The sequence below is a fragment of the Rhinolophus sinicus genome, linkage group LG04 (assembly GCF_036562045.2).
Source record: "Rhinolophus sinicus isolate RSC01 linkage group LG04, ASM3656204v1, whole genome shotgun sequence".
Classification (NCBI taxonomy): Eukaryota; Metazoa; Chordata; class Mammalia; order Chiroptera; family Rhinolophidae; genus Rhinolophus; species Rhinolophus sinicus.
In genome coordinates, this window is record NC_133754.1 from 140,409,949 (window position 1) to 140,544,541 (window position 134,593).

General features: G+C 42.8%; 2 protein-coding genes across 3 annotated transcripts; both read right to left on the reverse strand.

The window, feature by feature from the left end:
* Positions 1-3,242: 3,242 nt before the first annotated feature.
* On the reverse strand, positions 3,243-17,674 carry DMRT3 (doublesex and mab-3 related transcription factor 3). The gene is made up of 2 exons (XM_019729712.2): positions 16,852-17,674; positions 3,243-4,896 (listed from the first exon to the last, which is right to left on the reverse strand). The coding sequence occupies exons 1-2, from the start codon at positions 17,303-17,305 to the stop codon at positions 3,932-3,934; spliced, it is 1,419 nt and encodes a 472-aa protein (XP_019585271.2). The 5' UTR covers positions 17,306-17,674; the 3' UTR covers positions 3,243-3,931.
* A 7,743-nt stretch (positions 17,675-25,417) lies between these two features.
* On the reverse strand, positions 25,418-120,680 carry DMRT1 (doublesex and mab-3 related transcription factor 1). 2 transcript variants are annotated; one of them, XM_019729724.2, is made up of 5 exons: positions 120,345-120,680; positions 116,879-117,062; positions 83,787-84,070; positions 65,400-65,544; positions 25,418-26,264 (listed from the first exon to the last, which is right to left on the reverse strand). In XM_019729724.2, exons 1-5 carry the CDS (start codon positions 120,678-120,680, stop codon positions 26,110-26,112), a joined length of 1,104 nt encoding a protein of 367 aa, XP_019585283.1. In that variant the 3' UTR covers positions 25,418-26,109. The 2 variants fall into 2 exon arrangements, with proteins under 2 accessions (XP_019585283.1, XP_074187682.1); XM_074331581.1 differs by having other exon boundaries at positions 83,787-84,075; positions 116,878-117,062.
* Positions 120,681-134,593: the final 13,913 nt, after the last annotated feature.

Below are 134,593 nucleotides of genomic sequence, written 5' to 3' on the forward strand. Positions count from 1 at the left end.
ATCTCACTTATACATGGAATTTAAAGAAACCAATCATAGAAACAGAGAATAGGGGTGCCAGAGGATGAGGGGTGGGGGGGAATGGGGAGGTGTTGGTCAAAGGGTATAGACTTCCAGTTATAAGTAAGTTCTGGAGATCTAATGTACAGCATGGTGACTACAGTTAATAAGACTGTATTATATACTTGAACGTTGCTAAGAGAGATCTTAAATGTTCTCAACACACACACAAAAATGGTAAATGTGTGAAGTGATGGATATGTTGAATTTATTGTAGTAATCGTTTCACTACATATATGTATATCAAATCATCACATTGTACACCTTAAACATACACAGTGTTATATGTCAATTATATCCCAATAAAGCTGGGGGAGGGGAAAGGTTGTTGATATTTCTTAAAACTCAAAGTTCCAGGGCAAAATCTATTTCCAGGTGTGACCAGTAAACTGGGAATCATGGAATAAATAAAAGGTCAACAGCACCAAAAAATCGGAGGATCTTTAAGTGGCACTCCCCTTAGGGGAAATGGTAGCAGATTTATGCTGATATCTGGTTCTTTACCAACCAGAAGTTTCCAGAAACAGGCATTTCTGATCCCAAAGGTGCACTCAATCTAATCGTTGACACTAAAGTTATTTGAACTAGATCTAGGGCTTGTACGAAGACTGTTTACATTTTGAAGTTTACTCTTGACCCAGAAAAGTAGATGGGCATGGGGGGACAATTAGAAATCTCCAGCATACGAGTTTGTATCCCTCAGCTCTTCTCTCTGGCACAGATCTCAGAAAACCCAAGGATGTGGTGCAGAGTGAGGTGGTTCTCAAATCTTAGTGATTTTAAGAATTAGCTGGAGAGGGTGATAAAAATGTAGGTGCTTAGGTTACTAAGGATTCTGAACTCAACAAGCAGGGCCCAGGAATCTGAACTAGAAATAAAGCACTGGGGTACCTGGATTGCACTTGGAGACAAATTGCTATGGAACAACATGATGAACCCACAGACACTCACATCTTAGATGAGCAAAGCATTTACTCTAAGACAAGTAGTGGGCATGTCCTCACTAGAAGGGGAGGGAGGCACTGGTTTGATAGGAATTAACTTCCTATAAGGTTGGCTTGACTCAATTGCAAGTGGACACTCAAGCACCCAGGTATTTTCTTTGTGTGACAGGTGGGATTTAACTACCGTGTTTCCCCCAAAATAAGACCTAACTGGAAAATAAGCCCTAGCATGATTTTTCAGGATGACATCCCCTGAACATAAGCCCTAATGCGTCTTTTGAAGCAAAAATTAATATAAGACCCGGTCTTATTTTCAGGGAAACATGGTAAGAGTTAGTTGATTTTTTGTTTCTTTTCATCCAGATGTTCATTTTCATGTCAAAGAATAACCGGGCAGATGAGTGCTCATTTCCCTTGAATTCTACATGCCATAGCGGGATGGTCTTTGGGAACCGAGCTAGCATCTAAGAGGTTTTACCACTTTAAGCAGAGGGTGCTCAGCTGTTAGGATGACAGAGGAAGCAAAACTGAACGATGGAAGCAGGATGTAGAATATTAACAACCAGTTTCTTCCTCTGACCCCCCCACCACACTTAACTCACTGAAGTAAACATTTCTTGTTGCAGAAGATTATATTGAAGACCAAACATACCTGCAGCAGCCCATGAATTAGCTGTCTTACAGATAATTCCATTTCGCTGGCCACTGTGAAAAGAAGTCAATGATTGTGATGATCTGTGGGCGAGATCAAGCGGTGAGGATGCGCTATCTTAAAGCTGAGTTTGAGTTTTGCTCAATCGGGTCTTTCAATCTGAAGAAGTAAGAGCTGCAGACAGACTTCGTAGCACCGTCCACTCACATGGGATCTGTTATCATTGTTGCTTGTCAAATAAATGTAGATAAAGTTTTGAGGTGAAGATACCTTTTAAAAATACATTGATCCTAGGTAGGCCCATTAACCAGTCCATTAATTAGCCCATTACTACCATATAAAACATCCTGGACATGTGTCTTTAGAATCAGGGGTCAAATGATTCCTCTCCACTTCTCCCTTTTCGTAAACAGTAGTGTTTAAATATAACCCTAAAAACAAATCGTATTTACTGTTAAACACTCTGGTATGTAACTTTCTCAATTAAATGCACATTAATCCAACTAATAATAAGGAATATTTTCTCCCTCAAAGCTTTTTCATTCCCAAAGGGCCTGATAAAAATTAAAATGAGATGTTTTAAATATCTCTTTTTCCTGGGACCCATACAATGGTGAGGGTCAGCTCCTGTCTCCCAGTTGAGGGAGCATTTCAAGCGAAGAGGATTTGTCTTCTCTCTCCTCGACTGAATTGCCCAAGATTTAGTCTTGCACTGGGAGCTGTCTCTGCACCCTTCTCATGTAGAGGCTTTTGTTCATTTGCTTATGTACTTTCCTTTCCACATCTGTACGTTTGTTGTCTGGCCTAAGCAGCCATCTTTCCTTTCAAGCACTCTGAAGAACGGAAAAACAGTAAGAGAAATGATTGGTGTGGCCACTATTGAATATTATTGTTTGAAAACTCACTTTTAAAAATATCTGAGCAAGAAGTTTGCCATATATATCACCCCCAAAATGTTTGTTAAATGAAGGGGGGGGGGGAAGCCTTGGTTTGCAATGTTTTGTTGTGATTAGCCTTCAAACCAGAATGAAATCTTCTCCAAGTGAGAATGAGGGAATTTACTTCTACATCCTGAATGCAAAATTACTTAATTAATAGGAGTAATAGTTCTCATATAGTGAGTGTTTTCTCTGTCAGGTGCGGTGCTAAGCACTTTACTTACTTCCCACGCTGTAGACAGTTTCATTTTCACTTTGTTTTTAATGGGATTCTCCATTAGCATCCCTGCTTATATTGGACTCATGGGCAGGTAACTTGGACAATAACGCACAAGGAGAATTCTCTTACACATAGCAGGGACTCAATAAATATCTGTTGAAGAAATAAATGAATTGGATAGAGAGATTCACTCTATTCTTGAACAATAAATTCTATGTCTTTCTGAATGCAGCCCCAAAACTTTGCCATTCATGTTTCTCAAGGAATGTCTCATTTAACTGACACCTCGATTCCGGGTCCATGCACTAGTAAGTAGCTTTTACGTCAAGTTTCTCGTTTTAGAGATCACCTGTCCACAAGTAGAAATGACATAAACCAAGATCATCTCCTTAGTTTATTTTTTTTCTAGAGTCCTTAGCATGCTACATTAACCTGACAAAGCTTAATCTTGTGTTCATTTCACAATACATTTCATGCAGTTCACAGCTGTGATTGGTTTTACATTGACATTACACATGTTTCGATTCAGCCATGTGAAAAGAATAATTCTTAATGGAGTTTGTCTCTGAAAACTGTCCAAGCTTAAAATAAGCATGTGAGCAGTTCACTCTATTCTTAAGTGCAGTCTCTCTTTAAAATGCAAGAAGGATTTTCAGCATAAGAATATAATGTCCCTGTTTATAGTCCATGTGAAATCGAACCACTTCCTTTAAGTTTCACATATCCCAAGGAATCCTCTTTTACAAAATCGCATTCAAGTACACTATTTTATTGAACATTCCAGGTTGAGTTTAGAAGCAATGCTGACCTTCAGCTTTACATCCCCAGATAAATTTTCTGTGGACCCAGCTTTCCCAAGACTATTCTTAGCATTAGACTCTCTTTTACAACAAACATTCAGCACTAGAGCCACAGAGCAGAGCTATTTGGCATTTTCCAATGAAGTGCAAGAAATTAAATAAGTTACTTTTTTATTGCTAAGGTATAGAATCAAGCACAGTCACTTTGTCAAACGGAAGGAAAGGGTGTACATAGGATGTGGCCTCTCCTCAGGGGGGAACCCCAGGGTTCAAATGCACAGAGAATGTCACCTGGTCAACTCCCATCTGGTACCACTTTAAGATGACGTGTTGAGTATCCTGGAGTCTGAGGAGTCGGATCTCTCATCATAGTCATCCTCGGTGTACATGGACTGCTTTGACACAATTGGACACCCATCTTCAGGGATGGAGATCCGAGGGTCTTCCGGGGTGCGAGTGGGGAGGACAGGTGAGCTTCTGAAGACGCTGGTAGAGTTACTGGGGAAAGGGCTGACGTACTGGGACCTCAGCTGGTACTGCTGCTGCAGAGTCATGGTGTTCCACAGGGTGACATCGTTCGGCAAAAAGGGGCTCGACTGGTTTCTCGCCAAAGTATTCCTCAGCATCAGAGGGTACCTGGGAGGCTGGGGGAAAGGGTGCTGCAGGGGCACCGCCAAGGGGTTGGGGACAACGTTACTAGAGTCGGTGGAAAACCGCAGTGTGTCTGGGACTCTGAAGGCCGACCCCACCGACCACTTGGAGGAGGAGATGGGGTAGGAGCTCAAGGTGTGTTCGAAGATGTGCCCGTTGGAAGGTAACACCAGACTCTCGGGCTCTGCTGAAGTTCGGTCCGCTGCGGAGACGGAGGAGCGGCTGGAGAGCAGGACCTCCACGGCGCTCACCAGGTCCCCGCCACAGCCCTTCAGGATCAGCTCAAGCACCGTGGGCTTCTGGGTGGGGAAGATTTTTTTTAACACTTCCAGAGGGGGTCTGTTCGCTTTCAAGCTGAAGGGCAGAGACACGGTCCCCGAGGGGCCCTCGATTAGGAGATGATTCTGTTCCCCGTGGTACTTGGGACTGTCGGGGCGGCTCTCGGAGTTGCCTCCATTTTTCTGGACCGCATAGCCCCCTTCATCCACCGACACTATCTCGGGGCTCTCGGGGGTGAAGCAGCCCTTCTTTTTTGCCACATCCGGGGAGCTCCTCTGGTCAGCATCTTTGTCACTGAGGGTCTCTGTGTTGTCTGCCGTGCTGCTGTCCCCAAGTCGCTCCTCAGTCAAATCTGAAAAGCAGAGAAGAGCTGGGTTAATCCTCTCCTGGTGTACATAAAGGGGAACAGATGTGCTCAGGAGAGAGCCCTGCACGAGCTCTGTGGAAGGGGAAATGCGTCCCAGTGGGTTATATCATACGGCAAGCCTTAAAAAAAAACAAAAATCCAAACTATGTCCTTGGCAAATGGCAAAAAAATAAATAAATAAAATGACACAAACCTGTATAAAAGCTCTAAAACCACAGTGATTTCTCAGAATGATGTGTGCAGGGCAGCCTGCCTTCAACATGAGCAGCAACAGCATACCTCGACCCATAGAAAATGTGGCTGTGCAGGGGTACAATCTAAATAGGGACACTTTATGGGGCTGGGGATACACACAGACCAGGCAAGAACAGGCAAATGAACTCAGGCTCATCTTCTGGCTCCTCTTCAGCAAATGAGGTGGCCCGTGCAATCTAAAGACATCATTGGCTGGTGCACAACTCAGACCCTATGGGAAATTTTAATATTTTAAATCCATTTTCCCATATGCAGAGTTTGTGTTAAATGTGTCATATGAACTCGTCGTCCATATCTTTCAACAGGATACCGTGTACAATAACTAGTTGAAATAATTGCCAGAGTGAAAGAAATAAACCTCTATCCACTGAAATCTTTCTTTAAAAGCCATTGGAGGGACTGGCAGACTTGGTTGTCTGTCATTTGCGTTAGAGGGCAAGCAACAGCAGCTGTGTATTGTGGGTGATGGGACAGGTTACGGAAGAGAAAGAAGGAAACGGCTGGACAGGGTTTGGGAAACTGCACAGGGAGCATGACCCATCAATGAGACAACACGTCTATAAATAACTCCAGGACCTGGGGTGCAAGAAAGAGATACGTTTTCCTGAACTGTTTTATAAATAAAGTTCATGGAAAAGACTTAAAGAAATCTTCTTGAATTATTTTAAAAGAAGAGAGGAAAAAAAGCTTCCCAAATAAAGCAGAAATTTGCTGTGAAGTAAACCAGTTGCAAATTTAACATTTTGACCTACGACATTCCCCCAAAAAGGGCTAGTATTACAGTGCTAAGCAGGCAGAAAGGAGTAGGTAAGACCCGTTTGCTTGCCGAAGTAAGTTCTAACAGACCTTTATAATAAAGGAACATATTCTTTATTAACAAGCTATACTCAAGTGGACTTCTATCCTTCTTAAAAGATGTACTGGCTGTGTCTATTCACAGCCAATGTAACTGATCTAAAGATGAAAATTATTAATGACCCAGTTGTCAGGTTGTAAACAATCGGTTTGCCTGTGTTTTCTAGTGCCGGGCCTGAATAGTCTTATTGTCGCCTTCTCTGTGGGCACACCTGATTACATGTAGATAGCCAGCCGGTGAAATTTCATCAAAGCAGCTTCTAAAATCCACCTCCTCCTGTTTGTTGCTGTTTATTTTAAAAGCATGAAACAAAGGCCCATTTACGAACATTCTTCTAATATGGGTTGTATCTTCAATATAACTGAAAAATAAAACTTTGGTTCTTCTCAAAGCAACAAATATGTGCTAAGCAGAAATACTTTTTAAAAATATTCTGAAGTTAGATCAGTGACACTTTCAGTGACAAATCCGATACGAATTCATATTTATCCCAAATTTGCATTTTAACTAAACTGCTTCTTTCTCCAATATAAAATACAAGGTTTCCATACAGGGTTCATTTGCAGCGCACACATATTAAACCGTCTTAACAACTCTGGGATGCACAAAAGCCCTATTTGTGAAAGAGAAATTTGACATATTCTCTCCTGCAATTTCCCGGGACTGGGGACCCAGTTTTCAGCTCCTGAGTTAATGCGGTATTTGTCCTTGATCCAAAAGAGAAAAACAGCAACAAAAACAAGCTTCTGTAGATTCATATTCTAGTCAGCTAGACCTGTCTAAATTTTCCCGACTCATGACTCCACGCATACCTCGTGGCTGTTACTCTCTTATTAAACACTTGACAATGAGTGAACAGTGACATTATATTAACTCAGCACTGAACTGAACACACAAGTGGATTTTGGCCCCTGCTCAATGGCGCTTGGGAAAACAAGTCAAATATGGACATAAAATCGTGTTTTAAATACTATGTACCTCTACACAGTTTCCTTATTTCTTTAACCTTAGCTTTCATTATCTGTTATTATCAGTATCAAGTATTTGTATCCGTGTAATGTATAAGATACTGAGGGACACAGAATAGATGGTGGAAGAAGTGTGAGACTTGCCCCTAACCTGTGGAACTCATTATCAACTTGGGGAGATAAGATGCATATGCAGGGGAAAAAGGAAACACAGCCAGACAGAATTTGCTAAGCATCAAACATAACACATAGTGTATACAAATGTCCACAGCACCATTATCCACAATAGCCAAAAGGTGAATGCAACCCAAGTGTCCACAGATGGATAAATATATAAAGAAAATATGGTTTATACATATAATTGTATACTATTACTCTCAAAAAAGAATGAAAGTCTGACAAATGCTACAATATGGATGAACCTTGAAAACATGCTAAACAAAATTAGCCAGTTACAAAAGAAGAAATACTCTATGATTCCACTTATATGAGGTACATAGAATAGTCAAATTCATAGAGATAGAAAACAGAGTGGTGGTTACCAGGGGTTGTGGGAAGGGGGATGGGGATTTGTTGTTTAATGGGTACAGAGTTTCAGTTTGGGATGATGCAATAGCTCTGGAAATGGATAATCGCGATAGTTGAACAACATTGGGAATGTAGTTAATGCCCCTATATTGTACCCTTAAAATGGTTAAAATAGTGAATTCTATGTTATATCTATTTTCCCACAATAAAAAAGAAAAGCATGACGTACAGTATTGTAGCAATATAGGGGATGGCAAGATTTCTTTAAGCAAGAGAAACAACTGGTCCTTCTAGGAAATAAAGTATAAGTACAGCTAAAGATCTCAAAACTTAGCTACTTTTAAAAGAAATGTGTGAGCCTAAAAACAGCTTCTTGTTTTAAAAGGCATATTTTTCCTCACCTTGAATGACTTCAAACACTGAAAACATCTGAGGAAAATGTGTTGAGGTCTATCAACCAAATCCACTTTCCACAAAATATTTCAGGCTCCAAAAGCAAGTGATTCACAGAGGAGTTTAGCCAAAGGGGAACTATGGAATGACATTCTGGCTAATCTGACATACCTACTATCATGAAAATGTAGTGTTGTTTTTCAAGATGGCAAAGGATATACCGTCCCAATCAACTGGATATGGGATGGCAGGATTGTAAGTCTGACAATACAAAATTCCACTCTTGCGCCTATTTTTCTGTTCTGCAGAACCGGTTACAGTGGACTCCTTGTTCACCAATTGTGAACCCCCAGACTGCAAAAGCCTCTTTCTTATTTTCTCCTGCTACCCTTTGCCTCTGCTCCGCTGCCATGCCCAGTGCAGCATGCACTTCCGGTTACTTCTCAAGGAGTGGTGGTGGACGGTGCTGATTCATCCACTCTCTCTGCAGGTTTCGGGACTGATCAGCCTCTCCCTCTGGGAGTTCAGACTATGGCCAAAAAGTGAGAAAAGCTATCAAGATGTCACAGAAATCAAATCGACAAATTCAGACCATACCAACCAAGTTGAGTACTGTTGATACAGTGTTTACAGGGAAGACATTGAAAGAAGCAATGAATGAGACGCACCTATGGCATCCATACACCTGAGCAGCACATAAAGTCCTGCGGTGAGGCGTTGGGTGGGCAGAATCTTAATCAAAATCCAAGGCTACTGGGGTTTCAAAACTGGGCAAGGGAAGACTAGCCTCTCACCTTGCATCAAGAATAACTCCTAGCCCAATATTAATTTCTGAAAGCAGAATATATAGTCCCTGCGATTTTGTGGCACTGTGGTGTCTAGTACTGGTTGTATTGTTACAATACACCTAAACTAGGTGTATTATAAATTATTCTATCATAAACACAGACTCTCACAAGTAATTACAGAGGGTGAGTTTTGAGCCCAATGATAAAGTGTAATTAATAACAGGTGTTTCTTTACATCTCTAGATTTTTTTCCTAAATGAACCTTATAAAGTGTTCATGTTGGTCTAAAACACAAAAACCTTTCTAGATACAGAAATGTGAAACTGCCAACTAACATAATGAAAAGGGAGCTACTCCCCAAATGCTTTACCTTCTTTCTTCTTGAAGCTGACACCCTAATTCCTAGAACATAGAGAGTAAGAGTATATTTCAACTGATAATATTTTTACCCCTAGTATGTGGGTGTAGAAAGCCAACTCTACCAGACAAAAAAAGTAGAAAGAAATCAATTTTATCAGATATTACAAACCACCTATTGAAAGTGACACAATCTGCTGTTTCTAATGCTTAAACATGTAGATATTTTTAAAATCTTACTAAATGTTCATTCTCCAATTTTATATTTTTCATGATGTAGAAACACAGGCACCCCTGAAATAAATTGTTCACTAGGGTAAAGGTTTTTAAATGATGATATTCAATTAAGAAGGAAACTTTTTTCTATGGATATTAATTATATATATATATATATCATAAGATAGATAGAAGACTTTAAAGAGAGAAAATTAACACTCCCACAAAAGTGACTTCTGACCTAAAATTACAGCTTACAAACTCTAACTTTAGAGGATTTTTTCATATGAAAATGCAGTTAAGTTAAAAAAATTCTAGGTATTTATTTCAAATATTTTGAGAAATCCTACCCTACTATGTGACGCAAAATTCTGCTTAAGACACATAAACAGGGAAAATCTTTCTGACTTAAATGTGGTGGGCTTTACCCAAGCAAATCTACAAAAACAAAATAATATCTTACATCCAGAATGAAAACACAAAAACACTGGCATATAGGGGAAAGTTTCCTAGCGCAAGTCACTGGACTTTTTTTCTATTTTTTCTATTGAAATCATGTCAGGCATTTTGAAACATGGATTGTCATGTCCTCATCTGTTCACTTGGATTGGGAGACCACACCTCTAAATAACTGTTCCCTGATGGGGTGTCTTCAAAGCACACAAGTCTTACAGCAATGGCAGGGAAGGAGCCCAGGCAGGACGAGGATGGGCTCCCAGAAGAGACAATTGCACAGTCAGAATTATAACAGGAGACAGGCTTTTACAATTGCTGTCATCTTTATCTCACACTAGAAGTGCAGAATCATAAAAAACTGAATGGCTGACAACCTAAACTACAGCAGGGAATAAATGTTGGTCTAAAATCTTTCCTTTTCTTTCTGAGGGGAAAAGAAAACTTGTGAAAAGTAAAAATATGTAATCAACCTTTTAAAAAAATCATTAACAACACTAGCTTAATAACACACAAAAGCATCAAGATAGTTCCTTGAGACCAATATTTTTGGGGGACATTGGTATAGAAAGAGCTGGACACAAGGAAGTATGGTTTGCAACTGTGGACTTCATATGTTCTGCACAAATTTAGTTTTGACCTCTTTCTTGACTCAAAAAAGAACACTTTCAAGAAGCAGGAGGGAAATTACCTATAAACCTGCATGTTTATTTGGTCCTTAGAAAAATGCAGCGATCTGTTCATTCTTCCATCTATTTAACAAATATCCTTAAGTCCCTCACTATGTGCCCAGGCATTGTACTAGGTAAGATTATACCAAGATGATCAATGCATTGCCTCTTGGTCACCGAAAGGCTTAAAATATACTAACGAATCCTTTGCAGAATTTCCACATTATCTTCTCAATTGGTCCTATTTTACATTGAAATACAGTAAGTAACTCAAAGGCCAGCAGCTGGACAGACTACGGTGTATTTGTTAGAGGGAATATTGTTGTAAACCTTCACATATAAAAACTATGGGTGCAACAGATATTCATACTGAATTTTTTAAAAGTTAATAATCGATGGGGGAGAAAAGCAGACTTCTAATCCCGGCTTTGTACAATTTATGTCTGCCTAGTCATTGGAATCAAAAGAGATTAGAGATTTGGTAAAGAAGTGATCTTCTGATATGTGAATTTTCCATAATATTGTTATTCAATAGTTGGTTGTGCTTATTTTTACAGCTGTTGAGCTATACAATAAAAAAAATAAAAAAAAAACTTTAAAAAACCCACCTGGTTCTATTTCAGTTTCCCCTTAGTGCTCAGACAAGGGGATGACTCACTAAAGCCATGTGGGACTGTTGGGGAATGACACTCGGGCCTCCACCTGGGCCATGGGCACCCACGCATACCCCAGCTCAAGGCCCACTGGGGCATCTCAGTCACGTCAAACTAGGCATGGGAGTCCAGGGACTTGAGTGGCTGAGAAGCGCAACAGGTTCAAAAGCCAAAGAAAGGAGGAAGCAAGAGGAGAGGAGGAGGGGAACAAAGGGAAAGGGAGGCAGGCAGGCAGGCAAGTAGATTTTTACTGGGCTCCGTTCTCCTGCCTGTCAGGAAGAAGTGCAACATTTCCAGAAAGGGGCTCCAAGTCCTCCAGGGACGTTGATTTATGAAGATTTACTCCCTTCCCCTCTGTAAAGCTGTTAGCAGAAAGTGCTGACTGGCTGCAGCCAGGAATTTCTCATCAATGCTCTTTGATTGTATTTTGCAAACAAAATGCCTGTTGCTTGGTAACATTTCACTTGAGCCTGACCTTCCCCGAAAGTTATTGCTATCAGATTCGATTTACACTGTCCTCCTGTGATTACTGTAATCTTTTAAACCCGGGAGTTCATCCATCAGGAAAAGAAAAGTTGGTTGTGTAAGTCAAGAGAAGGGCTATCCGCCAGATTTATAACCCGGAGGAGTGTGTTGGGTGGGGGGAGAGTCTTTCCTGGACGGTAGTTGGAACTGTGGTTCCCAGACGTAAAAAAAACGTTCTCGTTTTTCCTGCCAACCCTGTCCTCAGATCACAAGATGGACACCAGCACCTCTCCGATGCCTGCCCCACGCGGGCTGCTAGGGCTCTGAGGAGAGAGAAGCTGGGGACTCCTAAGAGTGACCCCCACCACAAAGGGAACCCAGGGGGTGCCTGTAACTGGGACGAGACGGCCTCGGCCTAGGGTTGCCAGATAAAATAACAGGATTCCCAGTTAAAGCTGAGCTTGAGATACAGAACGAATCCTTTTTAGTGTAAGTATGCCCCATGTAATATTTGGCATCCTGTCTTTTATTTGCATGTCTTTTGCTAAATCTGGCAACCCACTGAAGCTCAAGATGCCGCAGGGAGCCGGCGGGCGGCCCGCGAGGCAGGACTGGGAAAGGCACGGAAAGTCTTGCCCCTCAGGCTCGCTGCTTCGCGGCCCTCCCCGAGTCTCCCAGAGTGAGCTAGGGAGCAGCCTGCCGCAGCGCGGTGTGTGCGGGAGCAGTGGCAGGCCTGCGGGCCAGCACCCGACCCACCGGACCGAGGTCTACCGCGACTGGCTGCAAGGGGACAGCGGTCCAGTGCCGCCGCTTGCGCCTTTCCCAGGGTTCTCGTACCTCCACCCCGTGTCACCGAGGTCCCGTCCAGGCTGCTCCCGCAAGCACACCGCCTCGCAATCTCTGCGCTGGGCGGCATGCGGGGGACCTTGGAGCCCGGTGTGCAATTCGCCTGGCGCCCGCGGGAAAGGCCAAGAATTGTGAATATTCTGGGCGTGCCAGCCCTGGGGTTTTGGAAGAGACCAACAGTAAAGTATTGCTTATTCCTTTTCATTTGGGTGGGCTTTGTTTTTTACAGTGCAATTCTGAGTCCGGTCCCTCACCCCAAATCAGGCCGTCTTAAAAACAGACCTAGTTTTTACATTCATAGGCACACTTCATGAATGACCGAAATCTTCCCAATTTTTCGTTTTATTCTAGCCTGTAGTTGCAGAGGATTTCCCATCCCCGCGTCGACCAGTAATCTGGTAACACTCATTAAACTTGCAGGTACGTCTGTCTGTCTGTCTCTTTTATTAAATTAAAGCTAAAGTTAAGAATAAGGAAGTAGACAGGACAAGACCCAATCAAGCTGGAGCTGAAAGGCCCAGAGTAAGTATAAAGATGCTAGGAGGTGCAGGGCAGGAGGTAAAATAAAATAAAGCCAATTTTCGAAAACTACTTACTTCTCTCCCTGTAGGTCTCTTGTTTACTCCTTGTCAGGAGAAATAAACAGAAAAGGAGACTTTCTATTTGACCCTGCTCTCCTGTGCCTAACCAAATATGTTTTTTATTTATTTTTCCTTTAAGAACATTTTAAAGAACTTTTATATTTATTTTGATGACAGATGTAGACCTAGGGGAAATCTATAGCTCCAGATCTTTCTTCTCACAACCAGAGGAGACCCAGGACATTCTCCTGGAGGAAATTGTGAGGCTGTGAGAAGGGAACAGCAATACAGGGATGTAACTTTAGCTGTTCACCTTGGTCATGACCCTTAACTTTCCTCAGCTCTTGAGCCCATGTCGTGAAAGGCTGGCTTGGCTGGTTAAGGCTGCTGACTCAGACACACTAAGAGCTGAAAGATATTCACACTTCCCATGATATTTTCGTGGGGGGAAGGGAGAGGTGTGAGGAGGATGAAGAGGGAATTTAGGAGAATAAGTGAATCAATGGTATTTATATAAAGAAGCTTAACTTAGAATTTGGGGCTTGATCTAAATCTAATAATTCCAGGCCAGTCAGTCATAGATGATAACCAAGGAGCAAGGGAAAGGTACACCAAAAAAGAAAAGAGAATGTTTGACTCCATAGCTAAAAGTAATACTATTAGAATCTGAAAATTCTTCTTGAAACCATCACCACATGGAAAGGAACATTCTACAACATTAGATAAATAACTCCCATTCCTTTAAAGAATCTGAAACAGAATTTGGAAGAGAGGTTTCTTCCAGCTACAAAACCAAATTTTGGTGTTAATGTGTCACTCCATGACCAGGGCGTTTTTTCCTGCAGTGGTGCCCAGCAAATAGACCTTTTGCTAGAGCATATGCTTTTCTCAAGGATTTCTGGAAAGGGAAAAAGACTTTTGTGTACCTGCATTTGTTGCCAACAAAAAAAGTTTGTTTCCACAGTTATGGGCTAAAGAAGCCCTTTGCCAAAGGACCAACCAACCACATTTTAGACACAAGAGATCACAAAGAAACAGATCTTCATAATTTGCCAGAAGATATTTAGATTCCTAATAGTCTGTGAATTTAATGTACACGTGGACCTACCATTTAAATAGAGTTTCACTTACTTCTCTACATGTAGTGAGCTACTTGTCCAGAAGTAGCTGATATACTTCTAAAGATGCATGGTACGTTATATACCAATAGATTATAATAAGAAAAACTGCAAAAAGGTATAATACATACAGCAACTGCCAGCCTCATCCAGGAAGGTTTCTTTTAAATCCCAAATGGGCTTTCTTTCAAAGGAATGCATAGAAATTATCCACTTGTATGCTTCATAATGGAAAACACTATCTGTGCTTTTGCTGCCCTCCCCCACCAAGGGATGGACGATTGGTCTTTTAAAAAAAAAGAATGGAATTATGGGATCAAACCAATTGAAAGAAGAAAACAAAAGTTATAAAAATGAATGTGCCAGGTATGCAGCGTGGCCAGCTAGAAACTGAGCCCTTGGTCCTTAATGGCTCAGTCTCCCACAGCCATCACTCTAACCTCTCCCTATGGTAGCGTGTTTCCCCCAAAATAAGACCTAACCGGAAAACAAGCCCTAGCATGATTTTTCAGGATGACATCCCCTGAACATAAGCCCTAATGCGTCTTTTGGAGCAAACCTTAATATAAGACCTAGTGTTATTTTCGGGGAAACACGGTAAATCGTATTCTCCTTTGCAATTACTTCTTTTCAATTTGGAGGTCTCAGCCTATCTATCCCTGAATATTTAGAGTAAAAGAGAGAGCATCAGATCTGGTTTGTCCAGGTGAAATCAGTCTCCCTCGTTCATTCTCCCAAACGCTGTATCCTCCTGCTGCTGCAGCTGCAGCTGCAGCTGCACCTTTCTTCCTGCCCTCACTACGCCCTCCCAGGATTGTTTTTGGTTTTGTGACTCTTTAGAAGCCATGAATTTTGGCTATCCTGAAGAATGGTTTGAAGAGCACAGGATGTGAAAGGAATCCTCTCTTAGACTAGGACCCCAAAATCCAAAGCCCTATTACAGGAGTGCTGCTGGGCAGGTGGCCACTGCAAAATGCTACCACTGACAAATTCAGATCCCTGCTCTAGTGTTGAGGAAATGGAGATAGGGAAACTGGAAACAGAAAGGTTAAGAAAAATTACTAGCAGGGACCAGCTTCTAGAACTGAGACAAAACTCTCTCTAACCTAAAAAAGAAAAGTAAAATAAGCCTTCTTTCTCTTCCCTCCTCCTATTCCTCTGTGACTAATCTACAAATATGAAGAGATCAGACTGACAGAAAAGAGATAACTGGGGTGGGGGACATTACCAGAGAAATGCTTATATCCTATATTGGATTAAATACCCACAAAATCCATGTTCAGCAAATTCTCTTCTGTCCTTAAAATACCCAGTTCTGCTCTTCACATAAGACGTTCTAAGAGCTTCTGGCCTGGAAAGTATAACTGAGCAACAGGGCAGCAAAACTGTGCCTGCCAGGCTGCCTATCAAATCACCACTAAACCAGTGAGTCTGCACTTCCCCAGCTCCACACAGCAGTTCACTGTTCCTGAAAGCTTCTCTCCAGAAGCCAGAAGCGTTTGCAGACCCCCACAATCTCCTTGGATGTGTGTGAGAGTGAGAGATATAAACAGAAGCTCTACCACAGTTCTACTTACAGGGCTCTGGGCCTTCCAGGGCTTTCGCTCACAGAATTCCAGCATACCCTTTAACCCCCTCCCTGAGAAGATGGGCTTTTTTCCTTTGTACATTTGCCACAATGAAAGGGAAACACCAAAGACATGTCCATTGAATTCCAAGAGCCTAAAATTAAAGGAGCACTTGGGCTGGGCAGGACAACAAGCTAGAGATTCCTGAGGAGAAAGGCTCAACTGGGGTCTGCAGACTCCAGAGGCCTGAAGGAGGGAAAGGGATGGCAGCAGGAGTTGGGGGTGAGGGAATCTGCCCACCGTCAGGGCTCAGGGCAGCCCACCCTCTATAAAGCAGGGCAGCGGAGAAGAGGAGAGTTGAGGCAAGAGGACCAGAGAGCCTTTGCTCCAAATCTGAGGTTTAGCAGCTTGAGGCCCAGGCTTACCTAGAACCAGGAAAGGGCTAGCCAGAGGTGGCCTTCCTCACTATAGATCAAGTGTTATTTGTTTCTTTAAACCACAGAGACAACTGAGGGCAGACCCAGGAAAGGTGTTAAAGGACGTGAGCAGTTTTGCAAAAGGAGTTGACTCTGGGCTCTCTAGATTCTGGGTCCTCGCTATCAGTTTAGAAGTCTTTCTGGCCCTTCTTAGTATTGCTTCTAAATGAGCCTTCTTTCAACAAATTACAAGAGGCTGAAGGCCACAGTGCGCGCTACTACGCAGGCTTTGGGTTCGCTCCAGTTCCCCCAGGGCCGAGAAGCACGCCCAGCTAGCAGTCAGCCAAGTCTTGGGCCTTGGCTCTGGCCCTGCATCTACCTGTCCCAACCTCCAAATGCAAGGTTCTCTAGAAGCCCATAGCCGGGAAAATCCTGCCGCACCGTTGTGTGTATGCCCGCGTGGATTTTTAATATGGTCTTGTTTCGACCTCTTTATTTAGCCACTGAAACGGCCACGTTCCCCTTTAAACTGGTGGTGACAGTTGGCAGGCCAGTCGCCCAGTCCTGCCGTTTGGCTTGCCCACGGACTCTTTCCTGCGGGCACCTTGTTCTACCTGCTGGATCCAGACTGAAGGCCGGCTTCTGCACGGAGAGTAAGAACCAGCTTGGCGGGGTTTGGGGAGGAAGGCCCGGCCCGGCCCACTTCCTCAAACTTGCCTCGGGGCCTCCCAGGCAGAGCTGCAGCAGGAGCTCCGAAGTGTTTTCACCCTCACGCCCGGCCCGGCTCCCGCCCCGCAGATGCTCTTACCTGGCTTGGCGAGCGGTGCCTGCAGCGCCCCGGGCTGGGGCTCGGCGGCCCAGCGCAGCGCGGCGGCTGCAGCCAACTCGGCGGCGGGGCGCGGCGGCGGGGGCTGAGATGGCTGCGAGGTCTGGGGCTGCTGCGGGGCGGCGGCGGCGTCCCCCGACGGCGGGGGTCCCGGCAGGGCGCGCAGAGAGTCGGGGATGAGACTCTCCAGGCTCTCGTTGGCCTGCTGCCGGCGCAGCGCCACCTGCGCCGCCATGACTCGCTGTCGCTCGATGATGAGGATGCACTTCTCACAGGTGCAGTCCTTGAAGCGGCAGTAGCGCTTGTGGCCCTTCAGCCAAGACAGCACACCGTGGTTGCGGCAGCGCGCGCACTTGGGCGTGCGTTGCAGGGGCGCCCGCGGCGGCTGCGACACCGGGCCGCCCATGTACAGATAGGGGGAGCCGTAGCCGTTCATGCCCGGGCTCCCGGAAGAGCTGGCGGGCTGGCGGCGCGAGCGGGCCACGGGACGCTGAACTGCGGGATTGGGAAGCCCGCTCCCGGGAGGCCTCTCAGGGGCGCGGTCCTTGGTCACGCAGCCCTGGTGGCCGCGTGCGTTCCGGGACGGCCGGAGGTGCAGCAGCCGTCTTTATGGCTTCCGCGGCGTTCGCAGTCTCAGCCTCCTGCTGGTACTCCGCCAGTCCCACGCGGGTCGCGTCTCTTCCAGCGCAGGCTTTAGCCCGCACGTCCTCCCTTGCCGAGGCGCTCCGGCGGCTGCAAGGAGCCGGCGAGAACTCTGGTTAAGGTCTGAGCCAGCTCGTCTGCAGCTCCCGCGCTCGCTGCCCGGGCCCAGCACCTCCTCCACCGCCCTCCCCCACTGCTCCTCCCTCCCACTGTCACCCCCACCCCCGGGGTCCCGGACTCCTAGGACTCCCCTCTCCAGCCCACGCTTTCCTCCTTCCTTGCGCCCCTCGAGTGCCTACACATCACCTTGCCACCTGCAGCCAGGCAACTCTCGCGGGGGCGCTCACGGACCCCTCCTCCAAGCTCTCGGCGCTTCCCCTGCCCCTGGCGGGAGGGACTGCAGCGCTCTGGGACGCAGTGATGCACTCCAGGCAGAGAAGGGGAGGGTCGGCGGGGTGAGGGTGGGGGTGCCTATAGGCGAGTGAGCTGGCTGCTCCCCTTCGATCCCTTCTCCTCCCACCAGGCCTGATTTGGCTGCACCGAGACCGAGGCTGCTTTTATCCCAGCACTTGGCCGCAGAAACGCGGCTCCGCGAGAACCGAAGCCTTCCTCAGCGTTGCAGGTGTACTCGGGACCCGGCATGAGCCCAGAGGGTTTTAAGTTGGGGCGAGCCAGGCCCTGGGGCCACTGTGAGTAGAGTAGTGGAATTGGTTCAGGAAATTTGGGCTCTTTCTCGATTTCCTTTTGCAACATTAAAAAAAAAAATCTTACTCCTGCCGAAGAAAATGAATGTGTTTGAAAACCTGCTAGCCCAAGAATGACAGCCCAGTTTGCAGGCACAGTCCTCCCTCTTCCGCGCTGAGTTTATCTCTTTACCCTCCTCCCCATATTTTAATAAAAAAACAGTCTCAGTCTTGAAAGGAGGGGGAAGCGCTGGTGTGGAGGATTTGCGTTAAGTGCTGGGTCTAAATTTTCAGAGTGGACGAGGAAGCGACGATAGCGCCCCCAAAATTACTGGATATGATCTCCCCTCTGTCCAACAGCCACTGAACCATCAAACCGATGTCTCGCGTCACCCAACTCAAATCTCCACGGACTCAGGAACGTAGTCATGGATAAGAGATGGAGCCATTCTTCTGTCTCACCGCATTGTCTTTGGGTAGGGGTGGAGGGGCTTGCATAAGATGACAGCATCAAACTTTGTTTAAACTGTTATTTGAGTGTTTCTACTTTCATAGAGTACCGGTTTGGCCTAATGCAGACTACCGCCGCAGACGCACAGGGGGCGACTAACCTCCACCCCACCTCTCAATCCAAGAAAACAAAAACAAAACACAGGAGGGTACAGCGGCGCAGGGGAGCGCAACTGCTCACTGCGAAGCGGGGGAGAAGGCAGTCCCGGAGCTGGGTCCGCATGCTCTTGAGAGCAGACACTGCGCTCATTGCTGGGCGAATCGAATACGAAACGAGAGCGTAGTTGACTCCGCTGCAATAGCCAACCTTTCGGCCGTATAGCGGACCTTGTCACCTCAGGGAGGTCGCTTTTCTCTGCCCTTGAAGCAAACAAGCAACCTGAAAACGTCTTTCTGTGTTTGTTGTGAATTCAAGTAAAGCACCTCCAGGCAGTCTAGCAGCCAGCCCTCCTCCGAAAAGGGTGATTCTGGGAGGGGAAGAGGGATAAAAAGGGCATCCGGTTGTGTGCGTTTCCCCTGAAGCCCTTCGCCGCCCCGGCCCCGGGTTCAGAGCTGTCCGGGAGATGGGCATCGCTGAATGCTGCTCTGGTGGAGCATGAATGGGAACACTTGCACAAATGCTAACCCTGGGAGGCCTCCCCTCAACACCGTGGTGGCACGGACCCCTCAGTCCTTCCCCTTACCTACCCACCCCCAACACCACCACCTCAATCCCTCCTCTCCTCCCAGTCTTCGCTAGGAAAGCAAGCCCTAAAACACTACAACTGGAAGGAACTTCATAAACTCTCGGGACTGGAGGCAGAGGTCACCCGCAGCCCGGTGGGCCAGAGGCCGAGAAGTGGGGAGTTGGCAGCGAGTCTCTTCACGTGACAGAGACAGGGCCTAGAATGACATTGAATCTGGGAACGTTCGCGCTGAAACTTCCGGGTCTCTTGGGAACGCGAGGACCATGGATTTTTTTGAAAGCCAAATTTCTCCTGATTTTGTCCAAACGGTCAGAGAAACCAGGAGTGTAAAAAACTTGAGAGTAAAGCATTTTTTTTTTTTTAAAGAAAAGCAGAAAAGCTCTGCCCCGGGTTTGGAGGGGGGTGGTATTCCCACTAGCAAGACGACCCCCTTTCCTCCCTCGGTCACCTAGCCACCCTATCCTTTTGCTACTCAAACAGTCTGGCATTTTTTGGTCCTGGGGCACCGTTTCACTCCAGTGCACATCGGGGTCGGAGATCTAAATACTCATTTCATATAGAGCAATAATCCTTTTCTCATATTTGATGGGAATGTTTTCCATATCCCAGTATTTGACAACATCCCCCTATAGGGACAGGTTTGTATTTATGTTGGTAAAATGTCCCCTGCCTCAAAGTCTATTGTAACCCAACACCTGACAATCCCGAGTCCCATTTCTGTTTGCAGAAAGGGTTTATTCAAGCACATAATGGGATCCCAGCAGAAAGCTTTTTAGAACAAGGGGCTATGGTAAACTTCACCACATGAACTCCGTTTCCAGGGCTATTAAGCCTTTAATTGGAAAATAGCAGAGGAAATTTCAAGGTGACTATAACGTGTTAGCAGTTAGTGCAGAGAAGAAAAGCTGAAGCGGGGATGAATGTAGAAAGCATATGGTCCGAATCACATTTAGGAGGAGCGGCCTGCTTCTACTAAATCCCGGCAGCTTATACACTTATGGGAAAAATCATCAAAGACCTTGGAAAGGGAGGGGGAAGGATCACAAATAAATGTAACCTCACTAGACTGGATCCACTCGTGTTCTGCTCAGGGTGGGGTATGTGCATGTGTGCTTTCTAACCACAATTAACTAGGTGGAACTGTGACAGGTATTAACAGCGAAAGGCTGAAAGATAATGTGCGTATGTGGTCTCTTTCTCTTGGCCGGCACTCAATCCCATGGTGTGTGTACATCTAAAAGCTCGCGGAATGCAGGTATCCTTGCGGAGAAACGGAGCATGTTCTAACTCCAAATCTGGGAGTTCTAGTAGTAGCGGCTTCTCTCCTCAAGAAACAATCAAAAAGACAGTTTCACACTGTCCTGGCTGTATAATACATCAGGCAATTTTCGGGTTTGCTGAAATCTCATGGAGGGGGAGGTCAGAGCTCCTATTTTGTCGTTTTAATCGCGGCCACAGTGACGCTGAAAACCAGGGGCGTGCAGAAAGTCCTTTGAATGCAGGAAAACCAGCCCTGTCTCGCGGCGTATGAATTCCGCAGCTCTCACGCTGTCCGTGCCTCTAGGCATCGTTCTTTGGCTTCAAATTGAAAAGCGGGGAACAAATGTCTAGTGATGCGGTGGGGCAACTAGCAATCGATTTCTTGAGGTGACAATAATGCCCTTGTTCTCCCTCAATTAATTCATGCGCACCCACAACCCCCGCGCATCCCTGCAGCCGCCCTCTGGGGCGCGGGGCAGAGGCCACGTGAGGCCGGGGCGCCTGAAGCTGCGTGTGGCGGTCCCGGGGGACGCCGCTGAGCTGAAATAAGGTCCTGGGAGGTCATGTCTTCATACCATGTTGGCAATGGGCAGCCCGAGGATCTCCAGAGGCCTAGGTCTTTCCGAGCAAACGAGGGCGGGGAACGGGCTGCAACCCCATCGGCCTTGTGCCTCCTCAGCAGGTGCTGCTCCTCAGTCCTTCAGATTCTCGAACTTTCGAAGCCAGCGGTTCACGCCCGAGAAAGCGCTCCCACTGGTGCAGATTCATCAGACCCAGCCCGAACACAGGCTGTGCCCGCTCCCAACTTTTGGGGTGGGGTAGGGATGTCGCCCCTGCATTGGGCCCACTGAGCGGCGACCGTAACTCCGCGCTTTCGAAGGGAGGGAATGGAAAAGCGCTTCGGCGCGCTCCCCACTGGGCGGGGGTCCAGGTCCGCATCCCCTGACGACCCCCGCCCAGCTGCTCACTCCCCATTCTGGCCACGAGCCCCGCGGCCTCCGCCTTTCGGCCGACCTGCGATTCCCCCCTCAGATCAGGGATTTGGAGGCAGTGGCCATGTGCAAAAGAACAAGCTCGGGCCCGCAGGTAGCAGGCGGGCGTGGGTCAGGTCCCCACCATTCTGGAAGAGGAGCGGAGTGGCGGCCTGCAGACCCTGTTTGCCTTCTGTGTAAAGGAAAAGAAAAAACTCCTACCTTCCAAGGTAAAATGAGAGCAGCGCTGGCTTTAAAACCGTTCTTTTAAAATTAAAGTTTATTGGGGTGACAATTGTTAGTAAAGTTACATAGGTGTCAAGTGTACAATTCTGTATTACATCATCTATACATCACGTTGTGTGTTCACCACCCAGAGTCAGTTCTCCTTCCATCACCATATATTTGATCTCTTTACCCTCATCTACCACCCCCCACCCCCTAAAAGTTTTAAGATATTTATCCTCTGACTTTAAAATTCAAACCAAAAAAGGCCGAGGAAATCTTAGCAACAAAGGACATGCCAGCCTCTTTCCCTCAGAGTTCTTTCTCAGGGCGCTGGTGCAGTTCTTCCCCAGCACCAGCCCCATTTCCGTAACTATCTGTGCCCCCCCCCCCCCCCCAGTCCTGGGACAAAGCACCGCGGCGGGAAAGTGGGCGGATGTGCGGGCTTCCAGGAAAGAAGTCCCTGCTCGGTTCAAGGGGTCCACCCCAAGGAAAGTGGGTGCGAACTCCAGGCACCAAGGCCAGACCTGCGGGAGAGTGACGCGGTAAGGCCGAGGCGCTGAGCGGTGACTCAAGGGGCGCCCCAACCGGAGGGATCTAGACTGAGACTCAAAGTCCTCTGCTCCAGCCAGAGCCTCCTGGGCGGGGCAACTTCCGGGGCACTCGCTGCTCCGCCCATCCAGCCATCGCCCCGCCCCCAGACCTACTCGCCCCGCCCAAGACCCCTCCCAGTGGCCTGAGGTGCAGCTTTGAACTGTTGAAAAGTTTGCTAGTTGTTTTGTGGAAGACTAAACGAACAAGTGGCAGAGTGCAGACCATTCGCGTTTCTGTGAGGGGTGGGTGGGGCGGGAAGAGGCGTCTTTTGAAAGCCAGTCTTTGGTGGCGCGAGGCCCAGCGGGCAGAAGCGGGTCTCAGGCCTTGTCCGCGTATGGGTTTGCAGAGGGAAAAAGGAGGGCGAAGGCCTCGCGCAAATGTCCCGGCCAACCTTCCCAGAGGGGCCGCAGCCCCAACCAGCCGGGTGGACAAGGCCAAGCTGAGGGAGCCAAGGAAAATCCCTCTTCTTCGACAGGCTGTCCTCGGGGGTTTTTTAGTGGCAAGAATTGCGTTCTATAAAGCGCTTTTAATCTCTCTCCATGCAAAGCGTCGGATGCGGAGCAGTATACGTGCACGTGTGAATCCAGTTCACTGAAGTTCTCGGGAAGAGGAGAGGGGGGGCTCGATTCTATGCGTGGACGGGTCTTGTTTCCACGAGATGCTAGGGAGACGGCGGGGCCGGCTAGGCAGGTCTGGCTCACGCCCCTGCCCTGAACTGCGGTTTCATGCGTGGGTTTCAGACCCAGCCCCCGCTGCGGACACTGCGATGGTTGTTGCAGGGAGGAAGCGTGTCACGAAGGGCTTTCCCTGAATCTCTAGTTCCGTGGCGCGGGATCTGCAGCGCTAGTGGGGTGAGAGCCAGAGGCACCAGCGTGGGCCGCCAGCCTGGGGGCGGCGTCCCCTGTTAGTGAGGATGGGTCGCTCTCGTCCCCAGCCACTGCCGGAGCCGCGGGCGTTCCAGGAGAAAGGCGCGCACTTCCTTTGCCCACAGCTCCACGTTTCGTGGCGGCAGCTTGCCCAGCGCCCGGGACAGGAAGGCCGGCGAACCTACCTCTGCTTCCCGGCGGCAGAGCAGCAGATACGCCTGTAAAGGCTCACTCAGTACGTGCTGTCCCAGCGGCCCTCCAGAGGAGCACACGACGCTCGACACGCCCACACTTGTACACACGTGTGCGCACTGATCTACCGCACACACCACGAATACCGCCCGCGGGAGGAATTGGCCTTGCAGTTACAGGTCTCTGTCTAAGGGGGCAGATCTTTGAGAAACTGACCGCTCCTCAAATGTGTATATGAAAATATGGTTAAAATCCATTAGCCAAGATTTACTGTCAATGCTCTTATTTTGTGTTCAGAATTAGTTAAGTTCATAACACCGTCCACGAGAGCCAGGCCTTGGGCCTTCGTAGCATCCTCCACCCTAACAGTCAAGAATAAACACCCGAGGAGCAAACCTGAGCATCACAGGGCCACTCCACTGCATCAGGCACGGGAACATGGCCCCAGGTCGCTCTTTTATAGGGCTATTCGGAGACCGGATCTTCCCGCAACTCCGTCGTGGTCCTGGTGCCCGAGGCCCGGCGCTCGCGCTGCGTGTGGCCCTTCTGGGGCAGGATCCCGGATAGAAGCCCCTGCACGGCAGCGGCCTGGATTCAGAATCAAACTTCGTATCAGGCGTGGCAGGTGGACTCTCCGGGCGCTGGCGGCGGGAGAGGCCTCTCGGAAGGGCGGGTGGGCGCCGGGGGCCGGAAGTTGAGCTTGGGAGCGGCAGAAGGAGGCCAGGTGGCACGCGGCCTGCCAAGCCGAAGCCCGGCCCTTGGGTCGCGCCAGGGTCCCAGAGGATACTCAGTTAAGGCTCCGAGAAGGCGCTGGCACGCTAATCCCGGCTCCCCCTGACTCTCCAGAAATGCAAGGCACTGAAGGGGGTTGTGCTGGGAGGGGGCACGCCCTCACTGAGGTTCGTGCCGAGCCCCTCCCACAAAACCACCCAGCAAAATTAATGTATTGGGGTTAACTACGGACCGAAGGAACTGGAAGATGCCTGGATCCTCAGAAGCCAGGATTATTAAAAGAAATGTTAAGGGGTCTGGGCAGTGGGCAGTTCATCTCCAAGAACGCCACCATTAATGCCACGAAGGTGGCGATTCCACAGCCTGGTCCTTCCCCGCGCTCCCCGCAGCCTCCCAGCGTCGCTGTCACAATAGCTACAGCTAAAACCGCCCAGAAGGGCATTCGGCTGCAGTAGCAGCAGCCTGACAAGTGTGATAAAATGATCTTCCTTAACTAAACTCGTAAAGCACTGGGCAATAAAACTCAATCTTCTGTAAAATCCAATTAAGTCATTATCTGACTGATTGTATCTTTAATTGAAAACAGAAGTGACAGTAAATTTCTGTGATATATCAGGATCAATCGATACCGCTATATGATTCAGCCCCAAGAAGTGATTTATAATGTCAAACCCATATAGGTAACTCCACATTATTCTCTCTAAAACCACTGGTGGATGAAATTAAGAGTAAGTGCATTTAATAAAAAACAAGATGGTCAGGTTATTGATTACAACAGATGGGGGTGAAATCAAATAGATGTTTTCAAAGCACAGAGCGAAGAAAATACAAGTAATTTCTTTTTTCCTGTTTAATATCACCCACCAAATATACACACAAGAAAATTCAGTCATCAATAACATTTTTATTTCAGGTACAGCTGCAACTACACAGAACAATGAATTTTTTTTAGACTAGTTTCATTTCAGGATGTCTTCTGTTACACAAGGAAGTACTCCACAAGCAATTTTTAACAAAATAATGAACTCAGAAATCTGTAGTAACTTTTAAAGATGTACTTATTTTCAAATCAGATTACAACCGAAGGTTACAAAATAGTCTAGATGGCATCCATTTTTTCCTGTAGTAGAAATAATGTTTATGATAAACTTTTATATTATTCTAGAAATAACACCCAGGAACTCTGCCTTACTGGGGTTGCTTTAAGTTGTACTGTTTTCAAATTACCTTTTATAGAAAAGGTAGCTATTCCTAAAGGCATTCTTTTTTTCTTCTGACTATTTCAGTCATGTTTTGGAAAGGGTACATGTTTTGGGAGTGTGAGGTGGAGCTACGCTTTTGCAACAGCAACACAAACACACAATCTTTCCATTTACTCTGATCTGACCTTCCAGATTTCTAAAGCAAGCTCTCACTGCTCTTTTCTTCTCACTGGTCAGGTACTAGATTAAATTTATATTTTTAAAGTTTTATTAAAATACTAAAATTCAAAAACATCTAAAGCACCTAAGATTTCATTTTAAAACTAAAAGTAATATCTAATTATGACACATTTAGATGCAAATATATTGCTTTACGATTGAATTACTGTATTTCTTGAAAACTATATGTAAACCAGTGTCATAAAAAAATGAGGGACATTACTATTTAATATTTAACTCCACGAGCAAACCACTTAATTCTTACGGATGGCAGTCACCAATCCTAAACTATTCTAAATAGGTTTTAGCCTCTGGGTTAAGCTCTAAGGAGTATAAACCAAACACGTTTTTAACAGTTAAATCGGCATGAGTCAAGGCAAAATCTGAACAACAAACCCTGTGTATAAATGGAATAAGCCTGCTATTCCAAGGACACCACCAAAGGCTTTGGGCACCGCTTACTCGTCCTCCTCGATGACGGGGGTGACCGTGAAGCTGCTGGGCTCCGAGGCCGACTCACATTCAAGCACTCCCTTTGTGCTCTCGTTACTAATAGGAGAGCTGCTGGAGAGGGAAACCAAGCCCGAATCTTGACTGCTGGGCGGCGAGAATACTGGGAAGTAGGGAGAGACAGGGAGAAGAGTGCAGTTAAAAGTGGCTGATCTTTCTCCATTCAGTCTTCAATTAGGTTCCAACAAAGACAGAGGCACTCTGCATTTCTATTCCAAGTTGAAAGTGTTTTTATAGGCACTGATTAAAATCCTCAGCACTTCTTTAGAATAAAAAAAATAGTATTTCTGCACAGTATTGTCTATTTAACTGTAGGGGAAACTTAGCTAGCAGAGTTCCAGTTTTATGTTCATTAAAAACAAAAAACAGCCTGCTCCCCTCGCTTTGGGAAAACTATTAATATTTCCACCCTTCACCAAGCCCCTCCTTTATGTAAAGGATACTAACAGACCTTGTCTTGTCAAATGATCCACCTGACAAATTACCCCAAGCAAGACTCCACCCATGTTATTTCCACCATTGGACAAGTAACCCTAGTCTTTCAATATCTAGCAAGTGAAAGTGATAACTTATCAACTTTCCTGTTGTTACTTCTCTTGGATATAACCCAGAGGACAAACATCTGGGGCAGGAGGAGTAAGCATACCATTTAAAAAGTAAAAAGCAGTAAGTAGGAGAGAAACTTTTTTAAACCACAAAAAGTAAAAGAAATTGAATTATACCACACTAAAATAGAATTCAGGTGCAGATTTTAAAAGCAAACCTATGAACATAAAACTCCACAAGGAAACTGACATTAAATATGAAGGATGCAAAAGTGATAAAGTGCTGAACAATTTTTGCAACCTTACAAGTCACAGTAGATACAAAATTTAAGCAAAAGGGTCTCTGACCTTCTTAACCTTAGCTGAGTTCAGATCCACCCCCAGAACTCCCTTCCTGCCTAGTGTGAATGTAATTAAAGAGAAGCTGCAGTGGCAATTTCTCTCCTCATTAACTTCCTGATTGGTTTCAGCCTCAGGATTCTGCCGGGCAGTAGTTTGTCACCAATTCCAAATGGCCAATCGTTAATACTAATGTTTGTGTAACTAACTGCCAGCATCTGCCACGGCTTCTTGTACAACAATAATGGTGAAAGGGTACATTAGTGCTCCTGTGTTAATTCAGCTTGTGTTCATCAATAGGGAAATCTATGATGTAATTAGCAAAATGCACTGGGAGCTGAGTGTTGAAGTCATTTGTAGAGAACTAAATCATAGTAGAAGCTGTACTGGGCCCTGATATGTTTGCCATCAATACTTATTATGTTTGGAATTTAATAAGGTATATTACCATGCTGAAAAGAGGCCTTTTTACAAGAGAACACCATTTACGCTTGTTATGGGTTTGGAAAAGGTTTGCTGCAGCTAGTGAAACCACACAGAAATAAAAGAAAGAACTGGGATTTAAGAAGCAGACCTTTAAACACTCCACCGGACCAAATTATTTCAGAAAGCCCCTTTCTTCTAATGTCACATATGGATGAACAGATAGGCAGATGGATAGTTTTGTATAGCTACCTCAATATCCAGTAAGGAAACGATCTGAAAATTTAGTAAGTGAATAAATTTGAAAAAACATTTAGGCAATTTTCTGATAAGCAATTTTGCTATTTATGGTATTTGTTTAGTAACTTAAAAGCAAAGGTAATAGTTTGTAAGCTGTGTTTAAAGGAAAGAGCCATTTATAATACTTTATAGACGCTAAAAAGGGTGTACATGCATATATAAATATATAATAGCAACAACAAAAAACTGGGAACCTATGAAATCTAAAGCCTTCATTTTATTGTTCATAAAGGCGTCTTATTAAATTTTAATTTTTATATGGATTTAAAATTTTTCCCTGCAAATCTAAGATGAATTATGAATTGTGTCACATGCACACAAGGATGTTGGATACACACAGAAATGTTTTCCAAAGGCAATGGACTTTGCTCTGACATCTTGTTACTACAGCGACCTGGAGATCAGACTAAGAGCCAACTGGAGTCTATGAGTTAATCTGCCCACCTCCATCCTGACCTCAAACCAGTGACAAAAGTTCCTGTCTAGAAGCGTAGGGAAGGGAACGAACGTTTACTGACTACTTCCTGAATGCCACATACTTGAATGAGGTATTTCATCCTCAAACCATTCACTGAGAGAATTCTTCTCTCCATCTTACGTAAGGGACGCTGTGGAAGCTGTCAAAGGTAGCCTGGCACTGGTCAGCTCCGTCCTCCACTTGCTCTCATCCCTGCCCCAGCCTACCCTTGGGTGCCACATCTACTCACTGGCCACCGAACCTTCCTAATCTCTGTGTCAGTTTAAGAAGGCAAAACAACTGACTTGTCAGACTAACACAGAGGCTGTAAAGGAATAGGCAGGTGTTCTCCAGACATGTCCTGAGCCCTGAGCCTGCCTTCTGCCTTAAGTTAACAGCTAACCTAGGAGATGCCCCTCACCCTGCCACACACCTCCCACTCCCCATTTAGCTGGGTTGGGACTGAAAAAGGGAGGGGTAGGTATTCTGCAAAAGAAAGGAATTTGGGGCTAGACGACCCCTTTTGCCTTGTGGGTATTTTCTTGGGAAGGATTCCTGTAACTTAGGGCTACAAAAACATGCAGTGTGTCACCTGCATAGACTGCAGGGGGGGAGGGGGGGTCCAGGCATACTTAATGCTTGACTGCACTACAGAGAAGATGCAAATAAATGAACTCAATCTGTTTTGAAAAATGCCTGTATTTTTAAAAACATTTCTCCACTGAAAATTTAAATCCATGTTATTTTTACTTCTGTTCAAGGCTTAGCATTGTCTTTGAATAATGGGCTGTTGAAATTAGGAATAGTATCTGTTTAACTCATTTTGTGTAGCACCTCTTAAAAGTCGCTCCAAGTGCATTAAAGATTTCATAAGTGTTTATCTTAGCGACTAATGTCCAAAAATCTATTTACTACCACCCTTAAATGTACCCTTCTTCATTTTAATGTACCTTCCTTAAACTTTGTTGGAGGGAGGAGTAATAATTGATCATTATAAATCATTTTATACCAATTAAAAATTCAAAAGTCAAAATTATTGTTTTCGCTTTTTAAGTTGATTCTAATGAGCCCTGCATAAGGATAATTTCAACTCAAAAGGCTCTTCTTAATTATTTTGTAAAAATGTGAATGCCGAGTGTCAGTGGGACTGTAAGGAAAGATATGCTGCTGGTAGCACTAGAAATTGGTTCAATCTTTCTGGACAGCAATCTAGTGACATGTAATAAGAACGATAAAACTGTTCATACCCTCTGACCCTATAATTCTACTCTGGGGAATAAGCCCAAAGAAAGAAAGAATAATTGGCTCAGAGATGCTCAACGCACCACAATTTGCATCAGTGAAGATGTTAGCGCTTGGCTCTGGTGCTGGGAGTGTCGGTGGGGGTAGCCACATTGGGGTTGGACATTCACAGGCAATAAGCAATTCAGGATTGTGCTACCCTGTAATCATCCATAGGCTCCCAGTATTTACAGAAATGGAAGAAATGACTTCTGGAGACCAAAGGAGAAACTGAAAAGTAAGAAAAAGGGGAAAAAAAGAAAACTTGCCCATCTGATCTTTTTTCATGTTACAATGAAAGGTGGGTAAACCTCTGAGGCTGACCCTTGTTTGAACCAGCAGGCCCAGTATCTGTTTTCTCTCACGTAGCCTATTTTTCTACAGAAGCTAAAGGGTCTTTATAATTTAAAAACAAAAAAGAAACCTTACACATAATCCTTACCAAAGCAGAAAAAAAACAAAAACAAAAAAAAACTTAAGATGATTTCAGTGATACCATGTAAACCATCAGAATTCTTTCTGGAAAATATTATATAATGCCCAAAACCCCCTCCTCTCTGAAAAACAAAACAAAAACCACTCTAACTGCTAAATCTTTTGACATTGCAAAGACCCCTGACTTTTAACTTGAATGATCTGTTGGAAGTCAATGGACTGGAACAAATAATTCTCTTCCAGTGATGTGAGAAAACAGGATATTCATGCTTGAAAAAAAATTTTTCTTCCTCTACATGTTAAACACTATTAAACTCTAAGAAATCATTTAAAAATAAAAATGCAAGTGGCATTCTTCACTTGTTAGCAACTCTTCACCTAGATGCTGACAGAAAGAAAACAAAACTGCTGCCCTCTTTGGTTTCCTAGAGTTTACTGGCGTAAGAATCTGATGAAAATTTCTTAACAAATTCTTCCACTTCCTGATAACCATAATGTTTGGAAATAAAGTCATGTCCAATCAATACCACTTAGCAGATATTTAATGTTTCACAATAGAACTCTTTTCCAGAGTGGAACTACTGCCCTTCTCACTAACATTTAAATAATTAGGATTAGCTTAGCGGGCTGAAGCTTGGCAGATTCAGTTTGTACTTTCAAACAGCATTAATTCTTGGCACTTAGAACAAGGGATAAAAGGTAAAGATATGAATGGAGATCTTTATTCAACCTGATCTATCATGGATTAGCTCATTCTTTTCCAGTTCACGCCTGCACTCTAGTTAAGAGGAAGGCTAAGCTGTAACTGATGTAATTAGAAACCATAAGCTGAGAAAAAATAGCCCTTTCTTATCTTCCCCATTTACTATGTATTTACTAAAAAATAATCTTTGAAACAATTAAATGTGTTCTTCCACCTAAGTGCAATTAAAGAGTAGTGACAAGAGAGAGGGGCTGTGTAGCATTATGCTTTCCTTGAAAACATATCTTAATTGTCAGTTCTAAAATCTAACAACAATTTTGAGGGGCCAACTCTGCACTTTGTACATTGTAGAGACGTGGCTGAGCCACAGTAAATGAGTTTCTGTAGATGGAATAAGGTACGTTATCAGTGTTCCTTCTTTGATAAGAACTATCACAGCCTTTGTAAGCATTGGGAATTACCGTTTTTAAAAATGAAGTGAACTTATAACAGAAAGTATGTTTTTGGGTGGTAACAACAGTACCTCTTTCCCTCTAAATTTCTTGTATAACAGCTATATACAATTCAGTAGATGATACCAGAACAATTATTTAAAATAAAAAAATCTTTTGGTTCCCTTCAGCCATTAAGAACAAGAACTTCTTAATTATCAAAATAAACAGAAGCCTATCAAACATCCTTTTGTGGCACATCAAACAGTCTGAGGACCTGGGCTCACAGCCTGGCCCAGCCATTGCTGCAGACTAGCTTTCCTACTGCTTGAGAAACTACGGGATAATGCACCTAAACCTCCTCCCTTACCCACAGAGTTCAACACAAAGGGAAGAATCCTTTGCTGTTTGGACGCAGTACACAAAAAGGGAAGAGAAGGGATATCCTCCATTCAGCCTTCTACCCCACCTGGGACCCAGGCAGAATCATCTCCGCCCGACATTCCTCCTCCACTCCCACCCTCCTGGACAACAGACCAGACTGGCAGCTGCTAGAGCCCCATAGGCCTTGCTTATTTCTGGTCATCAAAACCAACTGGAGTCTCAAAGTACACCCACGAACAAGAACGTGTCTGTGACAGCAGCCCTACCAGATCGGGAATCACACCATCCAAGTGCCTCTTCAATCTTCACCTCCCCAAACACCTCTTGCCATCAGCAGTGGTGATGCCCTGGCTGCTCCCTCACTCCTAAAGTGTCACAATCAGTTGTGGAGACTTTGCTCTCACTGACTTCTTTCTTCCTGAATGCTTCCTGAAGTGAGCAAGTGTGTACATGAGAAGCTAACTCATTAGTATTTGCTCAACTTACTTAGCCAGGCAGGAAGCATTTGGTGATACACACAATCCAAACATTCAAAGATCCTGTAATTCACTGTTTTTTAATGAAAACATACTCAGTCTCAAAACCTAAACATACAGGTAATGTGGCCTTTACTTATCTCTGGTAACAACATCCTCAGGTAAATCCTCACGGTGGATAACTAACTCTGCTCTTTTTTCCCTCAGCAGTGAAACAACCACAAAGCAGACAGTGAGGAAACCCTCTCTACTACCTGGGCAATGGACTTAAGCTTTCTGAGCCTCAGTTTCCCCATCTGAAATTAGACTGACAAGAGGTTGTTGTGGTAATTACTGAGTACATATTAGCTTCCTTACTTCCTTTCTCTATAGTCTAAGTCTCAGTATCTTAAAGTGAGGGGATTCTTGCTTTGAAGGTGCCAGAATCCTATCAGGACTTAGTACGAGATCTGTTCACTCCAGACCACACACACTTTTGTGAGAGCCAGGGAACAAGGACTACACACTGACTTGATGTGGGGCCTATGTGATAATCTGAGTGTCACATCCAAGAAGCAAACCCTATTCCTCACTTGGGCAACAGGTCCCTGGTTACATATGCTCTGCCTTTTTCATTTGTTCAGGCGGGGGTGGGGATGGTGAAAAGATGGCCGGTGTCAAATCAAAATCAAACAGCTTTGTACACCATACAAAAAATCGTGTCATTATCCAGTAATCAAGCAAACCATCCCTTCAAACAGCAGTATTTGGAAGCAAGAAGAATCTCTTGTCTTTCTGCCTAAATTTGTCCTATAAGTCGGTAACTCTGTGAAGTACTGGGCATGGGCTTCAATGTACCAAAAGAAGTAAGGGTCTCAGGGTTCCTAATATACAATTACTAGGTACCTAGAGCCATGACTGAATGAGACTTGCTGGGGTATCGGAAACTCAGTGAAAATTCAACAGAGCGGAGCTGGGGTTAGGTGTGTGGGCTTTGGAGGCGGACCTTCTCTTACTATCTGAAGACCTTGGACAAGTCCCTTAACCATTCTGTGCCTCGATTTCTTCATCTGTAAAACGGACCGAGTAGAGCACGTAAGATGGTTCTACGCAGAGTGCTGGGGCCCCATTAAGCCCGATGCAGCTGAAAAGCCCCCATTACAATCATGCACGGCTTCCCCATTTGGTCACCCTCACAGGTGACCTGGCAGCCGCAGCACCTCAGCACTGGATGCTGTCCAAGTTAAGTAAGCCCTGTTCAGCGTCACCTCCCCGCCTCTATCCTTCTCTCTGCTGTCCTCGTCTACACCCGCTCCTGTCCCACTTCCTTGTTGGCGGGCTCCAGGGGGTAGCAGTCAGAGAAGCAGCTGCTGCTCCTGACCGGCTTCTCCCCGCTGGGCAGGCAGACTGGTTTCCCACCAGACAGGTGCACTGATGAGGGCAGGTAGGCTGAGGGGGTCCTGCTTCCTGCCCTGGCTCTGCTCACTTTGGAGGGTCCGTAAGGCTGGGCCGAGCCCCGCTCTGAACAGCAGGAATTAGAGTGGGGAGACCATGAGGTCTGTCATCAGACACTAGCACTGAGTCTCCGTTCCTTCCATTGTAAAAGGAGATCAATAATCATGTATCTCACAAAGTTGCTTTTTAGGGTCGAGGAGATGATATAGGACAAAATAGTCTGTAAACCTGGAGGCTCTATCTACTCATCAGTCATTGTATTTTTTGTCCTCTTCCCATTAGCCCTTCTCTAGGAAAGAAGGGTGAGTTAGTATCCGTACTCCACAAGACAGGACTAAGAAATTAATAAGATTTTTATTAAACACTGGTTGGAAATGAAAAAGAAAAGAATTAGTGACAACATAGCTCAACTATCCCTCAATACGCTGAGACAAGCTTCAGTTCTGATGTTCAGGAAAAGGTGACTTTTATTTTATTCTTCTTTCTTCACACACCAAAAGACGGAAAGTGAAGACAAATTCCTAACTGAAACCCAAGCCTGTTATTTTGGCTTTTTACAGCATCATGCACAGGACTTCAGTTACATATAACATTTCCTGAGCCAGGGCCAACAGGCAAGAAGACATGGCTGAACCAGGCTGGGGCAGAAAGCCTGAGAAACACTTCGTGACAGAAACAAACACAAGGTAAAAGACAAACATCTGGCAAACTGCAGTGAAGCTGAAAACATCCACCATGCGTTGTCCAGCACAGTGCAGGGCACGGGGTAGGTTTAGTGATGAATGAGTCAGCAAGAATGACCATGGCACTTAGTCTTCACAAGACATGCTGCTCCCACAAAACAGGGCTGACCCACTCATTGGCAGATAGTCTCAAGTCTAAAACCAATTTTGAGGACTTTTAAAGTACATGGCTTTTGTTTCATTCCGTCTGTATTTACTGCACAGAGATTCTATGCAAAGGCTGGGTGCCGAGGTAAAGAAAAGCCAAGAAAAGCCACATCGAACACACTCTGGGACAAGGGACGAACCCGGAACTCAGCCAGGGCTCTTACTGAGCACGCAGGACCAAGTTCCTTGGGGACTTTGCAATGCAAATGAGGGCTCAAGTCCACATTCAGTGCCACACCTGGGCGGTCACACGGACAACTGCATTTGAAAACAGAGTTTAAATACATGCCGATCATCTCAGATACTAAGGCAGACTGGGCAAAGAAGATGCTCTACAGCTCGTCTCTGGAATAGACTTCCCCTTTGATTCTGGGAAAGCTGTTTTCTCAGAATCAAACCCATAAAGCAGCCTGTGGCATTTGCCATCCTAAGAACTAGCTTAGCTCCGCCCAGACATTTTAAAACAAGAAAAAAATTTAAAGTACCCTTGTAGAGTATTTTCTTCACAATGAGAAGAATCACAGATGCTTCAACCTTAAAGGATAACATGTGACAGAAATCTCAACTTTGATGGGCATCTTCTTAAGGCTAAGAAAACAGATTAAGGTTTTGGCGTCCACACCACTGCCAGGAGAGCTGGTCACAGAGAGCGAACGCTGCCTTCTAACCTAGGGCCCCAAATGAGCCCGCTTTCTGTCTAATCCACGAGTCTGAGGTCAGCCTTTCACTTTGGAATTACATCATCTTCAATAAAACACACTGTTGTTTAACATGTACGATGTGCAGTTTTAGCTATATGGTTTTTAGGAAGTCTTTTAAAAATATTCTGAGGCTTTGCAATTAAATGGCTATAAGAGAAAGTTCGTGAACCATTTTGTGACTAGAACTTGTCTAACAATTTCAGCTACCATTGGAATGTAAATATTGTGCCCCAAATGATATGCTAGTAACAGGACAGAGGACTGTGTCAGGTAAATTATCTTATCTGTACTACCAGGAGACTCTGTCTTCTGCAAAAAGCAAAACTTTATCGTATTGGCTATCATACTATGCCAACTTTTCCTTCTCTTTCATTACAGGAAATTTAAGACTACTAATTATTAATATTTCCCCCTGGCACAGAGGAAGCAAACACCAGGACACATCTACATAAAATATATACCAGGTGAAATCAATCAGAATAGAAAATTCCAGGCATTTCCAGGCAGGAGAATACATGCCTACTCACAGTTGCACAAGTTACAAAGAACTAAATACAACACAGCCATCATGGACAGATACGGTGGTTCAGGTTACAGGAGCAGGAATTCACTCTTTTGGAATAGTTCTTGTTAAGGGTGAACTGACATAAGAAAATAATAGAACAAACTGTATGTTTTCCCAAAAGAGTGTTTCAACACTTTTCATAAGACCTCAACAGCTAAAAAAAAAAAAAAATTTAATATATGTATTTCTTAGAACATTTTTTTGTTTAAGATGCCCTATTCAGTTAGCCCCCAAGAAAGGACGTCTGCCTTCAGAGGTTAATCTGTGGGTGATACAAGGCATTCAGGGAATGTGATTGTGTCTGCCCTTCTCCAGGGATTTGTGATATTTTTTAATTGTTTCAGGAGAGAAGAGCTCATGTTTTGACAAGTATTTCAGTTTACCTTTAAGAAAATGATTTTCCTTTTTCCCCCAACTGCATCCTATCTGAAGCCAAACTTGGCGCTAACCTATCTTTAGGGGTTTCTCAGAATAACCACCTACGGTCTCTTTGGGTGAGAAGCTCCTGGACAAGCTGGTTAGCCGCGCTCAGCTCGGAACAGAACAAAGGTAATTAATACTAATACTGGTGGGTATTTATCAAAGTATGACACAAATTTTTATTTAATTCTTCCTTCTGCTGGTCAAAAAAGTGGTTTCCTTTCAGGATTTAGTTTTCTGCTTTTAATTTTTTTATTGTGGTATTAAGTGCAGTCACAATGTACACAATGACCATCACCACCCACCATCTCCAGGACTTTTTAATGTTCCTCTGTCATTCTCCAGACCTTCTCCCCTCCTCTGACCATCTCTTCTCCAACCAGTATCCTAAGTATAGACTTTCTCCAAACTGCTTGCCTTGGTCCTCTCTTATCACACAAGCTTTAAATGTTACCTCCTTGCAAATGACTTTATAATTTATATTTCTTGCCCTGACCTCTCAGCAAGAACTACTTTTGTATTTTAAGTATCTGCTGGACATCTCTACCACGATGACCCACCTGTAATATAAACTCCTGGTGTTTAAAACTGAACCCACCATCTCCTCCCCCTCCAGCAATAAGCCTGAGGCTCCCTCCTCTCTAGGGTCCTGAGCATGCCCGCTTCACTTGCTGGCTCGGGCTCCGAGCCTCAGGCGTAGTGTGGACCCCCTCAACACCTTGTACTAATCCGCTAGCATCCAGTTACCCTACCCATCTTCTCTCTCTCCTTCACTTTACCCAGGATGGCCTGTTACTCTTCCAGAAGCACATCTCTAACAAGATGTTTCCTGTAATAAACACCTTTGGTGGCTTCTGAAAAAGTCCGACCTTACTGTCCTGGCATTTGAGGAGCACCCTGATTTCCCTCTTCACCCCTGCACTTAAGCCATGTTTCTGCCTCACTCCTGCTCTAGATCCTAGCACACACCTTGTTCCCTGCCTCTGAAACTGAGCTCCCATTGGTTCCACTGTCTCCCCAATCTCCACAGGTCGAAACCCTGCTCCCTGATGTCTCTAAACAGAAACCACCTCCCCCTCCTCTAACGCCCAGAGTACTGTGCCTGTACCTGCCTTGTGGCACTTTCACTGTCACCTTCCTATCACCGTCCATTGCAGAACAACTCCCCCACAGAACAGGGTAGGAGCCATGTCATATTTGTCTTTGAAGCCCTTTGGTAAAAGCCTTACCCCTGTACACATTCAAAAGTAGTTGATCAATGAAAGATGAGTCTCACTGGTCAAAGCCAGCTGATGTGTTTCCTGGACCCTGCAACCAATCATGACCAGCCTGCTACATGCACACGCATGAAAAGAACGGTGGAGAGGCAGCTCTAATGGCAAGAGAGAAGTGATAGCTGCTAGCCCCACATCAAGGCAGGGGTGAGGGAAACTGAAAAGCAGCTGGGGAACCAGTATAGGAGTATAATAAACGGTGTGACAATAAACCTGAACCCTCAAGAAAGGTTCAACATCTTGAAGGCAAGAAAGAAGAAAACCTATTTTACAAACATCCTGTCATCAAAGGTTGGGAGGCAGGAAACTTTGGCAATTGCAGGAGAAATTATCAGTTATTTGGAAAACTCATGTTTGTGAATCAGATCTTTTCTTAATGATGGCAAATTAATGAGATATAACAAATCCATTCTTAAACCTAATCCTTGGATGGACATACCTTCACTCTGCACACTAACAGAAATACGAGAACAAGCTGGAAGACTGAAAGGTGTACAGACTTTTTCCCTCCATAGTAAAAGAAGCTCATTAAAACTACTACCTTAAAAAAAGCTGGTAATATGGTACCATCAGTTAGATTTCAGATAGATTACTTTGTATTATTGATTGACTGAGGATATATACAACAGAATAGTAAGCTTGATTCAAGAGACATACATAGAACTCTAGCCCCAACAATGAGAGAATCCACATTCTTCACAAGCACATGTGAAATATTAATACAAAAAGACCATGTCCTTGTCTACAAAGCTGGTCTCGACAAATTTCAAAAATGGGTATCTTTCAAACCTTTGATGTGTTGGGAGATTTAAGCCTGCAGTCTATCAGAATAACTACTAAGAAAAATAACCCTCCAGCTTTAAAAAATAATAAACAAAAAGAATATCAATTTCACTGACTCTGACTAACCAACGGCCAGCATCTGGTCACAATATACTTGTGGCTACTGTTGAAAGTACTTAAGTGCTGGGGCACTGGTTCCAATCCACACACTCTTCCTCGAGCCCACATTCCAAGTAGATCAGGTATTTTCACACTTGGTTCATCTTCAGTGAAGACTGTAATTAAATCTTTAATTTGAAAACAAGAGTAAAAGTCCAGCACTCACTGCATTACTGGCTGCCTTAGAACAAAGAACAATCAAATAACAAATGGTGGCCTCGGCTCCTTCAAACTTCAATAATCTGCTAATTTCAGAAGGGACCAGCTCATTTCAACAGTGACCGGTTTACATGTGGAAATGCTTTCCAGTCACCTGCGAGCTTTCTAGGAATCAGAAACGTTACTTCAATTGCATATATTTTCAAGTTTATATGTTTCCTGGCCTTTTGATTACACCATGATTTTTAAAACCTGAATTTCCGAGCACACTTTGTTTCATATCCAAGACGTTGGAAGAGGCCTCTTAAAGAGCTGATTACTCTGAGGAACATGATGACTGTTGTTGGTTCTCTTTATTTCTAATCTACGTCCAGAGCGAGGGTGGCGCTAACTGGGTACTTAATTCATGGATTATTTACTGAGCATCTGCTCTGTGCCCAATACTGTTGTAGAGGTAAAGGGACTATAGCCATGAATAAAACAAGTCTCTCTTCTCATAAGGAAAATGCCAGGGACATCTGTCATCAGAGACCTGGGACCAGATTCCAGTTGGGTCACATACTGAGGATGTGACCGTGGGCAATAATTTAACAGCTCTGAACCTCAATTCCTCACCCGTTAATGAAAAACAATGTTAAAGGCTGTTGTTAAAAATAAAATATACTAAGTATTCCCTTGATACTGGTTCTTTCTTCTGCCTGTCCCTTTCCAGAATAAGGGAGCAAATATTTAGTAAGGGCGTCCAGTGTACACTGGGGACCATCGGAAGCAAACTCTGGAGGAAGGTGACATTTTTTCTCAATTATATGTTCGCCTGATCCTTTGTACCTCCCTCACCTCCTTGCACGTCTGTCTCTTCTGTTCTTAGGCAGCCTGTGCTCCCTGGTCCTCCTCTCCCCTCTGCCAAAGGATAGCTTACCCCTCCCCTCAATCACTCCAGAAACAGTTCTGTTCTTCCAGCATACTGCTTGCAGTTCTTGATGAAAGCCTCCAATTAAACTCACTCACCCATGAGGTAAATGCAGACTTTAGGCTCTAACCCTCGTGTTGATATTTTCAGTTCAAAAGGTGGCTTCTAGACATTGTAAAGATGTTATCTTTGGGGGCAGGGCCAATTTCTACGGTATTGCCTTATACCACTCAGGATACAGAGTGCACGGCTACTAAGTAAGTGACTCCTGGAATTTCACTTTTACTAAGTCAGGTTTTCATCATTTACAGAAAAGAGGCATTCTCACTGAGCGAGGCCCTGGTCCATGCCTGGTCTGCGTCCCACCCTAGGATGGAGTCACAGCCTTTCAAAGCTTCGACTAGTCAGAGAATCTCAAGTTGATAATCAGCTTCCCTTTCACTTTGCCTTCCAGGAGCTTCATCAGAAAGCACTCCTATGGCTAACCAGAAAACTGGTAGTTAAAGAAGAGAAATGACAAGACAATTATTTTCCACTAACAGCAAGTCTCAAGTTTTCCAGTGCTTCAATGAGCCTCCACAATTCTAATGAAGTACTTGTCAAAGCATTGAATGAAATGAACCTTTAATTATTTTTGTTAAGAAATATTGCTAGTTGTAACACTAAACCAGATAAAACTGAGAAAAGGAAGAGACACAAATATTAGCATTAGCTAACAAATGTGCTTGGTAGTGAAGGGGGGAAGATTTTTATAATGCTAAACCAAGGTCATCCACTTATTTAAATATTAATAGTACTTAGAACCACTGTGTCAAAACAAACTATCAAATAGCACAGGATTTAATTTGCTTTAATAAACATGTATTATTTTTGTAGTAATAAAAAGTGATGTAAAAAGACAGAAAGTAAGGATGAAAGGAAATCAAAGAAAACAGGCCACTGATGGAAGCACAGCTCTCTTAAACTGTAGGAGTGAACAGCTTTCTTTAATGAGGGCAGGCTGGTGGGCACTGGGTGGATGAAACAGGAATTCTTAGGAAGGCCTGACTACCGGTCACAGGTAGGAGCTGGTAAGGGCTGACTTAGGTCAGCAAAGCTTGTGAAATGAGGTTCTGCCCACATTATTTATTAGCATAATGATTAATAATAATCATTATCAATCATTGAGTCCCTAACGTGTTCCAGGCCTTGTACTTATCTTCACATAAGCCCTTCGAGGAGATATGTCATAATACCCTCGTTTGACAGATTTTTAAAAATGAAGCTTAGAGAGGGTGGTTAACATCCAAGGTCACACAAGTGTTGGGTGTCAGACTATGTACTCAGGACTTGAACCTGGGACTGTCCGCCACAAGACCACAGTATATTATAATAGGTTTGCTGGTTTGATTCTCACCCTGCCTACTTCTGACACCTCCCAGGGAGCCCTCTGCCATGAGCTTCGCTCTTCTGCACATTAGCAGAGTTGCTGCCTGAGTTCCTCTCCAGAAAGCCATGATTTTGCTGAAAAAGACAACTTTGAAGTCCAAGCCTTCCCTGAGATGCAGGTTTGCCGTCTGAAAATAATCCAAGAGAGGAGCTACCTAAGGGACCTCAATTCCCACATCTTTTAAATCTACTTTCCAAGAAGAGACTTCAGGGATCCATCATGGGATTCAGTAGAATGTAGGGTTGGGGACAACTTATCTGTTTGTAGATTATCAGACTCTGGGTGTTTCAGAAAATAAAGTGGGAGTCACTTGGCAGAACTCTGCATTCTCTTCAAAAGCAACCTCTTGCTGCAGAGCCTTCTGAGCCCCGAAACAGCAGAACACAGAGGAGGGACAGTCTGTGCTGGGCGATGGAGAGGATGCCGGCTTCTACCGAGACTCCTGAGCATCAGGCAGGAGAGTCTGAAGCACAAGCACAGGACCTGGGGATTGGAGAGCTACCAGACACCGAGGTGGCAAAAAACGAGTGTTCAAGGGATCTTTTTTTCCCAACTTCCACGTGCCTGGGGAGAAAAGAGGAAAGGGGACAAAAGACACCCTGTGGTGTAAAAGCTTGCGTTTCCCTTCATCCGATTTAACCGAATGATGACATGCACCGTTCAGCAAAGTACACATCTGACAAAGGAAGGAGGGCAGGGATGGAGCAAGCAGGGGGTGGGCGGACATCAAGGCGGGACGCACCCCCTACGCCTCACGCTCACTGTCAAGCTCCCCCAGAGGCCTAAGAGGGCCGAATCCCAAGTAAATCCACACAGGTGAGTTCTCAGAGTAGGTTCAGTAATTACCCTATTCTGCCTCATGTGACCTTCCATGAAGTCAGGATGGACACAATGAAAAATGGACCAATTCACCCCAGCAGGCTCCAGCACCTCCCGGTCACCAGTACCAAGGGCTCCTGATACATCTAACAGAAATGCCACGGTGACTGACCGGGGCACCAGCAGGAAAAATCTATTTATCAATGAAGCTAACATAGAGTCCAGTTCAAATCTAAAACTACAGCATCAGGAAACAGTGCAGAGTACGATAAACTCCTGGATTCATAGGGTATTTGTCTTTAGGACTAACTATCCTGTTTCTTGGGCAAACCATGATTGGGGCCTCAGTTTCCACATCTATAAAGTTAGGGAGTTGAGCTCAATGACTTCTAACTTTTCTCCCAGAAATAAAGTTTTTTGTATATTATGATTTCTCACTGTGTTACAATTTTCTCAAATCTCCATTTCTGTTAAGCTCTAAAGGGTTAAGTGCCTGCTCCAAGTTAGAATTAATGAAGTACAGAACAGAGCTGGGTAATTTGGCATCAGTTGATTACTTCGAAAGCAAGTAATGGGGAGCTTTTCTTCCCTAATAGAGACATTAACATTTTCTGTCGATAATGGACTAAGCTCTTTCCAACAATTGGGATTGAGCACTTAAACGGGCAGAGGTTCAATTCCTCCATCTTTGTGCTGCTGTACAAAAGTAGCTTCAGGTGATATGTGACAGCCTCTGCGTATCAAACGCAGATCATGCTATGATGACCTGGTGGAAATCCGCTCACTGCCTAACTTTGCACAACAAATTTCCTAACACTAGTGGTTCTTCAGTATCTTGATTGGTTCAGTCTATGAACAGAGTCCTCGGCAGACTATCAGTCACTGCTCTGTGTGAACTCAACTACTGTCCAGCGTGACCTCACAGACCCGGGCGTACGTCCTTTAGCACAGAGAGGACACACACCTAACCTTTCCTGCAAAGGAAATAGCACATATTTAGCCACACTGAAAATGCAGCTGTCCCCCCACACTATGTCAACAAGAAAGCAGGTGGAATCACCTTCTCCTTTCTGTTTTATGGACTGTCTTCTATCAGGTTAGATACTCAAGTAACGAGAAAGCAGCTCCAGGAGATGAAAACCGCTGGGGTCTTTACAAGTACCTCTGCTTGTACACGAGCTCATATTTTTATGTGGAGATTGACTGGGATTCAGTCAATTCAGTGCAAGCTGGCTGTTAGGCAGAGATGGACTATGTTAGAGGAACTTGTCTTGTGACCTGTGACTCCCCTCTTGTACCTTTCCCGCAGGGAGAGGAGGGAACAGTGGTAGACAAAATGGTCATCACCTGGCATCTTAGACGCTGCCCAAGGGCGCCTCCTGTATTGCCGAGCCACTCGAGGTACCCTGGCTCTCTGATGAAAATGAAAACTACTGCTAGACTCCATTTTCCACTCACCAAATAGACGAAAATTTACATATTCAATAATATCACACTAGCAAATATTTGGGGAAAGTGATTCTTTCATACACTGCTGGTAGGAACGTAAACAGGCGCAGCTCAGTCTTGGGGTTAATTTGGCAGTACTTAATATAATCTAAAGCAGGCTTTCTTTGCAATACTCCTTCTTAGCATCTCCCCAGGAAAATACCAGCACATGTGTACAAAGAGACTGAAGCATTTGTTTAAAACAACATGATTTTCTATAAATAAGAAAATTAACCAAATACACTATGAGCCATCTAAACTGTGGAATCCTATGTACCAGTTAAAAAGAATAAAGCAGGCCTTCATGTACTCACATGAAAGACTAAGACCAACCGGTGACTGAAAAAACCACACTTGAGCAACAATATTGTTCACTGTGTTAAAAAGCCAAGCAAACTATGAATTTCTACAGAAATGTGTCTGCATGTGATTTCATAGCAAGTTGGACATGATATACATTGAGAGTTTAGCTCTTGAGGCATCTGTTAAAATAAGTAAGGGAAAAATAGGCCACAAAACAGTACACACACCAAGATTACAACAGGTAAAAAAAAAGTATGTGTATTAAAAAAACACCTTATCAGAGAAAATAAAAACAACAGTGTTCTGTTCATTTGAGAAAAAAAATAGTTATTTTAACCATATGCACAGAAACATGTTCTGAAAAACCACAGCTTTCCAAAGTTATTTTTAACTGCTTTCTTATAAATCTCTGACTTATAAGGTATTTTTTTAGATGAATAAAGTACAAATGTTAGCTGCATAACAAGTTTCATCTTGATGGAAGTATGAAATGGCTGACTGTAAACTACTATGAAAGAAAAAAAACATTAACTAGAACCTAGTTATATTGTTAACGTGAACCACTTAAAACATTTTGAAAATGGTACTTTGCTGATAAAATTTGCGTTGTATTTCATTATTATTGCTAATTTGTTATAATACAGCAAGTGTTTACCCAACAGAGAGGTCTGCACAATTCCTTAGGTTAAATTGGTCATTCGGGGGTGGGTACTTTAGGCATTGCTAAAGACTTACTAAATTATCTTGTTAACTTAAAAAGTAATCATGTACCTTCCAAAGCATTTATAATAAAAATATACTTTACTGTCTATGTTTGAAACATAGAATAGTAATATTTTATGACACATAGCCTGTTGTTATAAGTGTGTGTGACATTTTAATAGGCACAAAAATATGATATTTGGAATAAAGTCAAATTTAAAGCAGTTCAAAAACCAAGATGCTTGAATCAGGCTTGGCTCCGTGTACACAAAAGAGGTGGTTACTTACAAAAGAGTGATTTGAGATTCAGGGGACAAGAGATTCTGTCCTTAAAATATGCCTGCCACCCAAGGGCCAAAATATCTGAAATTTCATGATTAAAGATTTATTTCTTCAGAATAAACACTGAAGTCCTTTTAAAATGCAAATCATCAGGAGGCCGAAGACATAAAATCAATATTATTTTACCATGTTATTTATCAAATTGTTTTTTTTTTTCTGAAAAGAAGAGAAGAGGAAAGCGGGCTCCCAGAAGTAAGAAAAAGTCCTACAAGTGTATGTGCCCTTATTGTGTGAGGACGATGGAGGAGAAATGACAAAAGTCCAACCCTACTAATCATTCTGTTTCTTTCCTGGAATTGAACCTGCCTGGAACACTTTCAGCTGTACTCTAAGGATTTTGGCAGGCACAAACTCAATGAGGAACATACAAGTAAGAAGATCGTGGAATTCCTCAAAAAACAACAAAAGTAAGTAGGAGTTATTAAGCTCTAACCATGTGTCGCAGTGCTAAGCTACATTACTTCACTTAATTCACATTAAAAAACCCCTAATGAAATGTATACTATAACCTCCACCTTACAGCTGGGAAAACCAAGGTTCAGAGAGAGGAAGACACTTGTCCAAGGTCATGTAGCATTACGAGATGACGCAGGTCTGGGAGACACCACACTCAGTGCTCTGAACCATTATGCAATGGCCTCCCCTCAACAGGGAAAAAAAATAAAGTCATTTGACTGAAAATCTGTGCTTAAGTCCAAAGCAAACCATATTGTCTGAAGGGTCACTTTAAATTCATAGTTTCTTTAAATAGATATATTTTGGTTAAGAAAAGGATAAAAATAGCTTCTTTCCCATGGTGCTTTTTCTGCCTTTCTTGCCAAAATAAATCTTGTCTAGAATAAGGTACTTCATCAGTAAATTGGAATCTGCTGGCGAATCTTCAACACATTATTTTCAACCAATACTCCCCCTTCTATGGCTGACGATCCGAAAAAGAAGTCCATTTGAAAGTGGGCCATATATTCCACCATCCCAATGACTTTCATGCTTTAAGGAAATGAAAATAATTCACATACTCAAAATCCAGGTCCTAAGTGTTAGGTGGCTATGTGTTACTTTCATGGAAAAGAGAGTTGGGGAAATGCACTGTCATGGGTGAGTTCAAATGACATTCCTATAAATAGACTGTACTAGATGCCTCTAGTGCTGGACTCACATCCTATTGGCAACACCGCTGTGCAAGCTTCAATGAACCTCCTTGTGACAGCATCTTGCATCAAGAGTGGACCATGGATCACTTACTTGCTGCCCCAGAGCTTCTCTGGTGCCGCATACACTATCCTTCTTCAAGCACGAATGTGCAACTCAGAAGTGAGGGGACATAATACCTCAGCCAAGGGGAATGGGAACTCATGGACAAAAGCTTCTCCTGCTTTATCCTCAGGTGGAGAATTCTGAGAGGCTTTCTAGGAGCTCCCCAGAGGTTCCAGAACTAACAGCTGTTGCTGTCTGCAGTGACCCCAATGACACACCTTTATGTTATGTTGGCTTTTCCTCCTTCCCACACTCTTCCTCCTTGGAATTACTATACTAAAAAGCACAGCAGTCCTTGTTGTCTTGAGTTCTGCTTTTAAGTAGAACCCAAACTAAGAAATAGACATCTTTTATACCTCACCGAGCAGCATTAATATTGGGGGGGGTGGTGGTAGAGTGAGCTTTAAAGATAGATCTGAGTTTGATTCCCGCTTGGCCACATTATTTGGGAGGGAAACTTCTTTAAGCCAGTTGACTTTATTACTACAAGTACTCACTTTTTTTCTGTGGGAACTGAAAGAAAAATGTGGAAATAAAGAATTTCAAAAATCTAATTGAGAATAACTTAAGGTGTGTCAACCAAAACATACATGTGAACAAATAAACTCATATAATGGTGCTATGAAATGATCAATAAAACAACCCAACCTTTGGAAAATCTGAGCATGAACACACAACGAAAGCACATAAAGAGAAAAACATTAAACATGAGAAAGTAGACATAACCACAGGTATAGTGTTTTTAAAAATGTAAGCAATCACTGTGACTTTTGCCATTTAAGTATGAAAATAAAAGCGAAATGGATAGTTCTCTTCAAATAAAAACAAACTGCCAAAATCAAGTGAGAAAGAGAGCTCATTAAATCGATGACCATAAGAGAAACAGAAAAGTTAATCAAGACTTACTCCCCATCTGAAAAGGACTCAGGCTTAGATGGTTTTATGGGAAATGTCACTCAAACATAAAGACATGATTATTCCTATGTATTTAAATTTCTCCAGAGAATAAAGGAAGACAAATGACTTCTGTTTCATCCTATGAGCTTATTATAACCATGATACAAAAACATGGTAAGAATACCACAAAATAGGAAAGAAGGCCAAGTTTACTATGGCTAAAAATGCAAATATCCTAAATAAATACAGGGAAATTGGATCCAGTAATGTATTAAAAAGATAATGCCTCATGACCAAGGAAGATGTCTTCCAAGAATACAAGGATGGTTCTACATTAAGAAATCCATTAATGTGACTACATTAAAATGAGAAAAATCAATGGTTATTTTGATGGATGCCAAAAAGATACCTGACATCAATACGATATCCATTCTTACAGGTATTAATGTTTATTATCATAACTTACACTGGGGAGGAAAGAAACACAAAATGTGTAATATCTATATGAAAGAAATTATAAAACATCATTATGTAACTTCTGGTTTAAATATATTCCTGTATTTTTTCCCCAATGAGCTTGTATTGCTTTTTTTAAATTAAAGTTTACTGGGGTGACAATTGTTAGTAAAGTTCTCCTTCCATCACCATATATTTGTGTATTGCTTTTTTTTTTTTTTTTTTACAAAAAGCAATTATTTTTATAAATAATGACAAAAATAACTTTGAATAAAGCATTGAACTAGGAGTTACACAGAGAATAATGCAAAAGCCTTCTTCAGGCAGTTGTAGTCTATATAAGTGGCAATAAAGAAATGAAGAAAAAGAATATATAAATGAAAATAGGACTAATTATTTTCTGTATATGCAAGAATTTCGTTTTGAAACAGCAGAACCAGGGAAAATTAACCCTGTTACTGTCATTCATTTTGGAAAACATCATGAACTTCAGAACTGGCGAATTAAAGAAGAGGACTCAGCCAATGAGGGAAGCTGGGAGCACCAGGTAGAGAGTCAAGATTGTTCCTGGCACGTGGTACAACCTAGGAGTCAGGTTCAACAAGAATGGGCAGAGTTATAAGGACATCCCAGTGGCCCGGTGAGTGGTCTCTGGGGGCAGGGTAGCACCATGGTCACCTTGAAAAGGAAGACGCTGGTCACATGAGATGAGCAGGGGCAAGGTCAGGATTCAGCAGTTGTGTAAACACAGATTCTTAGGGAAAAGGGCTAATAAGGGACGAATGGGGTGTGACTGGTACCCTGGTGGTAGTAGCCCTAGGATGCTGTGGGGTGAGGCAATTCAAGCAGTGAGGGGAAAGAGCAGCTCAGAAGGTCACCCTGGAATTGACCACCCCACCATCTCACAGACCAATGACTGTCTTAGACCTTTAGAGTAAACTTAGATGGTTACATGACATTAAGAATGTACTTAACGCCACTAAATCCTATACTTAAAAGTAGTTAAAGTGACGTATTTTGTTATATTTAGCATGAGAAAAAGTATAATAAAAATAAAGGATTACTAGTGCTTCACTGAGAGACACTATTAAACACGGTCTAGTAAGCCCGATGGAAAAGGTAAATGGAAGAAGACAGTGGCCCAACCAAAAACACGGAAAAGAAAATCATGAGATAGGTCTTTTAACTACTACCATGAAACAGGTATTTTATAATAATAGAGCCACCACAACCAAACTGCAGTATCTGCGTCCCAACCACAAAGGGTCAGGCTAGTGGTCACTTGAATTTGCAAAAGTTTTCTCTCAACAACCAAAGTAAATAAGTATCAGGTAGCACACATCCTTCATGAAGAAGGAGAGACAAGCAATCCAAGGAGAGAAATACATGTTCCAAAATTTAGTTTCTTTGCTTAGGAACGTATGAGGCAAGAAACCACACTTTTTTGAGCTCAGTGCATTACTGGCACATATTAAGCAGGGGTTTAAGACGAGGTTTGACACCCAGAGTTGGTGTAATTACAACAAAGTGTTTCCAGCCTCGAAAATAATTTTGGGATAATGTCATTGGGGGGGGGGGGGGGGGTGCTTTCCTCCTACCTAATAATACACAGAATTTCCTTTCTGGTTTAACAGCAGCAAAGTACTATTCACAGGATTAAAAACTAAGCAAGTCATTTGCCTCCATTTCCTGGAGACAAAATATTTGGTTTGATAAGTAAACAAAAGTCATTTATACTCAAAAGACCACTTGGATGGATATAAACAGTTCTAATTTACTCCAGTGGGCCTGGAGGGGGTGAAATTTATTTCAGTCCACTTAGCGCTGTAACAACTGCTTTTCAAAAAAAAACGACATTGATTCATGAAAATGAACATACGGACTGACTCTCTGCAGCATAAACCCCAACAGCCTGAGGCAAGTGCTGATGGAAATGTAGTACAAGGCCCTGCAAGACCAGCAAGTGGAAGGAGCAATTACGCAGGTATTTAACCCAATCTATTGCTTATCAGGAAAGTGCTTAGCACAGGAGTCAGACCCAGAGGAGCTGAGGAGGAGCACAGCCACTTAACTGTCCCCTCCAGCGATTACACTCTCAACCCAAGAGTGTGTCAAATTAAAACAACTACACATTGACTTTTCGCTTCTGTAAGCATTAAGGGGGTGATTGACAACTTCAGGCTGCAGCCAGGCAAGCAGGCATTCTCATCTGCTCCTCTTTGCTTGTCGGCTCTTAGCTCCACCAGCTTGTTTCCTTAGGAATAGTGCTTTCAGGACTTTCCTCGGGGGCTCCCCTAAGGATGTCCTGCCATCTCTCACACATAAGCAGTTTCAGATGACCTTTAAAAACAGAGTATTTTAAATATCAACATTTGTCCCTTTCTGTTAGAAAAACTTCCCATCAGAAAAATGGAAAGTCAGCCGTCGTCTTTATTCTCACGGCTCTACTATGGTCCTGATTTGGGAAGGATCCCCTCACTTTGTTATCTTAGTCTCCTTGATTTCAGAACTGTAAGGAGTGGGAAAAAGATACAGTTGAAACAGGAGGGAGAGACAAGTAAACAAAAGTAAAAAATAACTGAGAAAATCTATTCACCACAGAGATCCAAGCGACTCATCAGCTGGCACCTTTCAGGCCTGTGCTGCAGACTCAGTGTTCTCTGAGGGTCACAGAAAAAGGCCTCAGGCAAGTATCAAACTACCGTGTTTCCCCAAAAATAAGACCTAGCCAGACAATCAGCTCCAATGCGTTTTTTGGAGCAAAAATTAATATAAGACCCAGTCTTGTTTTACTATAAGATCCGGTCTTATAGAATATAAGAATATAAGACTGGGTCTTACATTAATTTTTTTTCTCCAAAAGACACATTAGAGGTGATTGTCCAGCTAGGTCTTATTTTCGGGGAAACAGGGTATAGCCCTTCTGCCACTCTCCCCTTGTGGTGCCAAAACCATTCCATGGGGAAAGGACAGCGTTTTCAATAAATGGTGGTGGGGAAACTGGATGTCCACATGCAAAAAAACTGAACTTGGACCTTTACACCACATATAAAAATGAACTCAAAGTGGATCAAAGACCTAAACAGAGGTCCACTTTGGGCAAGTACTATCATTCTTGGACTGAGATCAACCAAATTCTAGTTTACTCACTCACTTCCATCTGCTATTGAAAAAAAAAGTGCACCACAGTTAGAGCCAAAGACCAACTCACATTTATCAGCCTTCAATTAGTCCTCCTCAACCTGACAGGCTCTTTGAATAAGGGCTGATGTTTCCACAAATGTAAGACGTTTGCAATGGTGTTTGTCGAACTTATGGGACTGCCACTCCTTTGTCTCAGCTGTAAACCCTTCTTGTCACTCTACAAGTCCGTAACAAAATAGTCTTCTCCTGCTTCTCTGCGTAACGCCGTCCAATAGAACTCCATGGGAGGAAACGTTCTTTTATGCTCCATCCAGGATGGTAGTCACACCACATGTGGCTCCAAGTGAGCACTTAACACGTGGCTAGTGTGACCGAGGAACTGGATTTTTAATTTCTATGAATTTAAATGCAAATAACCCTATGTTTCTAGTAGCTCCTGTACAGGTCTAAGACAGGCTGAAGATAAGAGTTTCAATGTTGGTGTGACAATCTGAGGTTGGAAAGTTGTCCAGGCAGATGTCAAATCAGGAGAGAGAAGTCCATCCATCTCCACTACCAGCTGTGTCACCTATTCTCTCTATTCAGCGATTAACTCTGCTCTAAAATAGGCTCAGTGATTGTGGCTCTACCTATTTGTGGATTTACAGAAAGATATTTTGTCTTTGTCCCTGGTTTCTGGCACAGGGCTCCTAAAACTCTTGGAATTTCCTGAGTGATAAGGATGATAAGAACGAGCCTCTGTGTTCCTGATGAGGTGCCACTTGGTGGGCCCTCAGATAGCTTGAGGATGGGGGCTGAGTGCCCAAAAGACCCAGCCTTAATTAGACGCTTGGAACATCCAGGCTTATCCCCTTAACATCCAGGGAGAGGAAAAGCGCTGAAGATTGAGCTAATCACCAATTACCAATGATTTAATCAATCGTGCCTCGTAATGAAGCCTCTTAATGACAGGGCTCACAGAGCTTCCAAGTTGGTGAACACATCAATGTGCTGGGAGGCAAACCCCAAAGAGGGCAAATCCTCTCCCCATATGTTGCGCTATGCATCACTTCCATTTCACTACTCCTGAGTTATATCCTTTATAACGAACCAGTAATAGTAAGTAAAGTGCTTTCCCAAGTTCTCTGAGTCATTCCTGTGAATTACCAAACCTGAGCGGGGAATTGCGAGAACCATCAAATTTGTAGTGGGCTGGACAAAAATGTGGGTGGCCTGGGCACCCCATTTGTGGCTGGTGTCTGAAGTGGGGGCAGTCCTGTGAATCTGAGCTCTTAACCTATGGGATCCGAGCTACCTGGTAGTTAGTGTCAGAACTGAATGGAATTACAGGACACCCAGTTGATGTCAGAATCTGTTGGTGTCAGGAGGAAAAAACCTCTTACTGTCTAATAAGATTGTTGTTAGCATTTGGTATGTGTCAAACCGCTTCATAGAGTAAAAAATTATTTTTCATATTTGGCTGATCTGTAATGAACATTACCTAAGTCATGAATGTTAACCATGATAAGTTTACTGTGAAGTAACCTTTGTATTGGTTCATAGTAACATCTGGAAGCAATGCATTGCTTTGTCATTCATTTCCCTACATGGGAAGACCCTAAATCCCTGACATATTGGCCAGGAAAATAGGCAAAGATCCTAATTTGTAGCTGTATATCAGAGTAAATTGATCAAGGTTACACAGAGCATGTACTTCAAGGGCAAAGATGGCAAGTAACTGGAAATTCTTTCCCTAAATTCAGAGAGGAAAAAAAGAAGAAAAACAAATTCCAGGAGGGGAAAGAAGAGCAAACTCTGGGAAAAAGTGCTCTGGGTGAGTGGGGTGTGCTTAACCATGGAGGTCTCCATCTCTGAAAAACATCCCTGCTCTGGGGACCCCACCTACAGATGACGGCTTGCCACACAGGCCGAGCCTGGCATGTCGGAGAACTTGGGAAATGAGTGAGTGGTCAGCAAACGCCAGACAGTAGACCAGCAAAGGCACTCCATTCATCCTATCCATGCTGGCCCACCAAATCTCAGCGTCCTTCTCCTGCTACTACCAAGAACCTCATCAAGAGGAGACGGGTAGAGACATTACGCCCTTCAGTAGTCTTACGGACTGAACCGTGTCCCCCACCCCACAAAATTAGTATGTTGGAGCCCAAGCCTCCAATGGAGCTGTATTCAGAGACAGGATATTTAGGGAGATAAATGAGGTATTAAAGGCAGGGCCCTCATCTGACAGAGCTAGTGTTCTCATACGAAGAGGAAGAGAGACCAGAGCACTCACTCCCTCTCTCTGTGCACACAGATGAAAGGAAAGAGGCCTCACCAGAAACCAACCCTGATGGTAACTTGATCTCAGACTTCTAACTTCCAGAACTGTGAGAAAATAAATTTCCTTTTTTTAAGCCACTGAGCCTGTGACATTTTATTATGGCAATCCTAGCAGTGTAACTAGTATTGGCATAAAGCAGGAATATTAATAACACAGTATGGCTTGCTCAATGTCCATGCTGCCACTTTTCTCTCATTTCATAGAGTAGATTCTACTCCTTACAGATATTCATGTGTTAAGTGGAAAGAGCTGGAGATTAATAACATGAGGTAAAACGTATGTATGTCACCTTGAGAATCTTATAGTTTAATAGTTTTGCTGGGCCCTGCAAGAGTTTTTTTTTAACTCAGAATAAACCAAGCCCTTCCATATAATGGAATATTATTTGGCCATAAAAAAAAAATGAAGCACTATTACACACTACAACTGGAATGAACCTTGAAAACATTATGCTAAGTGAAAGAAGCCAGATACAAAAGGCCACATATTATATGATTCTATTCATATGAAATGTCCAGAATAGGCAAATCCATAGGGACATAAAGTCTAATAGTTCCCAGGGGCTGGGAAGGAGGTGGAAATTAAAAGTGACTGCATATGGGGATTCTTTTGGGGATGAGGGAAATATTCTAGAATTAGATAGTGACGATGGTTGCACAACTTTGTCAGTACACTAAAAACCACTGAACTGTATGCTTTAACAGGGTGATTTTATGGTATGTGAATTACGTATCAATAAAACTGTTAAGAACAAACAAATCAATCAAGCCCAGTCCACTCCTATAACCATATAGGTAACAAAGGTGAAGCATGCCTGGAAAGGGCTGATTATTTGGAAACATCTACCCAAATCAGAAATTTGGTTGTGACCTTGGTTTCTCAACTTGAGAAGGAAACTCTCCCTTAGGCTGACAATGAAGACCTCACCCAAGTCTTGAATACGAGCAAGACAGCTTCGCACAGAGCTATTCCCTTGCACACCAGGTTTTCTGTGTACAGGGGCGAAGGGCGTGTTCCCCAATATCTGCTGCTCCCTGCCATGGTTCATCTCCTAGGCGTAATGCTAAGTCCACAGACACATAATTGGCACTCAATGAATTTACTACTTGTTTATTGACTAAGCCATCAATTTGTATGCTTCGGGGGCTTCAGGAAAGAGACAGAGGAACTGGTCCTGTCCGAGCATTTCAAGAGTTATTGTTATGGCTGAAAAAGCTACCAGGGGACAACTGAGCCCCATGCACAAAAAAGTATAACTTTCTGTTTTGATTCTGAGAGGCAGTGCGTTCATTTTTATTTGCTGTTATATTAATGGAGCTAACCTTGTAAAATATGAAAAAAGAAATGTCTACACCTATAAATTACCTAAACAGAGAAAGAAACAATACAGTTACTATGTGCAAGGATAAATTATAACCCAGAAACTTTTTACTAAGAAACCCATGAATGGTTTCAGCCAAAGCAGGAAACTGTTCCAAGCATGAGCAGCACTGCCTCTTGTACTGTTTTTGTAGAAACACAAATGAAACAACTCTTAAAACTGCCGAATATGCTGAAAGAAGGTATTGCTCTCTTCTATGCACTTCTCATTTTTGCTTTCTACCTCAGGGCCCTAACACTGTGCATCAGAGGAGACTTGGATGAAGTCTTGGATGCCAGATTTAGCAAATAAAAATATGGGACGTTGAATTAAATTTAAATTTCAGAAACGACAAATAACTTTTAGTATTGGCACATGCTTATATTAAAATCATTTTTGTGGTTTATCTGAAATTTAACTTTAACTAGCCATCCTGTATGATCTTGCAACCTAACGAAGTGATTCCATTGAGCTGACTGGGGGCTACTCTCTCCCTCTCCTGGTACGAGGGTCAATAACAGGCTTCTGTCCCCTGTGCCACCCCTAGAGGCCAGTACCTTACACCTGCAGTGGTTTCCTGTGCTGCTTCAGGAAGCTCAGATGTGGCGCCATTTATCAATCTACAGTAAGAGGACACTGCAACTAAGAAAACATAGCCAGAAAAATAGCAGAGGGCAGTGATGGGAGAGTTATGTTCACCTCTGCATTTAAAGTGGGGGGAACCTCTACCCTGGACTTGGTGTAAATGGGGGGAAGAGTCTCTGGATTCAGTGTAGCACCAGATGTGTAAAGACCACAAAATGGTTCTCATAGCAATCCTGCTACACTGAAAAAAGAATTTTAAAATATGTGTTAGGAAGCGATCACGGACTGCAGGGCCTACTGTTATCTCTGAATATTATTTTTTTATGCAGCTCATTTTTAATATCGGCGCCTTTAGGGTGAATGTAAATAAACCTGCTCATGCAATAAATTCAGTGTACGCTTTTATTTTGCAGATTTAAGCTAAACCGCCATAAATCTCGTGGAAGCAGCATCTTTCAAGATAACAGAGGCAGCACTTGGATTTTGATACTCACTAAAAAGAATAATAAATAAGCAACTGACTTCAGAGACCACCCCAAGTGCATGCGCTCAGCACGACAGGCGAGGTGCTTGACAGCCAGTGGGAACAGTCCTATGGGGTTTCTTCTCTTTTCCCCATCGCCAAGGGATCGTTCCAGTGTACCACAATAATCCCCAAAGAGAGGGGTCCTTGCTTTTGCAAAAACGGATGGTAAATATGACCACTTTACACAAAGAAAAATCAAACCCACTTCTGTGATGAAATAACCATCTACTCTAGTTCCCCTAAAAGATTCCATTTATGCAGATTTCGATGAACAACAGTTGGAAAGTACATCAAACCCGGTCGCCATCCTTTACAGCAGAAGCCCAGTTGGAACCTGACCTCAGCATATATTGTATACCCATGTATATGTGCAAGATGGGAAGTATATGCCTATATATAAATATAAATACATATAAAGCTAACTTTCAGTGTTCGGAAAACAAAAGCTATCCCCATATAACAGCCAAATTCTGACATAACTCAGTTTGGACACCTCATCTGGTGTGCACTGCACTCATTCCCAGTGTAAACCCCACCGCACTGGGCAATGATATACTGTAATGTCACATCGCAATCTGGATTTACTATAAAGGGCCTCTGACGAGCTTCAGAGCAGTAAACATTGCAGCGAGGTGTATTTCACACTGAGCTGGTTTTTATGAAGAACACTTCACCGCCCAGGCACGGCACCTGGATGATGAATGGTGAAAGATGCATGACAAGCTTCATCATTGTTTGTAAATCTTAACTGTTCCTGCTCACTAACTCTGGAGGCAATTTTCAAAGACAGCAGCCGACAGAAGGACAGCACAGTTTTCCTGAAGGTTATTCAAGTTGTACTTGGCCTGGGCCTTGCCTCTGAGAAGCCGAGCAGGGAAAATAAACTCCTGAGTTACTCACACCAAGCCCAGAAAACATTGCTAAGGCCCAACGCATCCAAGTCAGATGCAAATGAAGAAATCCCATGTGTCATGAATGTTGGATGCTCTGATCAGAGTGGATACTGCCAGATCCAAGTTACCGCTCATGTGGGCACCGCCTCTTCAGGATTTTTAAATACAAATGGTCACTGAATGAGTGGCGGAAACAGCAAACCTGATGATGTGTGATGCGCCCACCACAGACTGGGGTCCCTGCACTGAGCAGGCAGGTAGGGGACTCAAAGTCGCACCTGAATCCCATCAAGATAAAATTAGCATTGAGAACACGGGTAAGCCATGTTTTCTAGTCATTATGTTCAACTTGGCTGTGAGGACACTTAAGAGCTCCTCAAAGTGTGCTTTCCAGAGCTCGCTCTCTGTATGCTGCTGTAGACTGTCATCTTTAGCCACAGGAAAACCCCTGCAAAGATGCCCTGGATAATGAACTCGGTTATTAAAATGTAAGTGAAAGATGTAAAAGCAATCTCATAATAAGCCACTGACAGACTAAGTAGAGCGTAAAATACTGTGTCAAAAATTATCTGGGGAAAATCAACAGGCTTCGTATTTTAAAATAATAGCTATGACCACAGGGGAGAAAAAGAACTATAAAAAAGTAGTTGATTGTGTTTCTATTTGCACTTATAATTTCAAAGCTAATAACTAGTTATTTAATTTTTATAATGTCTGCCTTCAACAAATATTAATACTTGTACTGTACCTCCCTCCTGTTATTAAAAGAAAATTCAAATATAACCACAAAATTAAAAGCGACTTTACTATGTTAATTAAGTCATAAAGGTGCTTTGAAGTTTATATTTCGCTTTGGGAATAGCAATGTAAATACCACGCCCGATGGTGTGGTTTTTTTTTTTTTTTTAAAGCTGCTTTTCATTTTGGGGTTTGTTTTGGTTTGGTTTTTTTTGCTGGGACACCAACATGCTACAGAAAGACACCCCCAGATGGGGGTATTTTTGCATGATGCATATGCTGAGGGGGCAGGTTCTGAAATTTTATCATCACAGCACAAGTACTATTGCATCCAGATTTTCAGTCCTAGCAGACAGGACATTTCCAAGTGCATTCTCAATCCCAATCATAGCTATCACTTCCTTGAAAATACATCAGACACGAGAATGCCAGACTGTCATGCAGTGAGGCCTCAGACAAGTTAAGTCATCACCATGCTGTTTCTCTAGCTGCCACAGGGAAATGAGGACCCCTTCTCCTCCCTGCTTCACAGGCACTGTCTCTCCCGCCTCAGTCTCCTCGTCTGAAAAGTGGGGCAGTACTACTATGCGAAGTGAACGAGTTATCTCCATCAAGTGCATAGAACATTGTCTTACAGACACTGTAAGAGCCAAGTGAGCGTTTGTGAGGAAAGGAAGAGAAAGGAAGAGGAAACCACCGGATATACTTGCAGGAAGAACGCCCAGGGAATGGTTTGGTTCAGAGACTTGAGTTCCTATTCTGGTTACAGCTCTTTCTAAATACCAGCACCGAGGCTCAGGGATGTCACAGCATTCGGCCGCAACTCCACCCACTCTGGAGTTACGTGTGAAGAAGCCGCTCTCGACCTCTCTTGCTCTGTTATACATTGAAAATCAAGGTCATGTAAAAAATTAAGTCTTCAGAATGCAACTTTTCCAAAAGGAAGATTCTACATGCTATAAATCCAGGGTATGCTGTGGGCCAGGGCAGTGAGTGAACTCTTTCCTTACGTGAGTGAGTCTGACCTCTCTCAGGTAGCCCCTGGGAAGTGCCAGCCATTTCTAGACTGGTGGTGGCTTTGTCAAAAGCCAAAGTTAGGGGCACATCAGTTCTCCATCTTACCTACAGTTTACCTTGTACAGTGCTCTGGTTATGGAGGAAAAAAAAGGCAGTTTGGAAAAAAGACAGAAATCTATGTGTCCTCACCAAACAGCATTTTAGCTTCCCCCCTATCCGATTCTTTAGGTATAAAGGGATCTGCTGGTGTCTTTATATACCCCTCTTCTCTGGTCATTTCCTTTGCTTTACTTAGGAAACGTATCACATGTGTAATATATTAAAAGTAAGTCTTCAAAGCTGCCATTTCTAAATGTTTATTATATGCTTAAAATTATTATGCTTCATCTTCCCCACTCCCTAGGCCGTGATGTCTAGCTAATTTCAAGAGTCACAATCTACATATGGTTAGTTTCAAACAGCGTCCCTTTGGGGATGAAAAATAAGCCCTTCTTGCTGATCGCAATCGCTGTCATGTGTACAACCCACTGCCAGGCACTTGTTGAAATAGAGAGAAATATAAGAAATGGGGACGGATCTTCATGTAAGAATAAGGGAGTAGACAGCTTTTGCCATACTTTTACATATTTGTTTATGTGACCCATAATTAAAAATGAGTAAAGCTGTTATTTTTTTCAACTTTCCAGATGACAAAGGTGAAGCTCTAAGGTTAAGCAAGCATCTTAAAATCCCACCCAGAGCTGGGGATCTGAGCCAGATCTCCTCTCCTGTGGTGGGATCCATTCCCTGCAGGCATTGGCCTCCATGGGGGGTGGCGGGGGGGGGGGGGGCGGCAGTGAATGCCCCACTTACCTCTCTGTTCAAAGGTAAGCTGAAAATAAAAAGGTTACATGAGGAAAACAGGTTTACCAGCCAAGTGCTCTTCCCTCTGAATTTAGCAAATGGTAAGTCACTGCCTAAAGTGTCAAGTTTAAACTCAACATTTTCTAAATGTTGCATAAAATGCATTCAAATTTCTTTAAAAAGCAGGCCCAGAAAAAGGTCAGTGTTTTTCTCCCTACCAGTCTGCCACACAATTCAGAACAGAAAATACACAACAAAAGCAGCTCCTTGGCCTACACTCCGTCTTGTTTGAGCAAGACTCTAAAACATTTCTAGAACATCTTTCTCCCTGACAAGAAGAAATGCCTGAAACATCAACACAATCCTGGCAGAAAGGAATGGTGAAAGTAAGAATAGTATCCTGACATCTTTTGTTGCATTTTCTTATTTATAGATTGTTTACATAGGGACAAGATTTCAGTCCTCACAAAACCTGTGTGGGTTTGACAGGGCCCACCTCCTCACACACCTTTTAACAGGTAAGGAAAGCAGAATTCTCAGAGAAGAGTCTGATATTCCCAAGGCTACCCCGCTGGTGAGTCATGGCTCCATTCAGATGCTAAGCACAGAATCTCAGCCCCACCCAGCCACTGGTGGCAGAACGGCACATTTCTTCACACACCTGGCAGCTCTGGCATCCTGAATGTGAGTGAGGAAATCAGAGGGTGCCTCCAACAGGTAGCACAACCTCTGTTCTCACGTGCAAAACTGGGAGGTTTGGCTGGACGATATTTTGCTAAAATCCAACTCTAATGTACAGCAGTAAGCAAATCCATTCCACAGAGTGAAAACTTAGCCCTTTTGCACTCAGACATGACCACTGTAGGGGAGTAGCATATGCCATCAGTGAAATCAAACACTTCTACATTCATTGGCCTACAAAACTGCTAATGCTAAATGGATTCAGAAAGTCATTGTTTGCAAACACAGGCCTCTGCAAGCTGCCCAGGTATCACAGAAGGAGAGCATGAGGCTTTCATTCAGGACCTTCCACCGACCTTGGCTACCTGACCTTTGGGTGAAATGTAAATGCTGTGAACCTCACCTCACAGAGCGGTTGACTCCTCTGTGTTTTAGGCAAATAATACACGAATAGCTCCTGATATATAATAAGCACCTCAAATGTGTGTTTTTTCCTCCTGAAAAGAGCAGAAGCTGAATGAAAAGGAAGGTGCAGTTTGCACGGGAGCCTGCCACTGTATCTGAGCCAGAAGAGGTCAAAAACCCAGAAGGAGGAGGATGCACCACTGCGAACTTTCAAATTGAGATTGCAAAATAAACAGATAAAAAGATCAAGGAATGTTCATCTTTCCCAGTTTAAGTCAAAATCTTTTTGCAGGGGTTGGCTAGCCCTAAATATACTCCGAGAACTTATACTCAAGAATTCAACATAGAGAGACGCCTATTTACAGAAACGAAATGCCACCAACTCTCGCTATGTGTGCATCTGTTAACACTGAGTTAACACAGTGCAGTCTACCTGTTTATCCCTAGTTGAGGAAGCATTATTTCCAGGATGCTTCTACTACTGCTTCCTGAACAACTCGCATCTGCCACTATGATCCGGTCACACTCACACATATAAGCCAACCCTCACTTGGGCACTAGGTCAGTGTTTCCAAAATTACCTGTGTGAAGGAACCTGCTTTGCTTTATTTCACTTTTTTTTTCCAGTTTCCAATATACCATGGTCTGATACTTTTATAAAATACAATACAAATGAATTACCAGAATCATGATGTTAAAAATGGAAAATAACAAGTGTTGGCAAGAGAAACTGAAACCCTCATACTCTGTGATGGGAATGGAATGTAAAATAGTGTAGCCACTGTGAAAAATCGCTGGGCAGTTCCTCAAAAAGTTAAACATAGAATTATCCTATGATCCAGCAATTCTACTCCTGGGTATATACCCATAAGAACAAAAAACAGGTATTCATACAAAGACTTATTCATAGCCAAAATGTAAACAACCCAAATGTCTATCAACTAATGGATAAAAATATGTGGCGTATCCATACAACGGACTCTTATTAGGCCATAAAAGGGAATGAAGTACTGATACCTGATATAACTTGCATGAACCTTGAAAATATTATGCTCAGTGAAAGAAGCCAGTCACAAAAGGCCATATATTATATGATTCCATTTACATAAAACATCCAGAATAGACACATCCATTGAGACAAAAAGCAGATTCATGGTTACCAGGGGCTGGGGGGAGGGAAAATGGGGAGTGACTTCTTACTGGATATGGAGTTTCCTTCTGGGGTGATGAAAATGCCTTGCCAACTAGGTGGAGGTAATGCCGTGTTTCCCCGAAAATACGACCTAGTCGGACAATCAGCTCTAATACGTCTTTTGGAGCAAAAATTAATATATGACCTGGTATTATATTATATTATATTATACCTGGTATTATATTATATTATATATTATATTATATTATATTACATTATATTAGGTATTGTATAATATTATATAAAACCGGGTCTTATAGTAAAATAAAACCAGGTCTTACATTAATTTTTGCTCCAAAAGATGCATTAGAGCTGATTGTCCCGCTAAGCTTATTTTCGGGGAAACACGGTAGTTGCCAAACATAGTGAATGTACTAAATGCCACTGAATTTTATATTTTAAAATGGTTACTAGTTAATTTTATTAGGTGGATCTCACTTCAATAAAAAAATGAATTACTAGAAAAATGAAGACCAAAAATACAAGACCCAATTTTTTATTGGATTCAACAAACATAAAATTGCTCTGTCATGCTGCTGAAAGATTTTGTTTACTCTTAATTCCTTTACTTATCTCCTCTTAGGCCAGTGACAAAGCAGCCACAGACCCACACCAGTCTGGGGACCACGGCCTTAGATCTCATCTCAGCTTGCTTACTCAGGGACACTGCCATTGTCCCTAACAATTGTGCCCCCCCCCGCACACCGTGAACCTGTAATTTCCCTTCTGTTGGATCACTCCCATCAGCAAACAAACCCGTTATGATATCTCCCTTCATTAAAAAAAGAGAAAAAGACCTTCCTTGAACTCACCTCTTGCCCCAGTTAGTACCCCATTCCACTACCCCCCTTATAGCAAAACTCCTTGAAGAACTGTCTGTACTCACTGCCCCAATGATTTTCTCCCAAGCACCTCCTCCCACCTAAGTGGCTACTTGTCTAGGTCATTGATCACGTCTACCTTGCAGCAGCCAACGGTCAATTCCAGTCTTCATCACATTTGACCTATCAGCTTATTGGACTCTTCTTATTGAAGTGCTTTCTTTCCTTGGCTTCCAAGGCAACACCGACCTTTAGCTTTCCTCCCTCTCCTCGGCTTCTCCTTATTCCTCTCTCCTTTGCTGGTCCTCACCTACCAGGGCTTTCAGCACTGGAGGGTCTCAGGACTCAACCCTTGGTCTTTTATTCTTCTCCAGCTACACTCACTTCTCTAGGAAATCTCATCATATTGACTTCAAACATAGCTGTCAAGTCCTTGCTTCCAGCAGGGAGGGCCTACTTCAACCTCAGACTTCATACATCCAATTCCTACTTGACAATTTGCTTGATGACTGATGAGCATCTCAAACTTATTATGTACAAAATTAAACTCCTAATCCCCACAAACCTGTTTTCCCCATGGTCTTCTTTACCTTAGTAAATGGAAATTTCGATATTCTCCTTGGTCAGATTAAAAGTTAGGAAGGCATCGTCACGCCTCCCTTTCTGGTACATCCCCAATCCATCAGCAAATCTTGTTGGTTCTAGATTCAAACTGCATCTGGCATTCAACCACGTGTCATCACTACTACACTCCCACCCTGACTACGCCACTGTCTGCTTTTGCAAGAATTACTGCAGTCGCTTCTTAATTGGCCTCACTGCTTCCACTTTGCATCTCTCCAGTCTATTCTTAAACAGCAGCCAGAGCGATCTTTAAAAACCACAAGGCAGACATGTTGCCCCCTTTGCTGGAAACTCTCCAGTGCCTTCCCAGTTCACGTGAAATAAAAGCCAAAGTGCTTGCAATGGTTTATAAAGCTCTACTTGACGGCCCAGCATCTCTCTGATCTACCTCTCAATGCATTTCAGGATATGAAAAGGACAGCATGGCTCCTACCTAACTTTTTACAAAAGAAGAACATTAATAGCAACATGGCGAAAGAAAAACTTTCCCTGTACTTCTTCTCCCCCCTACATTCTGTTTTCATGTTTCGATCTTCAGCAAAATAAGAAAACATAGAACTTGGGACTCATTTCTTTAGATAGTAAAGAGAGGTTAAGCTTATTTTTAAATAAACTGAAGAAAAATGGATTTAATGGACAAATTTATACTTAACACTTTAAAGAAAACATTAAATCTACTGAAAACACTGTTTTTCAAATTACTTAAAGTCCCCGCTTATAATTGATACACTATTTACAAATCATAACTTATTAACGCAACCAAAGAACCTCGACTCGAATTTGACAGAATAATAAATGTAACTGGTTATCAGCCTGCCTTTGCCACCTTCTCACAAATGAATACACTGATGTCCCCAACCCCACCCACCACCCTGTCATTAGCCTCAGCCCTACTTAAGGACATAACTTGTCCTCAAAGAGCACCCCGCTGGTGTCAATGCTGATGATAAAACTGAAGATCCAATGCCCCAAGAGATGACAACTGAAAGCACAACTGAAAGCACAACTTTCTCTTTTCTCTTCCCACCAGCAATGACAAAAACTTCATGCAACGTAGAGCGCATGATACCGTACATTTGGAATTCATAAAGCCACATTTCTTTAAAAAATTAGCTGAGATTTGGATTTTCTATTAATTCATATTCTCTTTCTCCATGATGTTGACTGGACAAAATAATTTTCCAGGTAGTGCCAAAAAGAGGGTTAATTTGGGTAAAGAAAAAGCAAAACCACCGCAGCAGTATGAGAATACACACCTCTGCCTGCGGCTCTCATGCAACACTTTTTATCATCCCTCCCCCCCCACCAGATGGCCCCTATATATAGCCCTCCCCCAGGAAGTTAGAACCATAAAGTCTTAGCAGGAAGTGAGGACTAGAGAGTAACAGGAAGCCCAGCTCCATCTGCAGACCTCCCAGCTCTTGGGTCAGTTTTCTTACAGTGCCAGTTCATTTTTTAGCAATGACGATTCCAAAGAAGGCATTACTGCAATGTCACTGCAGTTCTTCCTGGCTAACTCCGTCATGGCTGAAGCTTACCTTCCTGATTAATTATTAGTGAGTTAGATGGATACCCGAAGGTTAAACCTGGAGTCTCCTCACACCACACTCTCAAATACACGTATCATCAGAAAAGTTTTGAGAAATTCTAGGTGTTATTCGCCCAATCTTTCCCTCTGAACACTGGTACAGCCGGTCCCTTCATTCCTGGACTGTAACCTCTTTCCATCTGAGTCTCTTCCTTTGCTGCCATAAATTCAAATGCCTACTGCTCTTCTCCAAATGCATTCTTCTCTGCTCTAATAAATTTCCTCTATCTTTTTGTCTTATTGCCTTCCTCTGAATTTACACCTTTGACTCAAGAATGCCAGTGCTTCTAAAAATATTACATTATTCCTAGTGAAAGCAGCTCAGGCAATTTCTTCCTGAACGTAGGTTTCACTGCTAATTTTCTCTATAAACAAACATTTATTTAACTGCTTCATATCTAAATTGTGCACGGGCTCCATCAAACAGTAAGAATTCTGACCTTTCAGGATTGTTTCCTTACAGAAAAAGCTTACTTAAAAATAATACCTGATTCATTTGTTCATTAATTTGTTCATTCATTCACTCAACCAATAAATACCAAATACAAGGCATCAAAACAGATTAAAAAAGTATATAAAATGTGTTCTGTCTTTAAGGAGCTTACAATCCAGATAAATATATAGAATCAAAGGCAGTATAAAAGAAAGACTATATGGGATATATTATATGGTATGAATATTTATAATACCGAGTTGTGCTTGTCCACTCCTGACAAAAAATGATTATTAATAAAAGTCAAAGTGCAATCAACAACGTGTGCTTCAGTCTCTAGAGTTCAAACTGATCAGTTCCATATTAATGGAGTCCCTTATTTTATTTTAGTACAGTAAATAAAGCATAACTTGCCCAGCTTTTTTCAATTTCATTGTTCTGAATTTGGAAATCAAAGCATCGTTCTGATTCTCATTCTCTAAGCACTTGCTTTACAAATAAACAAGTTCTCTAGAGTCAAGCTACCGAAAAAGCAAACCTCTTTTATTGAGTACGGGGTAAGTTCCAGTAGTAAGTTTCTCTACCAAGTCATTTACTATCACCCTGATTTCTATTTACGGCCTTGATTGTGTGTGCTTCTCACTTTCCTAGGTCAAAAGATGCTGCTTAAATATAAAGAAATTAAAAACAGGGCCTGGAAACACAGCAGCCATAAAAGACCTGTCCATCATCACAGTGTAAAGGTTGAGGAAAAGGTTAAAATCGAAGTGAGCAAGTGTGTATTTCAAAGTGCTTTGGTTCATTAAACAGTCATTTTTATTTTAAAGCCATTATATCAGAGTTATTTGCATTGCTACTGAATAAATTCTGAGATCTATTGTATTCAAAAATGTTTTATTGTTATTTTATTCCTTTCCCCAAAAGACAAATACGCCTTCAATTTTAAAATGGAAAAGTTTTGGAAAATGAGTATTTGATATGTAGAAATTCACTTTACCAAAAATATCAGGACTTGAGCCGCATTTAAAGTGCCCCTGTATTTTATACTCATCCTCCAGAGAACACATTTTTAGCTGCTAATGAGAGTCTCTCACCTTATTCTTGTCACTCCAGGTATCCAGAAAAGAGAAACATGATATAAAGAACCTACCAAAGCCAAATCATTCCATAACAAATTACCATAAACGGTACTTATGTAAGAGTCATACGGCAATAAACTTTCCAACAGCTCCTTAGAAAGCCCGCGACCCAGTGCTGGATACTCAGCCCCTCTCCACTCCAAATCCAGCCTATTTAACCAGATACCTACCACTCGCTTTGGCTTCCATGTAAGAAGGGCCATCCTCAAAAGTGAAAATCTGGGACACACTCTGGCCCAGGTAGGAGGGAGGCGGGTAGTAAGAGTGCATCCTGTACTGGGAACTCACTGCGTGGCGGTTCTCCGAGGTTTTCATCTGCTTAAGAAAAAAGAACGAGTAATATTGAGACCAAAGTTGCACTTTACAATCATTATAAGCATTGCCTAATTCTTTAAATACAGGGGATAGCTTATTAAGTTGGAAGTATCCTCAACCATGAATATGCCCTCCAGTGTGCTGGTCCTGAAAATACTAGACCTGTGCATCCTGAGGTGCCTTTTCAATCTTGGGGTCCCCGCTAAAGCACCCCTAAAATTCCACCTGGTCATATGATGCTTGATAAACAAGCACTAAAGAGAAGAAACAGGGCGGGAACGATGGGAGAGCGTGGCGTAGGAACCAACACAATCCGCTGCAACACCGACTAGCTTGTTTGATGAGCAGCAAGTTATTTAACTTCCTCACATTTCTTCACATGTAAAGCTGGCATCTTACCCTAGTTATCTTACAGTGTGCATCATATAGAGAAAACAGTGTGTGAGGATAAGCTGTTGTCATTAGCATGATGCTGTGTTGTCACTCAGCATCCATCCCAACTTCCCGCCCAGGCTTTTCCCTGTAACAAGGAACAAAAAGTCTGGTATCTCCGTTTCCCGGACTCTCCTGTCACCAGGGTTCTGGAGGTGATTTGGATTCTGTTAATGGGATATGGAATGAAATTTGGAAGACAGAAGGGAAGGCAGAAGGGAGCACATCTGTACCCCCTGTAGCACTGAGCAGCTGACCCTTGGCAGTCATGCATTTTTTCTGGCAATCAGACCCTGCCTTTGGGACTACGGGGCAGCTTTTACGTGAGGAGCACTTCACATAGTTTCTTGACTTCCCATTCAAAGCTACGGAGATAGAACCTAAGGCTTAGAAGGGGATCCCACTTCCACAAACACCTAAAATTCTTCCGTTTCCTGCACAGAACCCTGGTACAGACTGAGCCTGAAACGCATGATCGTATCTTCACAGCAAGAACACCTGGACTTCAATTATTTTTACTGCTTTAAAAATATTAAATTTAGATAAAAAGTCAATCTAAAGGAATGTTCAGGACAAATCAATTCCATTCAAGAATTAAGGAATAATTTCAAAATCATGTTTTTCAATTAAATCTCTAGAAAGTTACTTAACTTCATAAAGAAACTAGTACTAATGGACAGAGCATGGCACAATAAAATTAGGTACCGGGCTTCCTCAAGATTTTCTATGAACTTCCAAATTTTGGACAATTTCTCAAGTAAGAGAGGCAGAAGTGTACTTTGACCATTACGGCATTGCTTGGAGGAAAGGTCTAAGTCCTTGGTTTCTGTGCGCTAATTTGAGAAAATCAAGAGGTTCATTTTGTACCCTCCCAACTGCTCCCCAATGCAAATGTATGCTCTGATGAGTGCATTACTTCTTCTTGCAGAAGGAAAAAAGACTCCATTCCACTTGATTATTACCTCTCAAGTGAAGTTAATCTGGCATGTTCCCTTTAGACTTTCTAGTTCATCTTTCTGAATATGAGCTGGTATCTCTTCCAGCTCAATCACCCAACTTTCATTTTCCACCATCACATAAATCTTCACTGAATAAGAGAGCAAGCAAACTACGCTTGGTAACAGCCAAAGAGGAACAACTGGCTACGTTAATGAGTGAGCCCAAGTCGGGAGAGCCATTAAGGAGCCAGGAAATCATTAAAGAGGGAGGCAAGGATCAATGGCGTTTACTGCGCAGACCCAGTTATCCAATAGACCAGTGCCACCCAGTCCTCGCTTAATGTGTATACAAATAGCCTGGGGGTCCTGATAAAAAGCAGATTCTGATTCAGTAAGTCTGGGGTGAGGCTTCAGAGTCTGACACATTCCCAGGAGATGCTGAGTCTGGTGGCTCAGAAACCTCACTTTGGTGACAAGCGACAAGAATATATGATCCTTTCTATCATACTTATGCTTTTAGGGGTCCAAAGGAGGACCTTCTAAAAAACTCTTTTGACCAACTGTTTACAACTATCAACTTTCCACCTGAACTGAGGGAAGGCAGAAATGATGTAAACAGCATTTAAAATTTTTCATTATTTTTCTTTTCATACATGAGATTCCCCAGAGATAAGAGATTTTGTTCAGGGGTCTGCCGCCATCTAGAACTGCTGCAGCAGTAATAATGAACTCAAACACACTTTGCATAAGATCCATTTCTGCCTCTACATCCTTCCCTCAAGTCAATTACACAGTCTAAGTAATGAACATTGAATTAGACAACAAATGCCAACTTTTATGTACAAAGGGTCTTAACATAAATAATGGAGACACCCCCCTGCCCCCCCCCCCCATGGATGCTGAGTTGGTCATATCTCCTTCTGGCATGACAATGTCTTCAAGTCAGTTCTTCAAGGAAAATGCTTTTCAATTTTCCCAAGGTACAAGAAAACTGACAGGATTTGAGCCTGTGGGCTCTGCAAAGTGCCAGACTTTTCCCCTTTTACAATGAATTTTGTATAAAGCCTCCTTTCAAAATATTTTTAAAATGTTCATCGTGAGTGTAGAGCAGAGGTCAGCAAACTTTTTTGGTAAATAGCCAAAGAGTAAATATTTTAGGCTTTGCAAGCCACAGGATCTCTAGAAAATCAGGAAATAAATGGGTGTTGCAGTGTTCCAATAAAACTTTACTTATAAAAATGTGCTCTGCTTCTCAGCCTTCACTCCCAGTGGAGTAAGGGGAGCAAGGACCCAGCCCTCACGCCTGGGCTTCACGCCTCGATCACCTGATTTCACTGGTCGGAGATGCGGCCTGGGCCCTGGGTTATTTCAAAGTTCCCTGGGTAATTCTAACTGAAACCAAGACTGAGAACCAGTGATTTAGAGTTACCCTATATATTTCCCACACCCCAACTAGTATGAAATCCCAACACCTCCAGTATTAACTAAAAAATGCAAAAGGTTAACTCTGACAAACAGGCTGGCAAACTGCTGCTAATACCAATGTGTACATTGTTTGAAAAGAGATCCAGATAAACTGCAGAGTTATTTTCCTTTTTACTGAAGCTTACTGGAAAATAAACACAGTATCAAATCCGTGCATGTTTATTTTCCCCTTAATTCCTTTTCTGTTTTTAGAACGCATCAGATAACAAGGATTATTTGGAAATAGAAATTGAGTTATTTGAACTCAAACATTCAATTTCTCCAATGAATCCCCAGACCATCGAGCTATAAAAGACTTCCAGCAAAAGAAAAAAAAGATACAAAGGGTCAGACTCCATCTGAGGTTACTAAAATGTAAACTTAGGGAGGCTATCAATCACTTCAGCTACTTCCAACTGGAAGAATAATCTACAAATAACCATCCATGTGACAACTTGGACAGAAGAAAGAATCGTTCTATGTATTTCTAAGGGCATGTATAAACCTCTGAAACATAAAAGTTAAAACTAAATCGTGGTTCACCCAGAAAGCCCAGAAAAAGGCGTGGCCTAATGCAATTTAAAACTCTAAATCATTTCTTGCTCCTTTCGGGTCAGACAAAATGAGTAAATAAGGAAACCTTTGAAACTTGTTTTACTTTAAACCAGCAGTACTTGGCTGGGGGCAATTTGTCCCCCAGGGGACATTTGATAAAAGTCTGGAGACACTTTGGATTGTCACAACTGTTGGGGCCTGGGGGACGTCACTGGCATGTAGTGAGTAAAGGCTGGAGATGCTGCTAAACATCCTACAATGCCCAGGACAGTGCCCACAACAAAGAATTATCCAGCCCAACATTTCAATAGTGCCGAGGTTGGGAAGCTTGCTTTAAACTAACTCAATACCCCCACCCTCGTGCTCAGCCCTTCACCTCCAGCTACAACAGCAAAGTACTACAGAGACAGAAGGCACATAGAAATTAAAGGAACTGTTCAGTTCTGCCAAAAGGATGTCATTTTTTTTCCTTTATGCAGTGCTGCCTTGTTTCTCAAGACTTTTTTATTCCTTTAAATTAAGCAAGCGAACTAAGTAAAACCTAAAAACCCAGGATCTCAGTGAATTATGACTACCATTATTATTAACATGTGGTAGCTGGCAAGCAAGAGACATGTTTTATATTCTTATTACCCACCCCAAGTCCCTGAACCAGAATATGACCTATGGATGGGAGCTGGGCAGACAATGTGCATGGTGTTAGTATTAACCCTGAAGGAAAACCTAAGAGCTTTGGGTTTTATTTTATTAAACTGTTGAGAACATACTGCACAATAAATCTGAACTGTAAGTTTCCCTTTTATATACCTCAGTCACCCTTTTTTTATAGTAACAATAAAATCCCAACAAAACGTAAAAATGTTAGACCCCCACTTCCTTTTAAAAAAAATTCCTAAATACTATTCACTGGCTGCCTGCTAACACTTCAGATAGGAAGAGTCTGGTCACTGAACTGAATACTCCATCCAGGTAATGGCTGAAATAGATTCCTAATGTCCAAACTGCTGTCTCGTTGTTTATAAAGCATGGCTCAGCTGCTCAGAATTAGAATTGGCTGAGAAAGGGAATAGTCTTCCTGAGAAGAGTGATTATACTAGATAAAACTCCTAATTGCACACTCTAATATTTAAACAAATAATGTGAAGATTCCCTTAGCATTGGTATGTTGTCTACAGTCTTTTAAATTGCGAAAGACACATTTGGGATGAACCTTTGGTTTTATGAACAGAAGCCTTTTTATAAAAAGGTTTCACATTCTGTGGAATTCCAGGTCTCCTGCTGATGCTAAAAGTGAAGTCTGGGGCTGACTTTTGCCCTCTTTAAAGGATTTCTTTAGTTTTAATAGAAGCTTCTTCTTTTCAACCCATTGGACTGGGATGCCTTTTCCCACACTCACCTAACCACACACTGAGAGCTATCCTAGTCCACAGACCTTACCTGTGCAGGTGCTTTACCTGAAAGGCAAGTGCCTATCACCTCCTCAAATACACACCTCATTCATCCTCTGGGATGCCACACGTCACATAGACTGAAAACTGATTGCTATTATGTGCACATTTCAGAGACTACTGAAACAATAACAGGGCAAATGCTGAGTCATGTGACACAAGGAGAAGCCCTACAGCTACAGGCTGTCCCTCCCTTCTTCCCTGTCTCGGCACGTTTGTTTTTTCTCGCCCAACTTCATTACCGTCCTCCACTGTGCCCACCTCGCATTCTCTTAGGTATTCATATAATGAAATGCCCTCCACTCCCCTCCCTAGAGGAAGGAAGAGAAAGGGAGACAGGGAGACTGGCCTTGTGAGGACTCAGGCCCCTGAAACGGACTCCCACAAAGCCTGGGTGGATGCCTTCATGCGGCAAGCAGGAAGGTGCTGAGCTTGAGGGCCAGCTCTCAGCGGCTGGAGAACCTAAGAGCTGTTTGTCCAAAAATGGAGGGGATGCTCCCTCCTCAGAGAGGAGCTTGGAGGAAAGAGAGAAGACAGGACAAACGGAATGCTCATGCATTGTGGCACAGAGGACAACTCATTCAAAAAACGATGCATCTAAGATGTTTTAGGTTGTAAACTCCATGTTTCCCAAAGTCTGTGACAGTGTACGAAAGTGAAAGACACATTTGTGGGGTAGGCTTTTCAAAAAAAATGGAAGGAAACGAGATCAACTCCAGGCTTATATTAATACCAGAGTAGATTTTAAAAACATAAAAAAGATATAAGATTCAACATGGAAAAATAAGGAAGTCGTTTGGAAACACAGAAGCAAAACTATTAGAGCATAAAGTAAGCCCCTACCCCCACCCCCCAATTCCCAGAAATCCTGGACAGGGCATAGAATAGGGACTCATATGACTCTTATATAAACTCTGAGATGGAAACCCCGTACGACATCAGGATTACACTTGTATTTATTAGTGGTCCATTTTGTTCGTCCTTATTAAAAGTCAAACATTTAAAATGTGACTATTTCCACGTTTTAAAAAAACCCAAATTAATGTTTTTAACTTGTGTCGCTCAATTTATTGTTTTACCATCTGTGTTGGTGGTACTGATAGAACAAAGTTTATTCCCCTAGACAATATTTTCCAAAATGCAGAATTGCGACCATTTAGTGGGCTCAAAACTAATTCAGCGAGTTGCAAATCAGCATATATTTTTAAAGAACAGTATGGAAATGAATGGAATGAAACAGACTATAATAAAACAGAATAGAAATATGAGACTCCATTGTATATAGTACGGGTAGGAGCTGTTTTATAAACTTTTCATTTTGTGTTTATACATATGTATAAATAAATACATACAGGATCATAACATAAAACATTTCTTACTGTGAGTCTTGGCCTAAAATCACTGAAAGACAATAATGTATATAAATCAGGTTAAAGGAAGCAAGAACTTTAAAGATAGGCACATAGTAAGAAAAAGACAAATGTTAAAAATGGTTCCTATTCCTGGAACCTCGAAGGGTTTTGATGCATTTCAGGGGGTTCACAAAAGAAAGGGTGGTCTGTTTGGAGACGGTCGATGGCTGGGACTAGTCTAATGCTTTCCTCATTATCACAAATCTATGCAAGCTTTGCTAGCTCCTGGGTTAGAAACTTGTCTAATTTGCAAATCTAAAACACAAACCCTAACTTCCCAAGTAAAATCATACAGAACCAGGCAGAGATGCAAGCACCCTCTATTGCAAAGCCAACAGGAAACACAACTTCAGCAAAACAACTGGTGGAAAGGGCATGAAAAAAATTGTATTTTTAGTATTTGGTTAATAACTATCAAGACATAGGACTCTCAGTGTCGCTAACATGTCAAGTCTCTGAAAGCATTACATTAACAACTCTTAAGACAGGCAGATAAGGCTTGTAATGGTGACAATCTTAACATAACTTTGCTGAGAAAAATGTTGGTTATTGACTACAGGACTAATGGAATTTCAGAGTAAGAAATGAGCATTTATTAAGAGATAATAGAGACTTGTCAGCTCATAGAGTCCCCATAATGTAATCATCATTAACATAGAAAGAAACGGCTCAGAGACGTCAAATAACATGGTTCTGCTCATAGGGATTAAGCAGAGAGAAGGCAGAATCCAAAGCAAGTAGACCCTCGAAAGCCACCTGTCTCATTTTAAGTTAAGATATCTGCTTGTTATAAAGACCTACTCACGTTTGAGATCTTGCGTCCCAGTATATGTTGTCAGTTTGGCTCAAATAAAAATTCGAAAAGAAAAAGACCTACTCACTATCTTCAGCTTTTGACAACTCCTGTTTTCACTGCTTTGAGATAAAATGAGAATTTTTTTTGAATAGTCTGAAAATCAGATGCCTGTAACCACACATTCAGGAACTGTGATTTTAAGACCAGAAGTATCAGAGGCATCCATATCTGTCCGCACTTTGACGGACAAACTTAATTAACCTTTGCTACTCTGTTCCAACCTACTGTTTTAGACAAAACCAGTGACCCACAAACAATATGTTACCATCAGAATCTCAATGGCTGCAACACCAAGAGATATAGCCCTATCAGCAGTATCGGGAAATAAACCACTTGGATTAGCTGCTCTAAGAAATATGGATTATATTCATGTCACACATGAGCTGTCAGCAACATTAGGATACTTTTAGCATAAATCAGCAGTGTGAGCGGTATCTTATGAGTCCTGAACGTGACAGACTGCCTGGAGGGCGAGGTGAGAGGGTGTGCGGCCACCTTCTAAGTGTCAGCACACGTGCACACTCATGTCACTCTTCACGAACTGGCATTAAAAATCTAAACGCAAGCTGGTGACTGCTGAGGGGCACTCCCAACTCAAGGTGGGCGGCTTGCATGGAAAGGTACTTCCCAGTCCAAAACCACGGTGGAGAGAGGTCATCTCTAAGTGAGCAAAACAAACAAGAATGACCCAAATTCTGTTTCTCTAAATTACACAGAAGTGTGTGTGTGTGTGTGTGTGTGTGTGTGTGTGTGTGTGTGTGTAGGCATGCACATGCACGCATGTGTCTGGGAAGGCACAGAACCATGTGTAGGAGCTACAGGCTTAGTTATTTAAATTGGTTAATACTATTAAGACTTAGGACTCCATTCTCTCTAACTTGTCAAGTCTCTGAAAACATTATATAAAATATGTCATATCTTATAAAACGTTGTAAGTTACAAGAAAACATACAGCTCCCAAAGCTCCACACAAGGAAAACCAAGAAGTGCTTTTGGAGGGCAGGGATACCATGGGAATGAACGTGCCCTCTGCAGTCACGCAAAGCTGGGTTCAAACTCCAGCTCGCGCACTTGGCAGCTGTGTGATACTGGCAAGTTACTTCATCTGCCTGAGCCTCAGGTTCCGCACCAGAAAAGGGGGTGCCCATCTCTGACAGGGCTGTGTTTTGGGGTTAGGCGGGATGCTAGCTGTGAAGCGCCCAGCACCCTCAGGCTGTTTAACAGCTGTCCTGCCGCACCTGCACCTTCCACTTCCGCTCAGGGGCCTCCCACTTGGGGAGCATCCGTGAGAGGGAGTCAGTCACACTCGAGGACCCTTCTTTTGCGTTTGCTACCCAGTAGCCGAGCCCTTTCATAGGTATGACAGAGATCTAGTAACAAAGAGGGAGACAGAAACACCTGCCCATTATATACTTGAAATATTTTAAGTACATAAACATTTTGTTTGATATTTGAAAGGAAAATTCATCCCCTGAAAATTTTCTGCTTTTTAAATTTGAAAAAGTTGAAAAACCAACTCAAGATGGTACACAGCCACTATCACACACAGAGGCAGGGAGGGCGGGGGACAGAACATTCCTTCACATATTTTGCTTACTCAAGACATGCAATTATGTCTGCCTTCCTTATCTCACTGTTGGCTGACGAGAACCTGGAACTGCCAAGAAGGATGTGATTTTTTTTTTAAAAAAAAAAAGGTGTGAAAAATAAAATAAGGAGATAATCCCCCCCCTCCCCACCGTTTCCCAATCTTCTTATGAACCGCCCCACCATAGAGGTTGTGCATCTGCAGGGTGACGCCCATAGGGTCCTGGTGTACCCAGCAGGGGGCACTGAGAGCAACGGGTCCTGGGTGTAGGCAATCAGGGCGGCACTCTCTGTAAAGAATTTTTTAAAAATATAATATTCATTAAAAGTCAACCTGCTTTTAATGATCACCATGCGCTGAAAATTCTAAACAACAGTGGTTTAAATACTGATAACATACTGTCCTTGCCCCACCTCACTCCATGCCTGGCACACCACTGCACAGAGCCCTCCTTTCCTCAGGGCCTCACCGCCCTCCCCAGGGAACCTCCAGACTCTGATCACAACAGTGATTACAGAATTTCGAGTGTCCTTTTTCACCCAGCCCACTGTGAGCTGCGCCTTGAGGGTTGGGATAGCCTACCTCAGAGCTAGGCCAGGAGCTGCCACTTGATAAATTAATGATCAATGAATGTGTGGAGGAGTTTATGTACACACTCTGTAATGTGGTAAAGATTTTTCGTAATTCTATTCTTTTTCTACTATTGCATTCCTAAATTGGTTTTTTAAAAAAAAGACAAAGAAGAAAATCAGCTTCTGTTATGTATTGCCTTGATTTTGGTCTTTATTCAACTGAGGGACACTTAACAGGCCACAGAAGAATGGACTCCCAAGAAATTTAATAATTACTCATCCACGTACTTAAACGTTCTGAGAAGCAACTAATTTTACATCATATTCATATCTGCTTAACGGGGAAAGAAGTTAAGCTAAACAGGAAGACATAGATATGATTTTGGCAACCAGCCCAACCAAATTGAATCTGAAAGCTTTCAAAAGCTGTGATCTGATTATCTCATTTTCAAGCAGATTATACAGAATCCCCAAGTGACTGTATTATTTACTAACCTGATGCTATTTTGTCAGAGATCAGGTTGTGTAAAAATCTCACAACAGATTGATATTGTATTTCTTGCTGCCTCCAACTGAATTGTGGAGCAGTCTCTGGAGTACATTAGCCCTTTCCCAGGTTTTCAACTCAATCTACATCAAACTGAACTCCTGTAAGAATGGAAATGTGCCTGTAGGACAGCCCAGTCTCCTAGAGGTTCTTGAGAATCCGAGGTTACATTCTACCTGGGCTTCCTGAGATGCTACTGGGCTGCTTCAGCCAGGCTGAGAAAACAGTCCCTTAGGATGTTCAGGGCCCAGCCCTGGGCCCTAGATCTTCTCTCAGAGTCACAGCTGCCTTCCCCAGCGCAAGGGTTTCTAGAGACCAGTTCTACTTTCTTTTATAACACACACATTTTTTAAAGCAAAATACTGTGCAAAAATGACTACTGTGCACGGCTGTAGTTAAGGAACAGTTCTCAGCCTCCCCTCTCACCACCTATCTGAGTTCAGTTTCTAAAATGTCCACCACCTCCTTCAGCTTTGGTTCCAGACCAAGAGCCACCAGGAATATTGCCATCGCGGATACCAGTTCTTACAAGCAACTGCCCTCAATGCAGGATAGAAAGCATGCAAGTGATTACACTGTCTATAAAACAAAACAGCAATTCTTTCAGGAAAAGGTGTAACAAAAATCAGATGATGGCTGTCATGATCATCACTTGTAGTCATCTAGAAGAAGACAAAATAGCAATTCCTTCAGGAAAGTGCATCTAAATAGGTGGTAGTTTAGAAACAGAAAGTCAGGGCTGCATTAAGTGGGGCTGCAAAGCTCCGGCGGGATTCACCAGATGGCCAGAGGACTACTGCTGCCCTCATCGTGCCGGCTGGCAAACAGAAGCCTTCCTTCCTGCAGGAGTAAGAATGTGTTATAAGGACCCAAGAGAACTGGGTTTTTTAGTTCTTCTTAAAAGAGAAGAACCTAATGAGGAATTATGCTTCAAAAGAGAAAATTATAGACATGGATAAGACTTGACAGGCTGTTTGGGGGAAAGTTCATGGTAGAGGCGATGGAACCCCCAAAGGTGGGGGAGTCTGACGCCTCACTTCACTGTCTTTAAAACTCCTGGGGTCTATTGTGACTTTCACATTTCTTTAAACAGAAGATGCTCCAAGACTGGCCTTCTGACCTTGCAGGGCTTGTCTCATCATTGAACTGCAAGGCAGGACCTACTTGGGGTGCATGTGAAGGACTCCCACAAAATGGTGGGATAGCATGAGGGTATTCACAAGGCTGCCATAAAAAAGGAAAAGACCAAAGCACTCCTCTGCTTCTAAGGAGTTAAGCTGAGAGTTAAGTCGACACAATTGCTTAAAAAAAAAAAAAAAAAAAACCATATTGAAGACCCTGAAGAACTTTGCTGTTGTCATGGTGACACAATGACTTATGCAGCGGTTTCTAGACTCTCACTGAACTTCAGATGTTTAAAATGTGTGTGGGGGGGGAAGGGGCAGGGGATACAGGGATAGTTTTGCCAATGTTTTATATTGCCAAATGCGTGCCTTCACAAAAAAAGAAATCCAGCCATTTAATAGGATCATCACTTTTTTTTCCTTAAGTTGGAGGGTATGGTCTCAATAATAACAATTTTTTAAACTGAATAATTTAACTGGGAAAAACCCACTTGTCGTATTTTCCTCATTTCTCTGTAAATCAGCATAGATAACATCCTGCATATTCCCAATAAAAGAAGGAACAAGGTGACATCAGCATCCACGACTGGTATCTAAACTGAATAATACACTAAGAACATAAATCAGAACTGCAGGTATTTTTAGGGGGAAGACAAATGTCAGTATCAACATTTTTCTATGCAATGACTGTCTAACTAGAAACCCCAAAATAAGCAACTATAAAATTATTAGAATTATAAGAGCTCACAAAAGTGGCCAGATGTAAAATAAATACATCACATCACAGCAATGGAACTCGTAACCCTTTTAGTCATCAACAGAAGTCTATGTCTCTATCCTTCCCCTTTAAGAAACCAAATTATGGTTGTTCGCCCTAATAGCCCAAGTCAAATACCACATCTATTTTAATTACCCTTTCCTGAGAAAAGAAATTGCTTTCAATGTTTTAAATTGAGTATGTTCTTATAAACCCTCCCTGTGTCTGCTTGCAAACGTCAGTTTTTCTTTCCAGAGGAAAGAGCCAGTCAGTGTCTGTCCAGCAACAGACACTGACCAATAAAAAGGGAAGCCAGGGCTAGTGTAACCTGTGGATGACATGGCAGTGGACAGCCTACTGGATCACAAGTTTATCTGTGGACAGAGCGCCTGAACAGGGTAAGAAGGCCCAGGTTTGGGGCCTGGCTCTCCATCAGCAGCTGTGTGCCTCAGGCAAGTCACTGAACTTGCTCAGCCCAGAATCACCCAGGAGTTTGAGGTGAACAGAGGCACATTATCCTGGGGGCCTGACGGTGCAGAGGGGTGGCCTGCGACAAACACAAAAATTTCTCTGAAGTCTCCCACTTCATCTTAAAAATTGAAGTGGATGTTGCATTCTACCCCGATGTATTGTTTTTTAATTTATGGAGATATTTTAAAATAACGATTGTTCATTATAATTGTCTCCCTGAGAATGGTTTAAACCTTAGATTCACATTTCCCCCCTCCCCCCACTGCTGGACCCTCCTGTGAAGTTACCAGGCCACAGAAGTGAAGGGGCTACAGCCACTCCCACAAAGCACGTGCTTAGTAAGTCACTTAACACTCTTTAGCTAACAGGTTGTTCTGCTGAGCTATGCTAACAAAGGAGGCAGCAATGTGAAAACAAGGGCCACTCTCAGGTTGCTCATTATACCGGGAGGATCAGGCAGGCAGTCAAAAAGCTTTCATTTATTAAGTGCCCTGAGGGGCCTCTGGCCCTCAGCCGGCCAAAGGTGCTGGAGCGCCATACCAAGAATGCTCGCAAGGGGGCGCCTTTCTCTGTGCTCCAAGGCTCGGGTGCCAGAAGCTGGTCTCCTTCCTGCCTCTATTTCAGTTTCAAATCCAGGCCTACTTAGATGGTCCCCAACTTCCCTTCTCATTTTCCAGGTGGTAACAGCAGCCTTCCCTCAAGACCCACTTTTCTCATTTTTGTCTGTTTGCTTCAGTGGTAGATCCCTAGCACACAGTACTAGGACCTCCATGCACGTTTATTTAACACATGAATGCATTCCAGTGAGGTACATAATCATAAATGGGCAAGCATATTCGCGACACACTTCAGACTGAGCCCAAAATAACCACCAGAGGAATGAAATAACCTATGTTGCCATTTGACCACTCCCCAACTGTGGTCGGAATGTGACTCTACACATCTGGTGGCATAAGCTTCCGAAAAGCAATCAGAGAGGGTGCCTGCCGTAGGGACTGAAAGGAGATGCCAGGTACAGCTCTGAGTCCTCCCATATTTATTTCTGTTCACTTGATATGCAGCTCTCCCTTGTCAACCTGGTACAACATGTTTATTTAAGAGATAATGTTGCCGTGGAGGAGTGCACAAGGCAATAAACAGCTTTTGCAGGCAATTAAATGCAGAAGTGAAATTGAGCCGCTGGTCAGTGGAACCAGCCATTCATCGTGAGTTTGTTCCAGTGTCACAAATGTTATTCCTGTTTCACAACAGGACAGGAATCTATGATTGGGCCACAAATCTCCAAGGCTGGAGACAGATCTAAAGCAATTACAGCAGCTCTCAGCACGCAGGGCATTAACAGGAAAGGACCTTGGGATTCTGGGATGCCAACCTGCTCTGTCTTTCCTTAGAGGTTCTGCACTTAGTAGGTGCTCAATAATTTTGCATCTTGCTTGATTTTATAGGGAGACTTATTATATGAAGTCTCAACTCTATAATTTCTTTCTGCAAATTATTCAATACCCTCACTACAAATCTCTAAGACATCTAGCTTTAAAAAATGATGATGATCTCCACTAGAGTCGATTTTTTTCTAGGAATCAGAAAGGAGCTGTCTGTTGAAAAACATTCATACTGTTCCCTCAGCATACACTGATACACAAAGCAGCAAGGCAAGGAGGATAATATAAAATGGTGACTCACTCTGGTCAAGAGTTAGGAGGAAAGTGGGGTGTCTTAGCAATAGCGAGTCAAGAATGCAGATGGCGGGGTAGGGGGTTGGGCGGCCAGTTAGCTCAGCTGGTTAGAGCGCCGTGCTCTTAACAACAAGGTTGCCAGTTCGAGCCCCACATGGGCCACTGTGAGCTGCGCCCTCCACAACTAGATTGAAACAACTACGTGACTTGGAGCTGATGGGTCCAAGAAAACACACTTAAATAAATAAAAGTTAAAAAAAAAATAAAGAAAGATAGCAGATGGTGGAGACACTGCCTAAGATTCAGGCCCTTTGGATCAAGCCAGGGTCGGACTAAGGGACAATCCAGCCAGGACGGACCAGCACAGCTGCTCTCCAGGTGCAGCTGTGGGACACCTTCCATAAAGGCGACTGAAACACATGGCAACAACCAAGGGGGAGCCCCCACCTATCCCTTTTCTGGAAGCCTCCACCAGTAGGGAACAAGGCATTGTCCAAAGATCAGAGCCAGGGCACCTTCCTGAAACAGCAGAAACATCAAGAGCTGGGCAAGGCCACATGCCAGACCACTGCCCCTTACACCTCTGCCCTCACAACTCTGATTAAAAGATAAGCCATCCAGTTGCTATCCCTTAAACACTGGTTATAACTATGCATTATCTGTAGGTGTTCACTATTTAATTAATACTTCTTTATAACATATGCATCTTAACAAACGTATTTTGCACCATCATAATCTTTGTTTATGCTTTCAGTTTTGTATTTCCTACATGGATCAAATTCTTCCCCAACTCCGATAAAAATTATTCCACATACATTCATACTTGGTCCACATTCACATTTTATAGTCCTTTAATGATAACTAAAATGTGCATTATGTATACCCTATCTTGTTACAACGGGGATCTGAGGTAGCTAATTAAAATACATATGAACAAGAGGCTGAAAATTAAAAAGATTAAAAAAAAGAGCAGAGCCAAGTGAAAATAATGATTAATGAAACAAATTCACTACCGTTAATATTGGCATAGCATTTCTTGGTGTACAAAGAAACTTCCACAGTAATGATCTACTTCAGTCATTACCCTGCCTGATGTATCTATGCAACAATCCTATGAAGGTAGTACTATGCTCATTTTACAGACAAAAAAAGCAACCCTGAGATTCAAAGGGTTAAGTATTTTGCTCAAGGCCTCAAGCCGACATGAATAGTTAAATCACAAGTTAGACTTGACTATGGATCTTCTAGTGCCAGATTCCATGCTCCCCACTTCATATTGTTCCCCTCACTCAACAGGCCTGGTTTCCAGTCTAGGCTCTGCCATCAACTAGCTGTGAGTGCTAAGCCAATCCCTTCAGCTCTGGACCTCAGTTTTCTCTGTAGCAAGATGGGGCGGTGGTGTGAACTAGAGCTCTGTAAGATCCATTTCAGCTCTGGTAATCACTGGACTGATTTTCACCTGTCATTTTGCAAATTGATGGCTTATAGCTATGTTGGCTCTTGTAATTTTAATGTAAGGGTTTATTTTCAAGAAAACTAACTTTTGTGAACATGACTACAATGTGGTAAGTCAAGCTTGCACTTACATTTGGTTACAAGGTTAATCCACAGACTTGTAAAATGTCACTTAGAAGGGATGGAGTCACCATACGGTAAAGCCCCTCCCAATTGTTAGGATCATTTTTTATGTTATACACACACGTTGCAGGGGTACCTAGATATGCTTTGTTGATAATCGCGTTCACAGAAAATTTGTATGCAGATTCAAAAGCACCTTCCAAATAGCAAGGAACCCAGCATATTTTAAACACTAATGGCTGAGACGGCACATTTCAGAAAAGCATCGGAGGCTCTATTCTCAGCCATCTGCAATAGCCACACATTAGTAATATTCTAGAAGCTTCTGCTTATTTCCAACTTCGACAAGTAAAGAAAGAAAATCAGCAAAGGGTTCCAAGGAGATCCCCAATGAAAAGCAAAGAACTTAGGTAGAAATTCCAAGCCCTAAAAAGGGCCTCCCTATTCGTACTTACTTGATGACAGCTTCCATAGCCCTGAGTTTATTGCAGACCCAGTGATAAGGGGATAGTGCTGAGAAACACAATTTGGAGCCAGAAAGATACAGATTCAAACTCCAGCTCTCCCGTTTGGAGGCTGCGTGACCATGGCTAAGTCAGCCTCCTGAGTCTCAGTATCCTCACCTGTAAAAAGGAGACAATACTATCTGCCTCCTCGGGGTATGAGGGAGATTTACTGCTCATTATCAGTGTCATTATTTACTAAGAGGAATGACACCAACCACAGTAGCAGAGGAGGACCAATGTCTGCAAAGCAATTTGTTATATGAGACTGTATTACCAAAGGTGACTGGCTGAAATAATAGAAAGGCTTAAGCCCAGCCCTCCAGGAAAACAAACTCGTATGTTGAATGATGCCTCAGCATCTCTCCTAGGCCTCAGACCAGGGCCACTTCTCTTTATTCTAGTAAGCAATGGTTTAGAGAAGGCATGAACAGTATCAACACTGCATGCCCCGCAATAGGACTAAGCAACTGTGGATAAGTTGTTTCCTCCCACCTTTGCAAGCTGGGGTACAAGAACCTACTCAGGGGAATCCTTCCTTGCACACAGTGGCTGAGGCAGCTCTCCAAGACCAGCAACACTGCCATTCAAGAGAACCCTTCTCCTCCTGGCTATCCTCAAGAAGGGGCCTTGGTAAGGGACCTCCAAGGAAATCCAAGGCCTCTGCCATTCCCTTCCCAGGTTTCCCAGGTAGAGTAAGAATAAATATTAGTGTGTCAGGCATCATATGCCATCATATGCCTTCTGAAAGATTTTGACAAAGTAGAAGGTAAATTAATTTAGGAGATTTCTGGCTCTGCTGGAAAGCTGATTATGAGCTTTCTTTAAGAAAACACTGAAGATTTTTCTTTCTCATCCTTTTTCTCATAAGCCAGCAGGTTCACAGACCCTCCTGCTTTATCCTTGAAACCTGGAAGCAACCAGAGAACCAGGACACTCCAATAGTAGTCCCTGGTTCCTGGGAACCTGCAGGATGAGTTGGGTTTTCCAGAACCACAAGATACTTCTTTCTTCTTTCAGAGAGGAGGATCTCTACTAGAAATCAACCTAAAACCTGTCCCAAATCATAAAATCCAGCTGGTACTCTGACAGACCTGTAGGGGTGCAGCTTGAAGACCCATAAATTACCGCATTTCCTTTACACTCACATTACCTCTCAATTCTAACATCAAAATGCTTTAAGCTCCCTTTTTAAAAAGTATGATTCTAAAAATAAAATGTATGGAAAACACATAAAACTGTGTAGCCCAGGGAATTAAAGCTCACATATTAATATGCTGGAAAAGTCAGATCCCTAAGGGTAGTGACAGAATCCAAAAAAATGGGGTGTTTTGAATATTAACTTCCCCACACCTAAGCAATGCAGAATGGAATAGAATTACTCAGAAAAAAATTCATCTCACATTTTTTTAAAAGTGGGCATAAGGTCAAAGACTTGCCTTGAACTCTAAAATCTATGTACTGCATTGTGCTGGAATCAAAGCCCAGCTGAGAAAGCCTGACTATGGTAAATGCATCCAAAATGAGAACGTTCTCCCAGAATCACAACATCTTACAGTGGGAGTGGGGCGTGGCAGTGTCAAGTCCCAGCACTCGTGTGTACACATTCCTACAACAGGGTAATCCCACCTGCACATGCTTCTGGTGCCTTGGATCTGCTGCTAACATAGTGGCATGACGGGAATGGCTAAATTGAGGGAGCAGAACAGCTCTAGATAAATGTTTCTTCCCTGACATTGCAAAATGCTTTGTTTTACCCCAAATATTAAAAGCTCTTGATTGAACACTTTTAAAAATGCGTACTTAAGAGTATGAAGGACTGACCTCCATTCCCAGCTAAAATACACCCAAGGAATAAATAAATAATGCACTGACGTTGGCCCAGCACAGCAGTCACCTAATTCCTTTCCTTACCTTTCTTCCACCAAACATACAGATTATAACACTTCTCCTTCCTAGGGTGCAAATCCATCAAGAAGATTACACCCACCCAGCATTTTCTAAGCTGCTCCAAGAAAGTTGGGGCAAGACTGCAGGAGGTGGGGCGTCCTACAGTAAGTGACTTGTGAATGTGACTCCAGCCACTGGGTATGTATGCCAAATAACTCTGAAAAATGACAAAAGTAAAATTTGAAAAAGAAAACAAATATATGCATATTTCTTTACAACTCCTTGCAGCCAACTTCTGGGGTTAAATGATGTTATAGGTAGAGTGAAAAATTCTTCACACATTTTGTATAATGTGCACACACGCGAGCCGAGGTGTGGGTGTGTAGGGGTGGGTGTCACATATTCACTTCACCCTCTGGGTGACATCTTACCTGCCACTGGTTTCCTGTCTGACCAGGCACATAAGGTGCTGGGAGGCTCCGAAGGCTGTTCTTCACGGGGGACCCCCCCAGGGGGCTTCCCACATCCCCAGAAGTGGAATCAGCAGCCAAGGCCATGGAGTACTGGGGGTAGTTGTACAGATTGTTGTAGTAAGGGAACAGGGACGGCTGGTAGAAGCTGCTGTAGTAGGTCGAGTCCGAAACCAGATCAGGTGTGTTCTCCACATGCCCTCTGCTGGTGACAGCAGGAATATCTTGGATGACCATACGTCCCTCTGGAAAGAAAAAGCAAAGGCCAACATGGTATTAATCTGGGTGGCTACAAAACTTGACCTCTAAACCTTGGCAACACATGGCCGATCTCCTCAAGAACTGCAGAACAAGGCCCCTGGGCATGCTGCGTCTTCTGCAGCCAAACCAAAGGGGGGCTTCTAAGGCTGGCATAATTCTGGGCAGACGACAGATTCTTGCTGATTATTTTTACTGAGAATACCAAACACATTTTAAGGGTCATTTTAATTATGTGAAGCCTGACCAGTAAGTTGTACCCAGAAATTCCTTTCCTAATGTCAAGAAATTAGAGATCAAATCTAGTTAACCTGGCTGTCTACAGCATGCTTACAACAAAATTAACTGGACTTCATTTCCATAAGACAGTAAAAGGAACCCAGCACCCCTACTATGGTAGCCACATAGATATACCAGAAAGCCAAAGCCAGAGGCTAAGAGTTTAAGCAAACACCGTTTCCTTCACTTCCTTCCATAGCTGATACCTTATCCTTCTGAAGTCTGGACAATGGTATAGACCCGGGGAAGACAAACTTCTGTAAAGGGTCAGTTAGTAAATATTTTAAGCTCTGTGGGCCATTCAGTTGCAGCATATACAGGTTGTTTTGTAGTTTGTGTTGCAATAAAACTTTATTCACAAAACACAGTGGGCAGTGGGCAGACATGGCCTCCAGACTATATAGACCATAGCTTGTCAGCCCAGGGTCTAGACTTTAAAACTGTCAATTCCAACAAGTAACGGAATGGACTCCAATGGACATTCATTAAACAATGTTCAAAGAGTTGGTCCAGGTGCCTGACATGGCTACAAGGTGTCAGGATGCCCCTGCCCAATGATAGTCTACAGTCTAGCATGAAAGATATTATGGGATTATAAAGAATGACAGCATTACCATTATCATACAGGCACACCCATAAACCTTTACAGAAATGCAAAGGCAGGAATTAGATGGAAAATGTGAAGAAGAGAGTAATGAGAAAAGGGCCGCAAGGACAAAGGAATGGAAGCAGGAACGTGGAAGGAGAACCAGGGAGTGATGGGGCACCAGGTTGAAGAATTGAGCAAGTGAAGGGAAGAGAGACCCACAACAGGGAGATCCCCTAGGGAGACACTGAAGTAGTCAGGGAGACCTAGGGGACTCATGCAGGAGAGGGGATGGGACCTGTGCCAGGAACCCGCCAGGGACATGTGGGAGACAGAACTCAACAGAACGGGAGGACGGATGGGACATCAGGATTTAAGATGCAGAAGGCGAAGAAACGTAAAGAGCAGATGTTGGGAAGAGCAGGAAGTCTATGGTAGAGGAGCGGGAGGTGGTAAGTTCTGCTTAATCAAGATGCCAGGGGGACACACAAGTGGGGGAAATGAATGAGGGTGAGAAACTTGACACTTGCGCTCATGGGAGAGGCTGAGGTTAGATGCTGAGATTCAGGAGTCACCACCGGGAGATGCTGGCTGCAACTGGGGAGAACAGGAGGGAGTCGTTACAGAAGAGCATGTTCTGAGAGAAGAGAGTCAAGGCTGAAGTCATGCAGAACGGAGGAGAAATGCAATGTCCCGGAGGCCAAAGTTGACGTGGATTGAGGAGGGGGCAGGCTGTGCTGTCACCTGCTGCTAAGAGATCAAGCAAAACTAGTTCTGGGAAAGACCAACAGCAGGATAGGTCGTTAGGGCCTTGTGGTTTTAGTACAGAAGGAGCAGAAGTCTATGAGAAGGCAAGGAGCAGGTAAGCAGTGAGGAGACAGAAGCCCTGATCCTTGTGTCTCGCCAAATGTAAGACCCAGCAAGCCGTGCCATGCCTGCTGGCTCACCCTTGCACCCCCTGTGCCCAGCGCACTGCCGGACACATGTGGTACATATTTGTAGAAGGGATCAACGAACAATGGTTTTTTAAGTAGCCTGGCATCACAATAAATGTGAGGAAATAAATAGAGGCTGCAGGGAACAAGAAGATGTTGTTAATTCATTTTTAAAACGTAAAGAAGGGTTGGGCATACGCCGGCAGGGACAAGAAGCCAATGAAGACAGATTCCCAGGACAAGCAACGCACGGCGCAGAGCAGGTGGTCAGAAGTGTCCACCGGCTGAACATGTGGAAAGAGAAAGAGAAAACGCATGTGAGTGTGTGTGTGGGGTGTGTGTGTGGGGGGGACATGACTAAAAGTGCAAGGTTTGGGTGAGATCTACAAAACGTATTTTTACTGGCTCATTTTAAAGTCAGAACTCTCTTCTCTGAAAGGATACCACCTCCATCCACGTTTGGCTCCTGTCAACGCACTGTCATGCCACTATTTTATTATATTTCTTCCCTTTCTTCTCTCCTCCTTTTCCCAACTAATGAGATGAGACATTCCAATTCCAGTATTCTACACCGTGTCTGGAGAAGGTACATGCCACTCTCTCCTCAACTTCCCCACTGATCCTTTTCTCGTATTTTAAACACCAATTTAGTGACATCATAGGTGGTGTTCACTACCTAATTCTTTTGTTTGCAATGTCGTCTTTATTGTTTACCTTGATTATAAGAGCAATAGAAACTCTGCCAAAATGATAAATTACATGGATGTTTAAACCAGAAAAGGAATGAATGACATGTTCTTACCACCCAGCCATAAGCATTTAGTGGGACATCTGTATACGATCGCACAGACACTGAGGAAGGCATTTGAAATGCGCATCCCTACCCCTGCTGTGGAAAAACGCTGGATATCCCTTAGGGCCTGCCCGTCAAAAGCAAGGCTCTTTTACAAAATATGAAATACAGAAGCAGATAAAGAATTAAATAGAAACGCAAAGACCGCAGCATTCTAGGATTAAGGCACAGGTTCCTGAATTTCTGCATCATAACCTTAGTCAGGACCTTTTATGAGGGCTCAGTTTGCTCAGCAACAAAATGATGTAATAACTCTCAACGTGACAAGAGAATGGCTTCAACAGACTATAGAGTAAACCTCAAATAAAAAGCTACGTCAGATCACAGCAAGGATTTGTTTAGCTACAGCTGATTGTAATTAATAAACACCTTTCCACAACCATATTTCATTTCCTCCTTCAAATTATACTGAATTTTAAGAATAAATTTTAACAAAAGAATAAATTAAGATATATATTGGAAATGTTTCATTTCATACCAGTACTTAAATAATAAAAATCATTTGAACTCATAAGAGTAGATGCATAAATATTTTACACTCTTAAAACGTTTAAGCCCTCTTAAAAAGTGACATTTTTAAAAATGCTGAGAGAAAAGACCTGGATCCAAGGATACATGAAACTACCAAAATCTGAATTTTATAAATCACCGAACAGTATTTTAAAGTTCCAAATTAAAACCCTTGGTCAATGTTAAAAATAGCTTTATGACTCCCAGCCTCTTTGTGCATGGAAAATTCCCAAGGTAGAAATGAACATCCACCAAAGTACATGTGTCTAAGCCAGTGCTGCTCAGAGTATGGTCACCGAATCGGCAGCATCCGCACAACCTGGGAACTTACAGACATACTCTTTCTCAGAGCCCACTCCAGACCCCGAGTCTGAAACTCTGAGGGTCAGGCCCAGCAATCTGAGTTTTAGCTCTCAGTAGGTTCGCATACACTCAAAAGATGGAGAACCACTGGTCTCCTCTAAAGACTCAAAGCAATTTCTCCATAAATTATCCCGTGGCTGCATCACTGTGACAGTCCTGACTGGCTATCCAAGACAAGTCTACAGTAAATTCCACTGAATAAAGATGGGCTGCCACTTACATCACCACTGACCTCGGCCCACAGATCGTGGGTGCGGTACATATGTGGCTGCCCAATGGTTCTGATTTTCATGGCCTACACCCAGGCTTCCTTCATTTATTCTAACCACAAAAGCTTAATTCATCCATTGAAAGAAAGCTTATTTCATTTCTTAGGCACCTACTATTTGCCAGGCACTTTATTAGGTATAATATCACAGAGTCAAACTTTAGTATTCCTCATAAGGCTTCCGGACAATCCAGAGGAGCAGGTAACACGAAATCACTTATTCTTGACCTTAATTTGCATTTATATTTGATTCATTCATTAATTATCATATAACAACTATGTCCAAAGCTTTGCTTTAGATGCCAAACACACAAAGAAACACTGAAAATGTTTCATTTCTTAAGAATGTGCCACCTATTTGGGGAAAAAAAATTAAGCATAGAAACCTTCAACGCAATAGTCTAATCGCCACAAGGACAGTTTAGGCAGATGTCACCATCAGCAAAGGCCGTGGAGACATGAGCCAGGATGGGGGTGATTGAGAGAGATGGTGGGGGTGTGGAGGCACTCAACGGAGGAGAATAATATATCACCAGGATCACAAAGGGGAAAAAGACAAGACATGTTCCAGGGACAGTGACCAGACGAGCCTGGCTGGAGTGCAGAGTTCATGTCAAGGGACAACAGATGATGAGAATGGAAAGTTACACGGGGTCAAATTGTGGAGGGCCTTGAATGTGAATGCCAGCCAAGGACTTCTGATTTCTCCTCAGGCTGCAGGGAGTCAACGAAGGTTTTCAGAGCAAGGGGGTAATGTAAAAACGTTCCAGGAAAATTAATCTGATCCAAGCACAAAAGATCTAGGAGAATAAAAAGGCAGAATAGACAAGGCTAGAACAGTCTATTCTGTATATGTATGTATATATGCTCCACAGATCAGAACAGACTAGGCTCTTTAAATACTTCAGGCCTGAAAGGTAACTACCGTATTTCCCTGAAAATAAGACCTAGCCAGACCATCAGCCTTTTATTTGGAGCAAAAATTAATATAAGACCCAGTCTTATTTTAATATAAGACCTGTTATAATATTGTAATATAATATAATATAATATAATATAATGTAATATAATACCGGGTCTTATATTAATTTTTGCTCCAAAAGACGCATTAGAGCTGATGGTCCGGCTAGGCCTTATTTTTGAGGAAACACGGTATGAGCCTGCACACAGAGGCTGTGGTAATAGGGGGAAAAATGAACCTCACGAAAATCACTGGCATGTCTGGTGTTCTGGGAATTCCCTTCAAATAACCAAGTTATACTGGTATTACCCATCACCCAGGGGCCAGGGAAGCCACCCAGCTCTCCTTTCAGACCCTCATTCAACTGCTGAGTGATTGATTATATGATATTCACTCCATCCTGAGAAGGAACATACATACAGCTCTTGCCTACACTGACGGAGGGTAAGAATATATAAAAGTAGAAGAAGCCATCTTTCCAATCTGTGCTATAGCAGAATTCCCAGAAGAGTAATTAGAGACATTCTCTTCAACACTGGATGTCATCAAAGCTGTTTAGTCAGGCTTAGTGTCACTATTAGCTGGAGATAAACCTGATAGTCAGGTTTCTAACTTTTAGGCCACAAAACATATAAAGTCACCATATACATTTTGAAATCTGTGTATCATCAAAAGTGGTTTTTCATGTACAATCTCTTAATAGGCTACTAATCATTTTCTGAATTACAGAAAAAAAACAAAAAACAACCCAGTAGAAACAGACAGCTGGTACTACAGCCCTGAGCTGAATGCACCCACATGTATCAGTGCCCTCATTGTGACTGGTTCCTCCTGCCCGGCCCATGCCTAATGCACACTGACGGGGGTGTTTCAACTGCACTTTGTGCTTTGACTAAGTACAAAGACCACAGGAGTATACTGGAAAGGAAACATGCTAGGGAGTTTGCTGGAAATCCTTTCTTTAAAATTATAGTTGCTATACATTATTATATTAGTTTTAGGTGTACAACATAGTGATTCGACATTTATGTACCTTACGATGTCATCACCACGATAAGTCTAGTAACCATCTGTCACCATACAAAGCTATATTCCAGGTCTCACTCTTTATGTTTCTAGAATAAAAACTGATCAAGATTCCTTAACAATGATATGAATTATAAGAGAAAGCTCAACAGCGTTGTTCCCAAGAAAATGTGGTAGCTTTCTTAACCAAGGCGTGGATCCCTTACAGGAATTATCAACCCCTAGGTCCCCTGCCAACGCAAAGTATGAAGTTAGATGGTTTAAGTGTTACCCTTTATTACTGGTATAGTCCTAATTTGTGCTTTAAGGAAGAAAAATCAGCAGGACTGGATTCAACAACTAGGAGAGGAACTGGAGAAGCAAGTATCTCCACGCAGGACCACCAGCATTCATCAGCAGAGACATTGCTTGCAGACTCAATCACTTCTTATTCCAATGCTCATATTTGTGGCTCCATACATTTACCTTCCACAGTCCAGTTCTTTGATAAGGCTTCCCAATCCCTCTGCTACTTTTTTTGCACTAACATATGCAGCGTGAAATATGATTCACTCCTTCATGAGCGATCAATACCACATGATAAATACCCTTATTGATCTTGCAGTGTTATATGCTGGTCTCCCGGCCCATGGCATATTAATAGTAGTTAACCAGTAATTCATTTTAAGGTATGTGAAGGCTTTTTTCCCCACTCTTCTCTAGTGTCAAGACTCCCAGAGTGGTTGCACTTTTGAGTCCTTTATCTTCAAACCTGGAGCCATACTCCCTTCTCAATGACAAAACCAAATCTCAGTTTCCTATATCATAGATCACATATGAAATCAAAATTTACAATTTACAATATGATTATTTGTGATTCACGATGAGCTCATATAAATGGCTAATTTAGGTATAACAGGTTTTGTCTTTGTAATCCACGCCTCACATGGAGCCTGTCCTACTTAGTTTCTCGTTTTAAGTGTTACCAGTTTTCTACTGCTAAGCCTGAGATAGCAAAATTAACTAACATGTTGTGCTGAATGCTAAGAGGGTACAGAAAAAGTACAAGTCATTTTCCCCCATTTTTTTTTAAGGAAAATTAAGGTCTTAAGAAAGCGTCCATGTCATTCGATGATGGCATGTCACGGAACCTAGAGGGTGGCAGTGGGGTGTGTGCCTTCACTGCAACATGAAGGCTTCATTTACTCAGCTCCCTGCTTTTAGCATTATTTTCTGCAGGGCAACCCTGGGTCCAAACTAATCAGTTCCTAGCATTTCCTAGACTTCGGAAAAACTGAGAAACCCAATGTGATGCCTCAGGACTCTTCCTCTGCAAGGGAGAAAACCTAAAGGGAGATGCATGGAGAGAGAAGTGGTTCCATGAGCTGACACCTGGGCCCTCTCAGCACTCCTACAATTCCAAGAACAGAAGTCTGCCGTCTTGACTGAGGAAATGGACTAGTTTTCTCCAGTAAAGCAGAGCTGGCACAGAGGGCCTGATAACTGAGGCAGCAGTATGCCTGCTATTCATACCACTACCTGCTGTCGGTGACGAGGAATGAGGGACCTCGCCACACCTGTCACCTTCCCCTGCCGAAGAAACAATTCATGTTCCATGCAATAAACTCACTGAGCACCTGTGCAAGGCAGCCTGTGCAGTACCTTGGGGCACAAGGCACATAGTCTGTGACACTGCAGGCTCAGCAGTAAGGGGAGATCCTGAAACTAACACACAGAAGGAGAGGCTGACCAAGGCTATGGGAAAATACAAAACTGTTGGGAAGGGAGGCTGAGATTAAGCCCAACCTTCAAAGTACAAGCTCTGCTGATGTTGGCTCACGAACGTCACTCCTGTACACAGGCATGGACTATGTGAGAGCCGATTTCTCCTTTTTCCCAAGGAATTTTTAAAAATGTAACTTGGTCCTGGAGCAAAGTGTCCAGTTCATTTTTCTTCTTAGGGTAAAGGTTTTAAATAAATAAATAACCTGAAGTTGGCCTTTAAAGCTAGGAGCAGGCTTGGTTCAAAGGTGTGAGATACAAGGGATCTGGGGAGATAGAGAGAGAAAGAGATACATGGAGGGAGGGCGGGCGGGAGGGTAAGAGTTAGCTACATGGATTGTTGAGCACGACCAGAGCAAAGAAACCAACCAGGAGACATGGGGAAAGATGGAGAAAATATACAGGTGCGGGGAGCATATACAGGCCTTCCAAGGGAGCTCACCAAGATTGGAAGCAGGCGGCCCCCTGGGGCTATTGACAATCCCAGTAAGTAATAATCACAGTAAGTAATCTCAGTAAGTAACAATCCTTGTGGGCAGCACCTCCCAAAGTGCTGGACCAATGAGGGAAGCCCAAGAATAACAGAAGCTAATCCCTGCTCTCTAGCTCACCCTCCATTGATGACAAATGCAAGGGAGAACTTAAAGGATCAGAAAAGGTTTTTCATAGAAGAGACAGAGAGGGAGGGAGGGAGGGAGACGGGGGGAGGGGGGGGGAGAGAGAGAGAGAGAGAGAGAGAGAGAGAGAGAGAGAGGAATTCTGTATTAAGTAGAGGAGGCACAAAATGTTTCTGAGACGGCAAGAGAACAGCCTGTACAGCAGGGCAGGGGGAGCACAGGGTCCCCCACAGGATGAGAATGAGGGTGCTGCTGGCATAGTAATATAAAGTTTAGACTCTCTTCCAAGGAAAAATACTCAACTGGATCTGAAGACACTTAAAGTACAGGGTTCACTGTGTGGTCCCAAGGAATACCTATGGCAGTGTGGCAACCCCTACGTCACATATTCCCACCTCTTGGCGTTCTTATTCATGGGTTTCTGCTCTCCCCTCCCTGGCTCCCGCCCTCTGCATAAGCCTCAGAATTCCCCAGGGCCATCCAGAGAAACTATTAGCCCTATAGAGGGAGTCAGATATAGACAAAATGCCTTCTCTCTGACTTTACTAGAAATTGTCTCATAGCCACGAAAGAGGTTTTCCCTCTTTAGGCCAGTTCAGAATTTCCTATCATTGGCAAGATGCCAGAGACAGTTTGGGACTCTGTCAACACCTGCCAGCAGACAGGAGAAGGCAGGGAGTGCCACACAACAAGCCAGCAGCAAGGCTTGAGTTGGGGAGTGGATGAGAGAAGAGGGAAGATGACCTCTCCATCAAGTACTCTATTCTAAAAGAGATCATAAAGAGAATCCCTTCTCGAACCTTTTTAGTATCTCTTATTCTGAGAAAATTTTAAACTAGGCGCATATTGGACTGACTGTGTACATATATTTAGGTCTCCACAGAGACGTTTTCTCTGAACTGTATTTGGACAGCTTAAAATGTAGTCTTAATTTACTAGGGTTTTTTTTCTTGGGCATGAAGGGTGCTGAACACAGGAGCTGTCAGGGACACATTCTTAAGTCTGCTCATGGCCGGCACCCTTTAGGTTTGGGATTTAGATTCTGCTTCTAAAACTTTCTTTTAAAAATAAGATCATAGATGTTTGTTGTTGCCCCTGAAGCCCCCAGATGGTGGTCTAAAGTGGACTGAACCCCACAAGGGATAAAAAAACAAATTATAGCACATCATATTGTTCCACACAGCTTTTGTTCAACTCAAGATCATACCAGTTCAGTTTCATATTGCCAGTTTTCAGTCGGGTATTTGTCTTATAGTGTTTCAAGTATTTGACAATAACTTACTGAACTGCGAGACTGGGCTCCCCAGGAACTAAATCTGCCTCTACACAACTCACCCTGGCTGCACCGGGTGGGGGTGGAGGCTACAATTCTTCAGGACTCAGACCACTTTACATGCGAGTCTCTGGCAATGGGACCCAGGCATCAGAACTGCTCAGAGCCACCAGGGTGACGCCAGCACCAGCAGGTTGAGAACTGCTTTAAATCCATCAGAGGTTGGTGTTCTAATGCCATCTTACCACGGCAGGTACAAAAATGTGGTTGGAGACCCCCTGTCCACAACTCCCTTTCAAGGGTCCACAAGCTCAAAAGCATTTCCATATTAACAGGAAGATGCGACCTTCCTTTTTCACTGTGTTGGTGTCTGTGGTGATGACGCAGCAGTGGTGGTGGGAAAGCCACTGGTGCCTTAGCACAAATCAAGCTGCACCCATAGTCACTGCACTGCTGCTCAGCTATGAAGGAAAACATTTAAAAAATCAAAACATGTTTCATGTCAACTTTGCTTAAGATGCCCTTGATGAAGCAGAAAAAAAACAATAGCTTGATCAAATCTCTACTTTTAAGTGTGTCTTCTTCATCTTGTGACAAGATGGGAAGCACTCATCATGCACACCAAGGGGATGGTTCTCCTGAAGAAGGCACTTGTGCAAATGTTAGAATTAAGAGCTAAACTCGCTGTTTTTTATTTTAATGGACAAAATTTTTCTTTAGTGGACGAAAAGGGGGTGCTAGAAAAGGAACCACACAGGGTGATCTGGTCATACGTTCCTAACTGGGCAGGTCATGTTGGGTGGTCACTCCCTGAGCATGTAACTTCTTTAGTAAAAGCCTTACCTTTGCCTTAAGCAAGTCCTGTCCATCGTTTCTGCGCGTCGAGGGTAACACACCTCAGAAATGCCTCTTTTCAGACCCCTCAGAAGTGTAACCATCCTCAAGGGAGCACATCATCTTAACTATCCTGTAACCTAATTCCTGCCTTACTTTCTCCCATCTTCATATAATCTTCTTTACGTTCCCTCCTTAATTCCAAATTGCATGAAAGAAACTGCAAAACTCATTCTCCATAGCATTTGAGATCTTGGTTCAGCAATTGTCGTTCAGTTTTGGCTCAAATAACCTCTTATAGAAATTCTCTACAGGTATGGAAGTTTCTAACATTGAGAACACCATATACTTGAAAGAATGACTAATGACCAAGTATGGTTACTGAGACTTGGGTATTTGGCAGACATTTTCTTGAAAATGAACAAAGTGAGCCTATCACTTCAAGAAATACAACTGACAGTATTTACTGCTAAAAATCTGAGCTTTCAAATAAAAATTAGAATTTTGGAAAACTTATCCACCACCACCATGTGTTTGACAGCTTCTAAAATGTAAAGACTCTTTTGATGAGATCAGTAATGATATTAATGAATGGGATATTCTGATATTTTGTCATGAAACGTGTCAACACTTGGAAGATGTGCTTAACTCAGTGAACTAATAATATTTTCTAAATGACCAATGCATGAGGTTACAAAATCAAGTGTGGGTGAAAAATCCATTCGAAGAGCAAGATAAACCAATGAGTTTTAATTTAACAGAGTACAAAAGCTCATTAGCATGGTTTCAGAATCATTGCAACTAATTTTTAAGAAATTATTATTTGTCAAGTTTTGGTCTTGTATCAATGAACTATTTATCTACGTGAAGCTGAATTTTATTCATGTATTTCAATCAAAACAACAAACCGAATGAAGTTGTAGATATTAAGCCAGCCAGCTGTGTCCTAGCAAGCCAAAGAGATTTGCAAAAATGTGAAACAATGTCACTCTCCTCACTTTTTTTTTTGACAAATACAGTTTATTTTTCATTAAAATATGTTAACGAGTAATGTATTTATTACTTTAAAGGAATTAAGTATATTTTTGATTTCGCAGTTTTAGTTTCTAATTCAATAAATATTGATAGATACAATTCACATAAACAAAAGCTCTTTGAGGTCCTGAATCATTTTTAAGAGTGTAAAGGGATCCTCTAACTAAAAAGTTTGAGAACCTGTCTTACAACCTCTCCTCTTTCCAGGACCGATTTCAGAGTAATTGGAGTCCAGTGTCTCATTCTGAGCTAGTTCCCTGAGCTGCTAGCAATCAGCAATAAAGTCCCAACTGGGATCTCTGGCTTTTGTCCTTAAGCCTGGAACACTCCTTTCAGCGAAAAAGGCATACAACACTACACAGCATGCCAGGCAACAGGGCCTTGGGTTGAGAAAGCTGGCTCCCAAGTCAAACTGCTTGATCAGATCTGAAACCTACGGCCCCGGCACCTTGGGACCAGTTACTTAACCCTTCCGTGCCCCAGTGTCTGTTGTAACTTGGCGATCAGGCTGCTACTTACATCACAGAGGGCTGAGAAAGGTCCTGACACATGGTAAGTGCTCAATAAATGTTAGATATTGTTTATTATCACAATCACAACACAGCGATAACATTCTCTGCCATCAGCAAGGCAGTCACTAAATAACTGTACAAAAAAAAAAAAAAAAAGTTCTCCCTGCTCTAAACGCTCATCTTCGGGGTACGAGGCTGTAGCTGGTGTGGCCTCCCGAATGCTGTGTAGCTGGAAAGCAGCAGAATCCTCCACTCCTGGCCTCCTCTGAGGTCAGACAGTAGCCTTGAGTGCAGTCCGGTGTGCTAGCACTCCCTAAAGTCGTAATCAGGAAATGCGGAACAATCTGTTTCTCCCACAAGGCAATCATGACAGGGCTATTTTAAACGTCAAACACAAACCTGGAGCCAGGAAAGCAAACAAACTCTTCACTGTGTACCTACCTCCAGGCCCCAAACCATCTCTACTTAGTGAGACAAACACAGCCAGGTGGAGAGCTGACCCCTCCTTTCCTTCCCCAGACTCCACCCCCCTCCCAGCCCCCCCTCCTTTGGAGAAGCGCAGCTACCACAGTGCTTCCTTTAAGTAAGCCAGGGATTTTATTTATTTGGGGGCCTGCTGCTGTTCCAGGGCTGAACTTTCAGCTTGCTATAAAGTTAATGTGCTATTCAATGTTCATTCCAGGCTAGACTGTGGGGCTGTGTACTTTCTGCCACCCCCAAAAGGCCATTATCTGTAATTGCCCATTACCATGCATAATTATTTCTCCTGGCTTAGTCTATGACCTCCAGGGTTGCCCACGGTTACAGCTAACTGCTCTGCCTTACCAAACTTGTGAAGGAAGCTTTTCTGATCTTTAGTACTTTTTAGTGGTATATTCCAAAGCTGACATCAGAAACGTTTTATAGGCACACTTATCTTGAGTTGGGAATAATTCAGATCTCTTCCAGATGCACCTTTCCTACCTCCACAGAGTTTTACCTCCCCTCAAATAATAGGAAAAATAAAGCATAATCAACTCTCCATTATGTGGGAGCTGATAACCCAAACTGGGAATTATCTGGAGCCCTTTACACTCCCTTGTCTTTGATTTGGCTCTTTAATTGTATCATGCTTTTTATAGATTGCTACTGGGAGAAGGTGGAGAAAGGGAAGGTAATAGAGAAAGAGGAAAACTTCAAATCTTAAATTCAATATACACACTCCCACATTTAGTGTGTTTTGAGTGGAAGGAAGAACTATATTCAAATCAGTGGTTAAAATGAGATTTGGGGATTCCACGTACATTTAAAATATTAATTCTAGAACTGACATCTGGTGATACACCCCAAAGCGTCACCTTCCATTTATTTCACTTTCATCATCAGCAGGGAAAGAGAAAAGACGATAGGGAGTGCTGGCTGTACACGTGGCTGCTGAAATGCTTCGCCATTCACTGGCCTTTCTGTATCTTCCTCGCCATGGCCTCCTTCAGTAGCCCCACTGCACGGCTCAGGTATGAGGGTGTGAGATGACATGTACCTCAAACTTATTACAAGGTTCACAAAAACACCCGAAAGTGTCCACATCTAGGAATGAAACCACTCGACTTTTGTGTGGCCACTAACCACCCGTACAGCTGAGACTGTCCACCGGAATCTCCTTGGTGCATGCACTCTCTGCATGTGCCATCTCTGTTTCCCTTCTGTCTTTCCTTCCCTTTGAATAAAGCTCCTCTGGAATTAAAAGAAGTCGATTCTAAACATAAAAACTAGTTCATTCTTTCAACTAGTCCATTTTTACCAAAGTCAGGTAAGGTGAACCACAGAGAATTAAACCTAACAGCTTTTCACGGAATCAGACAGAAGAGAAGTCTCGGGAAGTAATTCTATCCCTTGTTTCAATGCTTAGAGAAGTTCAAGTCTAAGGATGTGTGTGCAATCGACAGTGGGACCCCCACCAGGCCCCGTCTGAGACCTCACGCTTTGCCACCACGCTGTCATTAAGGAAAAGGAAGTCGTAGCTGTGGCCAGTAACACTGTCAGTTCAAAGGCATCGTTGCTACTGACAAGGAGTGGACGCTGACGATTTCCTGGGACAGAATCTAAGTGACGACTAACTTTAAACACTGGCACGGAGGTGAGTCAAACTCAGAGGTCGAGATTTCTCAGCCTCCAAAGACAGAGCCCGTATGGTCAGGACCTCGTCCCTTCCATTCGGAATGGCCGGCAGGGCAAGGGCTTGGTCCGGTCTGGTCCAAGGCCATGGCCCACGGGCCCAAAGCCTCTAGCTTGTGGTTCTTCTGGCTCCTCCCTAAAGCAGCTCGCTCCAGCCCTGGGTCCTGGTCTAGTTCTGCAACTACAGCCTGTTCGCCAGCAACAGCCACGTGTGTTATGCTGTTCTCCAAGTACAAACGCTCTGCAGCGTAAGAGAGGATCGTCTCCAAACTCTCAGTTATCTCTTCACAGCTCAGTGCTCCACCAAATGTGTCACAAAGCACAGGGATAGCAGGGTGCAGCAAAATGGTCACACTTGTGACAATTCCTGCCTCCCCAATGTAGTGGCCAGAACTCGAATTCCCAGCGTCTGCGCAGCAAGGGCCTAGGCATGCGAAGTAAGCTCGGCCAATCGGATCGCCCAACTGACACTCTTCAATTGTGACAATGCCTTTTTTTTTTGGCTAGATCCAGAGGCTTCTAGCTTTCGATAACAGCAGAGGTAGCAGTTACAAGATCCTGAGGGCTCTGTCAACTTGGTAGATGTATATGTGGACACACACATATATGTAGACATGTGATACACATATACATATAAGGTGTGATCAAAAAATACGAATGTTTAAATTTTAAAAAATTTATTACAGTAAAAGACACACTGCCATTAATCCCCTTCAAAATACTCCCCCTCACTTTGAACACACTCACCCCATTGTTCTTGCCACTTTCTGAAGCAGTGCTGGACGTCCTCTTTCTTGAGTGTCTTTAGTTGTGCTGTCGTGGCTGCCTCGATGTCCCGAATCAATATAAAATATTTTCCTTTCATGGTCATTTTGACTTTGGGGAAGAGCCAGAAGTCACACGCTGTCAGATCTGGTGTATAAGGTGGATGAGGACACACTGAAATGTTTTTGACAGAAATTGCCATAACAGAAGCAAAGTGTGGCACAGAGTGTTGTCATGATGGAGGATGAAGTAAAGACACTCACAAAAGAGGACTTCCAGAACTGCTTCAGAAAATGGCAAGAACGATGGGATAAGTGTGTTCAAAATGAGGGAGATTAATAGCAATGTGTCTTTTACTGTAATAAATTTTTTTTAACTTAAACATTCACTGTATCTTTTGATCACACCTCATATATGTACTCACATACATATGCATACATACATACACATGCACATACACAGATATCTATATCTATCTACATATCAATCAACATCCTAACTGAAAAGGAAGTCAAATCTTAACTGAAAGAAATATTACCAAGAGCCAAGCAGGGCCTGTCAACTAAAATGTTACCATGGCAACTAAGAAACAGCATGAAAGAAGCTATGTAACTAGCCAACTTCTTACAACTACAGTCACACTGGTATCACATCTTTTATTTACCTCACCTAGTGACCTGTGTTGTACAGATTTTGTCCATCTGGATCACTAGCAATCCAACATGCTTTCAGAAATTCCATTTCACAGAAAGGTCACCAGTATCAAGAACTGCTTGGCAACATAGCAACGCCCCCCTTACCCACGTTCCAGGACCCGCAGTGGATGCCTGAAACCACAGATAGTACCGAACCCTATGTATATTATGTTATTTCCTACACATACATACCTATGATCAAATTTAATTTATAATTAGGCACAGTAAGAGATTAACAACAATAACTAATAATAAAATAGGACAATTATAACAATATACTGTAATAATTAGAGTTCTGTGAATGTGGTCTCTCTCAAAATATCTTATTGTTCTGTACTCACACTTCTTGTGATGGTGTCAGGTGAAACAATACCTACATGATGAGATGAAGTGAGGTGAATGACGCAGGCATTTTGACATAGCTACTATGGACCTGTCAATATGTAACAATCGCTTTGCAGCTTCTCTTTGGCATATCTGAATCGCTAGCATCACTACTCTTGCACTTCGGGGCCATTAAGTAAAATAAGGGTCACTTGAACAGAAACACTGCGATACCACAACAGTCGATCTGATAACCGTGATGGAGGCTCCTACGTTACTAACTGGTGGGAGCCGCTGGACAAAGGGATGGCTCATGTCCCGTGTGGAACATTGCAAGATTTTATCACTCTACTCAGAGCAACACACAACTGTAACCTCAGAAAGCAAAAGCACAGATTAGGGACGCCTACTGTACTCAAACACCTCTGAGGTGGGGAAGTCTGTGGCATGGTGGGAGGGGTCCATAAACTCTAAAACCACGGGGCCTGCATGAAAGGAGCCTCTGCAACAAGAGAGTCACAAACCCTGGGCAGCGCATGGTATGCTCTGTGGCTATATCAACCACTAGCCTCACCTGTGCTTCTCAAAATTCATTCCATCACAAACAATACTGGATTTACAAGAGAATTTAAAAAATCGTTGAAATCAAGGAGGCAAGGGTCATTATCTGAAAAACAACAAGGCACCTACTCCTACAAACACACATTTTAAGATTAAGTTGCTTTCTTTTTCCCCTGGAAAGGAAACAACAAAATAGGCAGAGCCTTGAGACTCACCTGGGGGTTCTCTTTCATCCCTGAACTAGACACAGGCCAGAAAAGTAGTGGTAAGACTGACCTGCTGAGAAGGGACTGCAATGCTGAGACTAAAAGGCTGTCAGAGCTGAAGAGCTGAGCTTAGTGAAAAGATGATGGTGGGTGCTGACCCAGGAAAGATTCACCAAAAATTCAACCACAGAGAAGCTAATGGAGCTATTCTTTCATGTGTGTTGAGCAGTCAGTCATTTGCCCCAGAAAGGTCAACTTGTGAGAAAAAGCTCTCAAAAACTCAGCCAATTCATTCATTCATTCAACACCAACTGGATGCTCAACTGTTTATCTCCAAGGTAGGAAGGGTCACTTTATCACGACATTACCATATATACATGCAGGTACCTTCACGTTCAGCTGAGTCTGAAACTAGGAAGCCCACCGACTCCACCAAATGTACAGCACTTTATTTACTGCAAGCCCAAATACAGAAATGCAGACTTGCATTAATAGCTAAAATAAAACAAATGTGTAGACAAGGAGAAAAGACTATTAAACAGTGAGACAGAAAATATGACACCTTAAGAAAAACTAAGAAAATAATAAGCAACAGATTATTAAATTCTAAGGGACTGAAAAAGCAAAAATAGGGAGGAGAAACAAAGTCACTGGAGATTAAATATGGAGAGTTTTAAGCCAATTATAAAAGATCAAAGAGAACAAGAGAGGGGAGGAGTAGCCTTACAAGTAACCGAGATAGGAGACCTTGGGAGAAATATGACCAGGGAAAAATCATTACAGTTTACAGTAAAAAGTAATCTAGGGATGACTTTAAAGAAAATTCACTAGAGACCACTACTAGCAGAAGAGCATGGAGACAGAATTAGAAAAGCTCCTTATTTTAAAAAGGCACACAGCTCTGGAGAAAAGGTACTTCCTATATATAGAATGAATAGCACTGCCAAAGTGAAACATATCCATGAAATAATGACAGTGCCTTGAGCCACATTTTTAATTTCTATACTATTAGCCCCTGGTTAAGAAATTAGGCTTGGTCTCCATTGCATGCCACCATGGGCAAAGGGAAGACGCAATGGCTGCGGAATTAGAAGAGTGTCCTTGAAACTCACTTAAAACTTTCTGTTTTGCCCCCAATAAAAATCTGCCCCCTTCGAATAATGTCAACTTCCTCAAAAGTCTCGACCATTACTTATCCTAGATTTTATCCAAGAGGAGCTGAGCTAAGAAATGAGCTGCTAAAACAAATGATGCTAACTTTTCATGTTATGTCATCTTTCACTTATGAAATAGTCTGCAATTTACACATATTCTTTCAGATGCTATCCACCATAACTCTAGGAGGCTGAGAAAGCAGGAACTTCTGTGTCCCCGCCCCAGCCAAAAGAGCGGCTGTGGCTTAGAAAGGGGTCCTGAACACAAAGGAATACAGCCGGAGCTGGAGTCTGGATTAAACGCAGGCCTTTGATTCCAGGTTTGGGACCTTCTTACAATGACATGAAAAACAAAGACACCCAGCTCTTCACCTTTATTCTGAGTAGTTAATGCAGTGTATTTTGGGTTTGTTTTTTCTTTTTAGTAATCAATACACTGGACGTGATGAAATATCAGAGTCAGACAGCCCAGGGAAGTACAGAATACTGCCAAGGAATCCCCATGACAACCAGCATGTAAGATCAAGGATAATGCCTAACTTACAAAACTTTTCTTTCCTACATGAGATTGTACAGATCACTCTATAACCATAAGGATGACTAAATGCTTATGGTTTAACTGAATTTACAGAATGAGAAAATGTGACATAATAACACAGCAGCTACTAAGAAAATATATCTCAAGAAAAAGGGGGGGAAAAGAGAGAGAAAGAGAGCTCTAGACACCCACTCTTTTACTTACCCCTATACCTGGATACAAACTTGTTCACCTGGTTTAATAACCTGGCTGCCTAGTGGGTCCCAAATTAGTACTATCATCACCGGGGTGATGGAGCCCAATAGAGGGCATGACGTGGGCTGCGAGTCCCAGACCTGGGTTTGAATCCCAACCCCACCACTTAATCCATGTGTGATCTTGAGCACATTATTGGACCCCAGTTTCCCTATAAATGGAAAAAAGTTCCTATTTTATGGAGTTGCTGTAGAGATTAAATGAGAATATAAATAACAAAGCAGCTAAGACACCTGGCATGAGGTAGACACTCAGCAAATGGGAGCTAGAACTGTAATTATTACTACCACCTCTCAAAGCATAATGCCAGAGTTGGTAATTAAACTACTCACTTCGAAGGCAAAGCATAAAGCACTGTCCATTCTCTCCCCTTCACAATGAGGAATTAGGAAAGCATTATTCACAATCATGAGTAGAGTCTCAGTTTGAGAAACATAATTTGTTCCGGCCATTCTGGCCCTTGGCAACACAAACTAATGGTGAGAATTACATTTTTTTGCTTAATCACCGTTATTCTGCTTTGTGTTTTCAGTTCTACCCAATTTTCCCCTGCTCCTAGATGCAAGCTTTTGTTCCCTGTCAAACTCCTCTCCACTGTTGTAAATAATCTCTCTCCCTCTTTTATATTACCTTTCAAATATTTATAGACTGTTATTCTGCTTCTCTTCAAGCCATACATCATTTTTGTTGCCCTTCCCTTGGATTCTCTCTAGTTTATCTACATCTTTTAGACAAAAACAAACCCCAGGTGCTTCCTGATGAAAACAGCACACCCCAAACTAACAACCCTAAACCTAGGAGGCCCCTTATTCAAAAGCCACAAGAAAGCTCTTTGATGTGTTTCTTACTCCTTTTCTCCTGTAACTCGTAATTCCATCTCTCAGATAAAAACTGAGGCAGAGAGTGATAAGGGAAACAACACCTCTCTCACCAAGCGGGTGGCTGGGGCTCTGAGGCAGCGGCTCCTAGGGAGGGATGACGTGGGACAGTCTCCGACTTGGCTCCAACCTGCTAATGAGGAACTGTGCGTTGCCACCACTTGTTCATTCCCCTCCACCACGGCGTTAGACATAACTGTATTAGAAGAGCACCCTTGAGACTCCGTTGATGCGTTGTTTGCCCCTAACGAAAAATCTAACACCTGAACTTTCAAACGCACGAAGATTTAGGAGTGCTTTTAAAAATGAAAATTTCTAAAACTAAATACTTAAAAATACTGTCCCGATCACCAGGCAGACCCCACTTCATAGTGGGCAACAGCGACACTCACCTCATTCAGCGATCTCACATTTCTTCTAGAAGGTGGTGATGGCCACGTGTCTGCCCCCTCCAACAGGTCTGTGCTAACACCCCCTGCTTCTGAATCTGACACGCACATCCCAAGGTTTCTAAAACATGTACCTTCTGTCCACACAGTGAGGGGCAGCAAGGTATTTAGTGCCTTACCTATTATGTTAAAGGTAACTGCCTCATCTTCACATCCAGAGTATCTGCGTGCTTATACAATACTCCCCCTCCCTTTAGAAAGGATAAGAGAGGGCTAACACTCAAGACATATATTGGCAAAATTAGTAAAATACAAAAAGAAAAGTGAGGCCAAGAAAAGGGCAGTACTTTAACTATTCTAATGTGAGGGCTCAATCCATTTGCTCTGCGTGAGCATTAAGATGTATCTCTGAGATTCCTGGCAGCTCGGGTGGGGTGGAGAGAAATGTGATAGGTTACATAATCCTCACCCAGAGAGAGACATCATTCTTGTGATGTCAGTTCACATCGCTTCATTCTTGTGAAGAACAGTTTACGGCTATAGGATGGATCGTTTCCAGGCTCATTCCGCTACTCCTCTTATCACTGTCTGAAACGTGAGTTCCATGGCAGGTTCTGTACTGCACCACGGCTTACAAGCAATGTTTACGTATATATCTTAGCTGAGCACAACAATTCTGTGAGATAGACTGGACAGACATATATCATTTTATCCATTTATCCTTTGAGGAAATAGACAAAGAAGTGAACTGCTCAAAATCAGAGTGGTGGTGAGGAACTGGGTCTAGAGCGTAGGTTCTTCCAACGGCATGGAGCTTCCTGCCCAGGTACAAAGTTACCGAGATAACAGCAAAACTCTTTTTCTAGGTGCCTTTGAGTTTCAAGACCTTTAATTAAGCTTCTACTACCACATACCATTCTCTCAGGGGGACAACCTGGTACGGCCACAAGCTAATAACTACACACCCTGGGGGAAACCAACCCTGAACATATTCTGCATTAGCCAAAGAAAAGCAGTAAAATTACTTTAAATAGTTGACCGATAACATGCATTCTAAGTTCATGAAACACTGGGTAAGAATAAGATTAGTCTCCAGTAATGACAATATCTGACTAAACAGTATATCCCACCCTTCAGCCATGGCCATACCCCTTTATTACAGACCAGATAGTAATGCTGAAACTTCTAGACCAGAGCACTGGACATGATTGTGAAACGGTTCAATCACTGGGGCTGGTAGCTTAACGTGAGATTTGTCCATGGTTAAACTGAAATGACGAGCAGGAGTTGGACTAACATAAGGAACACCTCAGGTGCAGCCATTCTACCATGCTCTCTGATGGCCATTTTCACTTGGCCTGGCTAATGACCTGCTAACCAGGAACTAGAAGATCCACAGGCTTCTGCTCCTCTGCTTGCCCCCCAGAGAGTGCAGTGACCAGGACGCAGTCCTTGGGCTCCTATTGTCTCCGCGGTCTGTCCCCAGTTAGTCTCACAGTCTGAAATACCAAGTAGCGAGGGATGAGTGTGTGTGTGTGTGTGGGGGGGGGACTGCAACTCATATCACAAAGGGCCAAGCTCCAGAATAAATAAGGACCCCCTAGATGGGAGGGATTCAATAAAGAAATGGGCTAATAAAGAAATGCACACGTGGCTCACAGAAAAAAAATACAAATAGCTTGTAACTGGATGAAAAAAAGTTCAACCTCACTAAAAACAAGAAATGGGAATTATAAACTATATTAAGTGTCTTTGTTTTCTATTGCTATATAACAAATTACCACAAATTTAGTGGCTTAAACAACACACATTTTATATTTTACAGTTCTGTGTATCCAAAGTCTGAGCCAGGTCTCCCCAGGCTAAAAATCAATGTGTCAGCAGGGCTGCATTCCTTTCTGGAGGCTGGGGGTGGGGGTGGGGGGGGGGAATCTGCTTCCTTGCTCATTCAGTTTGCTGTCAGAATTCAGGTCCTTGCAATCCTAGGACCACGGTCCTGTTTCCTTGCTGGCTATCAGCTGAGGGTTGTTTGAAGCTTCTAGAGAATTCCTGCATTCTTTGGCTCAGGGTGCTTTTTCTCCATCTTCCAAGCCAGCAACAGTGGGTCAAGTCCCTCTCATACTTCAAAACTCACCTTCTCCGGTGTCTTCTTCTGTTGTGGCATCTCTAGGGCACCCAGGAAAGGTTCTCCACTTCCAAGGATGCGTGCCATTAGAATGAGCCCACCTGGAGATTCCAGGATCATCTCCCCACCCCAGGATCCTTGATGCATCACATTTGCAAATTCCCTTTTGCCATGTCTGCTAATACCCTCACAGGACACAGGGACTGGGGTGTGGATATCTCCGGGGCCATTATTCTAATGACCACACCAATGTACAACTCTCCACTTTTCAGACTGGTAAAGCCCAATGTCAACCTAGCATTGGCAATGTTGTGGCAGCCGCTCTTTACAGGGAGTGCCACTGACAGTATCTAACAAAATTACATGTAAACTAGCCTCCAAAATAGACTTCCTGCCCCAGCATCTCTTTCTATGTCTATTACCACCACACCAGTCCACGCTGGTCTCCCCTTTGCCTGGGCAACTGCACAAGCTTCACTTCCATCTCTGCTCCCACTTGTCTCCCTCCAAACTACCCTCTACACAGCAGCAGAGAGAGCTTTTAAGAAAGGAAGTCAGATCATGCCATTCACTGCTTCACCACTCCAAAGCCTTCCCACTGCACTCTTTCCCTGGCCTCCACGGCCCTGAGAGATGCACCCCAGTGATGTCACCCCTTGCTCTCACCACTCCAGCATCCCAGCCTACTTCCTCTTCTAAGCGAAGTCTCACATGACTGCACTTTACACCTGGGAGGCTCTTTCCCCAGACCTTGACCGCAATGGCTCACACTCAGGACTAGCTCCAATTTCATCTCCTTAGAGAGGCCCTGTTTGCCTAACCAACCTATCAAACAGCCACTGTTCCTTCAGACACTTCCATCATATCACTTCATCTTTCTTCATAGCACTTACCACTTTCTGAAAATATCTTGCTTATTTACTGGTGTGCTTGTTTATCAACTGTCTCCCCCACTAGATATATAAGATCCATGAGAGACGGATGTTTTACATACCGCTGTATATCCCATGCCTAGAAAAGGGCCTGACCCAATGCAGTCACACAGTGAATACTTGTCAAATGGGTGAAGAATAAAATAGAAAAACAGAAGGAGGAAAGGGAAGAAGGGAGATAGGCAACCTTGCTCAAACAGCAGACTTGCCAGCAAAGATGAACTCAATTCAGTTCAGCAAACGTTTATAGGTGTTTGATGAATCCAATCTGCTTCCCTAAATCAATGCATATTCTGTATTTTAGATATTCCTTCTGGACCAAACCTGTGGACCAGATTTAAGGGTGGTACAGAAATAGGGAGTCATTTTATAGGTGCTGAAATCAATACTGAGTCATCTGTTAGTGTCCACTGAACTGACATTGGATGGCTAAAGCAATATCTTAGAACTCTTACTGCCAATAAAAATCAGAAAATTTGCTATTACTATAATACAGAATCAATATTTTCTTTTGACAACAAGCCGGTTATTTATAGTCTACTTTAGGAGTTCCTTATGCATTTTCTTTTTCTGAAAAGGTTGGTCAGTGGCATTGCACGATAAGACTAGACTAGGGATTGTGAGGTCCACCAAGAGACATAACAGACGATAGGAAACTGGGTTTGAAATGTAATTTGGTTCAGCAACAGGGATCAATATTTATGTGAATTTTCTTAGGCGAGTCAAAGGTTGTCACAGTGAATTTTTTGTAAGTTGAAAAGTAAGACACCGTCAAGCTAAGACAGAAATGCAGACGTGCACTTACATAGTTGCTTGTGACAGTGGAGAAGGAACCCTGACAAGTCAAGAACCAGTGAGACAGCAGCTAGGCCCACAGGAAGCCCACCAGCACACCTACCCTGCTTCCTTTGCTTCGTGGCACAACACGGAGCACGCCTAGGCTCAGAGTCCAGATCATCTGGCAGCGGCACAGAATGTATCGGCTCCTCACAAGGTGTTAGCTGACATTCCCCTGTGCACCCTTCCCTGTAAACCTCAGTCCTTTGAGAAAGTTCAGAGTCCTCATTATCTCAGAAGTACAGATTAGACCAGCGAATAAAACAAAGAGAGAAGTCAGCAATAAAGCAAAAATTTAGGGGCTGGGAGAAGAAGAAAGAGGGGAAAGAAAGGATGCTGACAGAAATAAAAGGAATCATCTTATCTCATGCGAGTCCATAGGTGATTTCAAAGGCCAAGAAGCTTTGAAGAAAGCTGGCCTAGCAGAAACAACAGATGGGTCAGAAAGGTGTCCACAAGATTCAAAGAGTAGGAATTGGCTGAGGGGGTGGTCAACGGAGAGGTCTGTTGAGCCAGCAAATAACTAGGAATCCATGGTTCAAGGAGTCCAGGGGGATACTGCAGAGCAGGCAAGTGAAAATGAAGACATAGAGGAGCTTTCTGACATACCAGCAGTTTCCTACAGCAGCAAAAGCAAGGCTGTTATCACACTATGACAATACCCAGTGTCACCATCTAATAAAGTTCTTCAATGCTACGACCAGCTATTGGCAGTGAATTCTAAGGCAGTTTTTGAACTACTCTCTTCCCATTGTAAGTAACATGAAGAACAGCTGTCCATTTTCACCAACTCTCAGGTTTTCTCTTTTGCTCTTCACAAAAGATAATGGTCTTCCATTTTTAGAAATCCAACGGTAAAAATTATTCTCGCCAAGTTTCTAGGGCACTAGAAGTCCCTCTCCCTCATCCTGAGGAAATACTTGCACCCAAGGTCTGAAAAGTTGCTTTAGCTCTTCAGAAACAAACCAATATTTCTATCAACCAATAGTACAAGAAAGCCCACCGCCAGGTCCCTCAATGGTTTCCTTCTTCAAACACTGTTCCTTTCACTACAAACTGTATGTGATAATGAGGTAAAAGAGGAAACTTTTTTGAAAGACTGACTATTTCTAGTGATAATAAAATGTAAACCTTGAGAATCCTCCATAATCTAAACTTCTGGTCATCAAAGACTCTCACTGGGTTTAAATCTGTAGTGTTTGCCAGAATGAAGGCTTCTTATCCTTTAATTTTAAACAATTGCGTTTGAATTTTCTGGAACCCTCATATATTCACTGCTGGTGGGAATGTGCAGCCCCTTTGGAAAACATTCTGGCAGTTCCGCAAAAGGTTAAACATAGTGTTACCATAGGGCTCAACAATTCCACTCCTTGGTATATACCCGAGAGAATGAAACATACATTCATACAGAAACTGGTCCAAAATCGTCATAGATGCATTTCTCATAATAGACAAAAAGTGTAAGCAACCCAAATGTCCATCAGCTGAATAAAAAACCAAAATATGATAGATCCATATAATGGAATAGTTTAGTAAAAATAAAGAATACTAAATAGATGGTACAACATGGATAAACTTCGTAAACACCAAGCTAAGTGAAAGAAACCAGACACAAAACGTCACATATCATATGATTCCATTTACATGAAATGTCCAGAATAGACAAATCTATAGAGACAGAAAATATATTAATAGTTCCCTATGGCTGGTGTGGTGAGTAGATGGGGGGTGACTGTTAATGGGTAGAGTTTCTTTTAGGAGGAGACAAAAATAGTCCAAAATTAGATTCTGGTGATTGTTGCAAAACTCTGAACTTACTAAAAAAACAATAAACTGTATACTTTAAATAGATGAGTTATATAGCATATGAATTACACTGTAAGCTGTTAATTTATGTTTTAATGTTAGCCATTTAAAAAAAATCCACATTTTAAAAAGATCACAAAACAAAAACATACACCGAAGAACAATGTGTATTGATCACTAATCTAGTGCTTTAAAACACAACTTCAGATTTACCCATCATTATTCATTCATTCAGCAAAGGTTTATTGACCATCTACTATAAAGCCAGGTACTGTACTACGCACATGAATAAAATGGTGAAGAAAATGCAATCCTTGCCTTTAAGATTATATTTTCACAAAGGAGATGTAGCTGTAAACCAATCAAATGCTTTTGTCTTTTACACATGTTGTTACAAAATGAATTTGTGACTTTAAACCCTGCATTTACCTTTTATGTGACTCTAGATGTTTTCTAAATTTATTTTCTAAATAAAGGTAGGCCAGTAGGCTACTTCCTGTGTACTTTGTTATAACTGCTTTATGGAAATACTGTCCACAGAGAATTTCTCTCAGGCCAATTAATTGCTATATTTGAAATGTAAACAAAGACTTCCCTTGAAATAAATAAAATTGACTGAGACACTGTTTGAAACAACAGGCTATCACAATGATAAGTACCATGACGCTTCAGTGTTTTCTCTCATTCAAGCCTCCAACTGTTGCTTCAGTTGAAAGAGTTTTGTTTTGTTAGACATCTGGAAATTTCTTTGACTCTGAAAGGAAAATTGGGGAATGCTTTTATCTAAAGACCTTTTTAAACCAAATATCTACATTTTCTATTCTGCTTGAAATTGAGCGCTCTAAAATCAAATGTAGGTCATCTCATACAGGTGGCCAGAATCCTTCAAAAATAAACTTTTAAACCAGCTTGGATAAAACATTTTGTTTGTTCATTTGAATGAAGTGCTTCTCTATGTATATCAGAAAACTGCAAAGATAAAAACTGAAGTGTATTTTAAATTTAAATAACTCCACGTAGGATTTTGAGGGCAGTGAAGTTACTCAGAACGTACAACACAAGAGTGAGCTCTAATGTAACCTATGAACTTTGGGTGATGATGAGGTGTCAGCACAGGCCATCAATTGTAACAAATGTCCCCCTCTGGTGGGGTGTGCATGTGGGGGGACGGGGTATATGGGAAATCTCTACCTTCCTCTCAATTTTGCTATGAACCTATAACTGCTCTAAAGAATAGTTTTTTAAAAATTTAAATAACTCGATATTTTCAATTGTTCGCTTATCAGCCATTCTTGCTGGTAAAATCCCTATGAGGGGGCATTATTGCATTTTCAAACTAGCATATTTCATGTTCATAAAGCATTTAAAAGACGTAACACAGTGTTCCCCTACTGGCATGTGTGCTCTCTCTACGCAGAAGCGGAATTGCTGCTGAAGTGAAGGAGGGGATCCTGTCATTATCAGGCACAGACCTGAATGACCCTTCCAGCAGGGGGAAGGTGAGAGAAAGTCAGCGGGCAGCGGCCACAGGAGGCTGAGCTGCCAGGGGGAGGCGCGAGACGGTAGGAGGTGGTTTGATGTGGGGGAGTGTGAATGTGAATGTGTGTGGAAGTCCAGGGTGCTCCAGCAGGGAGGGCCCCAAGGGAGATAACATTCAGGTCCTTACTTACAAAGGACACATATGCAGAACCGAATTATCTACAATGCCTTCATCTGACAGCTCTGCACAGAAAAGCAGAAGCAAAGAACTAGGCAGACCTCAGTGTAAGCACTGGGCAAAACAGCATCCCACTGGCTGCACAGGAGGTAAAGGACAAGCAGAATTTAAAATAAAACAAAGAGGTGCCCAAATTTCAAAGAGAAAGAATGCCTGAGATTTTTTTAAGTCAGTTGATAATTTTTGAAATATATATATAATTTCAAAAATTTTATATATATAAAATGCTAAAATTAAAAAAGTAAAACCATAGAGATAATGCTGAAGTTGCTATTAATTCATAGTCATTTATAAGCCAAATGCTTACCTTTTTTTTCTGGGTGCCCCAAAAATGGTTGGGAAGAAACTATTTGCTAATCAGTGGTGCATCCGCTAACACTGATCCCACCAGAATAACAAACAGCAATGAACAGTGCATTTCTTCAACAGGCTATTGCTTCCACAGTAATACACACAATCATGGATGAAAATAACAACAAAAATCTTCTGTACCCCATTATTTAAGGAACGCTTCGGTCAGTGTTTTGTTCGATCTTAGCTAATCTTTGGCTCAGGATTGTAGAGACTTTCTTCTAAGGTACATTATCCTATTTCAAGGAGTCAGTTTTCCAATAAAGAAACAACAGCTTGGTAAATCCAATTGCCTTCACAGTGTCCTTAGAATTCAGCCAATAATCTTGGCAATAATTCTTGGGCATGTGTCACTCTCACTTTTGGAAGCCAAAAAGAGATAACTAAAAAACTTCAAGGCCATGAAAATCTACTGAAATTCACTAAGCTACTGCCCTGTAGACACTAAACATTAGGTGTTAGAAAGTGGTTAGCAAACTGCCCCGTGAGTGCCAGGTTGGTAGGTTTCACGATCCCATAACAATCCCTACAACTTCACCTCTCACTAAATCATTTCGAGTCCTAGCCTTCCACGTCTATTAATATATAATGGAATACTAGGCCATTAAAACATTCCAAGCGGTTTTAAATGAAAGAAACAAATTATACACAGGTGGGAACAATACACTCCCATTATGTTAAATATATAAATAATATACATACACACATATATGAAAACGATCAATAGACACATAAGCTTGTACATACTGCGCGTAACCCTGGAATGACAAACAGAAGAGACCCGCAGGTTGGGATTAGAAGAACAGTCATCTTTCTTTGAATATGCTTTTGTACTCTAGTAATAGGTACTATTTCCTATAGAAAGTTAAATATCATTTTAAATAAATCCTAGTCTCTGGAAATTGAATAGAAGCGACTCATTTGTTAGCAACAAGCTATCTAAGAAGTCAGGCCACACGTGCTGTATAAAACTTGGAGGACGCTCTCCAGTCAGTCCATCAGTCAGTCAATCTGTCTCTCCCCTTCCTCCCTTTCTCTCTTTCTCCCTCGTTCTCCCTCTATATATTCATGTAGTTTAATTCTACTGGCAATTCTGTTTTTCTCTTGCTCACTCCCCAGCCTAACCCTGAAGTTACCAATCCCAACTCAGGAGCTGTGGTAGGAGCCAGCTGTGTAATGGCAATGGCCTGACGCTCCTGCTCCACAGAGATGAGCTGGCTGGGGGCGAGCCCCTCTTCCTTTGGCAGGGAAAGCCTCCAGAGTGATGCATCCCTACCCATACCTGAGCACCTGAATACAACACACATTCCCCTCCCATTGTGTTGGTTCAAAACCCCCAAACGACTCCAAGGTCTATGGGTTCCACAGCAAGAAGGCAATCTGCTCACATCCTCCTCGACTCTGAACCCTCCATCTTGCTTTCCTGCGGCTTCCATTTGTAACGTTCCCTAATGCCACTCTATGAAATACCGTGGGAGAACTTCTCTGGCATTCTGAACCCCATCTAGCCTGAAATGCTTCTCTAAAAAACTCTGCCACTTTGGGGTATACAATCAAACTCTGACATCCCTTCCACCAAGGTAGAATGCAGGACAGCAGGTTAGACCAAGTTCAACTGTGGTCCCATACAAAACGCCCAGCATTGTCATTTTTCTATCATGGGCCTTTCCCTGTATTTCTCCCCAGGAAGACGAGGGGCTGCAGCCTTCTATGACAACGGAGAATGGCAGAGATGTTTGCCCCTAAGATTGTTCTAATTTGCCCATGTGCCTTGAATCGCTTCTGAAGATTAAATCATAGCCTCTAATCATAATTGCCCATTTTCTAAGGAAACTTGGGAACTGTTCCCACAGCCTCTCCTCACAGGCAGCTGAAATGGAAAATGCATGGGTTTTGGGACAGACAGGCTTGGATTAAATCCCAGCTCCAGTCAGCTCTATCCTGGGGCAGTTTCCTTACCATTGGTTTCCTTATCTGCAAATGGGAATAGTAATTCCTGCCTCATAAAATGTTTGTGAACATCAAATGAGTTCTTCCCCTCTCACTCCTCTGACACACCCAGTTCTCACCTCAGCCCTCCAGCTAAATCCACCAGATTAGCCATGACCTCCTACACATTATTTGGGAATTAACCTTAGACAGCTTCAAATCCCAAAGTGTAAAGATCATGTATCTGTCGGATATACTTCCTTTAAAAAGGAAAGTTTAGAAACTGTTGTTCGTATTATGAGCAACCAAGACAAAAAAAAAAATAATAATAATACCACTCCCTTGTTAATTACAGAACCTACAGCCCTTGTATCACACACAGTGACAGACATATACACACACACACCTACCTGCCACACAAAGATTGTGGTCCCACCTCTCACCTGCTTTCTTTGGTGCCTGCTTACCTTCTCCTTCATTATAATGGTCAAGACTTACAGAATCTTCAAAACCCTCAAGGGGTTTCAACCCCCCCCCCACCCCCCGCCTTTTTTTGAAGAGGAAACAAAAGGCCCAGAGAGCTTAAGTGACTTGTGCAAAATTGCACGGCTACTTAATGACAAGCAGCTGAGCAAGTTCAGCCCAGTGGTTAAGCAGAGAAAATTGAGTAACTCATGAGAAGATTAGTGAAGAGCTACCACACTGCAAGGCTATATTTCACAGAACCACAGCAGGCTCTAAAGACATTCTGTGAATCTCAGCATATGTATTAAATATGTAATAGATGTACTGATTGCAAATAGATTTCACAGCTCTTTGATTGGTGGGTTTCTTAGAGCTCCTGCACTCTAGACCAGTGCTGTCAAACGGAACTTCATGAGAAGTGGAAATGCACACTATCCAGTATGGGCGGCCTAAGCTACATGTACTTACTGAGCACTTGAAAAGTGGCTAGTGCAACTGAGGAAGTGAATGTTTTAAATTTTTCCTTGCTTTTTTTGTTTTGTTTTGTTATTGTGGTAAAAAAGCATATAACATAAAATTTACCATCTTAACCATTTTTAAGTGTACAGTTCGGTAGTATTAAATACATTTATAATGTGCATCACCACCATCGATCTTCATAGCTATTTTCATCTTGTGAAACTGAAACTCAGAAAGGAACCCTCATACACTGTTGGTGGGAATGCAGACTGGTGCAGCCACTATGGAAGGCCGTGTGGAGGTTTCTCAAAAAATTATGAATATAATTACCGTATGACCCAGCAATCCCTCTCCTGGGTATCTACCCAAAAAATCTGAAAACATTTATCCATAAAGACACATGTGCTCCAATGTTCATTGCAGCTTTATTTACGGTGGCCAAGACATGGAAACAACCAAAATGTCCTTCGATAGATGAATGGATAAAGAAGTTGTGGTATATATACACAATGGAATACTATTTGGCAGTAAGAAAAGATGAAATAGGACCATTTGTGACAACATGGATGGATCTTGAGAGTGTAATGCTGAGCGAAGTAAGTCAGACAGAAAAAGCAGAGAACCATGTGATTTCACTGATATGTGGTATATCAACCAAAATTAACAAAAGAACAAGACAAACAAATGAGAAACAAAAACTCATAGACAAGGATAATAGTTTAGTGGTTACCAGAGGGTAAGGGGGGACGAGGGTGGTAGATGAGTATAAAGGGGATCAAATATATAGTGATGGAAGGAGAACTGACTCTGGGTGGTGAACACACAATGGGATTTATCGATGATGTAATACAAAATTGTATACCTGAAATCTAGGTAACTTTACTAACAATTGTCACCCCAATAAACTTTAATTAAAAAAAAGAAAAAAAGGAAAAAAAAAAGAAACTGAAACTCTATACTCATTAAACAATAACTCTTCATTCTCCCATCCCCCCAGTCCCTGACAATCACCCCTCCACTTTCTGTCTGTATGATTTTAACTATGCTAAGTACTTAAGTGGAATCATACAGTATTTGTGTCTTCATGACTGGCTTATTTCACTAAGCATAATGTCCTCAAGGGTCATCCATGTTGTATGTAGCATGTCAGAATTTCCTTCCTTTTCAAGGTTGAATAATATTCCACAGTATGTATTTACCACATTTTGGTTATCCATTCATCTGTTGACGGACACTTGGGTGCATCCACATTTTAGCTATTATGAATAATGCTGCTATGAACATGGGTGTACAGATAGCTCTTCAAGACCCTGCTTTCAATTCTTCTGGGTATACAACCAGAAGTGGAATTACTGGATCATATGGTACTTCTATTTTCCATTTTTGAGGAACCACCATACTGTTTTCCATAGCAGCCATACCATTTTACATTCCTGCCAACACAGCACAAACATTCCAAAATTTATCCATATCCTAATTGATGTTGCTATTTTTGGGGGTGGGGTTGATAGAAACCATGCCAATGTGTTTGAAATGGTATCTCACTGTAGTTTTGATATGCATTTCCCTAGTGATCAGTGATGTTTAGCATCTTTTCATGTGCTTATTGGCCACTTAAGTTTATCTTCTTTGGATGCATGTTTTCATTTTATTTCACTGTAATTAATTTAAACTTAAATAGCCCCATGTGGCTAGCGGCTTCCATATTGGACAGTGCAGCTCAAGAAAACTGTGGAGCTGAAGGTGATGTGGAAACCCGGTGCAGTGAGCTTTGGAGGCAGATGGACCAATTCATATGCTTTCTAGTTCTGTAGATTTAGCCAGTCACTTAAACTTCCTATACCTCAGTTTTCACATGTGTAAAACAGGATTACTGCCTCCTTCTTGTAAGAATGAAATGAAGTGAATTAGCATATGTACAGCCCTTGGCACTGTCCTAGCACTCAGGAGAAAATTTAAGCCGGGAGAGAATTTAAGCGATGGGACTTGCCTTCCCTTACTTCCCAGTGCCCAGGGAAACTTGACGCCTAGGAAATGGCCTTTTCAGAACAGTCCTTGCCAGAGAAATGGATTTTCATGTGTAGAAAACAAGGATCTTTTAGCTCCCACCAAGAAGAGCCCCAAATGGAGAAGGGTGGGATTGAGATGAAATCTGGAATCTCACTCCTCTGACATTCTGTGATTCTGACTCTGTCCAGATTCAATCTTGGCTAATAACCAACAGGAAAGTGAAGCTGTTGAACTTCCAATTCTAGAGTACATGGCCAGCTCCTTGATGAGGCAGCCAAAAACAGACCTGCAGAGGGAGAATCTTTTAAGAAACCCCTCGAAGCTCTGAATGTAATATGTGGCTCAGGATGGTCCTGAGACTGCTTTCATGGCCACAGCCCTTCTTCTTCCCCTTGCCCAGCCACGATGTGAACCCCGGGCCCCCCAGGGTACCTGAAGCTGCAGTGCTGGTGCTGCTGGCCGGCAGGGGCTGTGAGGAGCTGCTGCTCTCAATCATCAGGCACGGGTTGCTGCTGTTGTTCTCTCTCTTGACAAGCAGCTCGGCAGTGCTGGGCAGTGGGATGGGGTGGCTGATCCCCAGTTCCTCCTCCTGGGCCTGCTGCCTTCTCAGGGCCACCTGGAAGCAGAGGGCAGCGGGTCATCCTCCAGCACACTATAAGCATCACCTGTGCAGCCTCCCGGCAACCACTGAAGCCCCGCCCACCCCAGACGGCAGGATCCATCAGCTCCAGGATAAGGTCTGAGAATCATTTCTTTTCAAAGTCACCCAGGTATCTATGATGTGCGGCCAAAGCTGAGAAAGGATTTACAGCCAGAATGTCTGGCCTACAGTTAAGTGCTCAAAAAAAAATTTAAAAAAGTTAAACAACCGAGTATGGAGAGTAGAAGGAAATAAGGCTTGCTAGGAAGAATCATGAAAAAATGGTCGAGTCAGCCAAGCAGAGGAGTTCAATCTGAAGAGTAGACGTCAGCACTGATAGGTTAGGAAAGAAGGAGAATGGGATCACTGACTCCTTCGTTCCACAAATTTGTAAAAGGCCACCAGAATGGGAACAACGACCAGCAAGAGACAGTAAGGTTAGATTAGATCCTAAGGTAGTCTCTGTTTAAGAGAAACAGGAGGCAGGCAAACGTGCAACTCAAGAGTGTGGTACACACCAATTCCTACAGAAGAAATTCAGAGACAGAAATGGCTTGAAGCGTAAGACTCAGCCAGAGGTGATACTGGAACAGGGCCTGGACTATTAGTAGGACTTGGACAGGCAAGGAACCAGGAATCAAGGGAACCAGGAATAATGAGAATAATGGGAACAAGGGAGCAGGGTGTGCAGGAAAGTCAGGAGCTGCTTAGGAAACCCTGCAGCCCTGTTCTCCATGGTGAAGGGAGCATGTAGAGAAGTAATCGGGAAAAGGGGCTGGAAGCTTGTGTTGAGGTCCCTGGCAAAGGGAGAGGTTTCAGGTGGAGAGAAAGGGAGGACAGGTGTGATATTCTAGATAAGAAGGAAGATAGAAGCTGGAGCTGGAAAGGCCCTAACATACCTAAGGAACTCCTCGGGGTCCTTCAATTTATCTTCTTTTAAATAACATTGTTAAAGGTTGAAATAAAGAGGTATAAAGAAAATAAATTGTATTTTTCCTTACTATATGTAACAAAAAAAAGAGACTTTCTGTTGAAATTGATTGACTCTTGGTGGTATCGAAATGAAAAAAGTACCTGTACCTCAAAGTCCAAAAGACAAGACACAAGTTGAAATCAAAATAGTAAACCAGAAACACAACTACAGTTTATGTTTTCAGAAAATTGTTCCAAATTTAGAAAGCTGATTAATTTGCAGGTAATTTTACTCATTACAAGAGGAGTCTTCAACTTACAAAAGAAATCCTTAATTAATATTAAGTAAGTAAGCTTAAATCTTGGATTTTCTATTATCAACCAAGAATTTTAGAAACAAAGTATTAGGGATCTTTCAGAAATCATTAAGTACTCGAGAACCTGTGAAGTATGTCAATGCCTAATTATACCTTGATTTACACAAATCCCATGCATGCACAAAACACACAAAACACACTAAAACTAATGATATTTTTTACAAAGACCTCTCAAAGCTTCTTAGGAAATGTTATGTAAACAGCGAAGGTGGGGCAATTGATTAAAAAATGCAATTATTTTAGAGTCACAGCTAAGATCAAACTTATTTTGGAATGACTTAATAAAATGGCTGTCACGTGGATTTGAGAGGTTTCATCTAGAACAGCACCAGCCTTCTGGTGTGGAAAACAGTTAAGTTTCTATTATAAAAGTAATCCTGAGTTGCTTTTGTTTCCAACATAACAAAAAGCCTTTTTCCAGGTTACTGCCCCTACTAATAAAGCTTATTCAAAAAGAATAGCCCTACTTGGGTAAATATTTTCATTCCACTTTTTGAGGAAAATTTCCCTCCCAAACACACTCTCCACGCTATTTGAGCCAACGACTAAACGTTCAGAATATTTTCTACCCACAAATACAATTTAAATGTCCCAAAGTTTTTTTCAGTAAACTCACTGTGATGCATTTTAATGCTATACTGTTTTTTCATCCACTCTAGATTAAGCTAAAAATCTATAAAGAAACCAAGAAAAAAACCTGTGTTTCTGTAACTGCACTCACAATCTGTGAAGCCAAAATACACCTAGTTTAAAACACATTTTTAAAAACCAAATACATAGAAAATATAATCTTTCAAGCATTTATGCAGTCCTGTTCAACGATCTTATCTAAATCATTTTCAACGGAGGATATTTACACGTTCCTAATCAAAAGTAGCACATCGTTGGTAAATATTTCCTGGGTATCTTTTCAATTTAAATAACCTGTCTTAAAAGATGAGACAACTTTTAGCTGGAAAGAATGTGTATCATTCCCTTCTAAAAATCCTTGTAGAATATCAACGACAGAAATTATTGCCGTTAAGAGTTAAATTACTGTCCTGCTATTGCCGCTTACAAAACAAACAAATAACAGGGACGAGAGACAAAACTTCAACCCCTGCATTTTCTCCACAGCGCGTATTTAAAAGGAAATGCTTAAGAGTGTTTTGAAAATATACTCGAAATAATTTGTACTTGAACAAGTTGGGTCGAGACAGCAAATTTTAAAATGTTGGTAAAATTTCCGTAGCGCTCAAAATGGCTGAGGCTCTCAGGCTGGGTCCCCGCGGGGCCACCGCGAAAAGTGCGCCAAGAGCACAACCTGGACCACGCCACGCTGGCGTCCGTTACAGAGACTTTTCCAGAAACACAGCTTCCCCACCACGTTATGCGGATAAGCAGCCGGGTCTGTTTCGCCCAAACGAGTAGCCGGCGCCGGCACCACGAAGTACCCTCCCGAATTTAAGTGCTGCTCTCTGCTGAGGGGGGGCGGAGTCAGGGATCCCTGAGGGGTGCGAACCCCCAACTCTCTGCTCAGAGAGCGAGGTCAGAGATCCCGGGGAACCCCCAAAGGGGCGAACCCAGCAACTTTGCTGGGGGCGGGGTCGAAAGTTCTGGAGGCCGTTTCCCAGGAGAGCGAACCCGGCAACTCTGCTATGAAAGCGGGATCAGAGATTCTGGGGACCTTGGGGATCCACGAAAGGGTGAACCTTGTAACTCTTTGCTGGAGGACCGGGTCAGGGATCCCCCGGCCTGCGGAGCCGAGCAAACCCCCGCACGTCACTGCTCCGCGGGCGGGGTCGGAGACGAGTCCCTCCGAGAGTGGCGTGGGCGCGTGGCTGGGAGCCCCGAGCCGAGCGCGCCGGGCCGTCGGCTAGCACCGCCGCCTCACTCTCGAACTCGGGTCCCGCATGACGCCGGCCTGGCCCAAGAGCTTTTATCCAAAAAGTTCGGGGCCGAACCCTGGTTTCTGGGCTCCTGCACTCACCTGCGCGGCCATCACGCGCTGTCTCTCGGCGATCAGGTTGCACTTCTTGCACTGGCAGTCCCGCCACATGCAGAAGCGCTTGTGGCCCTTGAGCGGCGACGCGTAGCCGTGGTTCCTGCATCGCGCGCACTTGGGCAGCCGCGGGGACTTCTTGCTCGCAGCGCCCATCCCCGACGTCCCCGAGCCGGAGCCGCCGCCGCTGCCCCCGGCGCCCGCCGTCCCCGGCAGCGCCCCGGCTCCTTTGCCGAAGCCGGCCTTGCCCTGCGGCGGGGCCCCGGGGGCGTGCGGGGCTTCCGACGGTGCCGAGGGCTTGCTGAATGCGTCGTCGTTGGGCATGGTGCCCCAAAGAAAAGCGCAAGGACTCCGGCCGCCTCTCGGGTCTGGAGACTGCTGCAAGGGAAAAAAGCCCAGCCGACGGCGAGGCTCCAGAGAAGGCGCAGGAACCGTGTGCACTGCAGCTGGAGGTGCAGTCCGAATGGCGAGGTCGGGACACGCAACGCCCAGAGTAGTGGGGGGTTGTGCCCTTTTTTTCTTTTGGCGCGCGCGCTGCGCGGAACTTTTGGATACTTTTCAGAACATTCCCGGGACTGCTCGGGACTGCGCGACCACGCCCACCGCCCCCCAACTCGAGCCGCGGAGCTCCCGCCGCTTGCAAGCTTGCACCAGCTGCAAACACCGAGGGCATTGCTCCAGGGCCGTTGCACCGAGGAAGCTAGGCTCCCCAGGTCAAGAACATAGTTGCGCGTGGTAGTCGTGCATGCTGCTTGGAGGAGGTGCAGACCACCCACTCTGTGGGATCCTCTAGCTCCCTTCCCCCAACGACGCCATTCTGCAAGTTCGGTAGGGCAGACGTTGGTAGAAAACAACTCAGAAAGTGGTTTCTTTCTCTCTTAAGAGAATTAAATATGAGATTGAAAGCCTGAGAAAAAGAGAAGACTCTGCACTTATATCCCCAAATAAGACCCTCAGTGTGGGAGGCTCAAGCGCCCCCAAAATTGGGCCTTTCTGCTTTCCAGTTACCCCTTCCTGCACTTGTGTTCATTTGCTCACAAGATTTCTACCTGCTGGCTCCAAATAACTTTCAAATCTCTAGTTCCAGCCCTTGTTGCTTCTCTCACTTCAGGTGCATATAGCTTCTTGCTTTTGAAGCAGCTTCACTTAGGATCTGCAGGCACCTGAAACTCGGCCTTTAAGAAAACGGGGTGTGTGTGTGTGTGTGTTTGTGTGTGTGTAAACAAATGTAGACATTTACCAAAATTCATTCCACTCTTAAGATCTGTGCATTTTACTGACGTATATAGGTAATTATACCTCCAAAAAACCCTCAGTCATCTTACAGCCTTCCTCCCACCCCACCCCTGTCTCCTCTCTCTGCACTTGCACAGCAAATTCATCCCTAAGGCCTGCTGATCATTTCTTCCCACACACCCACGTGTAAGGCAGGAATTGCTGCAGTAACTTCTAGCTGGTCTCTGTCTTCCAGTATATTCCATGCACACAGCAGCTGGCCCCTGCAGTGGATTGGTATTGTTTCCATGTGAAAAACAAATGTTAAAGACCCAAGGTTGTGGCTTAAAGGACTGGATTGATCTCTGTCTGCATTTCTCAGCCTCATATAGTTACCTACCAGCTTGGAGGAGCTTTTTGTTGGCCCTTTATATACCTCTTTGCTCACTGCACTTCCCCAACCTTGCAATGGCCATTGTCTAGCCAGGGGGCTGCCCTTACATCTCTCCCCCACCAAGCTCCTTGCTTTTCCCGAGTGTTAGTACTCAGGTTCCACATTCTGGGCCCCAGCCCTAGGGGGATAGATCTCAAAGGATCATGGTCGTCCTACTTGGCTTCTGCTCAAAATGGTTGTCCAGTGACCCTCTCAGCAAATCGGCATTTTCTGCACTGAGCTCCAAAATCCTCTAACCTGCCTTTCCCATTCCCATTCTGAGGCCCCTCTCACAGGCTCTTTCCCTCCCTGGGTTTTCTCCATTAGTGTTCTCTGGAAATTAGTTCCTAAAGAAGCTTCTAACGTTACACAGTACCTCATGTTCTACCATCAAGACAGTGACGCTCCACTCCTGACAGAGGCCAGGGTGCAACCATTCATCTCATTCTGGAACCTGTAAAATGATAACCACTATTTTGTTCAGGGATATTCCTAAATCTTACATTAAGACACACATGCCAGTTGCTCTTAATTGACTATTTACTTTTGTTTACCCATATTTACATTTAAACATTACCTTATGACCCAACAATTCCACTCCTAGATACCTACCCCAGAGAAATGAAAACATTATGTTTTTCACTTGTACATAAATATCCATAGCAGCATTATTCATTTGCAGCAATGCAAATGTCCATCAACAGTTGAATGAATAAACAAAATGTGGTATACACATACAATGGAATATTATTTGCTCATCAAAGGGGTGAAGTAGTGATATGTGCTATAGCAATGATGAACTTTGAAAATATTATGCTAAGTGAAAGAAGCCAGATTCAAAATACCACATATCGTATGTTCCCATTTATATGAAATGTCCAGAATAGGCAAATCAATATATAAAGTAGATTAGCAGTTGCTAGTGGCTGTGGGTGGAAATGGGCATAAGGGATCTTTTGGGGGTGTTGCAATGGTCTAAAATTGGATTGTGGTAATGGCTGCAAAACTATAAATTTACTAACATTATTTGTATGATTAAAACAAGAGAATTTTATGGTATATAAATTATACCTCAATGAAGCTGTTTAAAATTTTGACTTAAAGACACAAAAAAACCAAAAACGTGAGGTATCAGATCCTATATATCAAATAGGAACTAATGTGTATTTATAGCTGCTTGAGTAGATTATTTAATTCTCCCTGGGCTATAGGGTTTTGTATGATATTCTCCTTAAACTTTGTTTTCTGTTTTTGTTTTTTTCAGAGCAGGCCCATATTCTGGCACCCTGCCTTCTGTCTCTTCCCCCACTGGGCTGACTAGGCCAAATCCAGATGTTAGTAACATCTGGATTTGGCCTAGTCAGCCCAATCTCAGCCTTGTGGTCAACCCTAGCTCACCAGCATTCTTAGCATTAGAATTTGGAACTTAAACTCATTTCACGATAAATTATTGCCTGTTTTGCTTTCCAGTTATCATAGTTCTGTGGTGCTTATACTTTGTTTATTACCTGATTTTTTTTAAAAAAACCCTTAGCAGACATTACTTTCACCATCAGAAAAAAACAATACATTATTTCATTGGTGAGGCTGTATAGACGGCATCATAATTAAATGCCTAACCTTGAATCCCAGCTATATGACCTTAGGCAAGTTTGTCAACCTCTCTGTGACTTGGTTAGCTCATCTGTAAAAGGAGTGTAATAATAAATACCCACCTCAAAGGATTGTTAGGAAGACTAAATTCATTAATACTCATGAAGTGCTTGAAAAGTATCTGGCATAGTAATATGTCTGTTTTGTTATTATAATTATTATTTTTATATTAGAAGAATGGGGAAAAAAGAGTAGCGAGGTTACATATACATATAAACTTACACATGTTGGAATAACTTAGGGGGAGCTACACTAGAAAGCATCAATGATAAATTTCATCTACTTTTCATTTTTGTCCATGGAAAGCAGTTTTTGTTCCAGGTCTTGGTGCAACAGGTCACAGGGAGAAATCTCTGTGGTGCTTCTGACCAAAGATATGAAGTAAGATACCACATGAGTCAAACTATTCAGCTCAGGTGTCAAGTGTGGAGCCATGAGTTACCTGGCTTGAACAACTGTGTGTGCTCAATGCCCAATGACGGGTGTAGGCGGGAGTCCAGGAAGAAGGGAGGCTAGTAGGGCCTGGAGCATTTCATGCAGGAGGACCTTGTGTGAGAGGGAAGACTGGGCCATGTCCTGTGTCACACAGGAATTGAGTAGGCACAAAGGAGCAAACAAGATATTCTAGGTCGTGGGAACAGCAGACGGAAGGCTGCGCATCGGGAGTGAGCCTGTGGGTTGGGGGAGAGGGCACAGACGTGCCAGTCTGGAACAGAGGAGTCAAGTTGGAGCCCAGCAGGAGATAAGGTTGGAAAGATAGCGTGGCACCTTGCCTGCCAGTGAAGAATTTGGCTCCTATCCTATAGGCAAATGGAGAATGATGGAGGATTTCGTCCTTGAGGTGTTTGAGGAATGAAAGTGGTAGGTCTGCCAGTCACCGTGTGATTTGAACAAGCCACTTACCATCTCTGAGCCTTCGGTCCTTAGGAGACAACAATATCACAGGATTTGGTGATATCTGTAAGATGCCCAGAACCATGCCTGCCACATAGGAAATGCTCCATCATTGTTGGTAACTGATGCTAACTGCAGTTTGGATCGGAGGAGCAGGAGAACTTTGAAAGCAGATAATGCTGGTAAGGACCTCGCTGTTCGGTAACATGGCTATGCCTGAGGTTGCAGCAGTGAAATTTAATTACCAGCCACCTTCCTCTGTGCATTGCAGTTTCTACCAACAGACAGAATCCTGGAAAGCGTGGTATGTAGGAATCCAGGGCTTGCAGTCTGACTGTGTTAGAGTTCCCGCTTTGCCACTTACCAGCTATGCACCTGTGGGCACGTCACTTATCCTTGTTGTACCTCCCTTTCTTCATCGTGAAATTGGAAATAACCTGAGAATTGTAGTAAAGATGCAATGATCAATGTATATAAAGGGCTTAGATCAGTGCCGCGAGAGAATCAGCACCATCTCAATGTGAGCTATTGTTGTTCCCCAATTCTGTAGGAGGAATTTTGAAGCACAGATTGATGAAAAGGGAAACCAGGATGCAGGTTTTAGGATCTGGGCAGTTTGTTAGTTCTTCCCAAGTAAACCGTTCCCAACAAGGTCAGTCATTAGGAGCCCAACCTGGAACCTGGAAATAAGTGACAGGACCTTACCTGAGTAGAAAACATCTGTCACAAAGCACATCGTTCTCACACTAACTGAGCATCTGGAGCCAGTCTCAGGCTCTTGGGAAGACAAAAAGACACCCTAAGGTGGCCCGTCATAGGCAGCACAATAGCTGGACAGCACAGGTGAGAGCAGAAGGAGGCAGCAGGCTGCACTGCCACCAGCAGGAAAGCCGGTCTGCGTTTGTCAGGGCAGAGGCCTAATGCCTGTGGCAGGCGAGGGAGCGTCACTGTTTTATAAGGCTGCACAGTGACTGATTTTTCACAAGTAATGCCCTGGCAGTTACCAACAAAGATTAAATCACGTGCAGTTCCTTGCTCTGTGCTCAGTAAAACAGTCTAGACTATTTCCCAATAAAAATTGTTAAAATGTAAACGTTTTGACATTTTATAGGAGAAAGCTTAAGATTTAGAAAAATCACTGAATATGATAAAGTTAAATGAAGTGACATAAGAAAAATGCACTCATAATCTAGAGTTATTAAAAATGTGATTTGAAGATCATTGTAGACGACTTTTCAGAGTTAACTGCTGTTTTGAAATTATTTTTTTTTTCTTATTTTTTTTTTTTTTTAATTTTTTTTTTTTTTTCATCTCCCACCCCCCACCCCCCGCCCCTGTTACCCTCTGGCAACCACTAAACTATTGTCTGTGTCTATGAGTTTCTGTTTCTCATTTGTTTGTCTTGTTCTTTTGTTGTTTTTGGTTTATATACCACATATCAGTGAAATCACATGGTTCTCTGCTTTTTCTGTCTGACTTGTTTCGCTCAGCATTACTCTCTCAAGATCCATCCATGTTGTCACAAATGTTCCTATATCATCTTTTCTTACTGGCGAATAGTATTCCATTGTGTATATATACCACAACTTCTTTATCCATTCATCTATCGAAGGACATTTTGGTTGTTTCCATGTCTTGGCCACTGTAAACAAAGCTGCAATGAACATTGGAGCACACGTGTCTTTATCTCTAAATGTTTTCAGATTTTTTGGGTAGATACCCAGAAGAGGGATTGCTGGGTCATACGGCAATTCTATTCGTAATTCTTTGAGAAACCTCCACACTGCCTTCCATAACGGCTGCACCAGTCTGCATTCCCACCAACAGTGTATGAGGGTTCCTTCTTCTCCACAGCCTCTCCAACATTTGTTATTGTTTGTCTTGTTGATGATAGCCATTCTGACTGGGGTGAGGTGATATCTCATTGTGGTTTTGATTTGCATTTCTCTGATGATTAGTGATGTTGAGCATTTTTTTCATATGTCTATTTGCCATTTGTATGTCCTCTTTGGAGAAATGTCTCTTCAAGTCCTCTGCCCATTTTTCAATTGGGTTGTTTGTTTTTTTGTTGTTGAGTTGCATGAGTTCCTTGTATATTCTGGATACTAGCCCCTTATCGGAGGTACTGTTTGCAAAAATCTTCTCCCATTCAGTTGGTGGCCTCTTTATTTTGTCAATGGTTTCTTTTGCTGTGCAGAAGCTTTTAAGTTTCATATAGTCCCATTCGTTTATTTTAGCTTTTACTTCCATTGCCTTTGGAGTCAAGTTCATAAAATGCTCTTTGAACCCAAGGTCCATAAGTTTAGTACCTATGTTTTCTTCTATGCAGTTTATTGTGTCAGGTCTTATGCTTAAGTCTTTGATCCATTTTGAATTAACTTTGGTACATGGTGACAAATAGCAGTCCAGTTTCATTCTTTTGCACGTGGCTATCCAATTCTCCCAGCACCATTTATTGAAGAGGCTGTCTTTGCTCCATTGTATGTTTTTAGCTTCTTTGTCAAAAATTATCTGTCCATATTTATGTGGTTTTATTTCTGGGTTCTCAATTCTATTCCATTGGTCTATGTGTCTGTTTTTCTGCCAATACCATGCTGTTTTGATTATTGTAGCCCTGTAGTACAAGCCAAAGTCAGGAAGTGTGATACCTCCATTATTTTATTTTGAAATTATTAACAGCATACGGACCCTTTTCCATTAATCTAAAGAAAAAGAAATGGCTTACTGTCGCACGTTTTGTTTATAGGATCAATCGCTTAAAATTTCAAGAAGAAATCTGGTTAAAAATTCTTATTTTTACCAAGTTAAATTTGATGGAAAAAAATAACTATACCTTTACTGTTTGATATTTATGAAGAGCAAACAAATGTCAAATTGCTATTTTGGATTTTAATTTACAAATGCCTTCTTTTAACTGAGCATTTATAAATAAAAAATGATTACTTTTAAAATATGATAATCTACCTCAAATTACCATGTATCTACTTAAGTATTTTCTTATACAATTGATTCTCTGGTGAAATGCAGCTTTCTCAAGAGTTTTCCTGTGTTTTCTGCTGTAATAGATTAAAAAAAAAAAAAAAAAAAAAGGAAACTGAAAACATATCCTGAAATAAAATTTCATTTAAGAGTTTCAAATGAATTGGAAGTTAAAAAACGTACATCAACAAAGATGCTCAGATATATCTCCCATTGGGTTCAGTAGCCATACTCTTTCTGATTTCTCAGTTTGCTAACAAAATAAAAACAAGACAAACAGATTAACAGTGCTAATACTGCTAGGGGAAATAACAATGTAAGTATGCCTGGATTTTTACCATAGGCCGTTTATGTGAGGTAGAGAGTTGAGACTAATAAGATGAATATTTTGTGGATGTTCAAAGTTTAAAAATGAAAACCTTTTGGAGACGCATAAATATTGGCTATTACGTATTTACCAAGCTTCTCTTCCCCCCAAAGAAGGCCTTGTCAGTGTTCCACTTTAGCAGAGAATGAAAGAAAACTACACTTAGTTTGAGAGATGCATTACAAAAACCAAAATTCACCTAATTCCGAAAGAAAGAATGAATGGAGAAGCAAAACAGTGAGGATGACTACGGTATTTGATGCCCAGCATTCGTCTGACTATAATCATTGTAATTATTAACACAATTATTTAAACACCACCTGTAATGATGAAAATGACAATAATTAATTATATTAACCTACACATTTCTGTACTATTATTGATAAATGTTGCTTGAGTTGATGAAATGGCTGTTTTCAGAGTTGGCTACTGAGACTTGAAGGGTGAAAAGCACCATTAGTGAAACATGACAGCAGGGATACTATAAAGCACGTTCTTGGACCTTAGAAAAGAAGACAAACGAATGAAATATTTCACCATAGGAAACATCAGTAACAGATCTCCAGTGAGTACAGGATTCATTGCCAATTGAAAGGCGATATTATGTGCTAGGAGTTTAGAAAAGAAAACTACTGAGGACTGGAGTGGGGAGGGAGGCTTCCTGGGAGAAGCAAGCTTTCAGAAAAATCATGAAGAGGTGGTAAACTGAATCAAACTACAATGAAACCGTGCAAGAGGGGACTGGCCTGTCTCATGTTGGGGACATACATGCATCCTGATTCTGTCCATGAAATTTTCATCCCTGGGGTGTCCATTTCCTCCATCCTTCGAGTTCCTTGCAGCCCTACACTGTCCTTTGTGGAAGCATTCCTCCTGCTTTAATAGGCTCAGAAGGAATACAAAGCCCTTCCTTTGCTTCCAGGAACTTGACTAAGACAAGGCTGGAGTATTTTTATTTATTGTTATTTGCAAATACTAATAAAAGCTGGGGAAAACAACAAGGAAATAATCACAGAGTGACGTGAATCTACAGCCTCTGCCTGGCAAAGTATAATTCCCTATTCTTCTTCCTAGGCACCCCATTGAGAAGGGGCCCAAGCTGGGGCTTGCCCGGCCTTCAGCCAGGTCTGCCCCCACAAATGGGGCACCATCTTTACGCAGTGTCCCCTGCCAGCCAGACTTACCCAAATGACTGGTGCCACTTACACACATGCACTGGTGGGGGTCCTGGGAGGGGCAAGGAGGCTTCTCCCTACTTCTCCCTTTTCACGCCTCATTTCCTACCCAGAAGACCCACCTCCTCTGCAGTGACTGACAGGTAGTGTCTGTGTCATCCAGCCCTTGTGATGAGCTCAAAGGTATCTCTATCAGAGAAGATGCACAATTAACTCTTATGAGGGAGCAGACCCTCCCGCATAGCAGTTTTGGAGGTGGTGGGGATAGAAAGTGGGATTGGTATTCCAGCACCTAGAGAATACTATACTCGTAGAAGTAGGGGTGCCAGATAAAATACATAAATATTTCATGAGACAAACTTATGCTAATAAAGATTATTCCTTGTTAATAAAATTCAAATTTCACTGGGTGTTCTGTATTTTTATTTGCTAAAAGTGACGACTCTACTTTTAAGGGTCCTTGGAAACACCATTTCCCTAAGGTCTCTTAGAAATAGAAAAAAGACCCTTTAGATCATAGGTTGGTCCTCCAGATACAGCCCTGGAGGCCAAAGCTAGTTGACCATACGTTTTTGTATGGCCTACAAGCTAAGAATGGATTTTACATTTTTAAATAGTTGAAAGAAAATCAAAAGGATTTTCATGACAAATGAACATTATGTGAAATTCAAATTTTGGTGTCCACAAGTAAAGTAAAAAAATCGTTTTATTGCAACACAACTACGCCCATTCCTTTATGTACTGTTTGTAGCTGCTTTGGAGATACAAGGATGGAGTTTCAGGAGTTGCAACAGAGGCCACATGGCCCCCAAAGTCTAAAATATTTACTACCTGGTCCTTTACCTAAAAAGTGTGAGGACTCCTTCTGTACGCTTCCATTTTGTAAGGCTCCCAGTATGATTTAAAAATAAAATGAAGATATCTCAAAATGAGCTCATGCATTTGGAGGTATGCCCAAAGGCTTGATCTGAAAATGGTGGTCCTTTGCCCTGCAGACTTCCTCCCTCCAGGGCCCTGCTGGCTGGTGGGTTCAAGGATGAACATGATATATGCCCTCTCTTGGCAGAACTCATGATTGCCAAGGGAGATGGCCATGTAAATACCATGTTTTGGGGAAGTGTAATAAAGGAAGTGAGAGTACGAGAGTTATGAGGAGCACCTAGTCTTACCAGGCAGGAGGGGAAGACAAAAAAAGAGCATCTGTGTCAGCCAAGCAGGAGTATAAAGGTACAGATGCATTCACATATATGATATGTTCCAGGAAAGAAGAAAAGATGTTTGGCTGAACCTGAGGGACAGGGGATGGCAGGTGGGGAAGGTAAGACTACAGATAATAGCAATACTTAACAAAATTCACATAGAGCTTTCCATGTGCCTAACACTGTTATAAGTGTTTCCTATATTAATTCATTGAATTCTCACGATGGTCCTGTCAATGTCCCCACTTCACAGAGGAAGGATCTGCAGGACACAGAGGTCAAGTGACTTGTCCAATCTAAAAAAAAGGGGAACAGCAGGAGGTGGACCCAGGCTCACATTCTTAACCTTGTTCTAGAAAGCTCATCTCTTGTGGCTCAGACAGTGACAGTGGGAACAAGTGAGTCATTTGAATGGAGAGGCAGGATATTTCTTGGGTCCCAGAATTCTCTCTGACAATTGTGTGCATGGTGATAACGACTTAATTCGGGTGATCTCCACTGAGCACTCTCAGAGCAACAGCAAACAAAACAAAGGGGCAGGTAACTGTGATGCAGAATGTAAATACTGTAGGAAATCAGAGAGGAAAGGAGATGAAGCTTCCAGCTCAGGAAGGAATTGTGACAGGTGTCAGAGGAGCTGTCCTCTCAGTTGATCTTTTGGACACTCAGAAACAAGGGAGTGAGAGTCTGCAAGAGTCTTCTCCATGCTTCTGTTCGGTCCTCTTCACAGCTGTATCCTAGTATGTAGACCAACAACTGCTAGGTTCTAGCAGCTCATTAATATTTATTGCACGAATGAGTAGATTTTAAAATATACGTGTATTTTTGAATAGGTAATACAGTCACGTGGTGCAAAAGTTAAAGGACTCAAAGGCTGAGAAATGAAGTTTCTTCCTACCACTGTCCCCAGTCACCCAGTTCCCCTCCAATAGAGGCAATTAGGTTTTAAATCTTTTGAGATTTCTTGCAGCTATTGCATGCAAACCCAAGCAAACACGTGTGTATGTGTTCTCTACTTCCTACACACACTTCTTTATACAAACAGTAGCAAATACACACGATTCTACACATGACTTTTGTTCACCGGACATATCTTGAGATTATTTCCTGATAGTCTGTTTTACAGCTGTATCACTGCATTGATGGGCCACACTTGATCCAGGCCCCTACATTGGACATAGGCGTCTTTTCTTCCTGTGCTCTTACAAGTAGCACTGCAGTGAGGAAGTGGCATTGCAGTGGGTGTTAAATGAGCAAACTCTGGGCTAGGGAAGTGAAATGACTTAAAAGCACAATGATCGCCACTTTTTAGACTGGCCAGAAGTCACCTATCACCATGAATGTGAAAAAACCCTCCCTCAAAATCTGGCCTGGTCAAGTGAAAGACAATAATAGGCTTTTGGGCCAAACTTGAATTTCTATCCTTGTTCCTCTCCTTAAGACCTACATTCCCTTGGAAAGTCTATTGATTTCCTCTTCAGTTTTCACCTCTGAATTGTAGATAGTGACGTTCCCAGGCCATGAAGAGTAATGAAATGAGGTAATGAATCGAAATAGCCTGCCTCGGTGTGTGGTACATAGGAGGGAATCAGTTCTAACCTCCATTTCATTGCGCTCCTGTGTTGTGACCCTCAGAATTCTCTTTATCATTCTCTCTCCTGCCCCTTTATTCCACCTACTGTGACAAGAACCACTTGGGCTACAACATGGAAGAACCTTGAAAACATTATGCTAAATGAAAGAAGCCAGTCACAAAGGACCACATGCTGTATGATTTCATGTATATAAAATGAGCAGAAAAGACAAATCTCTAGATTGATGGTTTCCTAGGGTTGGGGTATTGGGGAGGAAATGAGGAGTGACTGCTAATGGATGCAGGGTTTCTTTTGGGGGTGATGAAAATGTTTTAAAATTGATGTGGTCGCACAACCACCTATATCACAAAAACCGTTGAACTGCATACTTTAAATGGGCAAATGTTACGACGTGAATTATACTTCAATAAAGTTGTTATTTAAAAATGCGCTGGCAGGAAGGTGAGGTGAAGGAGGAAGAAGGGATAGAAGGACCTATGAGTAGCAGAGAAAAAGGGCTGCAGATCTAGTATGGCAATGGGCACCGGAGGGCCTAAACTTTAGCCCTGGCTCAGCCTCCCGCTGGCTGTGTGACCTTGGAAAAGCCCCTTTACCTCTCTGTGCTACCTCATTAAAAAAATAAAATGAAATGAAATAAAAATAAGGCCATGGAACTTGATGACCTAGGGTCTCTTTCTCATCTAAAAGTCTACAGTTTGCCTCCTGCCTCAGCTGGGGGAGGAGAGGTGAGGGGAAGCCAGAGAGAGGAGGAGAGCAGAGATACTGGCTGGGCCTCTCCCCTCCTCTCTTTGCCCTGCTCTGCACCCTGCCCTCCCCTTGAACCCTAGGCCTTTGTTCAGCTTCCCCCAACCCTGGAAGTTCAGGCTTACAGCGGAGAGTGTGAGGGTTGGGTCAGGTCAGGGTCATGAGGAAGCCCAGACAAGAGCCACACTTGCAGAAATGATTCTATTTTCTAGTAAGATTATAGACCTTGGGGAGGAAGCAACTTGGGAAAGTGAATGTAGATTGAAGGCAAATTCTCCAGGCAGAGAGGTGGTTTCCCATCTACTTATAAGGATATCTTTGCCATCATTAAGATTCATTAGCATCCTTTCAGATATGCTAGTGAGCTGTGCTCAATTAAGTATGTACATTGTAATTTTTTATTGTGGTAAAATATACATAAAATGTACCATTTTAACCATTTTAAGTGTACAGTGCAGTGGCATTAAGTATATTCACAATATTGTGCAACCATCACCACCATCCATATATATTTTTAAATGTTTAAATTGAACTATAATTGGCATAAAGTAAAAGAATCCTAAGTGTTCCTGTCCATGAGTTCTTATATTTGCATATGCCCATGTAACTGCCATCTAGGCCACAATATAGACCATTTAGAGCACTCCAGGAGGCTCCTACTTGCCCCCTCCCATCAATTAGATTTTATTTTTACTAAATTTAACTCTGCTTAAAAAAAAAACCCCAAAAAACGAAAAGAACAAATGGTTCTTTTGCAAACAACGAGATAGTTTTGCAAACTGCATAAGCAGTATCTCAATGTTTCATTTCATTTCCAAGTCCTGTGTACTCGAGCAGGAAGGCACTGTGCGAGGACAGTGAGCACATTGCTCTACAGAAGGTCTGCTCTCCCCCAGCTGGAATCCCCTGGCTCCACATCCCAGGGCCAGGTAACAGACTGAAAAGTTCTCACTGGAATGTGCTCTTAATTCTCATTGCAGATGGGACAAAGGTGACCGCCTTTCTGCTAAACAAAATACAGGGATATTTTCTACTTGCTGCCAGGTAATTCATTCGATTAGGTATCCAAACCTATTGCCCATCAAAAATATCAAAATTCAGCTGATTCTGTAACTGGACTAAAAATGACATTGCCTAACCCACTTATTTTGTAGCAGAGGCTAAAAGCTAAACAAGATAAGCATTAGCTTATGGTTTTTTTTAAATTTATTGGGGTGACAATTGTTAGCGAAATTACATAGATTCCAGGTGCACAATTCTGTATTACATCATCTATAAATCCCACTGTGTGTTCACCACCCAGAGTCAGTTCTCCTTCCATCACCATATATTTGATCCCCCTTACCCTCATCTCCCACCCCTCACCCCCCTTACCCTCTGGTAACCACTAAACTATTGTCTGTGTCTATGAGTTTTTGTTTCTCATTTGTTTGTCTTGTTCTCTTGTTGTTTTTGGTTTATATACCACATATCAGTGAAATCACATGGTTCTCTGCTTTTTCTGTCTGACTTATTTCGCTTAGCATTATAATCTCAAGATCCATCCATGTTGTCACAAATGTTCCTATCTCATCTTTTCTTATCGCCGAATAGTATTCCATTGTGTATATATACCACAACTTCTTTATCCATTCATCTATCGAAGGACATTTTGGTTGTTTCCATGTCTTGACCACCGTAAAAAAAAGCTGCAATGAACATTGGAGCACACATGTCTTTATGTAAAAATGTTTTCAGATTTTTTGGGTAGATACCCAGGAGAGGGATTGCTGGGTCATATGGTAATTCTATTCGTGATTTTTTGAGGAACCTCCACACTGCCTTCTATAAGGGCTGCACCAGTCTGCACTCCCACAAAGAGTGTATGAGAGTTCCTTTTTCTCCACAGCCTCTCCAACACTTGCTACTATTTGTCTTGTTGATGATAGCCATTCTGACTGGGGTGAGGTGATATCTCATTGTGGTTTTTATTTGCATTTCTCT

Excerpts from the sequence above, each read along its gene's own strand:
- DMRT3 (XM_019729712.2), bottom strand. The coding sequence starts at position 17,305 with ATGAACGGCTACGGCTCCCCCTATCTGTACATGGGCGGCCCGGTGTCG. Across the intron at positions 4,897-16,851 it reads GGCACCGCTCGCCAAGCCAG|ATTTGACTGAGGAGCGACTT; the intron begins GTAAGAGCATCT and ends TCTGCTTTTCAG.
- DMRT1 (XM_074331581.1), bottom strand. The coding sequence starts at position 120,680 with ATGCCCAACGACGACGCATTCAGCAAGCCCTCGGCACCGTCGGAAGCC. Across the intron at positions 117,063-120,344 it reads AGCGCGTGATGGCCGCGCAG|GTGGCCCTGAGAAGGCAGCA; the intron begins GTGAGTGCAGGA and ends CTCTGCTTCCAG. Across the intron at positions 65,545-83,786 it reads AGACAGGAAACCAGTGGCAG|ATGAAAACCTCGGAGAACCG; the intron begins GTAAGATGTCAC and ends TTTCTTAAGCAG.